A 124,448-nucleotide genomic window follows, 5' to 3' on the forward strand; every position below is an offset into this window, starting at 1 on the left:
CCTTCTCATAGTTGTCAGTGGCACACTAAATACCTTTCTCTCTCTCTCTCTCTCTCTCTCTCTCTCTCTCTCTCTCTCTCTCTCTCTCTCTCTCTCTCCCCTTTGCAAAGTGTATCTGTGGGAGGAGTAAGAGCTTGCCTTGTCCTCCCTTCTCTCTCTCCCTCGTTCTCACCTCAGTTCCTTTCTCTCAGTAAGTCAGGAGGACCTCTGAACTCCTGCTTCCTGTCTAAAGGTTTTGATCAGTGCCACAGGAGGCTCTGAAGTGCGAACATTTTTTAGCTGGTTCTGATCTGCAGTAGTGCTGATTGACAGGAGACTGTGCTGTTGGAGAAGAGAGAGAGAGAGCGAGAGGGAAAGAGTGCAAGAGTGTGTGTGTTTATATAAGTGCATGTGTGTCATGTCTGGAGCTGTGAGGAGAGCTCTCTGGAGAAGGTCTTACTACTACAGGCTGCTGGGTGGGTCCAGGCACTGGAGAGGCCGATCACGCAGCCGCAGTCGCAAAGCCAACAGGGGTAACTAGAGCTTCATCATATTCCTGTTAACCACTACTGTAGAGTCAACGGGGTAACTACTGTTTCATCATATTCCTGTTAACTGCTACTATACAGCCAATGTGGTGACTACAGCTACCTCATATTCCTCTTAACCAATAATGTACAGTGAACCAACATCTTTTTATTAACTACTACTATACAGTCAATGGACTAACTACAGCTTCATCATATTCTTTTTAACTACTACTGCCAAGTCAACTGGGGTAACTACAGCTTTATCTTCCTATTAAGTACTACAATACAGTCAATGGGGTTGGTAAAGCTTCATCATATTCCTGTTAACTAAAGTTCATTGGGTTACGATGGCTTCGCCATCTTCCTATTAATTACTACTGTATAGTCAATGAGGTAACTACAGTTGCATCATTTTCCTATTAACTACTACTGTGCAGTCAATGGGGTAGATTCAGCTTTGTCATATCAATATTAGCTGTTACTATACAGTCATTGGGGTAACTACAGCTTCATAATCTTATGAACTGCTATTTTACAGTCAACGGGGTAACTGCAGCTTTGCATCGTATTAACTTCTGTACAGTTGATGGGGTGAATACAGCTTTGTCACATACCTTTTCACTACTACTGTACACTCAACAGAGTAACTACACCTTCATTGTCTTCCTTTTAACTACTATTATACAGTCAATGAGAACTATGGCTTCACCATCTTCCTATTAACTACCACTGTACAGTCAATGGGGGTAATTACAGCTTTATCATGTTCCTATTAGCTACTGCGCGTCTGTCAACAAGGGTAACTACAGCTTCATTGTCTTCCTATTAACCACTGGTATACAGTCAACAGGGTAACTGTAACTTGATCATATTCTTATTAACTACTACTGTGCAGACAGTTACTTCTGTATAGTAAACAGAGGCCTCCTGATGACTATTACTGTGTGTGTGTGTGTGTGATATGTATATATATATATATATATATATATATATATATAGTTCTATATATGTGTATATAGTTTCAGTAAAAAGAAAGCTGTCAAATCATTTTTAGTAAGCATTAAGCAAGATATACCAAAAACAAGGCAAAATGTGCCCAAACGTTTGACCTGCAGTGTACATTCTGAGCATTCTATACACATTAATGCGTTATGTAATGGCTGTTTAAATCCGGTTGACCCAGCAGTGCTCGTGTTGTAATGAATGGTGTAATCTCCATACGGGCCTCAGCCAGAGCTTTAATCTTAAAGCTTTAAGGTTCTTCGCCCTTTGGCTCTGCTGTGCTGCTGCTGAGCTGTAAACTGAGCTAAAAAGCCGTATAAGTTTGGAGCAGTTTTGACTGGGCTGACCATTCTGGTCATAAAACTGCCCATTAAGCAAGGCTTCCAATTAGTGGGAAAGGCATTTCATACAGGTCAAAGTGACCGGCGGCTCGGCGTCCAGGCTCTTTGAGGGCAGATTTAGTGTCTCTCTTACATTGTCCAGTGAGAGACGGGTCAGTGAGTGCAGGAGGACTGAGTGAAGTCAGAGATGAGTGACTGAGCAGTGATCTGCACTCTGAGTGTCTGAGGGCTCACTGGGCCGTTTGAGTGTCAGTGATGTCAGAGTTCAGAGTTCAGACTGAGCTCGTTTATTTACCAGCATTATAACAGAGCAGTGAGGAGCAAATACAGTCCCACACAGACACATCTGTTTGATTCTTTTAATTGTTTGTGTTTGTTTGTTTGTTTTTCTTTCTTTTTCTTTCTTTCTCTTTTTTCTTGTTCATTTCATTTATTTTCTTTCTCTTTCTTTCTTTTTTCTTTCTTTCTTTCTTTCTTTTTTGTTGATTTTTGTAAGTTTTTCTCCCTTTTTCTTGTCAATTTCTTTTGTTCTTGTCATTTTCCTTTCTTTCTTTGTTTCTTTCTTTCTTGTTGATTTTATTTTTATTCTAGTTGGTTTTTCTTTCTTTTTTTGCTGATTCATTCTTGTTACTTTTTCCTTTTTGTTTATGTTTCATTCTTGTTAGTTTTTCCTTCTTTCTTTTTTCTTTATTTTGCTGTCTTGCAGTGAGTTTGTCTGCAGGCAACACAGATCATGTCTTTCTTTGTTTGTTTCTGTCTTTTTTCTTGTTCTTTCTCTCTGCCTTTCCCTCTGCCTCTCTCTCTCTTTTCTCTTTCTCCTTTTTCCCATCTCCCTCTTTCTCTTTGTGTGTATCTCTCTCTCTCTCTCTCTCTGTGTTGTAAGGTGGTATTTGATCTGTTGAGGTTTAAACACAGTTAATAACAGTAGACCTTTTTGATTGTGTACTGTTGCCTCTTGTTTCTGCCTCTGAGGTCATGATTCTCTCACCACCTGCACTGATTACAGCATTACAGCCTCTGTGTGTGTGTGTGTGTGTGTGTGTGTGTGTGTGTGTGTGAGAAACAGTTTGACGCATGCCATACACCACTGGACACCTGATGCAGTGAATATAGTTGATTGAACTGTATACATTAATTCCACATTAATAAAATATATTACATCATCACTTACATTTGGCAGTAATCGTGTTGATGTAATATATTTTATTTGTGTGAAAATTATGTATACAGTTGAAAGCAAATTCACTGCGTTCCTTTCTCAGTGTGGTGCTGATGTTTAGCTCTGCTTTAGCTGAACTTTTCTCCATAACTTTTCTTTTTCTGTCTTTTCCTTTTTTAAACAGTGATAGCCGGGTTTCTGTCCTCTTCACTGTTCTCTCAGCACAGTCAGGCTGCCATTCACTTCACAGCCCTCACTTTTTCCTTACATCTCTGAGGTTTATGAACGAATGTAGCGAAAGTGCACAGAGATGTTCCAGAACTGCAGAAAAACCTGCGAACGCTCCTGCGGAGTGTGAGCCGTGAGACAGTGATGCAGTGATCAGACTTCACTGAGAGTCTGCGAGTGTCTCTGCGAGTTCCTTGCAAGTGCTTAGAGCTGATGAAGCTCCACTTTGGAGAAGTTTGGAGATGAAAGGTACGTGTGCAGTAGAAGAATAGGAGCTGATGGCTGAGGAGAGAGAGAGGAGCACCATGTGCCAAGTCTCGCTAGCTTGTTCTCCGAGATGAATCGACATGTGCGCCCTGCGGAGACAGGTGCAGTCAGGAGTTCTACAATATGTGTTTCATAGAACACAGAAAAATCCAGCCGCAGCGCATGGTGATTGACTTTTCAATGCTGCGTTACCCATCTGCTCTCTCTGACTTTCTGCTAATGCTGGCTGCTGTAAACTCGCTGAGTTAGTTTGCATGTATTCTAATGGTACAATACCTGTGCTCTGTGAGCAGACAAGCACAGGTAGAAGACTTTTTCAGAGCCTTACTTGTTATTGTCACCTGTCATTTAATGTAGGCTTTCTTGTTTCCCCCCAACCCATGTGGTGTAGACCAGGGGTTCTCAAATTTTCCACCCCGAAGCCCACCTATAACGCATAGCAGGCCACAGGAAAACTAAAATCAACTATTTAAAGTACAGTTTTAGTTTATTTTCGTAAATGCTGACACTGAAAACCTGAGAATTAGGGCCTGAAAAAGATCAGATCAGCCATTCTGGTTGTCAGATGGTTTGCAAAATTCCTATATATGTTAGAAACCATAAAACATGTTAAAAAAAACACATGGTTGTAGTGATGTTAAAAGGGGGGATGTACAAGGTAGATGTGGACTGTGATTCGGAGCTGCAGTCTATCGTGTTTTCACTGAAAAATACTCCACTGGATTTCACCCAAGGAGTAATTGTTTGGTCTCGAGGCGTCTCTGGTTTTATGGGTTTTTGTGATTCATTTGAAACCACGCTCTGTTCACTGGGCTTTTGGCGTAGCGTCGCCACAATCAACAATAATGGTACATCTTACTTGATATCTGCTTCTTTGTCATTGGCTTATCAGTTTGCACCCAAACACAGCATTCCTGCTACTGAAGAACTGTACCTCAAAAAAAAATCTTTTTTTATCGACCTGTAGTTACATCACTCCTGCCATCCATCTGTTTCTGCCTCTTTCTCCACTCTCTCAGCGGTGGCTACGTCGGCCTTGGGTTTCATGATCGCTTCGTTTCGAAGCAGAGCGATGCTGATTGAGAGGCCTTGAGGTTTGTTGGCAGTTTGATGGACAGTCTGAGCTCCCGCCGCCGGGAAGCATGGGTAATAAAAGGCAGCAGAATGGTTATGTCAGCTCTACACGGATAGAAATGGCTACCTGTCGTGTTCTTGATTGAGCTCAGCCCTGAGCTAGCTGAGCTTCAGACCTGCAGTGACCTTTGACCCTTCTGTTTATTTAGGATGCTGTTACCTCAGAGATGAGGTACGAGTCAGTTTTTGGCCGTCCACTGGTTTCGATGATTGCTGTAACATGCTGCATGTAGAATTTCATATTTACTGATGTTCCTAAAGTTAATGTGGCAAGTTTACTGCACCTATGAAACACCTTCATTCATTATTAAATGAACGTTAAAGGGGCTCTCTGGTCATGCTGAAGTAGTAACCATCACTAGATCTGTTGGAAATGTGCCTCCTCACGTCCTACAGTGGTACTGAGGCAGTCTCTAGAGTCAGATTTTCCAGTTTAAAGACTAGAAAAACCTCCTGTTGATGATGTGTCTTGAAGGTGGGAGGAACATTTGAGAAATTACAAGGATTTTGGGGCAGACTTCTTCCTCTAGCTGGCCAATGCCAAAGGAAACCAGGTACACATTTTAAAATTATGGTTCTTCAAGGGTTCTTTAGTAAATAAAATGGTTCTATATAGAACCGTGAACACTCAAAGAACCCTTTGCATCATTAAAGGGCTCTTTTCATCATAAAAGGGCTCTTCAGATTGATGGAGAATGTGTTTAGTATGGCATCTTCTTGAAAGGGTTTTATATAGAACCAAAAGGGGTTCTTGGATTGTTATGATGTCAAGCTTGTAATAATAGAACTCTTTTTGGTGCTATATAGAACCCATTTCAAAAAGGTTCTGTATAGAACCATGTATAGCACATTCTCCATCAATCTGAAGAACCCTCCTATGATGCAAAGAATCCATTAATCATGCAGAGGGTTCTTTGAGTGTTTGTGGTTCTATATAGAACCATTTTGTTTACTACAGAACCCTTAACGATCCATCTGTTGAAGTGTGTAGCTAATGGTACTGGTAGAAGGACTATCATCACTGTATATGTTAGCTTCTACCCCAGGATTTCTTTATCACCATGAGAGGATTCTCAGTAGTTGTGTGACTCATTCTTGTAATGCATGAGGACAGAAAAAGCACAAAAATTTGGGATTTCTGTCAACCTGATGAGGCTGAGGGATACAGTGCTGCACTACAGAACATTACAAATAGCATATGACAAATAGCGTATTAAGTCCTCGCTTTAGCCGAAATGCCTCTTTAATACTAACATAAAATTCAAAACCATTAAAACCTCATAATTTAGTTTGTTCTTCTCTTATAAAATGACCATTTCTGAAATACGAGGCTTCGTTTGGTCCACTTGTAATGTTTTTGGGGTTTTATGTAGCAAAAACAGTCATCATTCGTTTTTACGTGACCATATTTTGACCTATTTCTTAAAGAAAGCTGTTTCTGTTACTGTGCCTTTAAGACTGATATATGTAAATCAGCTCTGTTGTGATTGGCTGCACTGTAATATATTTCATTCTTAAAGCAGTCCAGGTGGAAACACTCCTTATAACTTCAGTTTGAATGCTCCTAACAACCGTGCAAGACCTAGTAGACCAACCTGCTGTAGGCTAAGTAGGTGGATATGCGTAAATTCATTGTTTTTCACAAAAGCACTGAATTCCAAATGGGATGTTTTTGTTTCCACATATGAACTTCATGGAGTGGGGAATGAATGGGAGGCTTTGAAAAATTGTGTTTACTTACTATGTTTAACTTTTATTTCAAAAAAGCAAGGAACATTCAGTTTTCCATGATAAGGGCTCTGTAATATTGTCATGTGGATTATTAAATTATTACTAATTTAACATTTTAGTCATGTCTCATCATGGCTAGCCTAGATTCAGTCTGGCTGCTTGTGTCATTGCTTTTAGATATCTTAGCACATACTTCAAGCTAATTCTTAGCAGTGTTGTTCTAAGTGCTACAATACATGAGGAAAATGAGGGGCCGGCCTCTCTGAGCTGATGGAAGAGCTTTGAGGAAACTGAGCCTTAATTGTCCACAGCAGTCAGGGCAACTTGGGCTTGACCTGAAAGAGGTCTTGTGCATTTAGATGAAGAGAGAATGAGCCGGGCGTGAGTTATGGCTGTGCTTCATGGCTAAATGAGGCTGTGGGACGTTCCTGCAATTTCCCTGAATGGTGCTGGCCTCGGCGGCGTGTTCCACCGCGCACTTCTCCTACACGCCAGGGCCATGTGTCTTGATCAGGGGAGATTAATGGGGTGCTACCACCGAGCATTTGTGCTGCTGCTATCTGATGGATGGCTCGCTAGGCTGCCTAAAATCTGGGCCTGGATTGATTAACTCGTGTGTACGTTACTATTGGTCATCTGTTCTTGCCAGTTGAGACTGGAGTCACTGTGAGGAACGATCTGGGAGGAAAATAGGTTCATCTCTATCTGGAAATAAGAAAGAGATAGACACTGGAGTAAGACAGAGGTCGTTTCCAGCTATCAAGTAATTACTTATGTTTTCTAGTCAGTCAAAGTGTGTTTCACTTGTCATACCTCGAATTGTCACACTGCAGCTGTTTATAACAAAGTCATCATTATATGATTCTTCAGCCTTACAAACAAAAAGTCAGAGACCATCCTTCCTTTATTTAATTTCCAATCAAAATGAACATTATCTTATTCATTTTTCAGGAGATATTTCTGATGTGAATAGCTGTAAGGTAATTCACCTGCATAAGGAAGGGACAAAGAAAAAAAGTGAAAAAAACAGGAGTTTTCAAAGTGCTTAAAGGTGCAGTGTGTAAGGTTTTGGGGGATCTATTAGCAGAAATGGAATATATTTTATACAGAATAGTGTTTTCATTAGTATATAATCACCTGTAACTATGAATTTTCATTAGCTTAGAAAACTCTAATAAGCCCTTGATGTCTACATAGGAAGCAGGGCCCTCCTCCCCACGGAGGCCACCAGAGGCCATTGCTACAGTAGCCCAGAACGGACAAACCAGGGGTAAAGGGTGATCTCTGACTTTTGCACAGTACAGTGTATATTTGCAATTCAGTCTGTGCAGACAACACCATGCCCTCTTATATTTAGAGTATCTAATGCAACTGGAGACCCCACAGCAACAAGCCCACTAGTGAAGAAGTGAGAATGTTTAAGAAATGATGCAATGGGAGTTGTGTTACATTTATCTCCTTTTGACCTCCCTCTCCTCACCACAGTAACCTCTGAGGCAAACAAACAGCAGCAGGTTTAATTTGGGTCACACCGTTAAAGTGCACACATGGGTAGGCCTCTTAGCTAGAATTAGCAAGAGTCTTTACTACAAGTCATTACAGCGAACCAGTGAACACAAGTACGCTATAAAAGAGCACATACTTGGACTCCATTTTAACACATAGATTCAACTTTTCCTGTCCTCTCAGCATGTTTGAGGTGGGCAAACAGCAGCCAAGCGGTCAACAGTTCAAGCCTCAGTTGCAGGCCGGTGTCAAAAGACCCTAGTGCTTCAGCTGAGGGGACTGGCCCTTTGTCACTTTTAGTGCAAATGATGTGTTCACACTGGAAAATGGGGTGATGTACTAGAGGATCTACTAGAGGATCCAGCCAAGGACTTAAGGTAACTGGGTATGTTATGTTATAGCTAACCTTGACTTGCTAGCATAAGCTAGCTGCTAACCTATTTATGATTGAAAGATATTGTACCACATGGTAATTTGACATTTCCAAGTGCTAAATGTTAATGTTCAAAATGAGACAAAGTCAACAAAAGCCCAGGCTCTACAGAGAGACGTACCTAATCATTAATCATCAAGGCATGTATGATTTCTTAGTAATGTTAGATAGATGCTACTATACCATCAGTATGCTAGTTAACAGTGAACTTTCTCATGCTGGCTGTAGTATGTTGAGTAGGTAACACAATACAACATGAATTTCTCATCTAATCACTAATATAGCCAACTACAGAGCCTGTAAACTGACTACAGCATGCTGATTTAGCCAGCAACATTACGAAAAGTCCAAACTAAAAATGACAAATAGGGTTTGCATTTTACAATCTTAATGTGTTAATTGTGGGCAGCACGGTGGCGCAGTGGGTAGCGCTGTTGCCTCACAGCGAGAATGGCCTGGGTTCAATTCCTGGCCGGGCGACCAGGGTCATTTCTGTGTGGAGTTTGCCTGTTCTCCCCGTGTCTGCGTGGGTTTCCTCCGGGTACTCCGGTTTCCTCCCACAGTCCAAAATATGTGTATGTCTGTCTGTCTGCCCTGCAATGGACTGGCGACCTGTCCAGGGTATATCCTGCCTTCTGCCCAGTGACAGCTGGGATAGGCTCCAGCACCCCACCACGACCCAGAAGGATAAGCGGTTTAGATGATGTATGTATGTATGTGTTAATTGTACTCATAAACTCTTAGCTAGCTACGTTTTTATTATAGCAGTGTTATATGTTAGCCTATGGCATACGTGCGCCATACTTGAGCATCTCAAGAAGTCAAAGTTAATGTTACTCTGGTTCTTTGGGCAGCGTAGCATCTCGTACAGAGATGAACAGAGTGGGCAGTTAGATCTATGGCCGAGCCACTGACTGGTCATTGGGTAGTTAGGTTGCTTCCGAAACTTCTGAGGACCTCAGAGTCCCGACGCTGGTTGCGAACATGACAGGGGCTGATTACTGAAGCAATTCCGGACAGCCGCGGTTGATAAGCAGTTATTGGAGGGTTGAGGAAAGCAAGGTGGAGCTTGGCAGATTTTGATTGGCCATAATGCAGTGACAGTGCTCATAGAAAACAAATGAAATTTCATATAGTAAAAAATAACGTATTATAAATATTCTGGTCTGTGACACTGTGGCTGCGTCCCTGAGTAGACTACTGTAGTATCATAACGGCGCTGTTTCTACATTTAATCTCATGAATAGAGAAGAGTGAAAAAAAAATCCTTCTGAAACTACCAAGGTCCGGACCTCGCTGTCCTTATAGCTGGTTACGGCCATGAAAAAGATTCAAATATACAAATATTCAATGTAAAATATTTTGGAAATTGTTAAAATGGAAAGTATACTTCAGCATACTTGTTATACGACCTCATTTTACAGCTCAGAGAGAGAGTATCAGTAAGGCAGGCAAGTGGCTTCTCATCACTGTGCGTATGACATCATCAGATATCTAGGTCTCTAACATGCATATCTTTAGCTCAGCCTCATGACATCAAAGCTTGTTGTTTCTACTCATCATGTGAGGGAGCGCACAAGTGCGTGGCGGCCTTAGAAGACTCCTAATTGCCATTTAATGATTCGCTTTCGCACGGAATTTTATCCGTACCGACCAAGGAGCTTAATGACAAAAGAATGGTGGAACCAATTACGGCCGTGCAGGTTGATAATGGTGTCACACTTATCAAATGGAACTAGCAGGGCTTGCAGCAGACATCTGCAGGACTGTGCAGTTCTGCTGGAAATCCACAACATGGCGCCTGCCTGTGTGCTGGAAAGGCCTTTCATCCGCCTTTATTTCTGCGCTTTCTGTACTCTGGAATTTAATTAAAGGCACTTGCGCTTGGGTGTTATTTATAGCACGTCATGTTTGCGGCTCCTTGCGCGTTATCAGCGAAATGTTTGCGAGTGTTATTTACTTGTTATGTAATGTCATTTTTGTGTACGCGCGAGCGTTTGTTATCATTTGATTGCATTCAGGCCCACGGGGCGCCAGTCTGGTCATGACACCACACTGAGCATATGGATTAAGATGTTATGATACCAGCCGGGCTAATTAAGACGATAAACAAGAGTTGTTGTTTGGCATCTCCCTCCCATGCATTCCAATCTGTTCATCTACTGAGAGGGAGAACTGTGGGAAAACTGAGACACACACGAGCAGAAAACACACTGACTGGCTGCACTTTTCTATAAAACAAGCTGGCTGCGTTGCTCACACTTTAATCCAGTTTTTAATTGCTGGATTCAGGGCTCCATCAGTCAAGCGCAGAAGTCATTCTGTAATGCATCGCAGCTTAAATCAAGGTGGCTGAACTTTGCTATGCTGGCAGACCCTGTCTAGTTTTGCTCATTCACATTTAACTTACAGCTCAGATTTACAGTGGAGTCCTTTAAGGGTAATTGCTCTTAATGCTATGAATGAAAACAAACACAAGCTGACACTGTTCAGTGCAGGTAGAGGAGGCTGTGTGGTGTTGAAAGTGTAAATTTAAAATTAACTCAAAATGAAATAAAAGAAAAAGGTGCAGTTTTTAATAGGTTCCCTGCCTTCGTAAGTCTGACACCTCAGCCCAGTGGTGGATATCAGGACCAGCGAAGATTAAGTGCATGTGGAAAATTACTGGTTTAAGTCTTTAGATTTTACGTTGTGCAGTGGGTAGCACTGACGCCTCACAGCAAGAAGGGCCTGGGTTTGATTCCCCGGCCAGGCAACCAAGGTTCTTTCTGTGTGGAGTTTGCATGTTCTCCAAGGTCTGTGTTGGTTTCCTCCCACAGTCCAAAGACATGTGGTCATGTGAATTGGAGATGCTAAACTGCCCCTAAGTGTGTGATTTGTATGTGTTTGTAAATGTGTGTGTCTCTGTGTCTGCCCTGTGATGGACTGATGGCCTGTCCAGATTGTTTCCTGCTTTCTGCCCAGTGATCACTGGGCACTGGGATAGGCTCCAACAACCCCTGTGACCCATAAGGATAAGTGGCTTAGATTGTGTGTGTGTGTGTGTGTGTGTGTTTGTGTTGTGTCCGAGAAGACCAGTATATCCAACATTTCTAGCTTGAGGCTTGTACACAGTATGTAGTACATCAGACTGCCAGTTATTTGTGATCTGCTGAAGCATTAAGATTTCCCTTCACTGGAACTAAGGGTTCTAGGCCAAGCCCTGAAAAACAACCCTATATCATTATCCCTCCTCCACCAAACTTTACAGTTGGCACAGTTCAGTCAGACAGGTAACATTCTCCCAGCCTTTGCCAAACCCAGATTTCAGTATCGCCAAATACCGATTTTAGTACAAAAACTATTTATCTTTCTCATAGCTGCATAGATTTTTGCCTTAGCCAGATGCAGCTAAACTTACATGAATAGTACTAAAGTTCCTGTTACAAAACCCTCCCTCTGGCTCCACCCTTTTCTGACTCTGGCCCATTATGAACCTGCCCTGGCTCCTCCCAGTCATTATTTGCACCAGTGTCTTATTTATTTGCGTTGCTTTCAGTTGTCTGCAGTTAGGTTTCTTTGTGTGTGTATATGTGTGTGTGTCCTTGTGTTGCTGTCTTTGCAAAATTTCTTAGCCTTGCACACGTTATCTGAGTTTTTTTTTGTCACCTGTTTTTGGGTGACCTGTATAGTACCTAGAAACAAGCTGGCTATTTGATATTGGACCCCTGCTGAAGAGCTGCCCTTGCCCAAAATTAATGACCTGGATTTTTGAAAATACTCTTTTTAATACACTGACTTAGCTCATGCTTCCACCTACCACTCATTCATCACAGTTCATCACATGTGTGAGGAATGAGTGAGCGAGCAGTCAGACACAGCCTGGACCACTGGACCATCTGGTAAAAAAAAAATTTTTAACATCTGGTTCATACAGAGTGTTAAGGCTCTACAGAAGTCCGTAGTAAAGACGGAAAACTTCACAGAAGACTAGCAGCCCCGATATCTAAACCTATAGCTGCTGCGCTAACAATGCTGCTACAAAAACAGTTGAAAAAGTGCCAAAGAGTCAAACCGGTAAACAAATGTATTATTTATCAAAGTAAAATAACTGAAAAGTAGCAGAACAATGTAACTACCAGTAAAGGAAAGCCAAATCTAAACATGTCAGTCGCATCAAAACCAGTTTGTTCCCCTTATTATAATTTTGAAAAATCATCATGACATATGGGCCAATAGAAAAATGCTGATAGATACGATCCACAGTTACTTACATTCAAGTAAACAACCTCTTCCTTTAAAGTTAACGTTTTGGAGATACCAGGTTTTGTGACAACACAAGAAAGGCAGCTCCACTGTTAAATAAGTCTGTTCATGACTGTGAGGATTGATTACTTAGTCATCACAGGACACCTTTTAAAAGTTTGAGTCAGAACACTTTTACCAAAGTACCAGACTAACCAACGAGGATCAAATGAGTGGAATACGGATAGTGTCCTCTTCCACATTCCTCCTTTGATTTGCTTGACTTCCTCCGTTCCGGAGCCTTGTTGTTATTCAAATAACCCTCCCAGCGAGAAAAGTAGAGAGCGAGAGCTGGCAAACTTGGGTTTCTGATTTTGTGTCTTATCTCCCCCGGCAAGAGAGTCAGCGGGGCAGAGCGAGCCGTAACTTTGGAGGCGAGTTTGAAAAGCTGCAGACAGTGGCGAAAAGATGAATTTCATAGATCTTGTCTTTCGGGATGGCTGCACACGCTTTCTCATTTGTTTTTCTGCACAAGCACTCATTCCCTCTTTCCCTCTGCCTGCCGGGCAGCCGGAGATCAGGCACGTGTGAGGAATAAGCGAGCGAGCAGTCGGACACAGCCTGCCATGCAGGACGGCCACATGTGGGACTGACACAACAGAGCAGCCCAATTAGAGCTTTTTCACTGTGCTGTGATGATGATTGACAGTGTAGAGCTGTGTTCATGAGCTTTTGTTTATTGACAGGTTTTGGAGAGTTACACTCTTACACTCGTACACAAGTGCACTCATAAGGTGTTGAAGAGATTAGGTTCTTTAAAATGAAGTGTTTCAAATGGTTCTTGACTTGGATGATTCCAGGAAAACCATTTTCAGAGCCCCTATCATGGAAAATCACATTTTTCTTGCTTTTTTCATATAAGGGAGTTTAATGTAGCATTTAAACGTTGTTTTAAATCACATCATTCAATCCACAGTCTGTACAGTCCATATATGGAAACTCAACTACAAAACCTTTATTGAATTAATTGTTTTGTGATGTCACAGAAACCAGCACATATATTTCCATCTGTTCAGCCTACAGCAGGTTAGTTCCATCCATTCACGCTGAGGTTATAAGCAGTGTTTCAGCTTGCTTTCAGAGTGAGACACAATACAGCACAGCCAATCAGAAAAAAGTCATAAAGTTGTAAAGGCGCAGTAACAAAAACAGCCTGTTTAATTCTAAGGGATAAAGAAAATGTTATATTAAAAGGAATTATTATGAATTATTGTTCTCGTTGTATAACCCCCCCCCCCAACAAACATTAGAAATGGACCTCAGTGAAAAGAAGACGGTTGGATGTGGCCATTTCAATTGGTTTTGAACGTTTATACTATTTTAAGGTTTGTTAACGTTCTTCACAATCACAAACCTCATTTACAAAATTGAAAATAATGGAAGAAACATTGAGAAGAACCAAGTCTCCAAAGAGGAACCTATCCTTCTGTGGGCCACACCAGCCAGGATTCCTACAGCACAGGTTTAGAAGAAGGATTAGCAGCATAGAGGCAATGGGATTATACAGAGGAGAGACCCAGCTGATTAACTAGCGACCAAACTGAAAAGTCTCTTAAACATTAAGATTGATTATTTATTCCATCATAGGAAACCGACTGAAACTCCTCCAGAGAAGCTCAACATCTGCCTTGCTTGATGGGACAGTGTTTTGTTGTGTCACTCTATGTACTATAGGTAACATTATGTTTCTGTTTTTCTTTTATTTTTCCTCCCAGAGTCGCCCACCGAGCGTGTGGGCCGCAGGCGCAGCATGCCCGGCAGCACCATGGACAAACCTCCCCCCACCATTGAATCGGCAGCCTCCACACCCTTCAGAGTCACGGTAAGCCTGGACCTGCTGATAGCATAATTATCATGGGGTTTATTTATAGGACCAGCTTGAAATAAAAATGTGTCACCAATACTGATTTTAGGGTTTTAAAACTTCTGATAACTGATAATCAGTGATGCACTGAATTGAAAATATGGAAACCAAAATTCAGAATACACTCAGCCATAAACTAAAACCGTTATATATAATTTGTATTTTTATTGATGCTTTTGATGCCGCTATAAATGGAAAAAACCTTGTTTTTTAATAAAGCACAAGTATGTGGCTTTGGAGCTCCCTTCTAGCAATCTGAAGTTCCTCCAGCAGGGAGCGCTGTTGGTGTTTGCCATTTAGAAAAGAAACATCCACAAACTGATGCAAAACCAGACATAAAAAGGTTTATTGCCAAAAGATGTTGAGATACTCGGCATCATTTATGTGATTTTCATTGAAGAGTTGTAGAATAGTGGACTGTGTTTGAATCTTTCACTGTTGATCTGCTGCTGCTCAAACTGTTTGAACACATTAGTGTTTACCAGCACAGGAGAGCGAAGGACACAAGCAGTGTTTTGATTATTTGTTAATTGTCAGATTTTGATTCTTCCTACTGCTTGACCAATTTCCTCTTTTGCTTATTTTGGCCAAATTTTTCAGCTTTCTTCTGTATATGTATTTTTACTCTAAATGCAACTTTTGACAGTTTTTGGCCAAAATTTTCTGGTGGCTGAAATTTTGGTGCATCCTAAACTAGGGATGCATCAGTACTGATACAGATATTGGGTATCGGTCCAATAACGTGCTCATTTACTCGTACTCATAAAATGCGCTGATACCAGTATTCCGCTACCAGCTGTGACGTAAGCTGAGCGTAGCTGCCGTGCTAATAAACACACACAGTGAAAGAGGCTCTGCTCACACAGTGAAGTGTTCTGACTCCATGACAGTCGGACCGAAAGCTGTCGGTCATTTCAAACATTCACCTTCAATCAGGAATACACTGCATGATTTTAGCCCATTTTAAACACACAAACACGATCACAACCGCTTCCCCAGTACGGGTGAAGATGTACAGGTCAAGTAAATGGAGGGAAAAAAAGTCGAGGTTTGCTTCCAAAGTCCATCTGCATCTGTTTACTCTGCTTGACTGAATACAGTAACGAGGTATAAACTTTAATACTGTGATTTTTTTTTTTGTAGAATAGGCTGTGGAGAAGCCGTGTTGTCCTACCGTGTACATCACCGCCTGGCTTTTAGCTTCAGTGCACAGTGTCAGCCAGTTTGCTCTGTACTCAGTGCGCAGCATGTTATTTTGAATGAAACAGCTTTATTTTTCAAACTGTCCGCAGACAGAGCTGTGCTGTCTGTAGAGGCTGCGTTTTCTGTATAAATCTTTGGCTTTGTCTGCACACGCTGAAACATACAGCGTGAGTCACCAAAGAGCAAGATCTCTAAAATCACACAGGGTATGTCTGTCTTTAGAGGACGTTCAGCCACAGCTCAACCAGCCAAACAAAATTCTTCCAACAAGATATAAAACTCAAAGTTGGATGCATTAGCCTCGGATGTGATTCCTGCTGTTGCTGTGCTTCTCCATCCAGAGTAACTATAGCTATCTAATGCACTTCATTTAAAATCATTAGATTTTCATGATTTATTTTTTAAGGTACATTATACTCATTTACACCAACAACTCAGTGCAGTATAGGACTAGTATCGGCAAGTACTAAAAAATATGTACTCGTACTCTGAAAAAACTGGTATCGGTGCATCTCTAATCCCAAACATTAATATCAGCTGATATAATTTTATATGTCCAAAATTTCAACAGGATCTTACTGTTTATTAGTGAGATTATAATAAAATTCTTAGCCTACTTACCTCAACAGCTGCTGTCTAGATGGGATGTATGGCTTCCATATCTTCGTGTGATGGCCAAGCAAGGCCCTGTATTCACAAAGCAAGATATTAACGCCCCTTAGTGTCCAACAGGTTGTTTGGTGGTGGTTGAAAACAGTATCACATTCTTGAATGTAGTTTTCTTATATAACATTTAAAACGACTTTAACAAAGCTTTATCGATGAGAGTTCACAGATGCTGATAAATCTCGGAAGCCTCAATCAGCTGAATGTTGCATCGATTGGATTCATGCAATTAGATTTTTTTTTTTTTTTTTTACATGCAAACCACCTCATGAACTTGGCTCACATGCTCACTTACTCAGTCATGTTTAGGGGGAGCTTTTGTACTTTACTGAAAGTGAGGAAACGAATTAGCAGGACCTCACAAATACACGTTTGCAGTCACACATTGCAAGTATATACAGTAAAAGGCCTGAAAGACGATATACGATGCATACAGTGCTGCTGCTGCAGAACAGCATCTGCTGGATTGTGGAGATTTTGTTTGCATCTAACATTTACTATTTCTTTGCGTTTTGTCAAGAAGCTCTTGCGTAGATGCTGTAACAGCAGAAATTTGCGAGGCATTGCCTCTCCGGCAGCACTTTACGCTCTGAGTGCTGTGGAACTGTGCTCCACATTTTGAGCAATTGACTCTGTCTCTGTTTATCAGGATTAGTGAACCGGGGGGCCAGTGTATGTAACTCGGAGGCTAATACCTTGGCCACGTTCACGTGAGTGAGTCACAAGGTTAATCCTTGCAGATGTGACGTGTCAGGATAATGCAGGTGTCATTAGATGCGCACAGCCAGAAAAAGAGACGTCCTTCCACTGCCTTCACTTTAACTGCCTTCAGCGCTGTAGCTCTGCTGCACAGGGCCTGCAGCTTTGCTGAGAGCTTCTTCTCTGTTCAGAGACAGCACTGCCCAGCTCCTGCCAGGCAGTGACCCAGACGCAGCTGGTCTCATCCACCCTGTGGGCAGCCTGAGGGGCAAACCTGATCTGGCTTACTGACAACCTTAAAGGAAAAGCCTGACAGAAATCAAATGTGAATGCTAACATTGCTAATTGGATGAGAAAGCTAGTATCCCCTAGTTAGTCTGATGCAAATGATATCATACTAATTGAGGTTACCATTTTCACTTCCTATTAGCTATGTTAGCGTTCTGGCTAGGCTGTTCCTTTATGCTCTGTTTTTTGTTTTTAGTCTCAGCCGTGTGTGATGACTTCTCCTTACCTCTCTTCCCTTTATTCCCAGGGCCCTATGTTTCTTAAATGAAGGAAGGGGAAGGAAATTCTATGCTCCCGTAGCCCCTTGTTTCAGTTCCATGTTGCCTCAATTAGGCTTCCTCAACATGAAATTGAGAAACGTCGTATCTCTGGTATATTCACAAACATACATATCCTGATGTTAAATAGTCATCTTCAGTGAATAAGAATCTATTGTGTGATAGACAGTATTACTAAAAAATATTATTTTATTTGAACTTCACAATGTTAAGAACATTGCAAGACATCACCAAAACTGACATTTCTGTTAACATTGGAATCTTTAAGCACATCCTCAATTACAACATCTACAGTTATAATTTAATATGCCCTCGTCCAACATTTTCCCTTTTCAGGAATCCCTAATGCTATGTTAAGTTTGTTACTTTACTCTTTGGTGACCCCAGGATCATAATCAAGACCAATCAATCAATGTAGCATACTGGGGTATGATGTGTTTTATAAAGAGCTGATGGAACATAGAACCCTAAGAACATAGAACTCTTGTAACATAAGACACTGGGAATATAGCACTCTTGTAACTAGGACTCTCATGACATAGAACCTTGGGAAAATATGACTCTTGAGTCTCATAGTGTAGGACCCTGCGAAAACATAGGACTCTTATAACATAGGACCCTGAAAATACTGGAAAAATAAGACTCTCGCAAACACGGAACCATCGTAACATTGGACTATTGTAACATAGGTCTCTGGTAACATGGGGCTCTCATGGCATAGTACTCTCATAACATAGTACCCTGGGAACATAGGACTCTTACAACACAGAACTCTTGTAACACAGATCTCTCATAACATATGACTCTTGTAACACAGGAGTCTTGTAATACAGACCTCTCGTAACATGGGTCTCTCGTAACATAGGACACTGGGAGAATATGACTCTCATACCAGAAACCTTGGGAAAATACGACTATTATGACCCTGGAAACATAGGACTCTTATAACACAGAACTTTTGTAACATAGGACTACTGTAACATAGGTCTCTGGTAACATAGGCCTCTCATGGCATAGGACATAGTACCTTGAGACTAGGACTCTTGTAACACAGATCTCTCGTAACATAGGACACTGGGGAAAATATTACTCTCGTAACATAGGACTCCTTTAACACAAGAGTCTTGTAACAAAGAAATCTCATAGTATAGGACGCTGTGGACTGGAAACATAGGACTGTCCTAACACAGAACTCTCATAACATTGAACCATTGTAACATAGGTCTTTGGTAACATAGGACTCTCATAGCATAAGACTCTTGTAACGTAGTACCCTGGGAACATAGAACTCCTACAACAGAGAACTCTCATAGCATAGGACACTGGGAAAATATGACTCTCTTAACATAGGACTCTTGTAACGTAGGGCTCTAGTGACATAGAATCCTAGGAACATAGGTACGCTGCTGTTCGCATTGATCTTGCATTGCTAGGTAGTTTTCACTCAGTGGTGTCGCTTGTGTTGTGTGTAATCAGCTGGAAACATGTCAGCAAAAAAAAACTTGATACTACATGATAATTGAAACCTGTTTGCCTGGGAGGCATTAATTAGCCTTTAGGCAATATAGCCTTAAAGACCTGAATCGAATGCTAATACACTTTTTGTCCTGGACCCCTTTAGGCCTGAGTGGAGGCTAATGTGCCTTTAGGCTATACAGCCCTACAGGCCTGATTAAAAGGCTGCTGTAGTACCTCTGGAGGATATGGATGCAATCCTGGCTGGTTTGTGTGTGATAACCTGACAGATGGGATGACAGTCCTGCTGTGTATGTGTGTGTATGTGTGTGTATTATGGTCTTTCAGGCACAGCTGGCCATGGCTGCGTCTGATGCCCACTCGGTCTCTCTTTCTGTTTGTTCTGCTTTCCATTTGCCGGTGTCTGTCTTTATGGCCTTGTCTCCATCAGAAGAGAGGGACGAATTGTTGATTGTTTGTTACGTAAGACTGTGTCCTTTAAGACTGCTCCCGGCACAGCCACCTGACAGGAGTCATGTGACCAAGTGCACCATATGCACCGGTTGCCATGGTGACAGCGCAGATCAGACAAACAGATTTGTTCCTGCTTTTGCCTTTGTCGTGTCTGTCTTTATCGCCAAAGTTTGGCGGATAAGATCGCTGAACACATCCGTGCGACCGTATGTGAACATTTTGTTGGAATGTTAAATAATACAGGCTGTTCGTGTTTATCTAAAACAAATTCCCCCATTCTTTGAGTGAACGAGTAGAATAAAGCATTCCTCTGTTTGATTTAGCCCACGAGTCTTTCTCTTTACATTTTGAATGCGAAACGCATTTCTCTGGAGTCATTCTAAGGGGATAAAAGACCCGCTGTCATTGTGTTTGCTCTTTTGCTGTGTTCACGCTGCCCCCTGCCCCCACCCCTCTGCTATTTACCCTCCGCGGAGGCTCAGGTAAACAAGCTGCCTATTCAACCCCACACTCCTCCTAATTACACAGCCAAACTAATGACAGGATCCATTAGCAGACGCCGAGCCGATCGGCCGGTGTGTACGTAAGCATGCGGCGGGGAATGAGTATGTCTGCCGCATGCTGATGAGGTGTGTGTGTGTGTGTGTGTATGTGTGTATGTGTGTATGTGTGTGTGTGTGTGTGTGTGTGTGTGTGTGTGTGTGTGTGTTCTGGGCTCCCGTGGGGCCGTTGGGAAGCCCTGCTGCGTCTGCCTGCACACGTGCGGCCCGTGCTAATCGAACAGGACCCAGAGCTTGTTGGAGCTGGGCCTCAGGCTGTGAGGAACACAGCCATGTTCACCCAGGAGAAATTCAATACATTCAACTATATGCTGATCAGAGCTGTAGGTTAGGGATCCCCTCACTGTCAGGAGTGAGCTGCTCTTTCTGTCTTTGTCTCTGTCTCTCTCTCTTTTCTTGTCTGTGTGCTCTTGTCTCTTTTTTCCTCTCTCTCTGTCTTTTTCTTTTCTCTCTCCCCTTTCCCTCATTTTCTCTGTGTGACTTTTTCTGTCTGATTTTAGTTAAAACAAATCATTGAATCATCTCATTTTGTCACTACCAAAACAATAATAATGAATTCGCAGCGCTGCAAAATGTTTTGGTACTGACTGTTTCAGTAGTGACAATTTAAGCTAATTTTGAGCATAAGTGAAAAACTCTAGCCAGTACATGACTGGCAAACACAGCTTCGAACGGTTGAACACACATAAAATCATAATAGTTTTCAAAGAAGTTTATTTAATTGCAGAAAATCTGTGTTTCGGTAGTGACAATGCTTAATGTTACACACTGATTTTCAGACTTCGGGGCACATTAACTGCAAAACAGTGGGATCTAACTGCTCACTACGTGGCCATGAGGGACAGGGACGCCCTCTCACTTCCTGCTCTAAAATGCCGGAGTGTCGCTAAAATAAGGCTCTGCCTATGGACTAAAACTCTGTGTTTCGGTAGTTACATGAAAACGTGGGACAGCATTTTGAATACAGTTTTTTATTTAAAAATTAAGTTCATGGTAAATCTTTCAACTTCAAAAATAAAAAAAAAATTAAGTATTATTTTCAGAAGTTGAAGTTTAGGGTTTGGGACGGCCACCTCCCAATAGAAACCCTATAAGTGATGATTTTGAATATATTTAGCTTATTACTATCTCAGTTAATACCTTGGGTTTTAGTAGATCATAGCATCATCCTTGTATCTAGTATTTAAGGTCTGAATGCTTTAATGTTGGACTGAAGTTTGAACTAATTCTGTAGAATGGTCAATGTTATTGGCCTACCACAAACATAGCACTTCAGGCCTCCCCCCCAAAGACAAAAAGTCTGGGCAGCTCTGATAAAGACAGTATATCAGCCAGCACTTCACATAGATGAGTTTCAGGCTGAGCTCTGTTCTGCTCTGCACTCCCAGACCAGACTGTCTGGCTTCCGGCTGTGGATAATGCTGTTGGATGGATCGTTTCAGCAGCTCCGACTGATGTAGGCTTTTATTGGGTGCATGCTGTAGACTGCAGTCTGCTCTAAAGTGTTATTTGACCCCTGATACAGACTTCTCTGCAGCAGCGGGTAGCAGACAGTGGCACTGATTGGTTCGGGGAACTCTTAGCGCTTTTCCCGGACTCATCAACAGAGAAGAAACTGTAGTTGTGAAGAAGAGTCTGGAAGTGCTTCAGTGTAAGGACCCTCTTTGAAAGGTCCTTGTCAAAAATTAGAATTTGATCTGAACTCTGCTGTTGGTCTTGTGACGTCTATGCAGTCGTATGTATAAAGCAAGCAATAATCCTCAGCTTTAAGGTCTAAAGTCAGCTGAGTTTTGTTGAGAGAGTACTGAGAACTACATTGAGGACCCTGCAGCTCAGTGTTGAGGATATTATCACCACCAACTGCTGTCATAAATGAGCTCATCTCCTTCATAAACAAGAGAAATTAGATATTACATCATTTCAGAGGTACATACTTGGACACAGTGCAATCCTCAGTGGACTGAAGTGAGCATCCATGGCTTAACCCTTTACACTGTAGCAGTATTATTCTGTAATAGAACTGTCACAAGGCTGGTGCGAATAATTTGAATACTGAAATATTTGTTCATTACGTTAGTTTTAGTTTCATTTGGTATTTTGTAGTGGTGCAACATAATCTGATAACTGCAGAAAATCAGATTTTGTCAGTAATCCGATCAACGCGTTTATATGCGCTTGAGCAATCAGATAATGGGAAACTCCGGGTCTACATGAGTCAGGCAGTAATCTGATTTCTGCTTTGCAACCAGCCAGTAAACTTACAGAAGAAGACGTGACGTAAATGTAATGTAAAACTCAAACTTCATGCCGCGGCTTTTTTTAAAACATACAAATGTGAACATGCATCATCTAGAAGATGAAGAATATTTAAATCCCTCATTTCATCAAGCATGTGTTTGGTTTCAGCGTCACTCCAAAAGTGTTTTGCTGCAACACTGCTTGCTTATTTCCAGTATTGCCGTGTGTTTTCACAGATTGAGAAATCTGAAAGAAATCAGAGTAAGAGTTTCTGTGCACTGAGAAATCTGGTTACTGAGCTAAAATCCAGCTTTCTCTCGGATTTCTTAATCGAATTTCTAGACCTTTCTAGAAAGATCTAAGAAATTGGAGTATACTGTTTACGTGACCATTTGAATAATCAGAGAACTGCAGAAATCCAATTATGATCAGATTATTGAGTGCATGTAAACGCACTCTATGTTGGGAAAGAGAACTGAGAGAACACACAGACTAAAATTATGAAAATTGAATACTTCATGGTGTCCAAAAGGCATCTATATCTGAATTACAGCCCGCTTCTGCTATGTCAGCAGAAAACACCTTGTTTTAATATGTACAGCACATGGGTGTGGTTTGGAACACCTGTCCAGCAGTGCTGTTAGCATGCAGGTCACTTTTGTGTTGGTCATTTAGAGAAGAAACAGTCATAAACCTCAGCAGGATCTGCTTCTTTTGCAATATCAACTTTTAAACTTTATTTATTTCAATATTAACTTTATTTATTTATGATGTGTTTCAGGGTTTATCTGCTGCTGCTTTAACTGTTTGATTGTGTCCATACTGACCAGTACAGGAGAATGAAGACAATAAGAGTGTTTTTAATCAGTTTTTCTTTTTTGTTACCATTCTGATTATTTGTTACGTGTTCGTTTGGCACTTAATTGTAGATGTGTTTCATTTTTGCTTTTTTTCCCCAAGATATGACACTTTAAACCCTTTTTGGCTGAATTGTTTTGGTGACTGTATTAGGAATTTGACTGATCAATTAAATGACCGCCCCAGAGTCCAGACCTCAACATCATTGAATGTGATTACTTGGTTTGTAAGAAGCAGAAAATGCAACCAGCAAGACTGAACTTTAGATGTGTGGAAAAATATCCCTGAAGTCTCCTGAAAAGAATGAAAGCTGTAATAATGGTGGAGGGTGGACATATTACATGCTGAAAAATATGATACATTATTTAGTTGTTGAGGCTTTTTCTGATGCTGAAAAATGAATAACTTTTTATCTAAAGGCTATTTTGACTGGAATTTAAATGAGTAAACGGTGGTCTCTGCCTTTTGGACAGTGCTCTATGAATTAGTAGCCTTCAAAAAGAATGAATTAAAAATAACATATAAACACTATGTGGGAAGAAAGAACAGGCTGACTTTTCTGTGGCTGTTCTTTTTTTTTGCTGTAAGAGAGACTAGAAGAATTTAAAATATGCAAGCAGAATGCCAACTAATCTTTGATGATTCATCAAGAAAGTACATTTTGATCTATGATTTTTTTAAGTCAAATAATCTGGTTCAAGTTCTAAGGAGTGACTGTGTGGATTTCTTGCTGCATACTGCGGTGTAGGAGATCAACTGAGATGAGATAAAGCAACACTATGTATGATTTGGGGATTTGGAGACCTCTCTGGTGGAAATAGGTAATTACACGCAACATGTGGGAGAACGTTTTATAACAATGTATGTGCTTCGGACCCCTGCAAGCTGACGAATCTGACTTTTGCACGCATGTTGAAAGAGTATTTGAAGATATGTCAGTCAAATCTTGGTGAAGGACGTGTCTTCTGAGGATGTGAGTGAATTGTCTACTGTTGTCATCTCTATCAGTATAAGGTTTTTTTTTTATTTGAGACCTAAACATTGAACCAGACCTTCTTTTTGAGCCTGTGCATGAGATGTTAGTACATAAGGATGTATGATGTAGTCCTAAAAACTCCTGCCAAATCGGTACCTCTGACTTTTAAATGATTATTTTAGGCTTTACAGGGCGGCTTGCAGCAGCACACACACCGTATTTTAGTTTGTTCTTTTTTCTCCATATTCAATAACACTACTTCTTTCAGCTTTAACAAAAAACATTACATAGTGCTGCTTCAAGATCAGGGTCAGTTTCTGAGGAGAGTATTACTTTATTCCTAATGCATCAAATTGCGAGCGCCTTGTCAAGCTTTCATTCCCGTATAGTTACATTTTTGAAAGGTGATGAAATGCACCTTATTTATTTCAGACTCCTGAAAGCGAAATTGATCAAAGTTGGTGTAATAATCCCAATACTGCTGACTTCACAGAGGCTTGTACAGGGGTCGCAACAGCTGTGGTGGACGAGATGCATGGACAGGATATAGAGGAACAAGGTCACAGACTGCCCTCAGTGTGGTTTTGCTTTGGCATCATGTGTATTGTCTGGGCTGAGTATGGACTTGTCAGTACTCTCTACCAAACAGCTTTGTGCTCTTCAAGCTGACTGGCACACTATGGCATGTAGGGCTGGACACAAGAGGGCAGAGAGAGGCCAGACTTGAAGATTAGAGAGGAATGAAGGGGAGGAAAGTAGTGAGAGAATGCAGGCTCAGCAGGTAAGCATAAGAAGAATTCCACACATAGATACGATAGAGCTGAAAGTATGCAGGGAGCTGGAGGCCAGTCATTTCACAGCTGACAGACGGTATTACAGGAGTCTCGCATTGATAACTCAGCCATTAGACTAGCAGGGGTCTGCTAGTTTTGTTACTTGGTAAATTCCAAGCATTTAACTGAATTTGCCAAATGTTTGGCAAAAAAAAAAAATGCTTGGAAATTTTTTTCAGTGAGCTGTTATGTTCCTTCAGTGATACACACTGCTGTGGGCTAGTAATATGTCCTGTAGAAGGCAGGCTGGTTTTCCCTTTATTCGTTTATGGCGCTTGCAGGCTGAATAATATTGCTTTATGATGCTTGCTGGCTAAATTCTATGGCTTTATAAGTCAGTCCTGTTTTGCTTTATGTTCAGTTACGATACACGCTGGCCAAGTAATATGGCTTGATATACAGTATGAAGAAAAAAGAGGCCAGAGAGTGTTCTCAGGGCCATTTCTGTTTTGAATTATGTGTGTTCTTGGTCTGAGTCAGGCTTCTTTTGCCTTATATTTGCCTGACACTTGCTGAGGAAGTAATGTTGCTCTGCAGCATTTCCCATGTCATAAAATAAACAAACAAACTAATGTGCTGCTTGGCTCGGGTGAGAGGATGTAGCTGGTGGGGCTAATGTGAGCTAATGATTCATAGCATTTGTTTTTATTATGTTGTATATGCTTAGTTTTTGTCCATTGTAAAAAGTTCTGTCTATTTTCAGATGAAAAGATGCACTGAATTCAGATCCCATGTCCAACATAGATTTGGTTGTTGATATAGCAGTATGATATAGAAGTGTTTGGCAGAGACAAGCTGGTTTGTGCTGGAGGAGCAGCATCTAGCTCTGGTCTTTTAGCTTGTAGTCACAGTAGGCCTCAAACACCGACTTACTTGCTACTTAAAGAAACAACGTTTTTCTGCAAACTGAAATATTAGTTTGGGGTGGTTTTACTGAAATGTAGTTGTGGACCCCTGCACAGAGCGTAATAAAAGATGTGATCATCAGGAGATCGCAAGCTTGATCCTTGGTGATGCCATAGCCATCCATGGCTGGGAGTCCTAGAGAGCATAATTGGCATCACTCTCACTGAATAAGTAGGATTTCTCCCTCCCCTCTCTTCACTCAGAGTGATGCTAGCCAACGCAGGCATCTGTTAGCTAACGCAATAGAATTGGCCATAAGCGTACTCCTCCAAGTGTGTTGATCGTAAAATGCTGTTGCATTGGCAGCAGTTTGAAAAGATGCAGTGCCTGGCTTCACAGGACTGGAAGCAGGTGCTAGACTTCACTCTCCTAGTGCTGGTGGTGTCATGTTATTGGGGGACATCTTGCTAGAGGATGTAACTGGGCAAAATCGGTGAAGAGAGAAAAAAAACCTGCCAAAATGCATAAAAAAACTGCACAAAAATTCCAAATATGAAAAAAGCAGCATTTCTCCATAATACTAAATAATACATTTAAATGAACATGACATCAATGATGCTAGTGAGATCATGTTTATTGGTACAGAGAACCAAAAGCATAAGAATTATCTAAGAAATGCCTGGACAAAGAAACTACAAATAATTTTAATAAAATTATAAAGACATTTAGATGACTTGAGTTGTATGTGTATCTTACTCCCACTACTTACAAATTGCTTTTGTAGCAAAACTCATCAATGTTTTTTCATGCACGTTTTTAAAACTTGATGTAGGGAGAAGTTGGGCTTATTCAAAGTTCAGCAATGCAGTTTATTAGTTTTATATACTTCATAAAAATCATGACAAACCAGCTCAAATTTTGTCCACCTGCAAAAGCTCTTTCCCCCCATGCCAAATCCCACCAAAATCCACCCAGTTTGGTGGGAAACTGCCCCGCCTGGCGCAACTGGCAAGAGCTCCCCCTACTGAATGTTTACAGACATGAAAAGTAGATCTAGCTAGGCTTTCTTACATACTGCATCCAAAATAGCATAATCCATGCTCCTATGCCATATATACTATAGAATGGACTTGCTGATGTTCCATATTCAACATAATATGCAGTATAGTAGCATGGGGTTTTAGATGCAGCCATCCTTGGCGGTGCAAACAGTGTATGGTTTTGTTTTAAAGAACTGTTAACTCTGGTATGAAGCATTTTTTAGAAATGTATGCAAATTATTTTTTGGCCCAGTATGAACTGTACAGTTCATTCAGTTACACATTCTTCTGATGAACAGACTGTGAACTCCTAATCACACAAGTGCACTTCTTGAAAATTAATGCATATAAAACAGGCTTAACATATACACTTGTGTAGTTTATTCAATGATTTTTTTTTGATACTACTCCAGCGCTGCATGTATTTGATGACGCCATGTATGAATGACAGCTCTGGCTGTGTGGAAAAGTCTGCCACCCGGCCACCTTGTGACACTCGCTGGCCATGTAATATAGCTTTATGTACAGGGTGGAGAAAAGAAGAGGCCGGAGAGTTTTCTCTGTGCCATTTCTCTGGAATCACGAGTGTTTTTGGTTGCCTGGCTTCCTAAACCAGATCGGTTTGTATTATATTTGTCAGTGATACTAGCTGGCTAATTAATATTGCTCTGTAACATTTGCTGTCCAAATAATATGGCTTAATATACAGGACAAGGAAACAAGGACGCCATTGATTGTTCAGTCTGTTTCTGTAAGGAATCACATATTTGGTCTGTTAGCCAGGCAAGTATTGTCTTATATTCATCTAGGCCTATTACACATAGACCAGATAATATGACTTTGTAGGCAAGGTCAGTTTTGCCATATATTTGTCTGCGACTTGCTGGCCAAGTAATATTGCTCTGTAATACTTGCTGGCCAAATAATATGGCTTTCTAAGCCAGACCAGTTTTACTTAATGACACTTGCTAGCCAAATTATATGTCTTCATAAGCCAGGGAAGTATTGCCTTTTAATAGTCTCTAACACTTTTTGGCCTAATATTATTGCTCTGTGGCACTTTCTGGCTAAATAACATGGCTTTCCAAGCCAAGCCCCAAGTTCATCCTTTAGTTCCTTAAATATGTCTCAAATCAACACACATTGACCTACGGTTCAGGTCAAGAAAGGCCTATTTGATGTTTGAACTCCATTGATCCAGGGCTGCACTGGTTCCTCCTGTAGCTGTCTCACTGCTGCAGGATATCTTCCCCAAAAGCAGCGCATCATCAAATGCCTTGGCCCTCCGCTCCTCCGCTCCAGCGGGCGTGATGAATAATTCCGCTTGGATGTTACGCGGCAAATGTCATGTGAGGAAGATCTAAAAATAGAACGCTGAAAAATTTAGGCGGCACCAAACGAGAGAAGTGGCGCTTTGAGGACGGCTTGATTATAGCCATGGCGAGATCTCTGCTGGGGACCACGTCACCGTCGTCTGACAGAACAAAGACCTTGCGTCCTGAAAACAGCAGCGTTTGAAGAGAGCAGGAGAAGTGAAATGCTTGACATCATCACAAAACTTCAGGGTGTCAAGAGTTCATGTTTTTGAACTGCTGGAGTTGTAAAGCATGGAGAGGGCATGCAGGGAAACATCAACTGTCAATAAGAGAGTTCAGGACTTTCTGAAGACTGTGATGTGTAATGGTAGTGTGTGTGTAGTTGCTGTTTCTTGGAGACAGTAAGCCTGCATGTCTGAGCAGCAGCGCTATTATAGCTTTATGGTTATGACAGTGAAAATTATACTGCTGTTGATGACATGACTGCTGTTTTAAAAGGTTAAAGCAATAGCTAAGCAATGAAAGTTGCTCAGTTTTTAACAAACCCAAGATGGAGTCAGTCAGCCAAAACATTAGTGCACCAAGTCGCTAAAAATTGTGCTGTAAAAGGACTGTAATGTTGCCCTGAGTGAACTGATAATAGATAGATAAAGTAACAACCTGATTTTGTTTCAACTGAGGGACTAACAGCTTATTTTCTTAACAACAAAACTGAAATATAGCAGGCTAAACAGGCTAAAAGATAGCTAACTGGCTAAACTGCTTCTCCCTCAATATTCAGTGTTAGGCTTATTTTAGACTTATTTTAATAATAATTTTTAGCTTATAATCATGATTTATTATATAACTGCTATATAAAAAGGAGAGAATATGCTTAAATGTCTTAGTGTCTGTGTTTTTGGTAGATCTGCCCTAAGTTGTGGGAAAACAAATGCCTAGCACCATTAGCTTGATGCTAACAGAACACAGGAAATCGCATTGGGGCGCTAATGGAAATTTATGTTATCATTGTGGTGGCAATTTGTTGAGCAGAAAGTACTTATGAGGAGAAATTTTCTGTATTAATCACTGCCGTATTATGACATTTTCATTATTATATGACAAATAATGAAAAAGGTTATGAAATAGCTGTGAAGGGTCAAAGTTCTTGTCCTCCTTCAGCAGTATTGCTTTGCAGCAGTAGCATTTCTGTGTAGCACTACTACATTTCTTGATAGAAGATGTGTTTATTGGGATTATTATGAATTATAACTTCAGTTATTTATTGAAAATGTGTATATTTATCATATTTTATGTTGTCACTGTTTTCTAAAAAGCAATAAGCCTCTTGAGACAGTGATTTTACCACAAGGAAAGGGGTTGCTTTATTACTTATCAATCCAGCAGGGTTTAAGGCAGGTGACTGATGATTTAGGCAGCAGTTTGTGTGATGCTAATCAATGGGATATACACTTTTATTACTTGTTAGCTACATTAGTCTCATAGCTCCAGTGCAAAACTGAGCTTAAATCGCAGGCTGGTTAATTTGGACTAACAGGAAAATTGTGTAAATCAGATTTTCTGCCAATTACTATTTATTTTAAAACATACTTCGAATTAGCAAGTAAGTTGTGTTGTGCAGTCTTAGGCCTTCTATATGTTTTTGCATGTCTTTATTTCATCTGTTACCCCTATTTGCCCACAGCGCCATGCTTGTATAACAACAGATATTTAGGGGGTTAGTTAAGGCCAATCGTCCATTCATTCACTGTGCTTCTAAACACAAACACGTAATTATCCCGGCTGGCGTCTCCGTTCCTCCGTCTTTAGTGAAATACGTTGCCCCACGTTCACTGTTTTATCCTTTTCCTTTTCAAAGCCGTCTCCCGTCAGACAGGCCAGCAGTCTTTTCGGAGAAATAATCCAACTCCTGCTAATCTCTCGCTAATCTGTGCTGTGTTTGAAAAAAATCTCAAGCTCAGCTCTGTCCGTGAACTTGCAGTGCACCAGTGTGTTTCTTTTCCTTTCCCCCCCTCACTCTTTCTCTCTCCCCTTCCATGCCAACCAACAGTTTCCATGGTAACAGGGACTTTGAGGGGCGTCTCACATCAGCATAGCCGCTGTAGCCCAGCGAGTTCTGCCAACAGATGTGTGTGTGTGTGTGTGTGTGTGTGTGTGTGTGTGTGTACGCTTGTAGCTCAGTCCGCACAGCAACACGCCGCTCCACCAGACGCCATGGATGAGAGGAGAGAGAGACACTGAGATAAAGAGAGAGTGAGAGAGAGAGAGAGAGAGAGAGAGGAAAGAAAGAGCGTTTCTTTGCAGAGCTGCTGGATTGAGTGTGTGTGTTTTGTTTGCTTTAAGAACCTGTGAGCTGAGTGTTTTTTTCACCTCTCTCTTTGCTCTCTCTCTCACTGCGGACGCTTTCCTGTCCAGGGCTTCCTGAGCCGGAGGCTGAAGGGCTCTATCAAACGCACCAAGAGCCAGCCGAAGCTCGACCGCAACAGCAGCTTCCGGAACATCCTACCGGCCTTCAAGAGCGCCGACAATGATAGGTAGGACTGCTTAAACCCATTAAATTGCAGGCGTATTGTTTTGTTATTGATCTTAAGTCTTATTCTTCAGTAGCCACTATGAAAGTAAAGCACTACTGCAGCTGGATTAGTTTTCCCATTAAAGGTTGTGTAGTGTAATTTTTCAAGATTTGACCGGCTGATTAGTACAGCATAAAATAACTGTATAGTATTACCAGAATCCCACAGCCTGAATTAAAAAGTCATATCCTGGATCAATAATACTACATGTCACCCTCAATAACAATAACAACACACATTACAGCTGTGTCTATTAGCAAATTTTGTTATTCCATTACTGCATTCTGTGTTCAGCTAATTATAGAAGGCTGTTAATGCCACAATTATTACTGTTAGACTGTAAAAATTACAAATGTTGTAGATTTGTGGACTAAAATCACTTAATTAGCAATATCCTCTCAGGTAAAACTGTTCCAGCTCCACCAGAGTGAGAAACTGAATATCCCACATACAGGTTTATTGTTCAGTTATTAGTCTTAAGGCTTGTTATTCAGTAACTACTATGAAACTAACACACTATTGAAACTGGATAAAGTTTTCCATTAAAGGTTGTGTAAATTGTCAGCATTGGACTGGCTCATGCAAAAAACATCTGTATTTCTGTATTTGTAATTTCTCCAGCTTGGATTCAAAGGTTGCAGTCTGGATTTAGATGCCAGCATTATGCCACATGACACATACAATAACAATAATAAGCTTCACACATGTCTATTAGGGGGTTTTGTTATTCTGTTACTGTAAGGTCTGAACAGAATTCAGTATTCAGCGAATTAAAGAAGGTCATTCACTCCACAGTTATTATCGTCAGACTGTAAAAGCTATGAACATTGCAGATTCGTACTAGACTAAAGTAAAACTCCAGCTCCAAAAGGGGTTAATATGTGGACACTAGAGTGAGAATCTGAAGCTACACATAGAAACTCTTGCAGTTTCACCTAATTTTTCCATTAAAATTATATTTTCTAAGTTGTATTGACTCCACACACCCCATCTCGTCTCCAGGCTTTTTATTTTATTGTTCAGTTTTAAAACATTAGGTTATGAAAAAGTACGAATATGTACATATTTGAGGTACACAGTTGAATCTAAAAACCACTGTTGTACCTTTGAGGGAACATTTACATTGTTTGTACCTTGATGAACAAAAAATGTCCCTGCACAGAACCTTTATTGCTAACAGTGTAGGCTTCTTCAGTTATTAATCTTAAAGGTTATTTTCCAGTAAATACTATGAATTTTTCAGTAGCTATGGAACTCGCATGTAAGTTCTACAGTTACCAGAGTGAGGAATTACAGTGTGGATCCGTCAGCTGGGTCTTTCAGTACACACAAACATTGGTGTACTTGTTCACTCTGAGCTACTGTGTGTTCTACTAATGGCACATATTGAACACAGTATCCTGTCAGGATGAGCTCAGATGTTCAGATGTTCTTTCGTTCTTCTGTAACCGGATCCTTTAAACCTTATTTATTGATGAATATTCAATGCATAGCGTTCATTCTGGTGATATACACATTGAATTTACTGGAAGAGATATTTCAAATTAAACTGAGTGAGATGCTTCTGTAACAGGCAGAGGCCTGTTATTCACAGCTTTAGACAGACGTGCTTTAGACTGGATGGCGCAGCCCTTAATGAAATACACTTCCTGAAGAACAAAATCTTCAAAGAAAAGGCTGACAGTCTTTTATTCACATTCACTGCGAGTGCTAAAAAGTTGCTTTGATAAGGAGGCAAATTGCTCCTTATCATGACTATGTGGATTATTTTTTCTGTGAGATGTCTGTACCATTCATTACGTTAGGCCCAAAACATTTAACGTCTTTATTATGGCTGTTAGGGATGTTTAGAGGCACTTATTGCAGTGCTAAAACCTTTGAGTCATCTTTCTCCGATGAATTGAGCTGTGCGCGAGAGGAGGGAATTGGATTACTCTGAGGATGAATGGTCCAGCTGCAGTCTAATTTGTGGGAGATGGCCTGTGAAATATCGGCCTCTCCCTGCTGAACTGTACTCCAGAGCGTTGGAAGAAGAGTTTTCGCACTTGAGATTTCTCCCAGTGCAGGTTTTTATGTGACACGGACCAGTCGGTCCAGTTTTCCACCGGAATGCGCTGATCGTCTAATCTGTCAGAAGGATTGTTCGGAATATACCCTTATCGTCTGCTTATTGCTATACGCATTACTTCCACTCATTGGCCAGATTATTGGAAACTCCTACACTCTTACAAAATGGTTCTTCAAGGGTTCTTTAGTGAAGAAAATGGTTCTAAATAGAACCATGAACACTCAAAGAACCCTTTGCATGATTACAAGGTTCTTTGCATCATGAATGGTTTCTTCAGATTGATGGCGAATGTGTTGTAGATGGCTCTATATAGAACCTTCTGAAATGGGTTCTTCTGGTGTTACGATGTCAAGCTTGACACAATAGAAGAAACCTATTTGGTGCTATATGGAACCCTTTTCGAAAGGGTTCTATATAGAACGATCTACAGCGCATTCTCCATCAATCTGAAGAGCACTTTCATGATGCAAAGAACCCTTTAATCATGCAAAGAGTTCTTTTAGTGTTCATGGTTCAATATAGAAACACTTACTAAAGAGCCCTTGAAGAACCATCATTTCTAAGTGTGTCCAGGGCAGAAACCACCTTTATTTTATTTAATTTTCAATCAAAGCTGCCATTAAGTACAAGTTTCAGTGTCACAAAAAAACTAGAAAAAATTTTTTTGGGGATTTTTCCCCAATTTTTATCTCAATTTAATCATATCCAATTCCACCCACTAGTTAGGACCGCAATCACATGATACCGCCAGCGCCAGGAGGACGAGGCTAGCACAGGCTTCCTCCGAGACCTGTGAAGCGCCACTGCATCATTTCGAACTGCCGCTTGTGCAACATCATTGAACAGCGGAACGCGCTCTAAGGAAAGCGCCAACCGCCAGTTCTGTTACATCAGCTAACAGACGCCTGCGCTGACTAGCATCGCGTTTGAGTGATGGGGCAGAGGAGGGGCCATCCTACCCACCCAGAGAGCGAGGCCAGTTGTGCTCTCTTGGACTCCTGGCCACGGATGGCTGTAGCATCACCAGGGATCGAACTCGAGAAAACATATATTTAATATAGAATTACAGTTAAAGAGAAACCCCAATGACAAAAATAATAAAATATGATAATACAATATACTAAATGTAATTGTAATAAAAAGTAATTAATTTGTCCACCTTTTGCCTTTTATTACAGCTTCCGTATTTTCAGGAGACTTGGTTGCAGTTTTTCAAAGAAATCTGCAGGGATGTTCCAAAGTTCAGTCTTAGAAGTTGCATTTTCTGCTTCTTACAATCCAAGTGATCCCAAACACATTCATAGATGTTGAGGTCTGGACTCTGGGGTGGCCGCCTGAGAACATCAGCAGCATCTGTGTTTGATCATTTTTTGGACCTCTAGTTTTGGGAACCCCAGTTCTTTTGCATTTCCTCTTCCTCAAACAAGTAGTCAGAAATATCTCCTGAAAAACTTTTACTTAACAGAAGTTAAATGAAGGGTGGTCACTGACTTTTGCACTGTCCTGTAGCTTGTATGTCCACTATGAAGGTTAGAATTATAGACCATTGCCATGTACACTTTGTCAGACACCCTCTAGCCCATTCACCGCTAGTCAGTTTCTGACTACAGGACCGCTGTTGACCAGATATTATTTAGGTGGTGGACCATCTCAGCACAGCAGTGACCCTGACACTGGACAGAGTGGAATCTGTGTTTAACCCAGAATTGTTTTGTGATTCTGTTTGAAAGTACCTGGCTCGCAGCGCTAAAAACCCACGCCTCGTTTGACTCGAGTGCAGATGCATCCATTACTACAAGAGCTATTGGCAAAAATGTTTGACTTGGAGAGGCAGAGTTGACTGGTTGATTGTACTTCAGTGAATGTTAGGAAGTGTGTTTATTTTGTCAACTCAGAGCTACGTCACCTGCATTTGTGCTGCCTGTGAATGCAGTTCAGCTCATATTTGAACAATGCTGCTGCTCCAGAAGCAGAGGACTGGTGCCAGTGCAGTGGCGCAGTAAGCAAGCGTCCGACTGCCGAGCAGAGTGAGGGAGCTGAGGTCAGGCTTTGAATGCAGGGAGTAAACACACACAGCTGTTCAGAAAGCCTGAAGCAGGTGCTTCCACACGGGGAGGTTTGTATTGTGGTTCTGCTGTATTTTCTCCCTGTATTCCTGTCACTCATGCAGAATTTGTGTGTTGGGTTAATGCTCATTTGTTTAGACCAGGGGTTGGCAACCCAAATGTTAAGAAGAGCCGTTTTGTCCTTTCAACAAAAATCCAACCACGTTGGGAGCCACAACAGTTTATGTCCATTTTACCATCTTGGCTGTAAACATGTCTCAGTATGTGCTAATGTGTTAATATAGGCTAAAAATTTAAAATATACCAAAATGCAGACTTACTTTGCTCTCCTTTAAGCTTTAGCTCAACTATAGCCACTTTTCTCGCATCTCCGGCAGGAAACCTTTTAGCAAAAGTAGAATAGTTTCCTGTAAAATGTCTCTCAAGGTTTGACTTTTTTACAAGGCTGAAGTCAGCTTCTCATTCGCTAGCTTCTTTGAATTTTCCAGTTCCACCTTAAATGCAGCTTGAGGCGCCAGAATGTAACTTCTGCACCATTTAAGGTGGAACAGGAAAATTCGATTTTTCTTCAGCTTCACAATTTTTTAGTGTTTGACAGTTACTCATTGCAGATTAAGAGTATCAGGCAGCCAGCTGGAGTGATTATAAATGCAAATAAGTCCATTCATCTCTATATTATCACTGTTCGTCTTAAATCTCTCTCTTTGCCATTTCACAATCTTCAGGGTTAAAGGTCGGTGAATTAGCAGTTATAGGCTACATTAACTCCAGCTTTTAAGACTGTTTATTATTAAAACTGTGTTGAACGATCAGCAGAGCTTTATTTTGCTGCAAAGGAGGATTATTTTACTTTTACCTACAAATCTAATTCTGCAGTGGAGCCGCAACAGGGCAGTAAAAGAGCCGCATGCAGCTCCGGAGCTGCATGTTGCCGACCCCTGATTTAGAATGTGTAGCACAGTGAGTGACAGTCCTGTGCAAAGGTTTGAACACGCCTGGTCAAATGATTGGTTGATTTTCTACATGAAAATGAGTCAGCACATCCTCTACAAACAACACACATAACTGTGACATCCTTCTGCTAATTTCAGTAAACAATTTCTTTTTATTAGCTGAGTTTAACATATTGGAAAACAATAAAACCATATAAAATCAAATCAAATCAAATCAGATTTATTGTCACATCACAAGAGTACAGGGACACAGGTGAGTGAAAAACTTGAGTGCGAGTTCCACAAATTATGCAGAGAACAGTATTTACACATAGATAAACAAAACTATAGATAGGATAGAAGAATAGATAAAACCAATTTAACTAAAATATATACATATAATCTTACACAATAACTTAAAAATAATAATATTGCACCGAGACATATAATATTGCACTGGGAATGTAGAGTGAGTGTAATCAACTATATACTATATATATAGTAATGGATATTACAATGCTATGTAGATGTGCAAATAATCACACTAGGTGTGGAGGTAGAAGATGGTACAGTAGGTGGCAGAGTATTTAGTAAAGTGCAAGGTACAGGAAGTTAAGTGGAAGCGCAGGGGGAGAGTATTGTCTTTGGATAGGTATTCAAAGTCCAGCTATGCAAGTAAAGTGCGGGAGTACAGTGGGTGCACGTACGTGTAATGGGAAGGGTTGGGCTGGGCAGAGCAGTGATTACTGGCTGTTCAATAGCCTGGTTGCATGGGGGAAGAAGCTGTCTTTGAGCCTTATGTGCCATAAGAGGTGTGAGGTTAATACGTAAAGACATGTGATGTGGTCTGAAAAACCCCTGCCAAATCTGACCCTACACCTCTGACTTTGGAATTATTATTTAGTCTATTTTAGCTTTTTTTTCCTCCTGACTCAATAATGGTACTTTCAGTTTAGTTTTAATCAGAAAACATGCGTAATGCTGCTTTAAAAACACAATCAAAAACTGTGAATAAGATGATTTGTATTCAACATTTCACATACATATATATTACGTAATGTGTGATATATATTGGGTATACTAATTATAGCTGTTGTTTAGTAGTTTAGTAGTTTTTGAGGACAGATGGTATGAATGATATGCTCAGAAAGAGAATAATGTGATGCAATTTATAATTTGAATAATAAATATCATCTTTATATTGTCCCCCAACCCCAACCAGGGGTCTTACACTGTCACATTAAAAGCATATAGTTCAATAAAAATATTCATTGTATTTAGAGTGTAGTGTTTATTTTTCTTTTTAATGTAGCACTACTGTTCTGCCAGTGTATGCAAAAACTTTGAATGTGATATGTATTGTGTATTGTGAAAATATGTCCTCAAGTATAATCATTACATTGTTACCTTTATCAGAGGAAGAATGGAGCTGTGAAGGTTCAATCCAAGCACCAGCTCTTACAGTGACTGTCTAAGAGTTTCTTAGAATTAGATCAGCTTCTTAGAAAATCTGGAAAAAAGTCTATGAGTTTGGAGAAGAACGTTGCCTTTGGGGTTTTTTTTCACCCTTCAGGCAAGAGCTGGCTGATTGATAGTCCACATAATATCAGATGAAATCAATGTTGATTAATCCAGCTATTTAAATATGGAGTTAAAAACGCAAAAATTTAGCATAATGCTTGGTTTTAATGATGACCTCAGGTTAAGGATATAGCAGCCTAACTGGTTTGCAGTGAATCAGCTGAATGTGGAAGTGTTCTTGCTGCTGGGAAAAGGTAGTCTGCTGTGTTTCTTCGCTCTGTGTGCGACATTATTATCTTTTCTTTTCACACGCTGAATGTTGGCCCGTGGGAGAGGCTGAGAGATGTGTGTGTAGATCTCTTATAAAGATTTGTTAGATCTCATTTATTTTTATCAGAATAGTAATGGCAGGGGGGTTGTCACTGTCAGGTTGAGAGCGTTCCAGCTTTGGTGAGAATGGAGGTGTCTGTGTGTGTTGAAGGAAAAGTGGCTCGAATGTCCTGAGATTTCATGATTTCATTCCTCATTACACGTGCATGTTGTCATGGGATGGAGACGGTAGGCATCACGGTAGCAGAATATGTGCGTGCATGTTTTCATATATTGATACAGGTCTAACAGAATGACAGAATGTTCCTGTCTTTGTAAAATACTTTGAAAGGACAAAAAATTATTCCCTTTATTTACTGAGGTTACAGTGAGATTTAACCTGAAGCTTTGAAATTTGAAACATATTACATACAGCTTATATATATATATATATATATATATATATATGTGTGTGTGCATATATATATATATATATATATATATATATATATATAAAACATTGTATCTCCATTTTTGTAGTTTTTGTTGCCCTTTACATTGTATATAAATTTCGTGATGAATGGACCAAAAGAAGCAAAATGAATATATATATATACACACACACATATATGGATATCCAATGTATTTATACATTATTACCTTATTACATATAGATACCCTCAACTCAACTGCTTTACTCATGCTCTTACACAGACAGACAGAATATCTGGCAGTAGCCATAAGTTGAGGGTCATTTTGTGCAGACATGCCTGGCTTACTTGCTGTGTTTTGGACTAAGCTGTGCAAGTCTGTGTGTGTGTATGTCTGTCTGTGCGTGTGTGTGTGTGTGTGTGTGTGTGTGTGTGTGTGTATAGCAGCTCAAGGCCTTCTCTCCTCCACTGCACTCCAAATCTGGTGTGTGCTGAGGTGGAATTTCAGTAATGACGGCGTGCTCCATGTGTGCAAGGGGTTATGACACTATCTGTAATTCTTTCATCATTACCCCACTGTTTAATGACCCGGTTTAAGGGCTAATACTGATGGCCTTCTGCTAATACCGTGAAGTATATAGTTCACTTTTGTGTTTTTCTTTTGAGGCTGGTGAAAGAAAAAAATCTTTTTGGTTTAATTCATTGTATTATAGCTTTTGTGTAAGCATCTGATGTAAGAACAGTGGCGTAACTACTGGCAGTGGCGTGGTAATTGCACTGGGGCCTGTAGGCAAGGTGGGGCATTGTGATTGAGCCCTATATCATCTTTATTGGGCCTCATATCGCTATTTTCCAATTTTACAGGCATGACTTATGGGTAGCTACAATAACATTACACATTAGAGCACATAGCAATGGTGAGTAAATATGCAAATCGTCTTTTTTGTTTAAATTCACATACAAGATGTGTATGTATGTAAGTACAAAGCCTTCATGATTCCATTTTAGGCAAATTACTTTAGCTGCTGACCGGCTGCTCACTTTGCTTTATTTGAAGTGACCAGAGAAACAGGAAGCTCTGGCGAGGGTGTCGACATCCTGTGCAGTGCAGAATGAAGGGACGCAGGCCATTTATAGAATTTGGCACAGACTGCATGCTGCTCGACCGATTCTGGCTGGAGCAAATGAAAATTGTTGACTGTCGTCGCCTTTATAAAAAAACGATCGTAAAGAGACTCTTAAAAGCAAAATCTACGCTTAAATGCAGCTTCTCGCCTCGGGAGGTGAGATTGCTTGTCAGTCTCCCGAATGGGATATTAGGCCCTCACCATTGATTTTTGCCCAGTTTTCTAACAGCAGCCAATGCAATGTCCTTCCTCCAGTTGGGCAGGTGAAAAACAGGGACATTTTCTAATCAACATGGGGAGCTCTTTCAGGCAAACAGCTTCAGTCTGGAAAAAAAAAATAAAAAAAAATAAGAAAATGTCAAAAGAACATGTCAACTCTTTATACATTTATATATACAGTTTTTTTTTAATTTTATAGCTTTGAATATAATTGAAATCACTTTTGAAGTAGATTAAAAAGAAGTGAAAGTTTTTAAAATATATTCTAAATAAAATAAGTGTCTGCGATAAAAATCCTTTCACTTCCTGCCTAATCCAGGCCAACATCTTCATTCTGTACAGTAAGACTGTGTGCTTTAGCCCACACTCCAAGTAGCTCTCCATCTCCATTTACTGATCCTGCTCAGTCCACAGGGACAGCTGTAATGCAGGAAACAAAAGGCTGTGCCTGCTGCTCTGGTGGGGGGGCTGTTTTGTGTCCCCCGGCTGGACACAGCGAGGTTTCCAGGTCATGGTCCCCCCTTGCTGCTGTGTGATGGGCCGCCTGGCCGTGGCCCACTTAATTACAGCCCCGCAAGCCGCGGACTGAGGGAAAAGCGAGGCCTCGCTAATGTCAAGAGACACACTCGCCCAGGGCCACAAACACTCCTGCATGAGCCCTGCCACACCCCACTGTACTGTCTGCATGCCTCCCTGCATTGCTTTGTTTTTCTGTTTGTCCTGCGTGTATGTTTGTTTATGTACATTGACAAAAGATGACAAAGAAAAACTGGTTTAACCTACAAGAAAAAAAAAAACATGGCCTGACTTTGTAAAGGGCTTTTAACAAAAGCTCCATGTTTCATTGTTTAAAACTGACACTTTTACATAAAGGTTTTTACATGTCGTCTCTGTTGAAAGAAAAACACACTTACCATAAAAGATTCTTAAATTAAATGTATGTTAAATAAGCAAATTTAATTGTGAAGTTTAATTGTGAAACTCCAACATCACTGCTGCGTCTGATCCACTCGTACAAGTGCAAAACACACTGATACACCACCACCACGTCAGTGTCACAGTGCTGAGAATCATCCGCCACCCAAATAGTACCTGCTCTGTAAAAGAGGGGGCTAACAAAGTATACAGTCTGTAATTGTAGAACTACAAAGTGCACCTAAATGGTAAGTGAAGCTGACAAAATGGACAATGAGCGAAGAAACAAGGGGGTAGTTTTATTGTTATGGTTGTATATATATATATATATATATATATATATATATATATATATATATATATATATATATATATATATACACACACACACACATATACATCCTTCTCACTCTTATATCGCTATGTTATCTTGTTTCAAGGCAAATTGTAGTTTTCCACTTTGCAGTTGCCTGTGTAAGTTTGTGAGTTGTTGATATTTACACGTGGTGCTGCTGAGAGCAGTGTCCAGTGCAGTATGGGAGGCGTCCTCCCATGCTAAGGTTACTGATACTACTGATATTGCTGGCATCAGTGGTGTGCTTTGCTTGTAACTGATACTTCGATGTGCTTCAGTGATAAACAAATTCACGGCAGTAGCCAGAAATAACTTTTATCAGCAGAGCAACTGGTGGAACCTGCTATTTTAAAGCTATATTTGAACGAGAGGGCAACAGTCGCAGAGTCAAAGCAACAGAATACAAGCATCTGGGCTTCAGGCTGGAATTGTGGATGCTTTGAAGGGTCAAAGTAGGAAAATGTGTTTATATCTGTGTAAATATACACTCACACACATTTATCAATATCTCATACATGTCTAATGCATATGGGTATATATTGCTGAAATACATGAGCCACTTATGTTTGGTCTTTATCACCGTGTTGTGAATGCGTTTGTTAAAATCAGCAAGCGCTTGAAATGATTTTGTGTAGCGAAGGGCCTGTCGCTATGCTACAGTGATGTTTCAGACACTGCTTTTCCTCAAATTATGTTTCCGCAAGCATGTTAAATCCTCTCTAGACGTGTGTTTGGTCTGCGGAGCCGTTGGTCATTACTGGCAGGCATTAATTAAAGAGACAGTGGAGATCAGCGGTGTATGTGAGTGGTGGGGGAGGGTAGGCTGGAAGGCTGTGAATGAGTGATGTTCAGAGAGTGATGGCTCTCTGCCCGTGATGGCTCAGCCTCATTAAATCCAAACTGCCATACACTCTTAAAAGTAAAGGTGCCAAAAAGTGTTCTTTGATGCAATACTATAGAAGAAGCACATTTGGTTCCTTAAAAGAACCTTTCAGTGGATGCTGCTATAAAGATGTGTGTGTGAGGATTCTCTCTCTTCTATATCTTTCTGTCATTTGCTTCTACTCCCTGTTCTAAGCGCTAATGACACTGAATCTTCTTCCCATCCAGCAGTGGCTATATAATACACATTACATGCCTATTATGCTGTTGCCCTGCCTCATTTTAATAACAGCCGTTTGTAAGACAGAACACAAAAGCTGACAGCACAGTGTCACGGAACAGAAGCTCATGCTATCGCCAGACATGTTGTTTACTATGCTTTTTTTCCTTTCACAGGTTGTCATTTACTTTGGTTCTAGAGAAAACATCTATCAAAAGCATGTGTTTTAATGTAGAATAATTGTTGTATGTAATTGGACTTGCCTCAGCTGGCAATCATTTCCAGTCTATTTAGCTGTAGAGTCACTTGACCTCCATCTTACCGCTTCATTTTATGAAAATTTGGTTGTTCACTAATCAGCATTCTCACGAAGTTCTGCTCTTAGCTTTTTTGATTCTCATTAGACTGCCCTGTATTTCTCAAGCTGTTTCAAGCTGCTTTTCAGCGTTACACGACACCTCAATAGAAGCAGATTGTGCCACTTTTGAGGTCCATTTCCAATGTTTCTGTGGTTTTATGTACCAAAAATAGTCAAAATTCATTTTTACCATTTTCTAACTTTAACCATTTTCTAACTTGTCCTTATTCCTTAGAAATGAAAAAGACAACCTTTTTTCATTGTGGCATATTGTATAGACTGGTTGTACTGAAGGGCTCAGTGACGGAATGCATAGTGCCAACAGTGAAGTTTGGTGGAGGAGGGATAATGGTCTGGGGCTGTTTTTCAGGATTTGGGAACAGACCATTAGTTACAGTGAAGGATATGTTAATGCTACAGCATACAAAGGCATTTTAGAGAATTGCATGCTTCCATCTTTGTGACAGCAGTTTGGGGAAGGCCCTTTCCTGTTCCAGCCTGACTGCACCTTTTCGCACAATGCAAGGTCAATAAAGACAAGGTTTGTTGAGTTTGGTGTGGAGGATATCCAGTGGCCCACAGAGAGCCCTGACCTCAACCCCACTGAACACCTTTGGGATGAATTGGAACGTTGATTGTGAGCCAGGTCTTCATGTCCAACATCAGTGCCTGACCTGAATGGGCACAAATTCCCACAGACAAAATATTGTGGAAAGCATTCCTAGAAGAGTGGAGGCTGTTATAGCCACAAAGGGGGACCAAATCAATATTGATATCCTTAATTTTGGAATGTAATGTCCAGCATGCTCGTGTAGGGTGTGATGGTCAGGTGTACACATACTTTTGTCCATAGCGTATATGTAAATACATTAGTTTTCAAGCCATTACAAAAACAATAAATTCATTATGGGCTGTTGCAGCTTAATCTATACATATTGACTACATGCATTGGGGGTTAATGGTATGTTTTGAGACTTGAGCAGTGTTTACATAGTGCTAGAATTTTTTTGTTTTCAAAAAAGGAAGGAAATTTTTGTTTTCCATGATATGGGCCCTCTAAAACAAGAAGGCTTGGGACACAGTGCCCCATAGGAAGAATTTGTATTGAGGAATGTCTGGGTGGAAATAATAAGACTAGTTCATTTACTCTGTTTAGGCAAGTCCAAAATATTTTTAATTACAGTTAATCAGTTAAACAGTTTTATTTGGCTTCTTACTGGTGAGTTGGTCATCATCAGTAATGATCAATAGACCAATAATCAATAGACTAACAGATCAATTCCAATCTGAAAAGCCAACTTGGGCTATTAATGACTAAACCTATCCGCAGAGTATAAATCATTTACTTGTCACTTGAGTCTGCTTGAGGACACCCTTGAGAACGTTTCCCTTGCTAGTGTATACGTTTGATATTAGCTTGCCATTTCAATTAATTTTCAGGCTCTGTTGACAAATATGTCATTGCATTAATCTTGTCTTTGTCCTGTTGTTTCCATGCTCTTGCTGTCACGTCCTGATCCCTGCGCCTCTTATTTATTGGCATCTGTGCATCTCATCTTCATTTGAATGCTTGCCATGGTAGATTATGCACTCTGGTCTCAAGAATGATGAACAATAATTAAATTTGTGTGGACATGTTGATGTTTATGTCAGCCTTCCAGGGCTATTGGAAGGTGATTTGCTGTACCTTCTTCTAAGTCAGAGGCATGGCTGGATCTCATTGTAATGATGTGAGGCGGCAATGGCGGAGCCAAAGGACATCCTCACCTTCCTGTTAAAACAAGTTCCGACGCTGTAGCGGCCTGCATTCAAATTCATCAGCCTCTGCTTTGATACACTGGGGCCACTGTTGAATATTTTAGCAAAGGTGCTTCATTATTGAATCAGATCCGAGGTGCTGGTGATAATTGAATTTCTGCATGGCGTTACCCGCAGACGTGCGCAGGAATGACAGAGATATGGAGACAGATTTCAGCTCCTGGCGGGGTGATTTTTTTTGGTCTCTCTGCCCTTTCAGGTTTCGTCTCCACCGCAGCGAGGAGCAAGGCTGCATTGTTTGCCCTCTATGTGGTCTTAATCCATCGTGAAATGGGCACAGTGACAGCTCCGGTGCACCGAGGATGAGATCTTTTAGAGGCAGACCCAAAAGCATTACGTTCGAATTCCATTCCTTTTACAGCACGTAACTCTCTTCAGTGGAGTGTACTTTTTCCATCTTTTCCATCCTTTGCTCAGACAGGACGATTTATTCACAGATCCTTCTGATCGGTCTGTGGTGGTGAGGTTTCGATTGAAACGGAATAGGTGCTTTTGTAATTTGCATCTAAAAAGGGGCATCAGCTTTGTATAGTTGCGATAAGAGGAGAAAGCTGTTTACCCTCGATAATGGCTCTTTTTAGCGTGACCTTGTGCTGGCTCTGACCCGATTCACTCCAGAGTGAAACAGCCTTACAATTCAGGCCCAGCGTGGGGAGAAAGGAGGAAGCTAGCGTCACTCTGTCACATGATTTTTGCCGCTTACCATTGAGGAGCAGACGCAGGCATTAGACTGCAAGGTAATGAAGGCCATCAACTGAGCTGAGTCCAGCAGTCTCTCACTAAGAGTCCAGCTGGTTTTCATTCTGAGTCCAACTCCATCCCACTCTTAGTCCAACTGTCTCTCACTCCTAGTACTATTGCCTCTCACTTGGACTTAAACTGCCTCTCCCTCTGAAAGCAACTACTCACCTCAACTCAAAGTGCATTTGCCTTTCTTTTGGAGAGCAGGTGCCGCTCAATTGGAGTCTGACATGGAGTCAGGCTGCTACTCATTCTGTGTCCAGCTGCCTCTCACTCAGATTCCGAATGCCTCTCATTTGGTGTCCGACAGCCTCTCACTCTGAGTTCACCTGCCTCTTACTTGGAATCTTGCCACCTCTTACCGGGAGTCTCTCTCGCTTGTAGTCTGGCTGCCTTTCACCTCGAAATAACTTGCATCTCACAATGAATCCAGCTGCCTCTCACTCCAGGTCCAAATGTCTCTCCCTGTGAGTCTAGCTGCCCCTCTCTCAGAGTTCAACTGCCTTTCACTCGTAATCTTGCTGCCTCTTGCGTGGAGTCTAACCCTCTCTCACTTGCAGTCAGACTTCCTCTGACTCTGTCCTACCAGCTCCTCAAAAGAATCCAGCTGCCATTCACTCACAGTCCAAATGCCTCTCCCATTGAGTCCAGCTGCCTCTCATTCCAAGTCCAAATGCTTCTCCCTGTGAGTCTAGCTGCCCCTCTCTCAGAGTAAGGCTTCCTCTGACTCTGTCCTACCTGCTTCTTACAAAGACTCTAGCTGCCTGTGCAAATGCTTTTTCCTCCTGCTTCCAGCTGCCTCTCGTTCGGAGTCCAGCTGCCTCTCCTTCGAAGTCCAGCTCTCCTCTTGCTACAAGAACAGCTGCCTCTTTCTCAGAGCCCAGCTGCTTTTCACTGTGAATCTAGCTGCCTTTCACTCTAAGTTAGATTGCCTCTTACTTGGACTATGGATGCATCTTACTTTGAGTTCTGCTACCCACTTGGAGTCAATCTACCAAGTCCAAGTCCAGCTGCGTTTCACTTGGTGTCTGGTTGCCATTCACTTTTAGCCTGGCTGCCTCTCTTCACCAATAACTTGACATATGATGGCACTCTCCAGGACCCTCTGCCATGTATTCTCCTTTGGAACTGCGACAAATGCTTGAAGTATTTTACCATGTGTCATTTCAGATTATTGCAGGCAGTCTGAGTCAAACAACTTGAGTCTAAATCAGAATGATCCGCCGAGTTGCTTAACATTCTTCCAGACTCCTCGCTGCTATTTTGGTCTGGGGAGCCAAAAAAGAGAGTGGCAACAGAATACTAATGCTCCTGAATTTTCATCTGAATTCCGAAGTACATCTGAAAGAAGCAATTAAGGGGTCAAGCTGATGTTATGGTCATGGAGGAGACTGCTTCCCTAAGGCCACTCAAACTAATCCAATTAAAACGAAACGAAATATGTTTGTCTGTCTTTTTGTCTCCTGCTGAAGGCAGTTAATTTAGATTTTAAACTGGTTTTACGTGACAAATACATCCTGGGCTTAGATCTTTTAATCAGTCTCTTTTATTAAAATGGAGCTTGTAAGCTACTGCCCTTGCCACGCAAGGGTAGCCGGCAACTCACATGGACTTTTATTTTTGTCAGTCTCAATTTGAGCACTCAGCACCATTTAATGACTCAGTAATCTGTGTCAACAACTTGCAGCCTATGGAGGGAAATTGCCAACTGAATTGCTCCACTTATGAGAGCTGTCAGTTGCTAGGCACAATAGGAGCCTGTATTACCCGCCTCCTGTCGCCATAGTAACAATGAAACGTAACAAGTTTAATATTGCTTATCCTATTTTAATTCAGTGATTGATAAAGTGTATCCGTGGCTGTTTTAGTCACTGATCCGTAGCTCTTTTTGACGCACTCTGCAAAGCATGTGGATGTTCGTGTTCATTTTTCGCCAAGTTTCTGCTGCACGGTACTGAAGGCAGAACCCATTTACTTTCAGAAGGCGCCTGTCTCCTGTGCACTTTGCTGCCGCTCTGCAAATTAAACCTGTGACAGTCCCGTTTTTTTGAGCGCTCGTGTAATTGAGACGTTTCGGTCTGCGAGTATTATTTTTCCTTTGGTAATGGCGCACTTCCGTTAGATGTCTGGAGAAATGGGTCAGTGCACTGAGTCTTATTAATCACAGCCTGGGAGGCGATATGAAGTACAGGCTGAGTGGGGAGGGAGCACTGGTCAGAATGCCTCGTGCTCTATTTACAAGTGTGTAATTGCAGCTAATTGAACAGAAGAACGGGGACATTGGAATCAATGACCGAAAGTTCAGAGGTCATCCAGAGGCTTTTGCAGGCACTGCAGCCTGTGTCTAGTCAAACAATAGCCCGACTGATAAAAGCTGAATGTATTTTCCTTTTGTGTTATTTGATGAGAGGTAAAGAGGGCCACATATGATTTAACCCCTTAAAATCCAAGGCTTATTAGATACAAAGGCTTGTTATTCAGTAACTACAGGGACTTCAGTGAAAACTGGCTGAGCTATGCTTAGGTTATAGAAGTGTATAATAAAACTTTGTGTCCACTGATAGGCCCATGTAAAGGGTTAAAGGACACTAGCAGAACTAACATAGCTGTACTTAGTCATTTTAGTAATTTCAGACCCTGTTAAAAAAGCCACAGTGCATTTGTGTTATGAATGCATGAATGTACTGGAACTGCATTATGAAGTCTTCAGTATCTTTGTTCAACACAATTTAGTCAAAATGGCATTATGTATATTATAATCATGCTGCAAGTTCATGGGCTTATTCTGTGCATAGTCCAGTGAGCTATAGTTTATTCTTCTTTTACTGAACATCTCATTAGCAATACATTCAGAGCCTTTTTTACTTTAATCTACTACTTTAATACTTCTAAGTGTGCTATGTTCTCTTTCACTATTTAAAAGGGCATGTGGCGAGCATGTTGTTGGATGCACTGTAATAGTTTCTGAGCAAGTGTGCTCTCACATTTAGATTGGAATTTAGATCACTTTGTAAATACTTATCATTGATTTCATGAGAAAAAAACTGACTGAAATATAATCCCAGTGCGTTTGTTTGCATGCTTAAAACTGTAGTTTGCAAACTAAAAAATGCTATTTCTTAAACTTTACTAGATCATGTTCTTTACATTTCAAAATAAATGTGAAGACAGCATTGAGGAATTATGCTATTTAGAAAAAGAGTGGATTAAAAGACATACTTAGCTGCTTTTGCCTCAGCAGTTAAGGCTGCTGTCCAATTATTTTGTTAAACTGTTATGCATTTAGCTTCTGGCCATGTTAATATACTATTGACTGCCAGAAAAAGAACAATACTGGTCATTTCATTGAGATACTTTTTGCCCTTTTGTGTTTACTCGGTTGGATTTGAGCTGGCTGGGACTATATTGGAAGATGTTGACATCAAGTTTCACTCTGACCAATCAGAATAAGATTAATCCGATTTTTCATCAGCAACTCTATATTCAGTCCATCGCAGATGCGATGCGATGGACTGGCGACCTGTCCAGGGTGTATCCTGCCTTCTGCCCAATGACAGCTGGGATAGGCTCCAGCACCCCATCGCGACCCAGAAGGATAAGCAGTTTAGATGATGGAAGGATGGATGGAACTCTATATTCACTCCTCGTTGAATGTCACTTTTTCCTTATAATCCCATATCTCACACAGATTTAAAGTCCGACCTCTGCCTGAAAATCTGAAAAGCTAAGAAAAAGGCCAGCGGAATTGTTTATACTGCCGTAACTACTTAAATAATCCATTACTGCATTTACTAATTATTTCTCTTGAACTGCAATAATTATTTTTCTTATTAATTCCTGGAAAAAGCAATCTCTCTACTCATTACCGTACCTCTCTCTAAAACAATTATAAATCTGTACCAGCTGTACAAGAGAACACACAATAGTCTTTTCAGAGTCTTTTGGAAAGCAGTAGGCAGTCGCAGTAAAAATCATTCAAAAGGTCTGACATGGTTCTTGCCTTTGATCAAGACACAGCCAGTTATGCTAGATTAAAAGTATGAACGGCTGATGCTGTTTGAAAACTGAGAAACTAGCCACCTAGAAAAGGTCCAAAAACAGCTGCCTTGAAATAAAGTCTTTAGGAATAAATTGTAAAGTTTACAGAACCGCTTCTGAATAAAAAACAAGCCTGTACTGTTCAGGTGAGGTAGGAATCTCTCTTCTTCAGCATGGCATCTTCATCCAGCAGTTTAATAATAGTGAGATTAGATGCTTCGACAGAGTGTTTGTCAGGTTTACAGTGCTTCCCGCACTCGCTCTGCGCTCATCTTTACTATCAATCATTGTAAAGAGTAAATCAGCTGTCAGAGGCAGCACAAGCATGTGCAAATTACAGGCACGGATAATCTATATAGAGGAAATGAACAATTAAAATACATGTATAATTAATATTGTTGTGTTAGAGAGATCTGAATATCTCAAGGAACAAAATGTGATTACAGGAGTTTAAACTGCATTGAGTTATACTACTTTGTTACAGGAAAAACTAATTACATTACTGTATCACATATACATATCTCCCACAACTGGTGGCCATAATAGTGTCAATCGCTGTGCAGTGTGAAACACCCTGATTAGGCAATGGTAAGCAGAACTTTTTTGTTTTTTGTTTATTTTTTTTTTTTCTCAAAATGTATCTTTGGTTAATCAAGTCATCTATCTTTAGGATCACTGACCTTTAAGGTCATGCCCTGCAACACAACTTCACAGTCTTAGTCCAAGCCATTTGTTTGTGGAAATAATTTTTGTGAAGTCCGAGTTAATTTTAAATGGCTTGTCTTCTTTTGACAGTTGTGAGCGCATTAGGTAAGCATGCTGAATGTCAATCAATTCCTGTTTGCTTACAAACACACGCACTGACACACAGAGCGAGCCAGGGTTTGAGAATGGGGCTGGAAAATGGATCACAGGCTCGCTTCGGGGGAGAGCGTCAACATGAATCTTCTGCGAGCTCCTGCTTCAGCTGCCATGTGATGCAAGAGCGCGCTGTTAATTCGCTGCTAGTGGAGCGTGCTGCATACATTCAGCCATATTCAGTACATTATGTTAAAGAATGAAGTCAGTGGAGAGGCAAACGGGCTAATGGGAAAATTCCTCTCCCTATACTGCACATCCATCCTGAGCATTATTGGCCATACCTCTGCATTATTCAGTCCCCCGAAGAATTCTGCTCTGGAGTGCTTTCTAGAGCAGTGAGAAGATGCAATACTCACTCCTTACTAAAACTTTCTATTTCTTTTGAAGTCAGAAGTGGCCTTTTTTATCTTGTTAGTTCATGTCTCTGGTCACATTAAACATAATTCAGCGCATCATATAATCATTCATACATCTTGTTTTCCTCAGATTTTCAATTAAATTGTAATGGCTTGCTTGCCTCTTAAACATCTTCTGAATTTCGATTGCGTTGTTGTGCAGCAGCAGGTGGGGAAAATAATGTTAACAATAAATACTATCATGTTTCACCCCTCTACACACACACCTCCCCCACCTGTCATTGAGTAAAAGTTTTCTGCCCTCCCTGATAATTGCGTTTCGTTTGGAAGTACATCCTGGTACAGAATAATGCATATTTTCAGTAATTACAGCCTGTAATGTCAGGGGGATTTTGTCTTAACCTGCTGCAGTTTTGTATATTTGACACTGTCCACAGTGCAGTAAGCTATTCAGCAACACCCTGCAGAACAACTCGCAAATGTGTGTGTGAAGTGCTTTGTAGCAATCTCAGGACAAATGAAATCACAAAAAGGTCTCCAGATATCATTGCAAAGGTCTAATATGTCTCACCAAGTAGGGATTATTTCCAGACAATACAGTCATTAACAAAAGTTACCAAACTGCTTAAAGAGGAACACCGACTTTTCAAAATGTTTGCGTATTTCAGTCATTTAGAGTGGTGTGATGTGAAGTGGTTCACTGTAGAGAAACTTACAGACTCAGATTTTTACAGTGGTGCTGATAGGAACCAGGGGTCACCATGTCTACAACACAAATATAGACATTTTATTTACTATCCAAAACCATCAGTGAAGCTTTGTGTCGTCTGAGTTTTTATATGCAATGTTGAGGAAGGTAAAATAACGGCAAATCTGGAAAAAAAAGGTTTCTTTGGGTACTATTTTGCCTTATAAGATCCTACATGATCCTACATGTGATTTTAAAAAGTACATTGTAGCCCAAAAGTTTATTTCAGAACTATCATAGAACAATGTCTTGGTCTTCAGGCAGTGTATTCATCACCATTTTATGCAGTAGCCTTTTGTGATGTTGCTTGTAGAGGCATTAAACTCTTCAGACGTCTGGTTCCTATGACCAATCAAAAATTCTAACTTGGCAAGCTTCTCTAGAGCAGAGCATTTCACATCAAACCACTCTGAATGACTTTGTTTACATCTTAACAATTGACTTATGGAAATAAAAAAAAATAGCTGGAATCTCCCTTTAATACCTGTTTTGGTCATTTGTTTTTTTTCTGCCATTGAAAAACAAAAAAGGAATAGAACATTTAGAAGGGCAACAATGATCAATCATCTAGGACAGTGGTTCTCAGACTGGTCCACGGGGTTCCCCAGATGGTCCACATTTTTACTCAATCCCAACTCGCAAAACTCAGGGACTTAAAAGAATGGATCACCTGGGGTTCCCTGAGGTCAGGTTCGGAAACCACTAGAATACCTAATAATGGAGGTAATTGGATAATGCTGCCTAAACATGAACGTTACTTATCTGTGATAGATTTTCAGAGACCATATTGGTGTCCAAAATATAACTTTGTCATAAGGCTGCAGTTTTGTTCAAAGTCTTATTAATATGTTAATATATTTATTGCTGGTGTTTCTTAGTGATTTTAGTCTCATCTGAATTCGCCAGGTCAGTTATTTTTACAGACTGTGTGTCCCTCATCAGTGAATTACAGCAGCTTTTACCTGCTACAAAATGAACCATAGAAATTCCATATTATATTAGTGTCATACGAATTGCCATGTCATTAAATATTCCATAATTTCCTAAGAAAAAAGGAGTTGTGTACTGAGCCACTTGACAAAAACATTTTCTTTTATTCTCCATGCCCCAGTAAAGCCAATATACCACTCTGGACATATACAGAAAAAGTCATATTTTGTTGGGTGATGACAATCCTAAAGACAGCTATATAGATGTTTAGGGTAAACGAAATTGTGATAAATTCAACCTGCCTGTGTTTTCTACCTGTGATGAGCTCAATGAGTTGCCTATGAAACTTTATTGTTGTGATGTTGTGTTGAGATTTCTTATCCTGTGCAGATTGATCATAAGCAGTACAGATGTCCTGTAATTAAACTGCATTACCCCACCTCCCTATGTAAAATGAATCCCGTTCAAATAGTATTTACACTGCTCATGCTGAATCACTGCCACTGCGATTAGCTATACATTTAACGTGTTGCTGGCCTCTCTCTTGGTGAAGACTCAAATGCAGCCTGTCACATCATGTGTGCGTCGGCAGCATGTAACAAAGACTTGACCTCGATGCTCCAGCCTTGAAGGACGAGAAAAGTGACTTTTGTTTTATCAGCGCAGGCTGAAAAGCTTTTTAGCAGCTAACTGAGAGCGGTGGCGCGGCTCTCGGCTGGAAGGACAGATGTCTCTCTTTCAGTGTCGAGTGAAAAACCTAATTGAAAGCGCAGATATGTTGGAGACCATGACATTTCACATCAGTGTTTTCAGTACCAACGTCGGTGCTTTGCATTTGCAGCAGTGCAGCGTGCTTTGAAAAGTGTGGCTCATCCACATCCTTTTTTTTTGCTCTCTAGGTTACAGTGTGCCGCAGTTCTTTTCTCACGCGTTTTCAGAAGTACGCCTCAGAGGCTTAAGGCTCGAGTCCTTGTGGTGCTGTACAGAGCATGCATGGCTGTCATGTGGAGCGGCCATGAAAATTCATGAACATATACAGTCAGACAGCTACATGCTCAGAGCCTGGTAGTGAATCTGCACACTGCTTGCTGGTTTGTATGCTTTTATGCTTCAGTTGAAAATCACAGTGAAATTTCCCTGAAAAGAATGTCTGTATATGGAAGCTTTGTGTGGTTCAGATGGACCCTCTTCAGACGACCAGTTTTCAGCTCATGTGGAGGTGTCCAGAGTGATGACGGTGATGGAGGCAGTTTTGGTGGTCTACCAGGTCTTGGAGGGTTTTTGCGTGTCCCATTTCCTCTATGTATTTTAATGTTTTACACTCTGGATTTGGAAAAGGATTATGTGAGTGTATCTTATTCTAATCTCTTATAAGAACATTTAGAAGGGCAGCAATGATCAATCATCTAGAACAGTGGACCGTCCACATTTTTGCTCAATCCCAACTCACAAAACACAGGGACAGACCAAAAACGTGGATCGTCTGGGGTTCTCCGAAGTCATGTTTGGAAACCACTTATCTAGAATACCTAACAATGGAGGTAATGGGATAGTGCTACTCTCTTGAAAAAGATGGTGCTTTAAGGGTTCTTTAGTAAAAAAAAAAGGGTCTATATAGAACAGTGAACACTCAAAGAATCCTTTGCATTATTAAAATGATTAAAGGGTTCTTTGCACCGTGAAATAGTTCTTCAGATTGATCGAAAATATGCATGAATGTGCTATAGATGGTTCTGTGTTGCACCCCTTTCAAAAAGGTTCTATATAGAACCATCTACAGCACATTCTCCATCAGTCTGAAAGACCCTTTCATTATGCAAAGAACCTTTTAATAATGCAAAAGGTTCTTTGAGTGTTCATGGTTCTGTATAGAACCATTTTCTTTACCGAAGAACCCTTGAAGCACCATCTTATTTTTAAGCGTGTTTCTAAATATGAGCCTTACTTATCTATGACAGATTTTCAGAGACCATATTGGTGTCCAAAATATAATTTTATCATAAGGCTGCAGTTTTGTTCATAGTCTCAGTTCATATATTTATTATGTTATCCATCCTCCTCATTGTGTTGGTTATAATTGTTTGCATTGGCTGTGCGGTTGTTATAGAGTACAGTCTGAATGTGTGTGTCGGGATTAGGCAGTATGATTGTAGAGTACATACTGTTAGTGGCTAGTAGGCAGGATGGGTATATAGAGTGCATACACAATATGGACAAAAGTATGTGGACACCTGACCATCACACCTATATAAACTGAATAGAAATACGGTTACTAAACCATGAGTATTAATGTGGAGTTGCCGCACACACACTCTCTTCTAGGAAGGCCACTGGACATCCTCCACACCAAACATGTCAAGCCATGTCATTATGGACCTCACTTTTTGCCTGTAGTGTTAACACTACCCTTCACAGGAACCAAGGGGCCGAGCCCAAACTCTGAAGAACAGCCCCTGCCTATTATCCCTCCTCCACCAAACTTTACTGTTGGCACCGTGCTTTCTGGTAGTTAGCGTTCTTCTGGCATCCACCAAACCCAGATTCTTCCATCAGACTGGCAGGTAGTGAAGCGTGATTCATCACTACAGAGAACATGTTTCCACTGCCCCAGAGTCCAGTGGCGGTGTGCTTTACACTTAGGAATTATATCCACATACTTTTGGCCATATAGTGTAGGCTAGTAGGCAGTATGGTCATAAGTATATACTGGAATTGAGCAATGGTCAGTATTAGCTAGTGTCAGTGCATGCTGTTTGTGGTCAGTGTGCAGTATGTTTCTATAGAGTGCATGCTCAGAGTGGTGAGTAGACACTACTGTTGTTAGGGTGTTTACACTGTGTGATCATCAAGCAGCAGGTTTTTCCCATGACCCGAGGCCTTCTGTGCCTTGTTCATCATCTCTTTTCCCTTTGTCCTCTTGCAGCATATTCATGTCATACACTGTTCTCTGCTTATCAGACTAATTGTATTGTGCATTAGATACAGCACTACATCTACTGCAAAGCCAATTGATTTGTCCTTGTTTATGTGGTGTCTGTCAGAATCCACGGCTGATTTTGTTCAGAAATGATTCCCTTCTTTTACATGTGCGAATGACTTTATTAGGTATTTTAGGCAAATGTTACCTTTTTGTGATTTTAGCATGATGGAATGTTTTGTTTGATTGTTTCTTTGTAATGTTTAGGGCTGAATTGTAAATCCATGCACTGGTGGGTTGTGGCGTGTCAATCCTGTTCTCATGTCTTTTCTTTGGATGAGGCCCTTTTTTATCCTGGTTATTATGGCGTAGGCTATGTATTCTTAATAGCCTACATTAATGCAGAACATCTGTGGCTTGTGCACTAAGCTTCTTTGGCAATCTCATAATTGATTTTTTACAAAATAATGATTGACACTCCTCTCAGCCAATCACAGTTGTCTCTAAGTGTTCCTTCCTCTGTAAAGCAAAGGAAAAACTTTGACAGAGCTCCTCAGAATAAACCTGCAGTGAGAACGGTGCTGGCAGTAAAATGGTCAGAATAATTAGACTGGGAAATAATGGAAAGGTGTTGTTGAGGCACATATCCTATCCTTATCATGCTATCCTTGTCAAGTGGAGATGCTGCTGTGTTTATTTCATTCCTGAAGCTGAAAAAGTTTTGGACCTAACTTTGTGGAACACCAGACTCACAGCTCAGTGTCAAAACTAGTAACAGACAGACTTTGGCTCACTCTGAGGTAGGCTAAATTTTATCTGGGTTACAGTTTTTGCTAAAAATCATTTTAATATGATGTCTAATGATAAATAACGTTACAGGAAAATGAAAAAGATTAGTTATCTTAATTGTTAACTTTTCATAACCGAGCTGCTGAAAGCTTGACAGATCAGTCGGATTAAACAGGACTGTGTAGCTCACACACACTGTGTGTAAAGCTAAATATTAATACACTCGTACACAGACCACTCTTTGTATTGTTTCATCAAGTTTTCTGAAGGATCTTGTACAAAAGATGACGAGTCCTCCTCAGCATCTAACATTGCTCCGACTCGCTGCAGTGTTAGCTTTAGCATTAATGTGAAGGAGCAGCTTCTGTTGCTAACCCCCCCCCTTATAAAAACATGAAAACCTGCCACTTTAACACCAAGTGACAAAACGATTTTGATGGTCTGATTAATGTCAACATTTTTGTTTGTTTTAAATTGGCCTACATTCATATTTTGTTAGTCCTCAGATATGTTTATCTTTACTGAACATGCCAGTTTATTTTTTATGAAAAATGTTTCAGATGTGCTCTGTGTGCTTCTGGATTGTCCCTTGTGTTACTGAGTTGTTTAGTTTGTTAGTACTGCTACTCAAGTGCTACAGATGCTACCAGGTAGCCTGAACTGAAAGTTTGATAGACTGAGCAAAAGTAACTAAGTGAGCCTTTTCTCAGAATTTTGCAAACGGTCAACTGAATGACATTTATCATTATTTTTATTATTATTGTTTATTTTATTATATTATTTATATTTTACACATGTTTAATGTTATATATATTATTAATGTGTCTGCGTATACAGTTTTTGGTTGGTTGGTTGTTTTCAGGCTCTTCTAACTTTAAGCTATACATACACACCATCAGTCATTTTATTTTTAGGAAGTAAGTATTTTTTAAGGTGTAAAAGCTCGTTGCGGTTTTATGACTGTGCTGCAGGGAAGGGTGGTCCCAGCGCAGGGTTGGGGGGTCACTGTATCACAAAAGAACACAGGACAAAGACCACACACACAAATACACTCTCACACATACAGCAGGCAAGGGGGCAGGGCCAGCTCCCACTGCACTCAGCCTGCTTCCTCTGCATACAGGAGAAAGAGAGAGCGACAGAGAAAGTAAGAGAGAGAGAGAATGAGAGAGAGAATGAGAGAGAGAGAGAGAGAGAGAGAGAGAGAGTCTGATAGAGGAAGCACGGGAGCAGTGGCCCACTTAAAGGAGAAGTGTGGATTGCAACTAGGACAATCTCTTTCTCTCTCTCTCTCCTCTCTCTCTCTCTCTCTCTCTCTGTACCTACCTACCTGTCTGTCTACTGTCTATCTATCTCTCTCTCTATCTCTCTCCCCCCTTCTTCTCTCTCACTTTCTTTTGCTTCTCTTTCTCTTCCTCCCCCCTCCCCTTCTCTCTGAGTGGGGGCTTGAATAAGGAGGCTGGACCGAGTGAGGGAGGGGGTAAGAAGGAGGGGTATGTGTGTGTGTGTTTGTGTGTGTGTGTGTGTGTGTGTGTGTGTGTGTGTGTGTGTGTGTGAGCACAGCGAGCAGTCTGCATGCGCTCTCTGCTCCCTACGGCTCGGAGCCGCAGCCAAACGGAGCTTGATTTCTCCTCCCCACCGTCACTACCGTCCTCATCCTCAGCTCTGGGCGGGATCGTTTCTCAGGGATCTGGACGGAATGCCTGGTGAGTGTTGCCTCTGAATGGGTTAGTACATTATATGGAATGGCATCTCTTGTTACCGTAGCAGCGTTGCTAGGAATGGCATGCTTTTGTTTCTATATGTTTCTGTTTGGCAGCTGAAGGTTGCGCTTGTAAGCGGCTCATGAACAATAGGAAGCTATTGCTAGTAGTGCAGGCAGCAGCTGACGGGCGGTGAATGGGTGAATGAATTAGGGCTATTAACTCCCCTCAGCATCCCCTGCGCTGTCCTTTGTGTGTTAGCAGAGGTGGAACCCCATGCTGGGAGACTGATGCGGACTGTGTCGCCCGGCCAGGCTCGTTGTAATATCACTGCGCTGTGTAGCTGCTTAATTAGATGAGGAAATGTGTTGAATTGTGGCTTGAGCTTCACTTCATGAGGTGCTTTATCTCCGCTCCTCCATAACTGGGTGGTGGCACGTGCTGTTGGGAGCATCTCTGAATCTGAAAGTGCCAGCACAGATTCACAATATGCAGCGAGATAGTGTTGTCTGTCGACGGGCGTAAATTGTTGCTGCTGCTGCTGCTGTTGCTACTGTATGTGTGGACGTGTGGCTGTGAGCGGCAGAAGCAGCTTATTGTAAATATTAGCTGGAGAGCTTTGTAGAGCTCCAGACTGGAACACTATGTGGGGATAAAGACTCTGGCATCGGCGCTTGTTTTCTGCTCCCATTCATAGCATGCATTTTTAGACATCTTTGGGAATATTTTGGTGCAGATAAACGATTTTTAATGCTTTGACTGTTTCTTTATTGATTTGTAATGCAGAGCAACATCTGGACATGACATCACCTGAATAGCTCTCACTTACATTGTGGTGGACACTATAATATACATTAAAATATCATGTATCATGTATGACAGCATGACTTTTTACAAGAATAGATAGGTTTAGCTTTAACATAGTTCTCTTTGTCATTTAGCAATCTGCTGTCATTTAAGTTGGTATTAGTGGAATACATGTATTTTATTGCTAGTATTAGATAGTTGTCAAATAACATTGGACTGACCATAAAGAACGTATGACTATGTGAGTACCTGCACATTTGTTTGTGTAACGAAAGTTTATTAGCAATTTGAAAGAGCTAGATAGATAGATAGATAGATAGATAGATAGATAGATAGATAGATAGATAGACAGTTAACCACTCCAGGTGCCAGGTAGTTATTATGCTTTATCGCAGAAAGTCAGGGACAAAATGTATAGGCTAATAGTTCAGTGAAATGTTGTAACAGGACTATAAAGCACAACAGTTTTCCTCATAAATAAGATAAATCAAGTATCTTATGTTTTGCTACTACAAAATGCGAGTGCCTTAATGTGAGCGTGTTGATCAAGAAGGCAGAAATAATGAAGCTGTAGCTAAACCAGCTATTCTAGCTGTGTTCTGTGATCTCAATGTCACTGCAACAAACTAACAGAGTGGTCATCCTCCTAGGAGGAAAAACTTTGTGTAGAAGACTACAAGCAGGGTCCTTATAGGGAAGTCTGTCCACTCAGCAGCCATCTTGGCAGTGCCACTCGGCAGTTAGACCACGCTTTGATCTCTCTGAATGGGGAGGGACCGAAGAATTTGAAACCGAAGGCTGAATCACCCTTTCAGAAACATATTTGACATCACTGGTGAAATCTGACAAAAACCTCATAAATAGTTTGTAGCGTTTGGCCTAATAAAGCGCAATAAAACCAATTTTTTCGGGTTGTTCTGGCTGCTTCGTTCGTGCAGATCTCCACAACTGAGCCCAAATAGGGGTTTTTTTTCCAAGCAATCCTATTGGCTCTTTTTACTGAAGGGTGTGACTTTCTCCGTAAACAGACATGTTGAGCGTTACAAACTTTCCCATTCATTTTCCAACCAGTGACCTGTATGCCTCTTTATAAGGCTCTGCTATGAGCCGTCACTATCTGCCGCTGCGCCGGTTAGCTCTAGTGTTGGTTCTTGCTCATTTGCTAATTGGAAACACAGTGATCAAAAGATTCTGCTTGACTCTCATTAAAAAGGTGTTTTCTATGCAAAGTTTTCACTTATGTTACTGAATTATTTAATGTGCTGGCATGACTAAACAGTTTACCATGTTTGTGTGTTATTATACGTTAACATCAGACTTCCTCGCAAAGAAAATGTTCATTTATTTGTTAACTTTTACATATACTCAAATATCACAATGACAATGCACGTCCTAGTAGATGAACTGTACTGAACGCCAGGGTGGCAGTTTGTACACAGTATAAACAAACACAATGAAACACAAGTGTTGGTCAGTGTATTATATATAAAAGCAAATAGGGCTGTGAGCATGTGTTAGCAGTTTTAAATATAGTTTTTTTGCATAAATTTGGGAACACATCCTCTACAGAGAACACGCTTTAATGCACATTTTAATGCACAATTACTGTTAATTTGCCAAATTTAACATAAATGAATATAAAAATAAAACATAAAAGTTGCCCTGTGCAAAAGTTATGGCACATTGGATATTTTATTATGTGAAACTTAGAAAATACGTAGATATTGGGCACTAAAATGTGCAAAAAATGGCATATATAAGTCTGTTCCCTGTAGTGGGTGTGTTAACTTATTTTCACAAAACATGTAATTTGTCCAGAACTGTCTGGACTTTTACATGTGACTGTATATAGGGAAATGTACTTTGTTAATGACCGAGGCAAAATTTGGCTGCATCAAAAAACAGTGGACATCATGTGCATATAATAAATAGACACATAATTACACATACTGCACATGCTACACATAAATCATGGTTAGTGTGTGGTTATTGTTGACAGCCCCAGGGTGTGGGCATAGGTTAGCTGAGCAGAATGCTTGGCTGGCCATCATGGCCTTCTCTCTGGTGGCAGGTGGATTAAATTAAGTGGAAAGAAGCCCTGGTGAGGAAGACTCAGGCCCTTTCTCTTTGTTAGTGTCTGCAGTGGCTCTTGTTGATCATGGCCTCTTGCAGATTGACTGTGCCATTTATGTGGAGTCTGTCCAGTGTGCTACGTTGAGTCACTCCGGTCCAGCTGCTCAAAGAGCCGTAATCACAAATGTTAAGGGCAGAATTTGAGCTCGTAAACAAACCTGCTGGATCCTGTTCACTCCAGAAAGCTCCGTCGGAGTGAAGTCTCGCTTTCTTTTAGCAGTTAAACACTCGCCAAGGTTAGCAGAGATATGTCAGTGCATTTTAATGGCCTCCCTATAGGCAGCCTTTTCAGAGCTGTTCTTTCTTCGTGTCTCCTCTCTTTGCTTTTTTTTGTCAGTACTTGAGTGGCTATGTATTACAGAGTGCTTTTTTGATCGAGGGAGAAAAGGGCTGTTACAGCCAAGTAGAAATTAGCTGAGCACTGTACTGTGAGGCCTTTAGCACATTACAGAATGAGTTGGTTTTGGCTGGTTATTAGACGGAAGTTCATGTCATTTTATTGGTTATATTTTCCAGCACATGATAGTAATCCTTGACCTTTGACAGTCCATTCCAGTCTTAGTTGACTGATTGCAGAATGAATAATGGAAATGTTAAGAGTTGAGTAGCAGCGTTTTTCGAGCGTTTTCTTCTTAAATGCTGCATCGTGCACGGAATACGCATTCAGAGCAACATTAGCTCTGACCCCATCCTCACCCCATCTCTGGCGCTTTAAAAACGCATGAATTTCTACCAGAGCATTACCAAAATAAGCTGCTTTTGAAAAAGAGGCTTGCAAGTTTTAAGACTGACCTTGTCAGTAGCCATGGGATTACGTAAGAAGCTGTCTATGAACTTGAGGAACACAGAAGTGCTGAAATGCTGTAATAAGCTCAGTCTCGTGGGCTACTGAATAACCACGTCTTTATTAGAGAGCTGTTTACTTCAATGGAGTGAGATGATTTTCATTCTGGCAGTTTTAATTTAATGGCACAGTCATAAACGCGAGTTAAAACTCCTCTGGCCAAGTAATGCTTTGTAGATAATCTTAGTGAAAATAAGTTAACACATCATTTAAATATGCAAAAGTGCATTATATCATTATTTGTGTACAGCTGTTCAAAGCTATGTTTGCTAGTCATGTACTGGCTAATTGTTACACCATTTTTATAGACGACAGCATGTGATACACCACCATAAACCACTATAGCAAGTAAATTTATTTAAGCATGTGATGTTTAGTGATCCAAAATTTGAGCCACCAGAACAAATTTCGTTTCGAAAGGAGGAATTAGACAATCGATTTGTAATAACTAAAAAATAGTGGAATTTATTGCCTTGAGTGAACAACTGTTCACTGTTGTGAAGTATCACAGGCCAATATACTGTGATAATTTTAGTAGGTGTATTTTATGTAAGCTGTTTTTATATATTGTCAGCTCACTTTAGTCCTTCTGAAAGCTGATTCAATAAATACTAATCTTAATTACCGTGTATTTTTTACATTTAATGTGTTAATTCAAAATATATATAAATTGGCAAATTAAATAAAAAAAAAAAACGCTTTGCATTTTCAGTTTTGATTTTTAGATGAGTGGATCAGGGTGTATCCTGCCTTCCGCCCAATGACAGCTGGGATAGGCTCCAGCACCCCACCGCGACCCAGAATGATAAGCGGTTTAGATGATGTATGTATGTATGTATGGATCTTTGGGTGAATTTTGGTTTCGGTTTTGGCCAGAAATGTTCATTTTGGTGATTTTGGTATGCAGCATACAATGCTGTTTGGTGGCTTTAAGCTTTCATTACTTGTTAGCTACATTAGCCTTTTAGCTCGAGTGCAAAACTGAAGAAGCAAACTTCAGACACCAAGAATGAATGGGAAAATTGCACAAATTAGATTTTTAGCATTCAGTTTGTATTTATACATTTGTGCTATCTCTGTTTTTTGCTAAGTTCAGCTCACACTTTTCTTTGCTAACCTGGCTTATTTAGTGATACATCACTCGAGTGCTTGGCCCCCTTCTTGGCTCCAGTTTTGAATGGTGCTTCTCTTTAAGACGTGCCTGCATTGCTGGTTTCCTGACACGCAGGCTTGCTTGGCAGTCATTTCCTATTTGGAGCAGAGATCTCAGGGGAGGCCCACTTCCTGCTGGCAAGTGTGGGAACTGTGTTGGAGGCGGAGTGGACTGCGCAGTGGCCTGTCAGACTGGGACCTGGGACACATACTCGGAGCAAAGAGCGGCCTGCAGAGCCCAACACGGTTTTAATTACACACCCACCAGCTCCACTTTCCAATGCTGCTTCATATCATGTATAGCCTCCATATTGTGCTGTTTTTTTAGAAAAATAGAAATGTTGCTTAGCTCTTTTCTCAGATAATGGCAGAGGTTCGCCTCTGCTGAATGATCTGGAATGTTAGGTGTAAAAAATGCAGTTTAACGATGCTTGATGTGGCATAGCTTCTTTGTTGTCTTGATCATGTTTTTAGTTCTGCACTGTTAACATGACCCCATGGGGCACCCTTAAAGCAAATTCACTTGATTTTCTCTGAACCACTGCAGCAGAAATAGGAATCTGACATAGAAATGACCTGTGTGTGTTTTACTCTGAAATAGAATGCCGTGTTTTTAAATAGAAATGCTTGGAAATGCATGATGGGTGTGTTCAAGACACAACGAATTGTTCCCTTGGGTGCTTTGAGGCAGCGCGGCGCTCACTGCCCTAAAAGCACCAGCCAGAGGACTGTGCAGTGTTTGAGCTTAACCTTCTAGCACCAGCGTCTTAGAGCGGAGAAGCAGGAAAAAAGCTGATAATTGTGCTCACTTTTTGAACTGATCCTTCATTGTCAGCTTTGTGGTTCAGTAGGATCATGCTTCATCGCTACGCTAAGCAGTAAGTATTGGAAATGCGCACTGTGCTTATCTTGATGGCTGTAGTTCTGGCAGAACATGTGGGCCTAGTTAAGCGTAGCAGGCCATCTATGATTCTGGCTGTTTTGAAACGTGGAATGTGCAACTGTGGTTTCAGATTAGTTTATTATATTGCTGGCTAATTGTCTTGTTTTGTATGATTTTTTTTTTTCTATAATTTACGGTAAGGCCCTATGATCAGTTATTTTTTAACAGAAATGCAACCACGTGCATAGATTGATGCATTTGGCTTATTTTGCATGAAGTGCTCATAGATATACTGTTACCGCTTTTACAGTAGCCTTAAAATGCTATTTCCACCTGTTTTGGATGCTGTCCCTCAGTTGAACTATGTTTTTTTTCTTCAGTAATGTTGCTGAAATATATTTCAATTGTGTAACATTTCCAAAACTGGACACAAACTGGATTCAACGCACAATATTTTGATATGAAGAAAGCTGCAGTTTGAATCCTGTTCGTACGGTCATCTTTGCAGAGAAGCATCTTCACAGTTGTTTTTCCTTTTACCCCTCATTGCTTGCTAGCAGCCCAATGCAGAGGCACAGCATTTCACACAAAGAGCCCAAAAATGAGTTAAAGGTAAATTCATAATAGAGTTACATTTTTTTATTAATTAAAAATAGCTGAGCCAATTTCCATTCTGCTGGTGGAATGGCCATGAGGAGGCCTGCAGAAAGAGGCTCCAGCAGGCTCTGGAATTGCAACAACTGCTGTGAATTTGCAGAGCCTAATGCAACATTCGTGACCATTTTTGTTTAAAATAGGCTGTAATGGCCTGAATTGTTTCTTTTTTATTATTATTTATTCTTATATATACCAAATATGTATGCAAAAATGCTCTCTGGTATATATTTTTTTGCATTGAAATAATTTTTGTTTTGCATTTTGGACTAACCTAACTGTCCTCTTTTAATTTGCCTTTTAATTCAGATGTTAGGATTTCTGCTTTTTCTACTTCCTTTCATTATTTTGTCTTGTTTTTCTTTAGTTTCTTTGTTCTCAAAGAGCCTTAATAAAACACTACACTGTACATCCAAGCCTGCTATGGCCATAGGCGTGTCTAAATCACAGTCAAACTGACATCTCCCTCTGAATCATGGCCCATACGCCAGTGCTTTTCTAGACAAATGTCTCTGAGGTGCAGCGGCCGGCTGTTAGTGACCTTTGCAGAAGGAGAGGGTCATATGTTATCTAGGTTTGTCCTGGCCTTGACGTGTCGTGCTCTCAGCTGATGAAGGGTGTTGTAGTCAGTATATTCTGCTGCAGGAGAGAGCTAGGCCTGCACAGTGTTCTAGTGTTAGTTGTTATTGTGATCTTGGCCTTTGTAATACTGATATTGAAGGACACAGTGTGGAAATTAGCTGTAAATTATTACAGAATATGTTTGTATTGTGTGCTGTGGGTATTTTCATGATTCCACCTGGTAGCCAGGTCTCCCAATTTCACACAGTGCTGCCCTGTTGGGAAGGTACAGGCTAGCACGTGTCCCTTCAAGTCATGTGGAACCAGCCACCACATCATCATGCTTGGAGGAGAACACTAACTGCCAATTCTAACAGATGCTTGCGTTGGCTAGTGTCACAGTGATTGATAGGGTTATGCCCACCATGAGAGGGAGAACAAATATGTTTTCCTGGACTATCAAATGGAAATCAAATTAAATGTAATTCATTTATGGAATTATGGAATTACATTTAAATAGCATAGTAGCATAACAACATTAACACTAAACCTCTAAATGTTAATATAATGCGTGGCATATCACAATATCGCTGCTGTTGGAAGAAAACCTTTTATCTCCATTTTTGTCCTTTTTCAGTTTTTACATAATTTGTAAATACCTGTTGCCCTTTACATCATGCCTAAATCTCATGATGAATGGACCAAAAAAAAGGCCCAAAGTGACTTGTAAAGGTGTCTGGTTCCATTGACTTGCATTAAAAGTAAAGTAGTTTTTTTCCTTTTCCTGTAAAGTTACCATTTTGGAGATACAAAGTTTTCTTCCGAGCGGTATGTTGTATATGATGTGTGTGCTATTTTTTCTGTAACATGCAGCCCCAGTAAGAAGGATTTGGCTTTTGGTTTCTGAGGTACAGCTCTGCTCTCTGCACATACAAACAGGACTGTGATGATGGACGGATTCTTTCTTTCAGATCAGCACAGATTTACAGAAGTCAGGTGTACAGATAATCGTTGTCTGGCTGTATTACAGTGGCGTACATTTCCTCAGAGTCAGCATGTATTCCTGCTCTCCTGTAAAGACAGATGAGCGTCTAGGCTTATGTTCGATTTCCCAAGCGCCTTGACAGGATCGCTGGAAAAAGGCTGGATTTTTAATATCAGCTGACTGTCTGTCATGAGTTGTTTGTCAATCACTCAGATCCACCAAGAAACATGGAGATATCACCCAGCATGACATCCACTTATGACGACTGTGTGGACTTAAAATAGACTTAAACTTATAATAGAATTATTAGTTAAAATAGAAATTAAAATAGAATTCATTTTTTCATTACCATTTTCCAACCTCTCTTTGTCCTTTACAATGTAACAGGTGTTTTTGTTACTGTACCTTTAAGATATGTGTAAATGAGTTCTGTTTTGATTGGCTGCCTTGTACTGTGCTTCGTTCAAAAAGCAGTCCAGGCTAAGCCACTCCTTAGGGTGAATATATGAAAATGCACATTTGTGACATTGCAGAGTTGTCATATGTGCACTGGTGTGTAAAATTCAGAGACCACCCTTCAATTATTTAATTTCCAGTCAAAACGGCAATTGGAAAAAAAGCTTCAGGAAAAAAAGCAGAAAATAAATCTTACAGAAAATTACACCAAAGCCTTAACAACTGAATATAATATCAATTTTTTCTGTGCTTATTGTGTTCACCCTTTGCCTTTATTGCAGCTTTTATTCTTTTCAGGAGACTCACTTTCAGTTTTTCAAAGAAATCTGCAGGGATATTTTTCCACACCTCCAAAGTTCAGTCTTAGAAGTTGCATTTTGCTTCATATGTTTCAATTAATCCCAATTACAAAGTTAAATGTATATTTCCTACTATTTTTCTGAGACAGAAAATAATAAAAACTTGTGCTTAATGACTTGAAGTGCTTTAATGACAATGTTTTCAATGGCTTAATGTAAACAAAAGGGTGGTCTCTGACTTTTGTACTGTACACTGTATGGACAATGAAATGAATGGTGCATTTTGAAACTTTAATAATGTTTGCATAATACATCAAACTCTTTTATATAAAGAAAAAAGAGAAATCAGTTTTCCGTTATATGGGTTGAATGTTTAGGAGATGATGAGTTCAGCTCAGGACGTCAGTGGCGTGATGTGTCCGGGGGGCTTGCCTGAAGATATTTTTATTGTATTGAATTAGTGCAGTTTGAGGTTTGTGGAGCATGTGAGCTTTCCTCAGCCATCCAGACTGTTCTGATGCAAAAGGTACTTGAAGTCCACTGTATTTGGTGATTGTTTCACTCAAGGACAAGCATTTGAACAGCTCTGCTTTAGCTTCAGTGAAGCCGAGTTCTCCACGTTATAAAAGATTTTTTTTTCTTGGGACAGTTTTGACCTGGAGCAAAATTTCATAATCCATGATTTGATCTGCTAAGATTAATTTCAGTTCACTGGCATTGCCTCGGCTATTTAAGGCTTTGAGGCGGTTTAATTTTCATTGCCTGCTATCACATCTCAATATCTGAAGGCTTGTGGTGGAATTAAAATCTATTCTGTTAGTAGTTTTTTCCGCCTTGTCTCCGGGTTGCGTTGCCTGCTAATTGGGGAGATGAGCTCACAGCTATACTGAGGTCAGCACTGTCTCTTACCTGAGGGTATTACCAGGGCCTTTTTCCCTCAGGCCGGAAGTCAGCCATCTTTAATTCATGACTTAGGAAGAGTGAGTCAATACGAACCCGGCCCTCAGCAGCTGCTCAACTGGCACGGCGTACTCTGCGCATTGATTGCACTAGGACTGCACAATATATCGTTTGTTAGTCTTTATCGCTAATGCTGGAGCGGCAAATTGGGAGAGTCAGGAGATTTTCTGGTGGGCCAGTAATGTTTTAAACTGGTTACTTTGGGCTACCATCATTGGGCCTCATTCACCAACCAGTTTTCAGTAAGATTCTGACATTCACCAATAATTTCTTATTTGGGATTTTTTCATAGGTAAGAATAGAATCTACACACACTCAGGAGCACAAAGGAGCAAACAGTTCTGTGGTTTATGAACACATCATAAATCTGACGTAGACTTGTTCTTAGGACCTTTCTCAAGAACAAATTTAAGAAAACTCTTGGGAATATATTGGTGAATGAGGCCTATTGTGCCTTCTGTGGTCGTCCTTCTTTGTCTCCCTTCATTTAAAAACACAAAAACCCAACACTTGTGACATCTAAGTGTTGCTGTCCCAAGTCTCGTAGACATGGTCATTGGATTGTTTTTGTCCGCTTTATTTATTTATCTATTATAAAGCCAGTTCAACTTATGTAAGTTTGAAGCAGGCTTAACTATCACTGCTGTCGGGACTAAACCTTGTATCATCATATTTGTTGTTTTTCAGTTTGACATAATTTGAAAATGCCTGTTGCCTTTTACATTGTGTGTGAACGTCATGATGAATGGACCAAAGGAAACGATCCAAAATGACTTGGAAAAATTCTGGTTCCATTGACTTACATTAAAAGTAAAGAAGGTTTTTCCCTTCTCCTATAAAGTTATCATTTTGGAGATACAAGGCTGTTCCGACAACAGCGCTGTGCAAGTATGTACCCTAATATAGTAATCTGCCATTTGCGTGCATTCAAGACAAATCTTTGTGCATTAAATTGCCAGTTTTATTCTGCTTGTATTGTCGCTGCTGTCCTTTACGGTAACGACCTAGTGGATGAATGATACTAATATGACGGGACTAGAAGTTAGCAAAGAATATATAGTTAGAGGTTGAGGTGGACTGGTTTGTGTCATGTAACTCCAGGTCTGAAACGGGTCCGACTCCAGCCCTGTTTCTCTGAATACTGGTGTTTACAATACTGAAATAGCAAAAGGCTGCAGTATGCAAATAAGCCATTTTAAAAACTCACAAAATTTTTCACTGTATACTCTGCGAATGCATCCTGAATGATGTCAGAAGTTCCAGATGAGTTTCTGAGGGCCTGTTTTCCTTCGAGCACAGCATAAATTGTTTTGATGCGGCCGCAGTACTCAAAACGCGTCTGAAATGAACATGCAATTTAGCTGCAGCTAATCATGCAAACTGCACACAGGAACGACTACTGACTGGCACAGAGAAATAGTGGAGTCAACAAGCTCAAGACAAAGGAGGAAATGAAAGTTCAGCGATGAAGAGATAGCAGAGTTAATAAATTAGGTTTTCTCCACCAAAACATTGTACTGGGGTGTAATTCTACTGCTTTTATTGGGAAACAATAACATGCGCATATTGCTGCTACATCATGTAATATTCTGCGCTGCATCTTCTCACGTACCTACACCTGATCCTGAGAGCTGAAATATTGTTATTCTGTTGGTAAATATTCTTTCAGCGTGTGTTCAAGGCCTGTGCCTCTGTTTAGCCACTGTGGCAGCAGCCATGTCTCCCAACAACATGGCTTTGAAACACTAATGCAAATTTATGCCTGGATTTAAAAGGTGGAGAGAAATTTATGCAACCACCTCCAGTTGCTCAAACTTAAGTGAATTGAGTGGAATATGTAATCAACCATACTTCCAATATCTCCACCCATTTTCAGTGCAGTCCATACTCCATGTTTTGTGCTGTACTCCGTCAAATGCATATTGTCAGTTAGGGCTGCACGATCACAGCACAAATAACACGATTACTCATTGCCTTTGGAAACATCATGCAGTTATTAAACTTTTTAAAAAACTTGTCTTTTTTACAGTAGATTTCCTTGAACCTTAATGCAATCTAAAAAAATGATAGATAAATAAAATAATATATAATATATAAATATGTGTACATTTAAATAAACAATATAAAAGTAATAAATAGAAATAAATAAGATCAAAATAAATAGTAAATAAATAACTATGTTGAAGTGCACTTCCACATCCTACTGAAAACTACTAAACATATGTAAAATAATAAATAAAAATGAATTTGACCAAAATAAATTAGATGTGTTTGGGCTTTTAGGGTAAAGTAAAGGAAAGGGGTGCACTGGATTTATAACACAAAATGAAATCAGCATATCACTGCCAAACGAAATGCAGCACAATGAAGTTAATCTTGATTATCTTGTTTTCATAATCGTTGGAAGCAAAAATTGTAATTGAAAATAAAATTAATCAACCAGCCCAGTCGTCGGTATGAAAAAAAAAAACATGTATCTCCAAAGTAGTAACTGTACAGGTGAAGGAAAAACAGTTTTAAAATGTAATGTAAGATTTTATTCCTGGTCATTTCGGACCTTTTCTATTGGTCCATTCAGCATGAAATTTTCACGCAGTGTAGTAGTGTATGTCAAGCTATTATGTTCAAATGATGAAGAAAAATAAAACTTGGAAAAAATGGACACACCTTTTTTGTACAGTGAAGACGGGCAGTGCTCATGTCCTAGCAACTACGCGTTTAGGCTTGTGTGTCAGTTTTGGGCGTAACACGTGGACAGACTGTCCAATTAGCACCTTAAACTGCCCCAAAGAGGGCTTATTACATTGGGCCCTCTTTGTTTTGATGAATCAAGGAATTAATGTGATCCAACAAACATATTTTTTTTATCAAAATAATGAACGCCAGCCTTTAATCTTATTACCTCAAGGTGCTCATACACTGCAACATGTTACATTCACAATATGTTGAAATCTAATCACAATACAGGTATTCCCTCCATATGTTGTGGAACTGTATTGTGATGTGCAAAACTGAAAAGTCTTTCTGTATTCAGACAAGTTTGGCCTGTTTAATACTGTCTACTGTTTGAGGGTTTGTATTCAGCCTATACGATTCTAAAATCCACCATGCATGAAAGTAGGCAGATCTCGTTTTCTTTGTGCAGGTAATTGCAGCAATGTCTCCAGGTCATTTTTGTATCCAAAGGCTATTTTCACTCCAACACTGTTATGAAGCTTAGCCATCGGGTCCACTACCTCAAAGGCCAGCCATGCATTTGCCTCCACAGCCCATCCAGTCAGAACAGCATTGTTGTTTGAAAGTTCAGGGCGATTTCCTGAAAAAAAAAATCTTGTTTGAGTTGCCATTCTCTGACTCCTAGCAGAGGCACAATGCAAAATTTATCTTGAAAGAACAGAACAGATTTTAAAGGAATGAAAAGTTAAGAGCAAACAGTTTGTTTTTTTAACCAAAGTATGAGGTCATTTTGCTGAGCAATATGTCTAGATATCTTGAATAAGTCGCCATATTAAAGGTCATCATCAGCAATTGATATCATAAGACTTGGAGAAATAGGCTACAATTTGTGCAGCTGGAGTTGTTCAGAGGGGAACTCTCAGGGTCTTCTGTACCTTCAGCGAAGACCTAATGATTTCTGTGAAACTAAAAAATACATGTATGTAATGTTTAGTTCATTTTTATTTCATGCTTGTTGTATTGTACTAATGCTATTATTTCATAGTTAAGATACAGCCAGGCAAATTCTCCCATTGGTTAGGACTTCAGGAGCTGAATTGAAGGCCTAATGTGGCCTGCTAACCACTGGCATTGTTAAATAATAGTGCTGAAGTGTAGTAGCAGGCTTACGGTCGTGCTACTTAAAAGCCTCGTAATTTAGAATACCTAATAACATTTGAGGGAAAAATGCACACAGAGCAAAACATACTGACTTTAAAACCTTTTTGCCATAGGAAGCAATAGCAGCTATTTAAAAGAAACTGTTCTTAATTTTGCACAGAGAAAACTGGCTTATTTGGGCATTGTCAACTATGGAAGGATGCACAACCACAGAGGTCAATGCTTTTTTAAGTGAGATGTGTTATGTAGGAGAAGGTTATTAGGAAAAAAATAACAATATTGCTTGTATATTGTTTATCGCAAGATATATGTGTGAAGTTCTTGCAGTATAAAGGTTAGAAATCTATAGCAGTATTTAAGCACTCCACGAGGCTGCCAGGGAGCTTGAGAACCAGCCAAATATACCTGACTAAGCATTTGTTGATGTGTTCACACCCACAGTGGAAAGTTCTGAAGATGTAATTATAAGGTGATTTGCTCCTCATATGGATCGACAGTGTATTACAATCTGGCACTATAAGTCTTTATGGATAGAACATTTTGGCCACGCTCCCAAAATGGTATTGATGTATTAGGCTGTACTCTGCTACACTGATAGTCCTGCTAACCATCCTGGCAGAACACATTCAAGCTGACTGTTTGTGTTTTCAGGAATGAGGAGGTACAGGAGGTATAGTGTGGAAGAACAACCAGCCAGTCAGTAACACTGCCCAAAATGTAGGGGCCCACAAAAACGTGTGATGGTTGCAGCGTACGCTTTGCCAGTTTGGGTCACGAGAGCATCGCAAAAGTACTTAAAGTGTTAAAGAGGAATTTCATTCATTTTTTTAATAAAATTTCTGCATAATTCAGTGGTTAAGATGTAAACAAAGCCATTCAGAGTGGTTTGATGTGAAATGGTTCATTGTTGAGAAACTTACTGATATCTTTGCAGTAGTGGTGAAAGGAACCAGGGGCCATGTCTACACAAATATAGCCATTTTATTTACTAAATCTAAATCTAGATTTAGGTCTAAAATGACCAGTGAACCTATACTAGTCTTCTAAAATTTTTTATGTAATGTTGATGTTAACAAGTGGTCAAATTTCAAAAACTACTCTTTCTTTTGGCCTTAGAATACCATGCATGCATGTCTCCACTATAAATGGGTTTGAGAAATACGTTTTATGCCACAATCTTATCTCAAAACTACCATACATCAGTGTCTCAGGCAACAGGCAATAATCCATAACCATTTCAGGTAATAGCTTTCTGGGAGGGAGCTTTTAGAGGCATTAAATGCTTTGGATGTCTGGTTCCTATCACCCCCACTGTGAACAGTTCTGAATGTAGAACTGTGCATTTCACATCAAACCACTATGAATGACTTTGTTTACATCTTACATCTTCTTTGTTAATTTTAAAGTCATGTGAACTGCTGAAAAGTGATTCTCATTCTTAACCATGACATGACTATTTGCACTGTTATGGGTGGATATTCAGGTTATCAGATTGAAATTGAGGTAGTGTAACTCGTATTTTCTCCCCTTGCGAGTGATCAACTCTCACAAAAGAACAAGAAAACCTGACAAAATCTGCATTTAGCTGACAAATTTAGCTCATAGAAACATGCACAGACAGGAAAATAACTATGAGTGGTTTTAATGTAATCTTGCTAATAACCATCCTAATTTTATGATGTCTAGTTTTTGAAACTGTAACAGAATTTGCCTTTTTTGTGTTGTGATTACATCATGTCAGCACACATATTCCATCACTACCAATCCCTGTCCGATAGCATATCTCAAATATACAGATGAAGAGTTTTATTCAGTAACACATGAGGCTTATGCTTTAATCAAAAATAAGGTATAAGCCATTTACAGCTGTTTTAAATTGGGATGTAACAATTATATATTTTTTAGATTAATCTTGAGTTGGAAACAAAAAGGTTGAAATCTTGAAACACAATAAAAAATTATCTACTCAGGATGTTTTTCTTGGTGGTATCTAGTTAGATACAGCCAGGCAAGCTCTACCTTTGGTTAGGACTTCAGGAGCTGATCTGAATGTCTAAAGTGTTAGAATGACCATAAACATAATTAGGAATTAATCAAATTTTCATTTACAATAAGTGGGGCCACTTTTTGAGGAAACAGTCTCTTTAGGCCTTCTGGAAGTCCTAGATATGTCACTGACTGTGAGAAAGTTGGTAGCCTGACCAATGTGATTCAGTCAGTTGTTAGAAATGGAAAACAGTGGCAGCTCTACGCCCGGACTCCTCACACTGTAAAACTGCTGCAAGGTGAAATATTTGTTAATATGTCTTTTACAAGACTCAAAAATCTGTTTCCTCTAGAACGACCAAAAGATGTTTGTGTAAATTGTTGTTAGCTTAGTGCTAACATACTCTTCCAGCGCTAGCAGAAATTATCATTATCGTAGAGGTGTTTTAAAGGGTGTAAGAATCTCAATAAATTTCTGTGTTTGATCAAGTAAACATTGAGAGTTTAGATGATGACAGACGTGATTCATTTGTTGTCATTTTAATATGGAGCATTGTGGTACTTCATTGTGGTATCAGTATCAAAGTCGAAATTCTGGCGTGATGGCCCAACGTGTGACCGTGTTTCTTTCACCGCTTTACAGGACACATTATCAGCTATTGCATTTCGATAAATAAAGCTAAATCATGACAAAATCCTGAAGCCTCAGTTCTGATGAATGCTTTGCTCTTCTCCTCCTCAGATCCCATCTGATGCCGAGGCTGAAGGAGTCACGGTCTCACGAGTCATTGCTCAGTCCCAGCAGTGCGGTGGAAGCTTTGGATCTCAGCATGGAAGAGGAGGTGCTCATCAAACCTGTGCACAGCAGCATCCTGGGACAGGACTTCTGCTTTGAGGTCAGTCTGCTGATCACTGACTCTTCACCTATGGTTTATCAGGCGTTTTATTCAGTCATGTGAAGGAACACTGTGGAAATTCAGCTGTTTAGAGCATCATAACCATGTCAGTGATATCGTGCTGCATCTCGTGCAGTAGCAGAATGTTCCATTGTGATGGTAAATTATTTGCATGTGGCCGATGCTCATGATAGCACATAGTAAAGTGTGAGTATAACACACAGCAGGCTTGGCTCATAGCAAAGTCATTGACCTATTAAAGGTCATGTCTGTGGGTAACATTTGCATGCATGCCACCTTTTGGTGTTCATACACTGTGTCATAAACAAATGGCATGGCTCTAGGCCAACAGGCTGACCTGCCCTACGGGCTGTGGGTAGTAACTCCTGTGCACAGTAACCTCTGTCTGAGAGAGTGAGCCACGGTTAGCCACAAGCATGGACATTAGGCCCATTTTGTTTGCTAAAATGAACATGCATTAACATATTATTTGCAAATTTTGGTGTTTCTGTCATATTGATAGAAATGCTGTATGTAATGATGGACGTTCAAAAACTACTAATGCCTGCGGTTTTATTGGGGTTTGTCTGCTTAATTGATCAGAAAAAAAAGTTGTTAAAACATTTTTAGCCTAAAATCCCTTAGATGGAAACTAGACACTATAAGAAAGGGTCAGCAATGACAGTTTGTTATTGTGATAAATTATGCCCAGTGTTTTTATCTGAGTTTATCATGGGTATCATCAGTATTTCTAGAACCTTGAACAACTGCATATCTTTGGACAAGAAAAAACAAACAAACAAAAAAACAGTTTTAAACTAGGGCTGGATGATACGGCATAAAAATATACTCATAATCACAATACTCTTTCACGATACACAATATGTATCCCAATATTTTACTTGGCTTGACAAAACCAGCTTACTGTTTATTGTTATCTTCTTATTTTTTATTTTTTTGAACTTATTGTTCTGTTTTTACAAATCGACAAACATTGGGATGCCTTAGCAACACCTGAGCAACCACCTGGCTTAACATACAAACTTCCTAGCAACAAGTTAGCAACCACCTGGGATACCATAGCAGCATCTTAGCAACCAATGGGTATACCTTAGCAACGACCTAGCAACATCTTAGCAACCACGGAGGATAACATAGCAGTGGCCAAGTGTGTTTAGACAATAAAATACCTACTGATGTAAATGAAGGTGCGCGAAACAGTCACACTGTCCCCTCCTCCCAGGAGAAAAGCACCAGTTTAAGAGAATCTAAAGTCAGTACACCCAGACAGGCACTTGTAGACCAACAAATAATTACTCTGTAACTAAACAGGAAGAGACAGACACACAGGTAATAAAAGCTGACAAGGCTAAAGCTAGCAAACAAGGACTATAGCTAGCACGCAAGGGCTAAAGCAAGCTAGCAAGGACTATAGCTAGCAATTACCTGGGATTCCATGGCTGTTTCAAGCCAACTTGTTCACAAACTAAACAGAGGCTCAACAGTGCTACATTTAGAAAATGCTATCAAAACTGTGAGTAGGATGATTTTTATGCAGCATTGTTCTTACTGTGCTGCCGTAAATCCAATTAAACAGGACTAATTATGCCCAGTGTTCTTTAAGTACTGACAATATTCACAAAACACTCAGAAAAGCATATTGTGGCATAATTTATCACGACAGCATTAAATGTCGTCACCCCCACCACCCCCACCACCCCTTAGACTAATTATAGAGAGCCTGTAAACAGCAACAGCCAGTGTATATAGTAACTGCATCATCTGTATAGTAACAAGCAGCTCATTGGATGTCGGCATGTTATCTTATTTAATTCATTATTTATTATTTGTTTGGTTTTTGCAGATTTAAACTAAAAAACAATACTCCTTTTTAAAGTCTTGTAAACATGGCACGACTGTTTTTGCCATCCCAACCTGTTCACAAACCTCAGAAAAGAACTACACATCATGAAACAAAGAATGAAACATATTGTGCAGTGTAGAAAGTGTTATGATGTTATATTTTTGCCCTATTGGCCACCCTTAACTAACTCTGCTCTTCAGCACTTAGAAAATAGATTCTCTTTAAAAAAAAACATGCGTTCATTAATAAATAAGCTGGACTTAGGCCTCAAATAGAGGGCAAACTAACATCTGGCAGCATCGATGTCCATCCCGCAGAGCTAGTAGAGATCAGCTCAGCTTAGCGGCCCACTGTGCAGATTTCAGCTCGACACACCTGTCTGAATTTCCTCTCTACTTCCCCCAATCAGTGCTCAGTGGAGCCGAGCGCGGCCAGACTGGCTGACACGGACTCAGAGGCTGCTACACATCAAGCCAGCTGGCATCTGCATATCTCTGACCACAAGAGAGGGACAGGGAGGGAGAGCTGCAGGGTCAGCCAAAGGGTTATTACTGATAGCAGTCTTTTTGGTTGGCTTGTTTACCCGTTTGTCCTAAGCCTGTGTCCTCATATGGAGATTGAGAGCAGTAAATAAAATGTAATCCGGTTGAATTACAGTGATTACTAATAAGTGCATATTATAGTGCTAATTAGTTCAGTAAAATATATTACATCAATTGAGCTGTTAATTAGTCAGTTGCCAACATGCATGAGGCACACAAAGAAAGGTATGCATATTATATTGTCAAGTTGCACTTTTGTGTGAAATTAATTAGTGTTAATTCTTAGTGTTAATTCTTGTTCTTGCCAGTCAGTCTTGTTAATATCATAATTTACATTCATAATGCATCATTATCTTTGTCGAAATAAACAAATAGCTTAAACCCTGTTAGGGTTTTCAGCATGGCGTTTTTCTCCTTCCTCCCAAAAAAGCAAATCTGCATAATTCAGTTGTTCAGATGTTAAAAAAATCATTCAGAGTGGTTTGATGTGAAATGGTTCACTGTAAAGAAGCTTACAACTCAGATTTCTTTACAGTGGTACTGATAGGAACCAGGGGCCACAATGTACACAATGAGAAAATAGCCATTTTACTTACTATACAAAATGACCAGTGAATCAACATGTCTTTTGTGAGATTATATGCAGTTGTACAGTTTGAACATCCCCGGTCAGATACTGTTTTGCATATTTTCTATGTCAAAACATGTTAACCCCTGAAACGGCTAGAGCCCACTGGAGGGCCCAAAGTTTTATTACACACTTATATAACCTGAGAATAGCTCAGCCATCATTGAAGGCCCTGTAGTTATTGAATAATAAGGCTTATTATGTAATAAGCCTGGGATTTTAAGGGGTTAACACGTCCTATACAGGGAGCTTAGCATAGTTCTGCAAATTTTATTGCACATTTTTGCACATTTACTGTTTTTTACTGAGTTCAGCGGTGGGAGAAAAACAAAATATAAAATGTGCTGTGACCTTAGCACAGGCCACAATTTCTGTTTTATTTCCCCTCCAATACATTAAATAAATAAACAGTAATTGTGCATTACAATGTGCAGAAGTGTGTTCTCTGTCAAAGATGTGTTACCTCCATAAGGATGTTTTTCTCCTCCATTAATTTGTTTGAAAAATGTGTTTTATGCCAAGACCTTCTCAAACCTGTTGTAAAACAGTGTTTCAGGCAAAGGAGAACCCTCAGGGTCTTCTAGGCGTTCAGAGAAGACCTAATAATTTTAGCGAACTAAAAAGTATAAGTGTGTAATTTTTAGTTCATTGTTACTCATTAGAATCATGCTTGTATTTAAACTCTGCAGTTTTTACAGTACTATTATCGCTTCATATGTCAAGTTTTGAATGGAAACAAAAGGTTTAAGTTCTTCAAACGGCCAGTGGAAAATTGGCCAATCAGGAATTGTCTAGGTAGATATATCTAGGTAGATCTCCTGTTGGTTAGGACTTCAGGAGCTGAAAAGGAACCCTAAGGTGTTAGATTAATAATCAGTGTAATTACTGATTTTTCCAACAGAGAGGACCAACTTCATAAGAAAAAATATCACTCTAGGCAGTTATATACTAGGCCTCTATACTGATAGTCACTGTAAAAGTACTACAGTGTAAAACATATGCTAATATGTCAGCCATAAGCTCCAAGTAGAACATGGAGTGTCTTCAAGCTTCAGATGTCTGTGTTTGATCTAGAACTGCCAACAAATGTCCATGTGAATCACTGTTAGCTTAACATTAACAAACTACTATAATCCCATAACCTCTAGCAGACGTTAGAATTAGTGTAGAGCTGTTTTTTTTCCTCTTGTTTTTACAGAGTTCTGACATTTATGGCTCAAGTTGAAGGCCTAGCTCTAATAGTCATGGTTTGCCACTGGTTTCAGACATTGGGTAATGTATTCATAGCTTTGTAGAGGCATTAAACTCTTGAGAAGTCTGATTCCTATGAACACTTCTGACTCAGTTTCTCTAAAACAGAGCATTTCACATTAAACCACTGAATGATTTTGTGTACATCTAAATAATTCACTTATGCAGAACTCGTACACCTGTACGTGTGAAAATGTTCTGATGTGCGTAGTACCGTTTTTTTCCCCCCACTGCTGTTTTTTCCAAGCCACTGTATTACATGGAGCCTTTTTCCCTCCGGTTAATTTGAAAAGAATGCCTGACAAAAGGCTTCAGCTACAGCTGCCCCATCCCTGCTGTCTCTCTCTGATTGCATTAGATAAATGCATTTAATCGGAGTGGATTCTGTCTATTCACGTTATTTGAGAGCTCTATTCTTTGTCCAATTGTTATTAGTCCCCACTCGAGGGAACTCTTCACCGACTGAGAGCTGAAAGCACAATGAAAGCTGGCCGATCTCTGCACTCACCTACAGCTCCTGAGCCTAATGCACATTTACCTGCTTTCTCTTCTCTCCTCTGTCTCTCCATTATGCACTCATCCTCCTGTCGGTGAATGTGTAATTACAGGTAACTACATCAACAGGAAGCAAATGCTTCTCCTGCCGGTCAGCAGCAGAGAGAGAGAAATGGATGGAGAATCTGAGGCGAGCTGTGCATCCCAACAAGGTAAAGTGCACGACTTCAAAGAGCTCTGAGAGCTCAGAGGAACCCTGGGATGGACTGAGTTTGAGTCCATCAGCTTCTTCCATTTTATCATGTTCTCTCTCTGATTTGGACTCTTGAGCAAACTTTGATGAGACTTTGCCTTCATGATACTCAGCAGCAGATTTTAAGTGGAACTCGGGGTTATCTAGGTTCATTTCGGTATTAGTTCAAAAGTTTGAGATCACTTGTCATAGTAAAATGCTGTTTGAAATTCAATAATAAATTATATAGTGCAGATTCAAAGGAGTAGTTTGGTGGAAAATCAAATTTACACAATTTTCCACTTACCCCAGAAGTAGTCAATCAGTCAAGACGTTTGGAGTGCAAATCGTGCTGCAAACAAACCCAAACAGTAGTCACCCAAACAGGCCAAATTGTTTCTTTAAAAATACATCACTAAAACTTCTCTCAATGCACTCAAAGCGCATCCAGATCTTCATTAAGGTTGCACAGACCAGTCAGTGTGTTTTAAGACACAGTATTACGTCACTGTGTAGTCGAGCCAAATCTCTTCACAAACCACCTCAGGCGTAGGAGTGCTGATCTGCTGATCTCTTCTGATTTGTGACAGTGAATAAATGCATGATAAATACAAAAGAATGTGATCCAATATCAGTCCTCTTATTTACTACTGCTTTGTGAATACTAGGGCTGCAACTAACGATTATTTTCATTGTCGATTAATCTGTTGATTATTTTCTCTATTAATCGATTAGTTGTTTGATCTATAAAATATCAGAAAATGGTGAAAAAAGTCGATCGAAATGTTTTCCAAAGCTCAAGATGACATACTCAAATGTCTTTTTGTGTCCACACCCTAAAGATATTCAGTTTGGTGTCGCAGAGGAGTTAAAAAAAATTACTCAAACTGAATAATCAATTACCAAAATAGTTGACGATTTATTTAATAGTCAACAACTAATCAGTTAATCGATTAATTGTTGCAGCTCCAGTAAATATACCAGCTCCGGTGGTGTCTGAAGTTGTTGGCCATAGAGGCAAAGTTTTGTTCATATTTCTAGTTCAGTGAAAAAGATCAACTAGACTGAGCAGTTCTATTATTTGTTAGCACTGTTAGCTTCATAGCTCCCGTTTAAAAGTAAAGAAGCAAAATTTAGACACCAAACAGGTCTTGGTTGATTGACCACATCTGGGATAAAAGGAAAATTGTGTAAATCTGATTTTTTCACTAAACTACTCCTTTTAATAATTTAAGCTAGAAAGTATTTTAGGTGCTTTATTTAATATTTCAAGCATTTATGGAACAACAAAAAGTGATATTATTAAGGGATAATTTACAGTCACTTTTTGTCAAGTCATCTACCTCAAGTTTTTTTCACTGCATTTGAAGTCCAAATACTTTGGATGGAACATAAGAACTGTACATTATATTTACATTTTCTACTAATTATTTCGTTTGTGAAATTACTCAGGACGAGCATATTAGAAAAATTCTGTACATTTATTTTCAGCCAAATAATTTTGAGATTGGAAAACAATCAATGTGGACAGAGATTCCAAATGTCCGAAAGATAGTGTGCATTAATAGATTTTAGGAATTTGTCTCGCTGGTCACAACACACCATATTACACAATTTTCATCTATATCTTTAATAAAAAGCTTGATCTTATGCATGCATGTGCTTAAGTAGAGATAAGAGTTAAAAAGTAGTAGCTGTATTTAGTGCATGTCTAAACATAATTCTAATATAAATGAAAAGTGACTGGTCAAAAATCACAGAGTGAATAAGTTTAGTTGTGTCCATTCAGGGTCGCTTAACATTACAACTGATATAAATGCTTCATGCCTTTGTTTTACTCAGGACAACAGCCGTCGAGTGGAGAACATGCTCAAATGTTGGATTATCGAGGCCAAGGACTTGCCGGCTAAGAAAAAGTATTTCTGCGAACTGTGTCTGGACGACACTCTTTACGCACGGACTACCTGCAAACTCAAAACGGACAATGTTTTCTGGGGCGAACACTTTGAGTTCAACAACCTGCCGTCAGTCAAGAGCATCACCGTGCACCTGTACAAGGAGACAGACAAAAAGAAAAAGAAGGACAAGAACAATTACATCGGTTTGGTGAACGTGCCCATAGCGGTGGTGACAGGGCGGCAGTTTGTGGAGAAATGGTACACGGTCAGCACCCCGAACCCTAATAAGGGCAAGACGCCAGGTCCCATGGTGCGCATGAAGTGTCGTTACCAGAGCATGAGCATCCTCCCCATGGAGCTGTACAAAGAGTTTGCAGAATACATCACTAATAACTACATGCTGCTTTGTTCCATCCTGGAGCCGGCCCTCAGTGTCAAGAGCAAGGAGGAGATGGCCTGCGCTTTAGTGCATATTCTCCAGAGCACCGGCAAGGCCAAGGTAAGAAAGTTGCAGTGGATCTTAAGGGGTCTTAAGGGGCCTCGTCTGAAAAGTTTTTGGTGTATATGTTTCTAAGTATGTTCGTATCATAAATAGAGCTGCCACAATCAGGTATAGCAATAATCAAGCAATATACTGATTATTTTGTCAATTAATCAAGTTTTTTACAAAAGCTAACAATAAAAATGGACTTAACTGAGCAATAACAAACAATGCATAGCCTTAAAAAAGCTCCAGAATAATTAACTGAAGAAAAACTATGATGCTTTTAAAAGCTTGAACTTACTGTGCAGTTGTCAAAGACCATCTTAGATTTGTTTCAATTTCAAAGTACTCATTTTTAACGTTAGGAAAAAAGCAGGAAATTATAGAGACGCCTCAACAACTAAGTATAATGTCAGTTTTTTCAGTATTTACTGTGTCCACTCTTTGCATTTATTACAGCTTCCATTCTTTTCAAGAGACTTGCTTTCAGTGTTTCAAAGAAATCTGCTGGGATATTTTTCTACACTTCCAAAGTTCAGTCTTAGAAGTTGGTTGCATTTTCTACTTTTCATGATCCAAAAGTTTCTCAAAAACATTCATTAATGTTGACATCTGGACATTGAGTTGGTCAATTCATTGTTCTGAGAGCACCAGCAGCTTCTTTCTTTGATTCCCTTCATTTTTGGTCTATGTCCTTTTCCCAGTGAGGCTTCTTAACAGCTACACATCCTTTCAGACTCATAGTGCCGAGTTGTGTTCTCACAGTGGAAGGATGGACAAATACACCTGTGGATTTTTTAAGTCTGAAGCAGCTTCATTATCCTCAAAGAGGAAAGCTTTAAGTGCTGTTTATCGGATGGTGACAGTTTTGGTGGTCTACTAGGTCTTGCACAGTTTTAGGAGTCTCAGTTTCTCAGTTTTCTTTGACTTTCTTCTTCCTTATGCCAGTGGATTAGCTTTATAAATTGAGAGTGGTCTCTGACTTTTGGTCATTACTGTATCAAAATACTATGTGTGCATATAAATGACTGTATCTATCAGACTGTTTCTTATTGTAAGGCAACGAAGTAGGGAAATTTAATATTTATCGCTGCTGTCGGAAGAAAACCTTGTATCTCCGTTTTTGTCGTTTTTCAGTTTTTGACATAATTTGAAAATGCCTGTTAGCCTTTATATTGTGTGTAAATTTCATGAAGAAAGGACCGAAAGAAACAGCCCAAAATGACTTGGAAAAAATTCTGGTTCTATTGACTTTTAAAAGTAGAGTATATTTTTTCCTTCTCCTGTAAAGTTACCATTTTGGAGATACGAGGTTTTCTTCCGACAACAACGATATGCATTATCATCATTCAAATTGCCAACTAATCACTACTGATTAATCAAGAAGGGAAATTTGAATTGATTATTCTTTGATTAAATCAGTTAATCATGATAGCCCTTGTCAGAACTAAATGCACAATGACAAAGCGAATAGGTTGATACTGAATTTTCATATACAGTTGATTTTTGTTGAAGAGGTGTTAATGTGGGCTCACGGAGAATGAATTTGCACAGGACCCAGAAATTAGTGAAAGGCCGCTGGTTAGGGCCATTGGCCGTTTGATTAAAATCACAGCTTCCTGTTGATTAAAGAGCTCTGCTCAAATCTGCACTGCAGGACTGAGTGGCACGGTGAATGGGCATGACTCAACATGTGTTTATTTCTAGACTTATTTATTTATTTCCTTATATCCTTATTTGAATATTTCTCCATAGGAGTGCCAGCTCAGTGGCAGTGCTCCTTTTTAATAATTCCTTCTTTGATGTTATTTTGGCTGTTGAATCAGGCCATCTGAGATCATTACGATCCTGGAGGTAGATCCTGGTACAGATTTAGACTAAAGTATGCTTCTGACATATACTTTTAATAGCTTATTGATATGTTTATTGATACATTTTGGTGTCTTCCTCTAAAAGTGGATGCCTCAGCAGAATCTGCCTTTATTGTAATCCTTCTTGCAATGACCAGAGAAGTCAATACAATAGAACAATGGAGACTGGGCCTGTCCGTGCTTCTTGAATCATTGAAGGCCTGAGCGGCCTTATCGCCTTCATTAACTCGAGCGTGAGCGGGGCGTTTGGATCAGATTGTCTTCATAAATCAGCTCTGAATGAGATGACACTGCTTACAAAAGCGTGCGGCCTCCCTCTGTGTCTGTATCTCTCATTATCGATCCTCTCAGAGAAAAGCCTCTGTCTTTGCTATTGTGCTCTGCCGTTTGAAACATTACCCCTGCAGTTATGGATTTGAAGGAACTGTCATGTAGCGCAAGTGTGCCTGCTGTGGCCCTATCATTCGAGCTGCATGGTAGCTTTATCAACATACAGATTTTGCTTTTAGTGGACATGCCAATACATACAAAAAGCGGAGTTTTCATTGTCATTTGACTTTTTTTAACCAAAATTATACAAAATTACGCTTTATTGAAAAATATATATTTTTCCTGAACAAATGCAATTGATCATAATAGCAGAGGACAAAATATTTTGTCTTTTATAGTAACAGATTTTTAGTCGATACCGCAGCAATACAACATCTGAACAGAAACCCAATCTGAACCTGTTGTAAATTCAAATGAATAGACAGGCTGAGCAACACTATAAAGATAGATCAGCCAGATTAACTTTTTATGGTAATTGTGCCATAGCATATATATTTATATACAGTGCTGTGCTAAAGTCTGAGAGCACCCTTCCTTTGTTTAATTTATAAATGAATATATTCAACCACATATATTTTACAGCAAATTACACAGAAGCCTCCAACACTAAATATTATATCACATATGTCAGTATTCAATTTGTCCGCAGGTGTTTCTGTCCATCCTTTCAGTGTTATAAGAGAACTCAAGCTTTGAGTGTAAATTTGTAATCGGGATTATTTGGATTGTGAGAAGCAGAAAATATATGTATAGGGTTTTACCATTACTTAATAGTGCTATTTAGTGTTGCTTGATCCTCTTCATGGTCAAATCTGATTATGTTTGGACGGCGACTGTAGTTCAGAATACATTCCAAATCTAAACAGCTCTACTGAGAATTTGATTGGCCAGGATAATAAAATGATAATAAAATTGAGCACACTATAAAACAATTAGCCAGATCATCTCTCCTACAGCTTCTTCAGCTTATTACATCTAAAACATTTAAACAGACCTAATAAACATTAATGACCTCCTGGTAACTTTTAGGTGATTAGTTCTTATTGAACTCATTTAAATTTAAGACATGTTTATAATGGGCACTTTCATAGTGTAGCTAATGTGTTGGCGTGATTCCGTAAACGTCTGAGTGATTTACTCTCTACGTCTTTTTATAGTGTAGATGTTTTAAACTCTTTTACCACTGACTTTGAACAGTGAAGGGTCTTTTGTGGCACAAGTTTGCAAAAACTTATAGTGTGTAATTTTGTTGCCGGACATATTGTCCAGCAGCGGCCTTAGTCTGTGATTAGTGCTGGCTTAAATTGGGTCAGTAAGGGCATGGTCTCTCATTATACAAGACAGAATTGGTCAGAGAGTATATTGGGAGTGTATTGTCTCTCATTAGCAGAGGCCGGAGCTGGTCAGTGACTGTATTGTCTTTGGTTAAGTAGTAGCTTGCTTACTGTAAATAAGGTCAGTCTGGGTCATGTCCTGCTCCTCACATGCAACGGCTCCTGCAGTGGTTTCCTGTTTTTGTCTAAAGTAAGTGGACAGTGTGCGCTCACAGCTAAAGATAAGTGGGGTCAACAAGCTAGGCTGCATGACTAATGGCTGGTGTGATATGTTTGTAGTGAATTCCTTCGTTTAATCTCTACAGACGTTTGGAGACGTCTTTTAGGCCTTTACACAACTTTATTTGTTTGAAACCTACATGAGACGTACCATGTGGTCAAGTCAAACAATATGATGATTGATTTCTATCCAGAAAATTAGTTAGCTAGCAGGCAGCTTAGTTAACATGACTGCTTTTTGAAGCTGCTTGTGCTACCGTTTGTTCTGTTGTTATCCGGTTGTACTGTGATGTATGAAGCTTGGTTTTTCTCCTCTTTTGACTAAAAAAAATGGTACAAAATGCAAATGTCAGCTAAATATCACATCATGGATGGCTTTATCTAGCCAGAACAATACAGTGTAGGAAACAAACTGGCCACTACACTTGATAACTAGTGGAATAATCAAATGTGTTGCATGCAACTTTGATTATTTTTTTTTATTGCTTCACCATGTAAAACCAGCCTTAGAAGTCTTTATTATTTGTGATTTGCTATACTGTAAGCCAGTGGCATAACTAGGGCCCCAGTGCAAAAAAACAAGCCCCCTCTCTACAAAAAATACTTTCAGTTAATAAAAAAAAACAATGTAATTTGCTTGTTTACTTGCTGTTATTATGAGTCAAACCAGTTGATCTTCTTAAAGCATACCAGACCACCCACCACCATCTAACGTTAACCTTAATGTTTACATTAGACTACCTACTTCACCGATTTTAGAATTATACACAATTGCAGGTTGTGAAGGGCCTGTTTGAAAATGGTTATTATGGATAAGAGGCATTATGAACAAGAGGGAGATGAATAAATGGGAGTGAGATACATAGATAAATAGCCGTGGCTGTCTGTGTATTGGTGATCTATGTCGTTATGATATCAGATCGTGCTATGAATCATGGGTGTGTAATTGTGTGAGTATGTATGTGGGGGCCCACTCACTGTGGGCTCCAGTGTATTTGCTGTCCTCCACTATTGTAGCCTCTTGCTCTTATACCGCATAAAGGATGGTGACAATATTTACAATATTATGTTATCATTAATAATTGGAGTAGGCACTATGATAATTTATTACATTATAATTTAAATTTTACTATTGTAATACACAATACGTCTTTCTGAGCATATTGTAGATATTGTAATTTATGAGCACTGACCAACTGTATGTCACATTAAAAAGGAAAAATAATGTAAAAAATATTATTCAAATTAATTATTATTAATTAATTAATTATAATAATAATTTATTTTTTAATTATTTATGTTCATTATAATGATTATAAATAATTAATCTGGTTTAATTGGTTTTAGTGAAGTACAGAATGAGAAATGTTGAATAAAAATCATGGTACTTGGAGTTTTTGATGGCGATATTTAATTATGGCACTACTACTATATTTGTCTTTGTGAGAAAATATTGTGATACAACTTGTGTATTGTATTGTGATATGATATTTTTACTGTATTGCCCACTCCCAATTATTAATATAACTACACCTTTTTTATTACTGGTGATAATTTTAGCTTAAGTGATAATTATGTCTTTCAGTTTAGTTTTCAGTTTATTGTATTTATGTGAAATTAATGAACACATTTGAATCAAGTGAATTCAATTTATTTAATATTATTTGTAGTTGCTACTTCTGAAATATATATATATAATATATATTCTACTTGTAATGGTGTATTTTTCACATAAAAAAAAACATTTATTTAGCACAGTGTTTCCTTTATGAAGCACAGGAACACATTGCTCAGTGCATCGATACCATGAATCTGAAACCAATTACAAGAAGGACAAACCTGACGCCGGATTAAACAACTATTGTGTGTGTAGAGTAGATATTGATCATGCTTGAGGAGGGGAGGGTCACTGGATCAGTTCTCTGTGGAGGCCCGATGGAGTGTGCTGAGGGAGGGGGTTGCAGCCTGTGCCCCCCGCTAATGAGCTCTTATTCATGCAGCCGTTGCTGGAGGCGTCTCACCAGGACATACACAGCAGCGAGGATGTGTGGGTGAGCGTGTGTACCAGTGTGTTTGTGTGTGTGTGTGTGTGTGCATGAAAGTGTGTTTACATGCAGAGTCATTATTCAGCAGGCCTGCGTTGGGGGGTTGGGGTCATTAGTCAAGTGCCCAGAGGAGGGTCTGAGGCTTTTTTTTAACACACACACCGTCATCGGCTCTTTAACAAGCTCACAGACACTTACGCTTATTCTTAAGTGTGGAACCTCAGTGGCGTCTCGCTCTGTGCTGAGCTTTTGTTATAGACGATTCACTTCAGTGAATCGTTCAGTAATGACGCATAACTAGCGGTATTGTGATGCGTGTTCATTTTTAAGCATCAGGAAAAAAGGAGAAAACATGCGTTTAACAGAAAATTACACAGCAGCCTCAACAACTAAACATAACAACTAAATGTCCATTATTTACCTTTATTACAGCATTTCAGGAGAAATCTATAGGGATATTTTTACATACCTCCAAAATTCAGTCTTAGAAGTTGGTTGCATTTTCTGCTTCTCACCATCCGAGTAATCCCAAACGCATTCAGTGATGTTGAGGTCTGGACTCTGGGGTGGTCAGTACATTGCTCGGAGAACACCAGCAATTTCTTTGTTTGATTCACAAATTGATTGGGGATTAAATAAATTAACAGTGTTATATGTATAAAAACACTAGGAGTATGTATTTCATTCAAATGTCAAATTTGACATTCAGATTTGAATATTTAAAAATATTCAAAATAGCCCCCAAAAGAAAATATGCTTTTGTTTCATTGGCTTTTTACCTCATGTTAGTTTATCTTGTGGTCGAGGTTCCACATAGGACAGCAGACAAAGCAGACGATAAGCAGCATACAGAAAATGAAGATGCACCACAGCTGTCGTCCAACGTTGACATTCCGCCTGTCAGCTTCTTCCAGCACAGCTCACTGGACTTGCCATCTCTGTATTACTGCTTAAATTAAATCCACTTATAGACCACAAAAAGATGTGACAAGGCTAAAAATGGAGAAAAGTACATATCATAGCTATGAACAGCTACATATACACCGATCAGGCATAACATTATGACCACCTCCTTGTTTCTATGCTCATTGTCCATTTTATCAGCTCCACTTACTATATAGGTGCACTTTGTAGTTCTACAGTTACAGACTGTAGTCCATCTGTTTCTCTGCATACTTTGTTAGCCCCCTTTTACCCTGTTCTTCAGTGGTCAGGACCCCCATGGACCCTCACACAGCAGGTACTATTTGGGTGGTGGATCATTCTCAGCACTGCAATAACACCGATGTAGTGGTGGTGTGTTTGTGTGTTGTGCTGGTCTGAGTGGATCAGACACAGCAGTGCTGCACTAAAATGGAACTGTGGGCTGATATCAGTATTTACCTGCTGATGCAGATATATAAACATTTATAAAATGTAGAAATTAAGACTGAATCTTACTGGATTAGGATTACAGAGAGATATCATATTTATATCTGTAGGGTTACTGGTGCAGTAAAATGAATAAAACACAGATGTTTTAGTACAGAAGCCCAGGATCACCTAAACACTCTTTTGAAGTACAGTAAATACATCATCAAATATCAGTTTCAAATATTGGTCAAATCTAAACATCCGTCTGGTGCTGAGATTTTTTTAAGCAATTATCTGCGATATGGATATGATTCCTATATCATTGTGCATCCCTAATAATAGTCAGTACTGCACACTTGCAGCTTCAGAAGACTCCTGTCCACTCTTATCCAATCAAATCATCCTCCTCTGTCTTAACTGAGCCTCTAGCTTTGTATTGATGACTATTGATGACCTTCATGTTTCTGCATTGCTGTTCTGTGCTGTCTGATGATGTCTGATGTGTGATGGGGGCACTGTGGGCAGCAGTCTATACACTGGCATGCTGAGGTGCACTTCAGAAGCTTGACGTTCTTTATCATTCTGTTATCTGTTTTGTTACAAATGCCCATTTTAGAGCTCATCACTGATCTTTACTCTTTGGTTAATTTGACCTCCTTACTCACACGTTGCAATATACACTGGTTTACATTCATTTATAGGACTTTTAGGCCAATGTTTGCTAAGTATAACACCAGGTCTTATGGCTCCTTGTCATTTCAGTGAGTTGCTGCACAAACAACATTAAAACTGGAATTCTTTATCTCAATTTCTAATTTTAAGAATTAGTTAAAGTACATTTGCATTCATACATGTGCCTGTTTCTCTGTTAACTGATTATTTTAGGCCCATCATGTGTCCGTAAATTTTTGGTGTTTGTTGTCGACTTTTCTCCTGCTTTTGTGACTATTCTCTCATTGTCTTCTGCTTTTCTGTTGTTATTTTATCCCTCTTTTGTATTCCTCTGTTCCTCAAGTGGATTCTGCTGCTTGCCAGGCTGCCACTGTAAATAAGAATATGTTCTTAATGACTGTCCTGGTTAAATTAAAGGTTAAAAAAAACTACACCTGAGCAAGGCCAGTTAGCAGCAGGGCAGCGACTCAGAGCTGCTGGAGAGTCTCAGCGGGAGTGGAGCGAGTGGAGCTCAGTGCACTAAAGCTCCGGCGGCCTAATTGAATCCCCAGTGCTCTGTGGAGTCCTGCCATGGTTGCAGAGCTCCAGGAGAATACAGAGCCTCATCTTATCCGCTCAGTGTCATGACTGCACTATAGACACGTCTGTTCTGCAGGAATGGAGGTTTTAGGTGAGGTTTCGTCATAAAGCCCCACTCTGTGAGTGAGAGAGTAAACTCAGTCTGTTTGTGGGTGCAGGAGCGGCTCAGGTAGCAGACTCTGAGAGAGTTGAGGGTTTACTCTTTTAAACAGCTACAGGGTATAGAGGACGCTCTTCTCCTCTTTTGTCCACTCAGGAAAGCTCCGTAATAGAACTGCTGCTGATGTTAGACAGTCTCGTAATTAAGTGCTTAAACTTAAAGTGTCAGTATGTGGGCTCACACTTCAGTTCCTCATTTTACTAACTAACGAAACGTATTTAGAAGTTTCATAGTGGTTACTGAGTAGTGTGTCTGCATTTTAAAATGACGTCTTTCAAGCAGTGAACTATGGAAGTTCGGAGAGGCCCTGAGCTGTTATTATAATAGTTATATATAACTATTATAGTTAATTATCTTGTGATCTCAAGATAACAAAGTTGTTATCTTGAAATAACGAGTTAGTTATCTCAACATAACGAGTTAAAGTTGTTATCTTGAGATCACAGGATAATTAACTCATTATCTCAAGATAACAATTTTTGTTATCTCGAGATAACAAGATAACTCGTTATTTTAAGATAACAACTTTGTTGTTATGAGTTAACAAGATAATTACCTTGTTTTAACAATCCAGAAAATTAGCTACCTCATGGCTTCTCTGGACTTCTGTAGTGAAGTTTACAAAGTTTTTTACTTACCCCAGAACTGAGATATTTAGTGTCGGAAGTTTGCTTCAATAGTGAGTGGAGGCACATTTTTGAAGATTAATAATGACGGTTTATCTCATGAAAATCCATAAGTGTGAACTCATCAAAGACAATGTAGTTTGGCTGACAACTGGAGTGGCTCATTGTTGCTAGCTAGCTAAGTAGCCAGTGTGTGATAGTACATTAACATTAATCTAGCCATGTGTGCTTAGTGTGTGAACTGGCAACTCACCTCTTCTGCACTTTGGCCCTGCGGTTCCTTACTCTGATATACAAAACAAATCATGCACACCAGTTTTTACCCAGCATGCCGTTTGTCCTGAGCGGTGTCCATTTTATATTGGACTATTACGACTATGTATTTCTCTCTTTCTCATTCACTCTCCAGTCCACACCCATTGCAGCCCACAAGGAATTATCCCTGCCCTCCCGATGGCCAGTCCATCCCTGCCCCAATCCCCACCAACAAGGGCTGTCCGGTTTTGACATGGTTAAAATCTGGCAACCCTAGTTCACTGCTGTTTCAGTGTTTGTTCATAGGCTCAGTTACATGAACAACAGCATTGTATTTTGAGAAATACAAAGAAAAGTGGCTAAGAAAGTTAGATAGCAGGACTTAAAAGTAGCCTGATCTGATTTACATCAAACTAACCAGCTATGCTAGTTTTTTTTACCACTAGTGATGTCATTTGAGCAAATTCATCAGATTCACAATGAATGGCTTTATAGCTTTACTGCAAAACTAAAGAAGCAAACAAGAATCAGACTGACATATCTTGGCTGATCAGCTCCATTTTGAATAAGAAAAAAAAATAGTAAAATAGATTCCCCCTCAAACTGTCTCTTTGAGGAAGATACTGCTGTATCCCTACTGATCCTCCTTCATCCCTTCTTGAACTGTCCCTTCCCTCTTGCTTTTGTGGACTGCGTGGTGTGGGATTACAGTGTGTATAGAGGGTTTAACGGAGAGCGACTCATCAGCATGTTTACCCACCGCAACGCCCTTTAGCCATAGAGCCACCAAACTGGAACTGATTACAGAGGCTGTCACAGGTGGAGCCTAATACAGGAACTGCATCCTGAGACCGAGAGAGAGAGGGACAGAGAGAATGAGAAAACGAGACAGAGAATGAGAGCGAGAGACAGACGAATACAATGAAAGAACAAGTCTGATCAGACTACAAGGCCTCCATTATCTCCCAATCAATACACCATCACTGAGAGTGACTCATCTATCCAAGCTGTCCCAGACGTGATGCCTCTATGCCTGCTCAATCTAGGACACTGGGATATTATGGCTGCAGTGCACCTCCTACCAGCAAACACTATCCAATACAAAATGTATATATATATATATATATTAAACCCTCACTGCTCACAGTGGTCTTTCTCAGTCCACACCATTAGTGCTGTAACAATAATACAACTGGCCTTTACATTGTTTGAACATTTAATGAGAAATGGACCAATAGTAATGGTCCACAATCATGTGAAATAAAAACTTATTACATTAACATACATTAAAAAGGCCTCCTTCTGGCCATTGTGCCAAAATTGACTTAGATTTTTTTCATTAATAAAATCAAATACAGCTATTTTATCAAATAGGACCCTGTTGACCCTCTCTGTATGAAATGTTGTGAGTCAATGCTGTGTTGAGCTGCTAGTGAGCAATGTGAAGTGAAACGGGAGGGGTCAGAGCCCCCTGCCGTGAAAGCCGTTCACACCTCTGCACAAAGACGGCCGTGCTGAGATAAAATGTCCCTCATTCCTCATATCAAACAATCTTGTACGACTGCTACGGTAAAAAGTAACATTTAAACACAACAAAAATATTTATAAATGTTCACGTTTTTGCTCACCTATGAAGACAAAAATCTAGTTTTTGTGCAACAACTGAGGGTTTAAGAACTTTTTTTATCTAACGATTTTTTTTTATCTAACCAGGTTTATTTTAAGAAAAACAATAAAGTAAATATTTGTGGCGATATTTGTGACAGTATGATCTTGTGAATAAAGCCAAATCCCGCCCATTTTATCCCCTCGTTGTGATCTCAGCACTGATTAACACTCAAACCTTTCAGCTGTTTTAACCACGTTTGGGCCAAAATAGTTTCAGTATGTGCTTCTAACAAAGTTTGGAAAAGAAAACTGTCAAGTCGTTATTTAGGCTTGGGGCATCGAATCTTATCCACGAAGGGTCAGTGTGGCTTCAGGTTTTCATGCCAAACAAGGTGGAGCTCACCTGATTCTACTTGTTTGATCATTTGGTCTCTGTCTGCCACCACACTGGCCCTTTGTGGATAAGTTTGGACACCCCTGATTTAGGCAAAATGTACTGTACATACCTAGGAAGACACTTTGATCCACATGAAACCGACTGATGAAGCGTAATGTACCCAAAGTTTTTGCAAATTTTTACTTACTTAATTGAAAAATAACAGCAAGAAAGTTGTTCAGGTGTCAAGAGAACTTTTGACAGGCGTTGTTATTACAGAGTGTTCAGAGAGATCACAAAGTTATCGTGAAAGATATGAGCCTTTGAAGTAAATCTGTACAAAAACACTGTATTTTCAGCGTTTACACTTCTTTTTTCCAGACTGTTTGTTGAGGATGTTTTTTAACAGGAGGCCTTGTCATTCGACTAAAGCTCAGTTGGGCAAAGGAAGCTTTGATCTTTATTAAATATAATGAGCTGGAATATCAATAACTCCTTTATTCCTTAAATTGCTTTTTCAAATGACCAAGTTATTTTAGGGTTTATATTCTTAATTTTATGCTTTTGCTTAGATACGCTGTAATGTTTGATGCCTTTCAGGTTTCACTGTTTAAAAACTATGTTTTTAGTCTTTCGTATCCTGCCTGGTCAAACTCTAATAAACGAAATTGAATGCAGTTCTACCTAAAGTTACCAGATGAGATTTATGTACTGATGCAGTCTTATATTGTAAGCTGTGGCCTTCAGGAGTCTAGCTCTCAATGATCTGCATGGCAGAGAGGGATCCAGATGCAGGGCCAAGTCCATCTTCCACACCCACCATACATATTTAATTAGCTACTTATTATGTGCTTGTTGTCTTTTCTCATAAACATTCAATAAAATATGACCAAAGCCAAAGAAACCATTTTATCAGGCTGTTGAATATAAACTTGACTCTCAGGTGGGATTTTGAACATGAGAGTTTAAACTGATGTACTGGAAACAAAGTCCATTTTAGTGAGTAAGTGGATGGAAAATGTAAGTGGATGGAAAAGTTCAGTACAGGCCAATTCAGACGTTTAACATTTGTGGGAAATTTTAGACAATTGAATAACAGCCTTCTGGTTAAAAGCTGTAGCTTGTTTTTGTGTCAAATAAGTGGATTATACAGTGCAAAAGTCAGAGACCACCCTTTATTTATCTAATGTCCTGTCAAAATGGTCAGTATATTCAACGTATTCATTTTTCAGGATCAGGAAAAAGGAAAAGAAAATTACACAGAAGCCTCAACAACTAAATATTGTTTTTCAGTATTTAATGTGTCCACTCTTTGCCTTTATTACAGCTTCTGTTCTTTTCAGGAGACTTGCTTTCAGTTTTTCAATGTAATCTGCAGAGTTATTCTTAAATACCAACAAAGTTCAGTCTTAGAAGTTGGTTGGATTTACAGGTTATCACGATTCAGAGTAATCAAAAATACATTCAGTGATGTTGAGGTCTGGACTGTGCGGTGACCAGTCCATTGATCTGAGAACACCAGCAGCTTCTTTGTTTGATGATAAGATTTTCTTCTTTTTTGTCTATTTACTTTTCTCAGTAAGGGTTTCTTAACAGCTACACATCCTTCCAGACCCATAGCATTGAGTTGTCTTCTCACATTTGAAGGATGGACAGAAACACCTGTGTATTTTTTCAGATCTGATGGAAGAGTGGAGCTTGATTTTCTGTCAAAAATAAGAAAGTACTGTTTATCTGATGGTAACAATTTTCTAGCAGGTGTTCTATCAGGTCTCGCATGATTGTCAGAAGTCATATCTTCTCATTTTTTGAACTCCAGTTTTATTTGTTCCCATACAGGATTTCCTGACCGATCTGATGATGTCAGAGGTGGATCGGTGTGGAGACAATGAGCACCTAATCTTCCGGGAGAACACATTGGCCACCAAAGCCATTGAGGAGTATCTCAAACTGGTGGGCCAGAAGTACCTGCAGGATGCATTGGGTAAGCAGGAAACACCTGATCTGCTCTATTTTTCAGTTTTTCGCTTTCCATTTCTTCAGTGTTGCTGATGAAATATGTCCAGAAAAAGTACCATGTGCAAGACTAACCTGTTGTGAATGGTCACTGCGGCCTTCAAACCAGGATGTCTATAGTCTGCACTATTCTTCCAATGATACAATCCAGAGTGTATAGAATCAATAATTCATTGTTTTTTTTTGTTATTTTTCTTTTTACTTGTGCTGTAAGTGCCTGTGTTCAAAGCTTTATTTAATTATTAAAGAGTTCAGTCATTCCTTGAAGGCCGACTGGACTGGCTGCTATCGCAACACCAGGATGGTGGGAGAGAAAAGAAATGAGCTGCAAAGCCCTCAGCAGTGCGTCTCTCAAAAGGGCTTGGGGTTTTTTTCTGTTCAGAGAGATATTGTTTTTCATACACTCTCAGAATATGTTCGCAATTCCCCACTCATGCAAGAAATGCTCACTACTAAAATTCTTTTTAAAGAATATGAAAGTATTTTCATGCATATTAATTTTTTTCTTTTCATGATGACTGAAAACATATATGTTGCTCCATGACGTTTTCCAATAGCACATTACAAGTGCATACTCTGAGTACATACTATGTTGTATTGCATACTAGAAAATATGATAAAACACACCCAGGAGCTCACATTTCTGCAGTTTCTGGGTTGATAGCTGTTGTAAGTGCCGTCTGTGTGTGTGTAATTGTCCCAGGTGAGTTCATCAAAGCTCTCTATGAGTCAGATGAAAACTGTGAAGTGGATCCATCGAAGTGTTCCTCCAGTGACCTGCCCGAGCACCAAGGCAACCTAAAAATGTGCTGTGAGCTCGCGTTCTGCAAGATCATCAACTCTTACTGGTAATGTACTGGCCTGCTGCTGCCATTACACTACACTACACCTACAGTGTTACAGTGCTGAAGTGTGACTGTTACAGACAAACCTTCAATTGAACCAATAAATGTCCAATTTCTAAGCACTAATTGGCTAAGCTACCGCTCATATTCACCATCAGAGATGTATCTAGAACTTCTGGAAGGACTAGAGTGACTTTTTATACTAATTTAGTCCCACTCATAGTATATCAGAGCGTGTCTCTTCCTAGTTATGTTGTAATGAAGTAAGAGTACGGCTTCAATACAGGCAGAGTTTAAATGCAACAAGCATGATGATTCTAATAAATTAAAAATGAGTTTAAATTTAGACATGCATTTTTAGCTCCCAGAAATCGTTAGGCTTTCTCTGAAGGACTAGAATGGCGTGAGGGTTTCCCTCTGTATTCCTGCGTCCAGTGGTTGAGGTACTGACATCTGGCCCTCTACTGTAATCCAACACTCTGGTCCTGATTTCTACAGTTGTTTGCGAAATTTGAACGCTCTGATCAAATTACGGCACATTTTATATTTTATGTTGTATATTTTTCCAGTATGTTAAACCTGTGCATAAATAGACATTGTGCAAATTGTGGAGCAAAATATTGCTGAAAAATTTGTAGAAAAATGTTTAATACTTAAGTTTGTTAAGTATTAAATCTTAAGTTTAAGTCAGAAAATCACCGAAACATGCAGTTTGACTGGGGTGTTTAAACTTTTGCATACCACAGGATCAAAACTGGTAGTGGGGATGAGCAATTTGTGTAAAATTGTTTTTTGAAATGTTAATGTTTTTTTTTTTTTTTAAATATTCAACAAGCCTCGCTATGCCCCTCTCCTTAGATCAGACAAAATACCCTTCTATTTGAACTAGTAGCTTTATAATAAAGTGTTTATTTGTTCTAATAAACTTACAAACTTATTACATTAAATCCCATCTGCACCTCTTAATTCTGTGTTTATATTCAGAATGATTAGCATGTTGACGTGCTTTGGATGCAGTCAAGAGTGAAGAGTAGAAGGAGTCTTGCTGTGAAAAATGCTCTCTCTGTGGGCGTGGCCAAAGTACCAGCCATTAACAAGCAATTAATTTTAATTGAGCAATTTGTGTTTCACCTAATGTAGACATATGTAAATGGAAGGTGTGGAATTAATCCTAATATTCAACCCTTGACGACTGCAATGTAGTACTATAGTGAGTTAACAACGTTTCTTCTGAAATCAAGCATATTGGGAGTTTGTTACACTAGATGTCGGCACATTGCTGTGAGGATTTGATTGCATTCAGCCAAGAACATTCTTGAGGTCAGGTACTGATGTTGAGTGATTAGTTCTGGATCACAAATGCAACTCCATCATCAACCCAGAGGTACTGGATGGAGCTTAATCCCTCCAGAGAACACAGTGGAACTCAAGAGTATACCTCTCCAGCTGATGCCTGGCATTGGGCATGGTGACCTTAGGTCCATGTGCGGCTGCTTCAGAGTGTCTCATTCTATTGGTCATTGCTTTTTTGTTGAGATTATACCAGCTGGGTGACCATCATTGAACCTGTGTCAGCAATAGATGCACCTTAAAGTAGCTGAATTCACTCATTTAAAGATCTGTCTGAATTCATTTTGGAGATATGTTGCACTTTTTTAAAGTTCATTTGCCATCGTTTGTCTGTAGTGCATCTGCATGGTGAATCTGCCTGTCCACTTGAAGATTATGAAGTAATACCTAAAGCTTCTGTATGTACTGCCACCTGCTACTCGACCTGAGTGATCCATATCTGCACCTAAAGCCCTCAATAGGAGGGCTGCACAATTGAAGCAGCAAACAAAATGCAGTGGAGAATGTAGCAAAAAAAGCTGAAAAAAAAAGAAAAACAGGAAGCTGTTAGAAGCAGGCCAGGCAGTGGCAGCTGCCGAAAGCATAAAGGATAAGTGGTGCTCTGCTGGGCATTGCTCTCAGCAGAATGGGTCACGCTGCACAGGAGGAAAATGCTTCATTTAGATGTCTCCAGGACAGGACAGAAATAGAAACGGTCATTTTTTCTTAAGCTCGCTTTAAACTATGCAATAACGATGATCTTTATAGGTTTGTTGCGTGAGATGCTGCAACTGAAATCTTTGCCAAATTGTGTTGCAGACTGTGCAATATCATTTATGCTCATGTGTGCTAAAAGATTTTCTGCCCATAGGCATATGATGCAAGAAAAATGCCCACATTCTGCTTGCTCTTTTTGTTTGTTGGCTGAAAAATGGGGCCACACAACCCAAAAAAATTGCTCAGTATAATATTGGCAGTAATATTAGGCAGTAGTAGTTTGGCTAGGAAAAAACACGCATTAACAAGTAAAGAAGCAGAGTTCTGAGCTGTTTGTGGCTGGGGAAAAGATGCCCAATGTGAGCTGAGGTCAGTAGGCAGACTTTTCTATCTGTTATGTGGTAGCGCAGCCACTTCAAGCCTGGTTTTACATGGTGAAACTTCCATGCAATTTTGATCGCTTGAAACCTACATGAAACTAAATTGCATTTGAGTTGCGCAATGTAAAGCTTCCCGTAACTCAGTCGGAACTCGTCTGAAACAAGTGTCATGAAACAGCTGAACAAATTGCTGATAATGCATCACATGATCATTTCAAACGATTGATTTTGCCTGATCAGTGGACAGAACATTTTTATTTTGTCAGTTTCCTAAGCCATGACAACAAACGAGCGTGAGTTCTTCGCAACAGATGTTTCTGTAAGCAGCTGTGTTAACTAGCCAGCTAACAGCAGCAGCTTTAAACAGCATGTTTATTCTTCTTCAGCCTTCTGTTATCGTAATTATTCAGTTATTAGTTCGTTAGATTATTAATTTTCTCCCCTCTTGACACTTCCTGATTTTACAAAGTGTTCAGATTTCTTTGGGATTCGTATAATAAAATATTACAGAAGGAGAGTTGGAGGTTCCCGTCCTGAAACATTCTACTCAAACATTCATTTTTAAAGGCTTTACAAACAGAGTAAAGATTTGTTGTAAATAACTATACATAGATTAAAAAAAGATATAAATATATAGAACAGACCAGCTGTGTCAGCTAGAAAAATGTATTAAAATTTTTAAAAAGGCTATAAAAATGTTGTCAAATACGACACAGTTTACCAAAATGATAGAAGCTGCTAATGTAGCTATCTAGTGGACTAAACAAATGTGTTGCATGCAACTTTGATTGTTTTTGAATTGTGATAAGTGTCAGGTTGCGCAGAAATAATGTTGCATGTAAGTCACAACATGCAACTAGCTGCATGAAAGTTTTGCCAGCGCAAGGCAGGTCACTGTGGTAAAAAAGGTTGTTTTTTATCATTTTTTTTTCTGTGATTTTTGTCTGTGACAACATTATCGTGATGAAAATCATACAGTAAACCATTAGTAAACCTGCCTTTACTAATTTTAATTGTATTTGGTTCCCTAAAGAACCTTTCGGTTGATGATTCTTTAAAGAACCATGTCTGTGAATGAGATATGCGAAGAACCTTTTTAAAGTTGAAGAACATTTACATCAGTGAGTCATATACTCACTGACCTGTCCATGCTCTGCTCACAGATTTTTCCAGTGTTTGCAGCAGTTATGAAAGGTTACAAAAGAGTGCATTATGGGTGCAGTATGCCTAGATCAATTGATATTTCACTTTTATATTATGTGGAGGTTCTTCAAACTTTCAAAAGGTACTTCAAGCCTAGAGATCAGCTACCTGACATGAACAAAGTGTCATTTTTCAGGCCTGGTTTGGGCCAATTGTTCAGAACAATAGAGCAGTAGAACATCGTACTTGGTTCAAGCTCAGGTTTGTTTTCTAATTGATTTTTTTTTATGTAATAATTTGTTTCCTAAGCAGATTCAGACTCGTCACAGACACATCACAATTGATATTTTTCCTAGAAATGCGTCCAAGTCAAGAACCTTGTTTTTAAGCATGTGATTCAAGGTGTGAAAAGGCTCCTGTCAGAGGCTGGCCCGAGTGGGAAACTGTAACTTCAATCATCACACACAGGTCTTTGCCAAAATCATGCTGAGTGAAGAAATTAGTCCTTCTCTCAACTGCCTGACGCGAGACATTCCTTCAGGGAATTCAATTTCCCCTGCCTTTGAGGAGGATCTTAATTTAAGTCCCAATTCCACCTCAGATAAGCAATCAATTCGTAACTGGGCCACCACTCTTCAGAACAGTCTTCCTTTTTATTTTTTTCTTTAAAACAGCCCGAGACAGCAGATTAGACCTGATTAGACGCCTCAGCAGGGGGGCAGTGTCTTTACCATGCTGATGTGAAGACCGAGGCAGGGCTGGATGAGGGGAGGGTAATGAAAGTGTTTGGGGATAGTGAGCCATCCTGCATTGTTAACACTAGATTAAACATGCATAGTGACAGTTGTTCAGTGCAGTCAAAAGCAAAGCATGTCAAATTTCCACACTGTAGAGCTTTTTATTGCTTTTTATGATTACAGAATGAATGGAAACTCGGTGTCTGATCTGATCCGTGTCTCAGTTCTCATAAGTGATCCAAGTATCAGTGTTTTTTGTAAGATCTAGCCATGCTCCGCCCACAAAGGTGTTCTTTCATATCTACTTTGGCTAGTTTGGACAAGCTTTAGGGAAAACCTGCATATATTTGCCCCTTCATACATCATACGCAGTATGGTGAAAAGGTGCAGTTGCAAGGTCGATCGGTTGTTTCCTGTTGTCCAGCCATGAAAAACTATCTGTTATATATTAAAATAGCTGGTAACTAAGAGTGTAGGTTAGGTTGTTATCTAGCTGGTCCATTAGTCGGCAACATGGGGCTCTTTTACTGCCCTGTTGCGGCTCCACATTAGATTTTTAGGTAAAAATAAAATAATCCTCTATTGCAGTAAAATAGCTCTGCTGATTGTTTTAACACAGTTTAACACTAAATGGACTTAAACACTGGAGTTAATATGTAACTGCTAATTTACCCTTGAACTCTGGAGACTGGTGCGAAGACTGCTGGTCGCCATAGCAGTGACAACAATCTTGCCTAGCTAGTAGCTAACGAAAAGGCAAAGAGAGAGATTTAAGATGAACATCAATAATGTGGAGACGAATGGACATATTTGCATTTATAATCTCTCCAGCTCTTTTCCTGATACATTTATTCTGCAACGAGAAACTGACACTAAAAAGTTGCGAGGCTGAAGTCAGTTTCTCATTCAAATTGTCCCGTTCCACCTTAAATGGTGCAGCAGTTACATTTTGGCACCTCAGACAGCATTTAAGGTGGAACGGGAAAATTCGCAAAAAAGTCAAACACTGAGAGACATTTTACAGGAAACTATTCTACTTTTGAGCAAAAAAAGTGGAATAGCAAAAAAAAAGTAGCGAGAAAAGCTACTCTAGCTGAGCTAAAGTTTAAAGCAGAGCAAAGTAAGTCTGTGCTGTCGTTATATTATATTTTTAGTCTATACTAGGACATTAACTGAGACATGTTTACAGCCAAGATGGTAAAATGGACATAAAATGTTGTGGCTACCAAGGTGGTTTGATTCTTGTTGATAGGACAAAATGGCTCTTCTTAACATTTGGAACAGAGCTTCATCCCTAAAAACCAGTTTCATCTTTCACATGCATATAGAAAAGTTAAATTATAACACAATTTACAAAAAAGCACTTCATTTTCTCATTAGGTTGAATTTGAATTTGAGCTTTTCCATCATTCTGTATAGCTTGTCCAACCTTGCAACCATATCTCCAAAAAATCCATTTGTGGGAAAGGCATGGATAGGTCACTTACAGGGCAGTTCAACCAATTTGTCAACATTATTTACATTGAGATGTAAAGAAAATCATTTTGAGTGGTTTGATGTGAAATGGTTAATTGTGGAGAAACTTAGCGACTGATTTTCTTTACAGTGGTGGTGATAGGAACCAGGGGTCGCAATGTTTACAACACAAATGTAACCATTTTATTTACCATCAAAGACCACCAGTGAACCCACGTGCATCTTCTGAATTTTATCTGTAATTTTGATGATTTTAAAATAGTGGTATATCTGAAAAAATACATTATCTTTGGGGACTGTTTTGCCTCACAAAGCTTGCTCCAACACGAATGGATTTTAAATAGTACATTTTGGGACCTTCTTATCACATCTTATCACAAAACTGAAGTGAGTTGTCCTCTGTCACTGTCGTCTGTTGTGCAGTGTGTTCCCGCGTGAGCTGAAGGAGGTGTTTGCGTCGTGGCGGCAGGAGTGTGGTAACCGGGGGCGCCCCGACATCAGTGAGCGCCTCATAAGCGCCTCCCTCTTCCTGCGATTCCTCTGTCCCGCCATCATGTCCCCCTCACTCTTCGACCTCATGCAGGAGTATCCAGATGACCGTACTGCGCGCACACTCACACTCATCGCCAAGGTCACACAGAACCTCGCCAACTTCACCAAGTGAGTGCTGCTCCAAGCGTGTGTGAGATGCTGTAACATGCATCATTCAGCATGTTATGAGTTTGACTAACCCTTACACATTTCAGTTGTTGCCAGTAATAACAAAAGGATGACTATTTCTCCCTCATCGTTTATTGAAACAGGTGGAGAAATTTCTGTTGAATATGCAGACTGTAAACTTTCAATCAATGCCAAAATTTGTGTAAGAATGGAACTATACAGACCAGAGGAGTCCTGGGACTGTAGCTGAAAGCACCTGGGCAGAAGGTGCTGTGTCCTTAGCCTGTGTTATTTGTGGTGTGTGTAGGTTTGGCAGTAAAGAGGAGTACATGTCCTTCATGAACCAGTTCCTGGAGCATGAGTGGACCAACATGCAGCGCTTCCTGCTTGAGATCTCCAACCCAGAGACCATCTCCAACACTGCTGGCTTTGAGGGCTACATCGACCTGGGCCGCGAACTCTCCACCTTGCACTCTCTATTATCAGAGGCCGTAACCCAGCTTGACCAGGTGTGTGTGTGTGTGTGTGTGTGTGTGTGTGTTTGTTTGTTTTTTCATACATTTTCAAGACTTTTCAGGTTTAAGTTTAGGCTTAGATATTGTAGATATCACCACCACCACTGCAGTGCTGAGAATGATCTACCACCTGAATAATACCTACTCTGTGGTGGTCCTGACCACTGAAGAACAGGGTGAAAGGGGGCTAACAAAGTATGCAGAGAAACAGGTGGACTACAGTCTGTAACTGAAGAACTACAAAGGGTACTGAAATCACATAAAAATGTGTGTGTGTGTGTGCGCATGCAAGCATAAGTGTGCAGATTTCTAAAGTATAAGTTAAGTCCTATAGTCCACTACTTAATTAGTCCTCACTGCAAATTTACTTGACCTGCGGCATGATAGTGACCATGCCCCTAATTTCTGAGTTGTCCGCTTTGCTTTGTCTTTCAGCAAATTATTGACTCCTCTTCTCTTTGGTGTAGATCACTTAATTTAAGCCTTAGACGAGGACTTTATCACAACACACCCTGATTAATCATAAGAAATTGGGAAACACTACTTCTTTTGAAACGCTTAAATCAAATGTGTCTCACACCACAAAAGTAAGCTTGATTAAAACATCTGAGTCTGTCGATATGTTTTAGAAAATAAATATTTAATTGAGGAAAATATCCTTTCTGGGGCGAAATTTTGGACCGTGCAAAGTGTATTAATGAATGCTCAGCACATTAGCATTTGTTTACATCCCACTGGGCTAATCTCACACTGCTGTAGTGCCTGATATCAGGATCCTGCCGCGTTCGCTAACAGCCTGTTCTTCACTGCACTCCTGCTGTTCTGCTTCAGAGCACGGCCACTAAGCTGGGGCCGCTGGTGCGGATCCTGAGGGACGTGAATGTGGCCCTGACTAACCCCACAGGGGCTCCGGTGGCGTCCCCCACAGAGCGGGTGGGATCACCTAGCCTACCCAGCTGCAGCGTCTCCACCGGCCTGCAGAAACTCGTCATGGACACTGAGCTCACTGGGTAAGACTCGGCATGAGCTGGCATTATTAAAACACATCTTTATAGCTCTGACGTGTCTGTCTGCATGTACAGTTTAGTCCCAGTGTACAGCATCTACTGTAAAGAGCATCTCAGGACTGCAGTAGGGTTGGACCTAAACTCAACAGATAACCAGAATGTACTGTGTAACTATTTTGGAACAAACTGCTTAGTGTGTATGTGCTATTGGTTTAGCATGAGTTTTTTAGCTATCAATACTGTTACTTGGCTATAAAGTAAATTATACTCAAATAAAACCTGAAGTTGTAGTCAAGTTTCTATGTCAACAAATTGTAAAATGCTATTATATTCTTAACGTAGCACGTTGTTCTTATAGTTCCTTTTTACTTAAAAGCACTGCATATTGAACCAGTGTAAAATGATCCATGCAAACTGGAGCCTTTAAATTGTTAAGTAGGCTGAACATTAATTTTTTTTACAGTGTGCTGAGGTTTAGATAACAGTACTATACACTGCAAATTAAATTGAGCTCAACAAAATCTACCGTAGTGCCTATTTCCACTAGCTTTTAACTTACATAAATGATTAGTTCTACTGACTGACATCCTGTTGACAGCACCAGCAGAAATCTGTAGTTGAGCTAATCTAAGAATGTTTGATGCACTAAGTACAACTAGTTCTTTTACATTTACTGCATTTGGCTCTTATCCAGAGTGACCAACACTGTAATCACATTATAGAGGGAGGCAAATGTAGTGTTAGGAGTCCTGCCGAAATATTATTACTGGTTATGTGGGGTGCTTTCCCTTCATGTTCTAATTACAGCTACTGGTGTGATAAAAAAAACACTGTCAACAGAATTTTCAATGTTTTTACTTGAAAGTTAGTAACCTGGTTGCCTTACAACATTGAGATCAAAGATCAACAGAACATCAGTCTGAATGTTACATTCTGTTAACTTATTATTTTTAACTTTAGGGCATCTAGATTACTAACTTTTTTAAGTTAAAGCATTGAGTGTCTTTAGATGCACTTAAAAATCCGATAACTGCAGAAAATCAGATTTTTTCAGTAATCCGATCAACACGTTTATATGCACTTGAGTATTTAGATAATGGGAAAACCTTTGGTCTACGTGAGTCAGACAGTAATCTGATTTCTGCTTTGCAACCAGCCAGTAAACTGACAAAAGGAGATGTGATGTAAATGTAATGTAAAACTCAAACTTCATGCCGCGGCTTATTTTAATCATAGCGCCACTTTACCTGAAAATGTGAACATACATCATCTAGAAGATGAAGAATATTTAAATCCTTCATTTCATCAAGCATGTATTTGGTTTTGGCATTGCTCCAAAAGTGTTTTGCTGCGTCTCGCGGCAATGCTGCTTGCTTATTTCCGGTACCGTGGTCTGCGCCGCACATGTACAGACTGAGAAATCTGAAAGAAATCAGAGTAAGAGTTTACGTGCACTGAGAAGTCTGATTACTGAGCTAAAATCCAGCTCTCTTTGTCTGACTTCTTAATCGGATTTCTAGACCGATCAAAGAAATCGGGGTGTGGTGTTTGCATGACCATTTGAATAATCAGATAAATGCAGAAATCCAATTATGATTGGATTATTGAGTGAATGTAAACACACTCATTGACATTTTTACAATGCAGATCATGTGACTTTTCTGTTTGTACAATATCGAGTTTGGAACTATGCATAACTTTGCATTTGCCTTAATATTTTTACATAAAGGCACAAGGGTTAGTGTATATTATGTCTAGCATGTCCTGTTCTGCCTTTGCAAGGACTCTCCTGTTGGTGCTCGAAGAAGAAATTTAATCTAATATAATCTAATCTAATAATGTGACGTTATCACTGAACATTGAGGCATTTGACTCAACTCAGGATGAAAAGTTGGCAGAGACTCTGGAATGAACTCTTTACACATTGTTCTTCAAAGTTTTCTTCATTTTAAGCAAAGGGAAGAATTGTGTGTCACATATTTCATTAATGTGGAAATGCGCTGCACATTTGATTCAAGTAAATTCAGTCCTTCACTTTTTTCAGTGATTGAGTTTGAGATTCGTCGAGAATCAGTGCTGAGTACACTTAATACAAGCATCATTCTAGGCCATTAAAGTTGTCTGCTTTGTAACTGGCAGTTTTGCACCTGTGCTGCTTAATTAAAATGCACATCAATCAGCAAGATGGACTCAAGATTCATGATTCAGAGTTTTATTGGCCACTTGTTTTAAGTAGATTAAGATATGCATGTTTAACACTGTTACAGTTAACGTAGTAAAAACAGCAACATGTTTAAACAGTGAAACAGACACAGGTGAGAATGCAATATAACACTATGCAGCACAATAAATCACAGGTTTTACACAAACGATCGGGCTTCCTCTGTAACAGACTGGAATGACTTGCCTTTAGCTGTCCCTACTGTTGGGTTATGTGAGGGTAGATGTACTGGATAGTGCAGAGTGAGAAATGAAGGAAATCATGTTTTTTAAAGCTCTTTTGCAAAATGCATTATGTAAATTAAGCCACACTCAGAGAGCAGTGGTAACAAAGAATTAAAACTTTTATTATTTAATTATAACTTTTATATGCTGCTATAAAGGATCTTTATTATCACAGCAGCCTCCAAGCAGAGCTCCTTTGAAAACATTATAGGGCTTCATTATAGCTGCTCATTGTTTTTTGAGAGCGGCTGATATTGTCTCTTTGCCCCGCTAGAGTGATTAGTTTGCACATTCTGCAGTTTTGCATTTTCTGGCTCAGTAACTCTGTTGCTGGAAAACTGAAAGCAGCTGAAATTTAGAACACCTCGCTGTTCAGCTGATAAACTGACAGTACCAGTGTAAACTTGTGTTATTTGCGCAGGAGGCAAGTGTGTACTTCATGTCGGATTATTTTGCCTTTTGAAATATCTGTCATGTTCGAGTTGAACAGATTGATGCTAATGCACCTTTTTTGCACAGATTCTAAAAAATGGGCTCTAATTTTTGGATTTCCTACATTGAAGTTTGTTTATGATGATGTTTTTCACTTGCAATAACATTCCATTTTAGCAATACGGTGAGCAGATGCTAGGTAGCATATACAGCATCTAGGTTTATATTAACACTGTGTACATTATAAACGTATTCCCATTAGCATGTACATGTATTAGACTAATTAATGATGTGACGAATGTTATTTTGAATCAGGATACACAACTAAAATATTAATCCAAAGAAGCTGAGGTATTACTTTAATTTTGATAGATTGTTTAAATGTAAATACATATTTAATTACCTAGTCAATTACATAATTAATTAACCCTTAAAAACTGAGTAGGTTTTATTAAAATGATCAGCAAAAGTTGATCGTTCATCGTAGAGAGATGCATTAAGTTCTTGAGGCTTCAGGGGTTAAGACGAGTGCTGAATGGTTTCTCTGTAACTTGTGACTAACTTTCAATGGGCAAAGCAAACGTAAGCAACATTGCCTCTTTAAAATCTCACATTCTTGTTGGTTTTCAGTTTGTTCTGCACTTGCATTAACCAATGAAATTTTGCATTTTACTTCACTTTGGATCCAATTGCAAATGCGAATGACAGTGTTATATCCCAAACTGCCATGGTTTTGCAGAACATGTGCCTACAGACTGCAGTCAGAGGAATGCAGCTTCTAGTGCCCCCTGTAGGCTCCTATACAAAGCCTATGAGGACTAAACCAATAAATACCTGGAAAAGCATGTGTATGCTTTCATAAGAGCTGTTGGAATTTCACTATTTGATGTTTTTGCATTTCATGAAATACAAAAAATGCAATTTTTGAATTATATTGTTAAAAAATGTGTTATACCATCTCTCAAAGGTGTGTAAATGATCCCTACATCTAGGTTAGATTCTGCAGGTTCCATAGATATGAAATGCTTAAATACTGCAGTGAGAAATGGGTCCTTAAAAGATAGCAAAATATGCCCAGGAATAAAATTATATTACCTTCTTACAAACACAAATGTCATATTAATTGAATGCTTAGACAGCAACAACAGAGATGTATATCATTGAACTGAGCTAAGTTTTAACTGAGATGTCAACATTTGTGATTTTTTTCTGTGTTTGTCCTGGATGTACAGGTTGGTGGATTTCACCAGGCTGCCCTCTCCGACCCCTGAAAACAAGGATTTGTTCTTCGTTACAAGGAATTCAGTCATTCAACCTTCGCCCGCCCGCAGCTCCAGTTACTCAGAGGCCAACGAGCCAGATGTGCAGCTCCCTAACGGCAGCAAAAGCCTGTCCATGGTGGACCTGCAGGACAGCCGTAGCCTGGAGAGCGGCCCCTGCACCTCGTCCAGCGACCCTGCTAATGACCTCCAAGGCAGCGGGGTGTGGAACGCCCCTACCCTTAAAGGCAACATGGCTGCTGGGCCCACTCTGAGGAAAACGGGCCAGACACCCACCACCCCGAGCACAGAGACTGTCCCGGGACGGCCCCAGCTGCTGGCCCCCCTCTCCTTCCAGAACCCAGTATACCAGATGGCGGCCGGTCTGCCGGTGTCGCCCCGAGGGGGCGGAGCAGCTGATTCAGGCTCAGAATGCCACAGCTCCATCAGCTCCCAGGGCAACGTGGAGGACTCAGCAACTACGGGGGCCAAGCACCAGTTTGTTTCCCAAGGCAGCACAGGTGCGGCAGCTGGCGGAGGTGGTGGCAGCAGCAGTGATGAGTTTGTAAGACGCTCAGGGGAGTTCACGCGAAGGCAGCTGTCACTCACTGAGACGCAGCACCAGGCCAATGTGCCAAGGCAGAACAGTGCCGGCCCACAGAGGAGGATAGACCAACCTCCTCCGCCCACCATCACACGAGGACGCACCCCTCCCAGCATGCTTAACACCGCCCCCTACCCACGGCCCTCCAGCGGCAGCATGATGTCGTCATCACCCGACTGGCCCAGCGGCGGTGCCCGGCTGAGACAGCAGTCCTCCTCCTCTAAAGGGGACAGCCCAGAGACCAAACAACGCACCCTGCACAAACAGGTGAGTGCAGCCTGCCTTGTTTCAGCACATTTCTGGACTGGAAAACTTGGATACACAGTAAAAAGATTGGAGTTCCCTGGTTTTCCATGGGAATTGCCCTGTTTTGTTGCAAATACAAGTATAAAATGATTCTAATATAATGCTAGTACTTTTGTAGATTTCGAATGAAGCTGTAAATAATTTGAAATGTTAAATATGTCCAAAATGATGAACAGATGATTCCTCTACGATCAAAAAAGCTGTACAAGATGGAGAATAATGAGAAGGTATAATAAAAATTAATATCCAGTTTATTAATTTTTGATAGGGAATGTGCATTCCAACTCGTAACGTATGGCTGAAGGTTTTACCTTTTTAGATGATAACGGTGGTCTTGCACAAAATTGTCAGCACACCTAGGAGCACATTTGAAAACACTTTATTTAAAAATGTTTTATTATTCAAAAATAGCCAAATTGGTAGGTTTCCGTGCCTGAGTAACTGGGGCTGCCTCTTCAGATGAGCTAATGAGCTAACCGGTGGTCTTTTCTCCTCGGTGGACGATATGCCAGCATGTTGCTTTTTCAGCAAAATATATCTTCTCTGTTTCTGGACCTAACTAACTTCGGCTAGAGTAGTTAGCCTCGTTAGCAATAAAGCCACGCTATCTCTGACTTCTGTGTCTCGGAGGCCTGTCAATTATTACACAATCGTTTCACTCTATACTGTATATAAATTTTGATAATGTAAGTTATTATTGAATAACATGACAACTTTTGAATGGTTGTGTAGCTGATGTGAAAACTGTTTGCAAGAACTTTCATACAAGTTTATTTTTCACTTGGCTTAATACAACCAGTACCATCGTTCACACGTACAGTATATGTGCGACAACTTAATTGGTTTCCCAGTAACTCGGGAGCTAATGAGTGTTTTTGCTTGCTGGTGGAACCGCACAAGGCTCTTAAGCTGAATTCAGTGGAGCATTCGTCTCACAGTTGGACGAGGGGGGAATGGAGCAGACAGGCCGAATTAATAGCTGGAGCGGAGACACTTGGGTAGTGATTAAATGACTGCACAGATTGTCCAAACTGTTTGTCTCAAGTCTGGCGAAATGAATCTTCATTAAAAATTGATCAAGCATTTCCCAGCCGGCCCGAAGTGCTGTTGTCACCTTGAAAAGTTTTAGGACAACATCTAATGCCTTTCTGTCTTCTAAATGCGAGCATGCGCCAGCACGTACATGCCCGAAAGCCGAGCCAAGTCATTCAAGTAAACAAACAAACAAAATGTTAATCAAACAAGCAGTCCAGATGCGGCGCAATTAGGATGATTACTTTTAAAAGATTTGCAGTTTATCTTCAGAGTTTGCCTTGCTGTGTCCTGAGAAAGCAAAGCCAAAAAAGCACACAGCATATTCATACAGGAGAATAATAAAAAATATTATATATAATATTATATAAAATGCCTATTGTATCCCGAAAAGAAAAAAAAAACTTGTTCTGATTAGACTTGTTATTTTCTTGTTATTTTCACTGTTTACCGTTTGCTCGACTAGCTAGTATTGTGTAGATGTGCGTATTCATGCATGTAAGTGTGCTGGGTTTGTTCTATCTGGGTTTTAACCAGGCCCCGTCTCCAGTGAATCCCGGTGCTCTGGACCGCACTGCTGCCTGGTTGCTAAATATGAATGTGCAGTATCTGGAGCAGGAGGGAATTGACCCAGATTCCAGACACAGGGAGGACCTCCCAAACAAGGACGAGCTCACACAGACTGAAAAGGTAAAACTCACAGCACTTATGTAAGTAAAACACCATGATGGCCTTGAGGGACCAAGCACTGGTGCAGCATAAAATATGCAGTTCTGTCATACTTGGTATTCAGTTGGTTTCTGTTTATGCACAAAGTGCCCGAGCAGAGGACACACGGAGTGAGGTGGGGGGGTTCCTCATTCTGCTGTTTTCTTAATTTAACTGTGGCTTATCTTCGGGCAACCGGCATGCGAGCCAAATGTGATTTGTATTCACTGCATCAGTATGTATTAAATGTGTTCATTTTATTGTCAGAAACAAAGCCTTCCAAAGCTTCTGCTTCAGAGAAACTGAGGTTTATTCGTTTGCTTATCCGCGTCCTTCTTACTAAAAGGCAAGTGGGGATTGTCAGTTTATTAGAAACACCTGCCTACCTTGTAGCTCATTGGCCATTTCATCAGAAACCATATAGGTGCACTTTGTAAGTTTACAGTTACTAACTGTACCATTTGCTGCACAGTTTATCAGCCCCACTCTTCAATGGACAGGAACAATTAGAGGTCTGTTACCCAACCTGAGCCTGATGGAGTCTCACAAAATGTTGGGTTTCAGACCGGGGTTGGGCTGATTTTTCACATACAGCATCAGTCTCGGGTTAGTTTTCAAAAGAGTGCAGTAGATTTGTTTTTATTCGAAGGAATAAGCCTTTTAATATATTCTAGTACCCATGTGTCAAACGGGAGGCCCGCGGTCCAAGTCAGGCCCGTGACACAGTCTGTGGGCCAGCGGAGAAGAAGAAAAGATGCCTGGTGTCTAGTTCAAGCAAAAAGGCAGTTCTAAAAAAACTACTGAAAACAATTTATTTTTATTAAGAATTAATTTTAAGTATTCATTGCCTATTTTGCTGGTGAAGTTTTGGCATATTTTGAATAAACAATGGCCCATTCAGGTCATGGCAAAATGTTAAGTAAAAATGAAATAAAAACACAGATTTGCTGAGATTTTTTAAATGGCCCTTTTGGTGGTTGAGTTTGACACTCCTGGTCTAGTATGTGTAAAGCAAAACTGGTTTTACTAGCTGTCCACCATGAACAAAATAAAAAAAAGACTAAAGGGGAATTGTTTAAACCTCCAGATAAGTGAGGCTTGGAAACATCATGACCTGGTCGTTTGATTAGATAAAAACTCTTTGATCATGTACAGCATAGAGCTTGCAAGAGTATTTTAAGCTCTAATAGCAAAAGGACTGGCACGTCATCTCTTTAGTGACACATTTACCATGGATGCTGCCATTCCGCAGCTGCTACTAGCCAGAAACAAATCAATTCCTTGCACAATGTCAACTACAGAAAAAAACTCTCAAGTAAGTCAGTAAAGTTTTTTAGCTCATTTTCTCTGTCATCTTAAGTGCTTAGTAACAAAGCAAAGCACTATAAAACTATGTAGGTGATAATATATTTCTGACAGCTCATGTGAGCAGGTTTGGATCATGTCTGGGTTCCAAATGTGGCTGTACCAGATTTGTCTCAGATTTACAGCTCAGGATTGGGCTTTTATTTCATGCTTGAGCAGACCTTTATTATTTCTGTGGTCATACTGTTATTTGGGCTTTTTTGCATTTCAGCATCATTAGTAGGTTGAGAGAGGTCCTCCACCCACAAATCCAGCCAAGAGTGGCTCTGTGGTTAGAAACTGACTATTGAGGCTTAGAAGATGATCAACACAAATTGTACATGTAAAAAGATTAGCTGCAATCCTTAGCTATACACCAGATACACCAGATACAAGGTAGGTGTGCCCATTAAACTGGCCAGTTGAGAGTTGATAGACATCATTCTGGAATTCTGATTCCCCAAGCTTGGATAGCTGAGCTGAAGAAGACAGATAGCAAGATGGACAGAGAGAGCAAGAGAAAGAACATGAGAGAGAGAGAAAGGCCTTGTTAGAGATTGCCCTGCTGTCCTGTTCTTTAATGAATGATGAATCCAACACGGTGTTCTTAACAGGCACACCCATGGGCTCGGAATTGCACCATGGGAGGAACTTGTGGACTTTGATAGCACCATATTACCTCCACTGTTCTCTACAGGGAACAGCTATTATACATACACTGCCCAATGTGGGCACCTTGCCTTCTTTTGAAGTTTGCCAAGTAGTGTTTGATTTCTGTGGTTATGTTTCAGTTAAGTACAAAGAACACCTGCAAAAGTTAACATAAAACAGCTGTTCATTAATAATTTGGCTGTATTTTATAACACTCAGCTTCATGTTCATCAAAGGGTCTTGCATGGTATGGAGAGCAAATTTGTCAAATAATTGTTTGGCAGTTTTTTTTTTTCAAACTATTGTTGACAGCACCTACTAAAAGTCCTCAAAGTTGATTAAACCCCTTTTTACAGTAGCTATAAAATGCAGTTTCCACCTCTTTGGAGGTCCCTCAGTTATTGAACAAAGCATTTTTTTCTTCTTTATTGTCTTCGTAAGGGAGCAGGTCAGTATTATGAAAATGTTTTTTTAGTTTAAATGCTATTTCTTACTGTGTCGATTTTTGTTGTCACAATTTTTGTTGTCACAGTAGACGATTCTCACCTCTCATTGCTCACTAGAAGTTCAACACAGAGTCACATTTCACACAGAGAGCCAAAAGTGTCCAGTTAAAAATTTTTTTTTGATTAATTATTAAAAAATCTGTAAGTCAGTTTCTGTTCTGCTGGCAGAGTGGCCACAAGGGGGCCTGCAGAAAGAGGCTACACACCTCAAAGGTTTGAGTGCTGATGAGTACTGACATGACAATGATATGGTGTTTGGGGATAAATTGTATGGGGGTTGACATTATTCCCAGGGTAGATCTGCTTTTGCAAAGAAATACAACAAAATCTAAGCATCATTCCTTTTTATATGTTCGATTATTCCAAACCCAAACACTAATATCACTCTTATTAAACACTTTGAAAAGCTAGATGTCCCAAAACCTTTGATGGGTGGTGTAATGCTGTAGTTGTTTTTTGCCCCTACACAGATTACTCAGACTGAAAAGAAATTCAGTCTGACTTAAACTGTGGAATTTAACCCTATAAGCATCTCATATCTTCTTTTATTCAGTTTGCACCCTTCTGTCTTATATCACTCCACTGTTAATATACAATGCTACAACCCCTGTTTGTATGTGCACTGAATAAGTTATTATCAGCTGTACAGAGTAGCCTTCTCCAAGGCCAGTGTGCATCTTCAAGGTCAGGCGTGTCTAAGATAAATTTTTCAGAGGTAGCTTTTCCCAGTGTGACTGTTTAGTCTCACTTAGTTAGAGTGAGTAATGTTGAGAGAAGATAACTCTAAGAACGGTCAGATATGGTATCCCGGATGATGTTAGGTTCAGTCTCAGGGTGTTTTGACCTTGTCTTTAACCTTGGTCTTATACAAAAGTGTTATCTGAATTGTCGTAAAGTGAATGTTGCATATAAACATACTTTCATGTCATAGTTATTAGTACGAATTTAAATTATTTTGATTCTCGACTTTCTGGCTTGTTATTAACCCTTACTTTTTCATGATGTTTTGAAGCGAAATTAATTCTTTTTACCAAAAGAACGCAGTGATTTGAGTTTGATAAACAGAGTTCCTAATCTCCACATCATTTCTGCTGAGACCTCCCCTTGGCTGTGATGAGTCCACTGCGTGTTGGGAGCTTCTAGCAGTGCTGAGACGTACACCAAGTTCTTTTTAGGCACAATTATGACTGATTTTTCTAATTGCAGCTTATTTTAGTATTCACTAATTGGGCCATAGACATTTGCTTACATTTGATTGAATTATGTACATTTTTACAAGTGTTCAAAATATCAGGAAGATATTGAAACAGATCAGACAAGTCAAGTCAAGTGGTCTTTGTCATTCTTCAGTATATCTTGTATGCACTGGAACAAAATGACCTCAACATATTTCCAACTAGAATGTGCTTGAATGCAAATACTTCATAAGTACTTCATAAGTGAGAAAAAGGACCAAATCAAGTGAAAGCAACACTTGTCCATGTGAGAAGGGTACATAAAAATGATCCTCAGTAACAATCTCTGTAAGGATATTTATGACAGTGAACCTTGTTGTGAGAAAGTGTGTACTCTTCTTTATATTTTGGACATGTGTTCATATTTTGTAGGAGAATGAGAATTACTGAAAACTAGTGGAAAGACTAGGTGACGTCAAATCATTTGGGAATATGACATTTTGTAATAATCTAATAATCCAATAGAAAGCTGAACACACATTGTTGCCACTAATGCAAAGCATAATCTAATTCAAACACTGAGCAATGTTTGAAAATAAATTAAGAAATTCTCAGATATATAAATATGACCAAGTCCCAACCAGTCAACACATGTGGTCACTGCTGTGGACACTGGTCTGTATAAAGTTGAGTAGCAGCCATGCATAGTTGTACGGAAAACCTGCTTTGGCATTACTAGTGGAGGATAATCTAATCAAAATAATCTAATCTAAGAAGTAAGCATGCAGTTTCTGGTGGCAGCAGAGGACAAATGGCTATTGCTGGGTTAATTACTGGTATTTTTAACCTTTCATGGATAGTATGTAAGTGGATCTCCAGATGTCTAAAGAACAAAATCACAAATGTGTACGCATCACTTTTGAGGAGATTCTTTATACTCTTTCATACTTTTCAAACTCTTTCAGGCTTTTAGCTCAGATCTCTTAAATACTCACTCTGTCTATCTGTTTCTTCCTCTCTCTGTCCTCCTCCTTCTGCCTGCAGTATCAGCAGGAGATAGCTATGCTGCAGGACCGCCTGCGTCTGTCTGCAAAAAAGCTGGAGGACTATGAGGTACGTCTGCAGGGTCAGGATGAGCAGACCCAGAAGATGCTACTGGAGTACCAGGCTCGGCTGGAGGACGCAGAGGACCGTCTGCGCAGGCAGCAGGAGGACAAAGAGCTGCAGATGAAGAGCATCATCACCAGGTGATTGTTGTCGAAGTAGCGCAACAATATCTCAACATAGACATGTGTATCCTGGTAAATACATCCTGAGTAGAAAGTAGAAGCAAAGTTGCCAGTTTGTTGGTAGACCTACCCTGCACCTACACTCATTGGCCTTTTTATCAGAAACACCTACCATACAGGTGCACTTTATAGGTGTACAGTTACTGACTGTAATCTAACCCACCTATCAACAGAAAGGGACCAACATAGGACCACCACTGACTGGATATTATTTGGGTGGTGGGCTGTTCTCAGTACAGCAGTGACGCTGACATCGTAGTGCCATGGTAGCATGTAAATGAGGCATTTGTGTTGCTAGAGTGTTAAACCCTAACGGCCCCTGCTGGGTTGAGAACAGCCCCACCTCTCAGAAATATGAGCATCCTGTGGGCAGAAACTGACCATTGATGAAGGGCTAAAAGATGACTAAGGTTAGGGTAATGTAAAAAGGATGGCCTGTAGTCTCTGTATACCTACCAGATGTTACCATTACCAAAAATGACGTCTTGGCAAGTGAAATCATCTTAAATCTGGTCAGTATATATAACGTTTCTCATTTTGAGATAAGAAATGATCTGCCAATAGAATAATTTCACCAGATAAAAACAATAAAAAAATATAAAAAATGTCTAGACATTGGTTGAATAATCTTGTAATACTATTACAACAGCCACATATTGATGAGTTCACTTGCAAAGACTTTTTTGCAGTGTACTAGTGAATGTAAAGAATGTTTTGGACATACTTGACTTAGATTTTCTCATCTGTGTTTGTCTTTTTCTAAGTCTTTTATTTCGGTCTGTTGCAGGTTAATGTCAGTTGAGGAGGAGCTGAAGAAAGACCATGCAGATATGCAGGCCATCGTCGACTCTAAACAGAAAATCATCGAAGCCCAGGTAGACACAAGAAATCAAACATTGCTCGAGAAATCATGACCGGCCCCACTCACCCGAGCTTGTCCATCCTTGATTTAGTTTCTGCCTGGACACAGAGGCAGCTTTTATTGCCAGTGAGAAATCACTTTCATAAGACAACAACACCCCCCGGTGTTCAGAATGAAATCACCCCGAGGAGAAGCGCGTCCCTTTATGACTTAGGAAAAAGACGATACAGCAATGTTCAGGCATAGAGTTTAATGGTGCAATGTTTCCTTGTATTTCTACCTCTTAATAGAGTTAGAATATAGAATATATTCCCCCAATTACATTTCTGTTGAGCATATTTATTTTATTCGTTCATTATCCGCTTAGGGAAATATACAGCTTTGTTTGCAGATTTCGATGTGATTATATTGCTGTGCTTCTGAGGGAAGTCTTCATATGGTCATTTGGTGTTCAGTGCTTTGGGTGATTTGCCTGTTGAGTTATGGTTATTGCTTATTTATTGCAGGTAATATCTCACTGAGCAGTGTTAGCCTCTTTTGTCACACAGACTTGTCAAATGCACATGTAATATATGGAAAATGCAGTTTAGGAAACATGATTAAATAATATATATTGGAAGTTAAAACAATCAGGGATGGACAAAGCACAATAAAAGTACTCTAAGTATTCTATCTATATTTTATTTGAGGAAAAGTACAAAAATACTCACTTGTGAATGAACTTAAGTATCAAAAGTAAAAGATATACTATTATTTTGATGAACAAGTTTTTCATATCTGTAACCATGCATGTCTCGTTAATAGAACTTGTTTATCAAAATAATATTACACATGATGTACAGTCATATGCAGAGGTTCAAATTTGTTATATTTTTCAGGTAAAAATATGTGCACATTTTAATGCACAGTTACAGTTTTTTGCTGAATTTAACACACACACACACACACACACACACAAATTATCTAGGCCACTTGTCCTCCTCGGTCAGGGGGGGTGCTTGAGCCTATCTCAGTGGTCACTGGGTGAAAGGCAGGAAACACCCTGAACAGGTCGCCAGTCAATCACAGGGCAGACACACAGAGATTTACATTATAGATACCTAGGGGCAATGCAGTGTAGTGTCAATCTTTCGCATACAACTGTACAATAAATCACCAAAGTTTTTTCACTTTTTTTTTCACAAGTACATTCACTAGCAAGTACTTTTGTACATTCACTCAAGATAAAATATAGATAGGATACTTGTCATTTTTACTGGAGTAAAATTTTACCAACAGTACATCTACTTTTACTGAAGTACTGAAGTATAAATCTTTGTTTACCCTGTCAACACTCCACCTACAAATGTGCTCTTTTAGGGCAGCTGTTGTGAGGCTGGACAAGCTTTACATAACATTGGCAAAGATTTATTTCAAGTGTAATGAGAAAATTGTAGCGATCTTTATTTACATTCATTCCATAACATTGAGTTTCCAGTTTGAAATGCTGCGCCACTGAGGTGTTGTGTGCTGTTGTATGCTAACTGAATCTAGGCAGATTGGAAACGAAAACTAATTTGCTGTCATGGTAACATTAGCTCAATTAAATAAATATCATTTGAAATTAATAACACTCAAAAAATTGTTAGTTTCACAAAAATCCAACTTCCTTAATAGATCCATCATTCTGCAAAGCTCGTAGCTTTGAAAGAACACATCTGTGGGTGGATCACGGATAAGTCAGTGACTCCAGGGGAGGACATAACAGTTTTGGACAAGCCCATTTGTTTGGTCCCTTAAACACTCTCTCTCTCTGTCTCTAGGAGAAGCGCATAGCGTCTCTGGATGCGGCTAACGCTCGGTTGATGAGTGCGCTGTCTCAGCTGAAGGAGCGCTACAGCATGCAGACGCGCAACGGCATCTCGCCCACCAACCCCAGCAAGCTGCAGATCACAGAGAACGGCGAGTTCCGCAACAGCAGCAACTGCTAGCAAGGCCACAACACCCTGCGAGGGACAAGGGCTATGGGTAAAACCACCAGTGGAAAAACAATCACTCTCTCTGGACTTTAACAACTTTAACTCGATTAAAAAAAAACACTTGTTCTTGAAGCTATTAGAAGTCATTCTTATTAAGTGTGAAATGTAAAATCTTATGTAAATGGCTATAGATTTCATAATCGCTTTGACAGATGAATTTGATCTTGGTCTTAGTAAACAGAATGGAGTGAAATACAAATAACCTGAGAAACTAGGTCTATGACGTTTAGCTACTGCGTCAACTCTGTTTTTAAGTAGACATGATGTCACTTGTATGGTTTGTTGAGTTGTGTCTGTTTTTAGATGAACAAGCCAAGCAAAGATGTCAAATCAGATGGATCCCATTACGCGCGTTCATAGCCCTTGTCACTAAGGACACTGAACTTAACGTGTTCATAAAAAATGTGCATATTTGCTTTTCATTTCACATTTAAAGTTTACTAGTTAGCAGCATGTTGATAATACAAATGTATATCATTATTTGTCAGAGCACTTTTTTTAAGTGTTTTATGATTTTGCATATTTTCTGGTAGGCAAGAATCACTAAAGGCAAGCTGTTCCTTTTTGATACATTTGTACATTTTCCTGTATACATTTTTCTTTTCTTGCCTAAAACCTCTTTTTTTGCATGTCTCGAGTCAGACCAGGGCTAGCAGTAGCACAAAAAGCTCTCTTTGTTACAAAACTGCTCATGGTAATGAGAGACCTTTCAAATCCACGTTTGCATTTGTTGCATACTTTCTGTATGTGCGTACATATTAGTCTAATTAGAGGTGGTTCGCCTCATTGATGTACATAAAACATTCACGTTGTCCTTTTTGTTTTTTAAACTGTCTCTTGAGAGAAGAGAGGTAAACGAAAGGCTTTTTGTACAGTGTATATTCCTATTTGCCGTGTTCAGTTCCGCAGTGCTGTATTAGAAGTCTAAACTGTTGAGCTATTAATTCAGGTGCTGCTTCTAGGCACGACAGCGCTCGCTGCACACCCTGAACCTCCGCAGGTTTTCCTCCTTCATGATCCGGCTCTCCAGCTGTGCTGTGGCGTGGGTAGATAAATGCTTACTGATGCTGCTTGTCGTTCTCGTGTAGGGCGGAGGTTTCCTCCAGAAAAAAATACCCCAAACTCATTGGCGTCTGGCCCTCTCCGTCTGGCTCTATGCACTTTCTAGCAGTAGAATGCACTCCGTAACCAAAACCCGCATATATGGACTCATAATAAAGGCTATCTGCTCACAGAGACATATTAAACATGTACAGCGTTGGTCAGTCCTATAGAATAATATATAGAATAGCGTGGAAGCGAGGATGCTGAAGGTACAGGTACAGGTTGCATTCTTCACTTTTCCTCCACAGCACCTGTTCTCAGGGCAGCCATAGCAGTTAACACAGCATGACTCTAATTAACCCATCTATTCTCTGCCCACAAACACGTTCTTTCATAGCGACTTCTGCTTGGTTGAACACGCTTTACGGAACAGTGGCATAAATCTTATTCAACCTATTAGAAACTGAAATCAGTTTACATCTGAAAACTTAAATCATTCACATTGGAGCTTTACAGTGTTTGTTTAGTGATGCTACATTTGACACCATGCTAACATTAGTCTGATTATACTCACCATTTCTGAACTTTTGGGGGCCTTAAGAGGGGCCCATAATCATGCTACGACATTTTGGTACTGGTGTAGCAGCAGCATTTAAATACAGTGTGATTATACTTACCTGATTCATGTTATTTAAATTGCAACACAGATCTGCCAAAATCAAAACAATAAATTGGCCGATTGCCGATTTTGTGTTCTGGGCAAAAACCAGCTGATTCCAGTCTTGGCTAGTTCTGACTCTAATATTTTGTATGCAAAAATAAAAGGCAATTAACTTTTTCATATTGATTAGGAAAGTTTAATAAAGGCTAACACAGTAAAGGTAAACACAGTGAAGTAATTGCGTAAAAAGGAAACTGGAATGCTTAAACAGCTGAACTGAACTGTCTACAGAAATAAAATAAAATAAATACAAATAAAATACATTACAATGTAATTTCTGCTTTTTTGATATTTTTTTAAGTCACCAGCAGTGTCTTCCTAAAGTATTTGTTCTGTCAGCATATCGTCACTGTCAGGACAAAACCTTGCAACACGAAGCTGTGTGTGAACATTTCATAATAAATAGACCGATAGAAATGGTACAAAATTACTTTCATTAAATGATGTTAAATTAACATACATTAAAAGTTAAGGTGATTTTTCCTTCTGCTGAAAAGTTACCATTCTGTAGATATTTTAACTGGAGAGGTTTTTGCCTGACAGTGTCAAGAGTATCTATCAATATTTATTTATATCGCTGCTGTCAGAACAAAACTTTACAGCTCCATAATTATAACTTTAAAGGAGAAGGAAAAAAACATACTGTACATTTAATGTAAGTCAATGGAGGCAGACTTTTTTTTTTAAGTATATTTTGGAGATATGGGATTTTTTTCTAACAGCAGTGAGATATATAGACAGATGATAGATGTATAAAATAGGCTTTAGGTACTTTGTAGCGGTCTGATGTGAATAATGTAGGTTTCTCATTAGGCTAAATATAATCTTTGCCAATGTTCTGTTAAGCTTGTCCAACATACCAACAATTGCTATGATGCAACAAATTTGAGGGCGGAGCTTGGACAGGTCAATTCCACAATTCCGTCTAGCCTGCTGAGAAGGCTCCTCCTCTCTGGAGATGCACACTACTTTTTTGCAAGCATTAATAAATCGTCTCCCGCCGTGTTGACTTTTCAAGCTGAGGTGAACTGGGATTTGTGTCAGGTTTTATAGAAGATGGTTTAAGGCTGACAGTTCAGTCATGCTATTTTAAACATTCAGCTGTGGGAGGGAGAAAACGATTGTGAGAGAGAAAAAAAAGCTTGTGTGTTTGGTTTGGCTGAAAGCTTCATACGGGCCAGGTTACCGTTACTCCATATCTTACAGTTCTTGGAATTTGTTTGAATTTGTTTTTTGCTCCCAACTTGTAATTGTGAATTTATTTTTAATTTATGTTTTAAATTATGTCCAGATCATTTATTTATTCCAGTGTATATTTTGTCCACCTATCCTGAGTGTGAGAGTGTCGATTGAGCTGAATGCTGGATGTTGAAAAAGTGCAGAGAGGATTCTCAGTACTGCAGGACTAGAGTTCTGATTAAAGTGGTCTTAATGTGCTCCTTCCATTAAACCTCTAATTCCGAATATTTTGTTTACAGAGAATATGAATTGTGTTATATATAAACCTATAAAGCGTTGCACATGAGCTTCCTCTGTCCTCTTTATCTGTTGAAGGCAATAGTACTGCACATACATGCCATAAAGCTCCAGGATTACAGTAATACGCTTCTCCCACCGTGTGAGGAGCACACTCTGCTGGGCTCTGTCACACTGGGTGAGGCAACAATCACCTTCTCCTTTTTTCCCCTTCGGCATGCAAAAAATCTCAGCATTGTTTTCTAACATCCCACAGATCCTCCTTTTGTATGTATGTTTAAAAGTAATGTTTGCAAGTTTGCTTCATGTAAATATGTCAAGAAAAACATAAAAAACATACCAATATATGGAGAGTCATTTGTGTTAAAGAGAATGTTCTGTGCAATTAATGTACAATTGCCACTAGAATTATTAAAGTTTTATTTAGCTATTTCAAGGTTCTGTCATTGTTGTTTGTCAGATTGAAATACAGTCTATTGAAAAATAAAAATGGTTTATTTGTGTAAACTTATCAAAAGATACAGACAACATGTATTTACTGCTTATTGGATGAGTAATGATACTCCACACACAGATATTCAGTAGTAATTAGTGGTTCTGAAACTGGTCCTTAGAGCCCACTGGACAGTCCACGGTTTTGCTCTAGACCTATGCATTGAGAGCTAGGTTGGAGAAAGTATGTGGACCATCCGGGGGGCCCTGAGGGCTGGTTTGAAAACCACTGTTCTGGGTCTCGCACTGGTCTGTCTGGTCTGAAAAAAAAAATCTAGGGGAGACTACATTACTCCTTTAAGACTGTCAAAACATAAGAAAACAGCATTTTAGAAATGAATGAAGACTAAAGGGGCAACACAGAAATCCCCCAAGTGTGTAACCACCAACACATTATTATTAAAGAAACATTTTGAACATTACCTGTACGTTTATGTATTATCTAGAGATGTTCACGGGTACTCAAGTACTCAGTCAACTGTTTGAGATGCCAGTATTCAAATCTCTGTTCGGGTATTAGTTTCATTATATTGCTGGGAGACAGAGAGAAAATACAAATAATTCAATGAAATCTTGCTGCTGTCGGAACAAAACCTCGGATCTCCATTTCTGTCATTTTTTAGTTTTTTTTTACATAAGTAGAAAATGCCTGTTGACCTTTTCAATAAGTGTCAATTTTATGATGATTGGACCAAAGGAAGTGGCCCAAAGTTCCCTCAGGTTCCATTGACTTACATTAAAAGTAAAGTATGTTTTTTCCTTCTCCTGTAAAGTTATCATTTCGGAGATGCGAGGTTTTGTCCCAACAATGGCGATATTTATAAAAAAACACGAATGTGGCAGGGGGCGTGGCTGGCAGAGCTAACTGACTAAATAACCTTAACTTTAACTGATGTTCGTTAGGTCCAGAAGCTGAACTTGTGACCAGCTGTGTTAGCTCATCTGAAGAGGCAGCGTCTGTCAAAGTCTTGAAGGAAAACTCTGTTCACTCGGCGGCCATCTTGGCAACACCATCCGGCATACATGACCAGACTCCTCTCTCTGAATGAGAGACCAAAATACTCAAAACTGCCAAATTACTGTTTCAAAAACAGTTAAAATCACTGATAAAATCTGACAAAAACTCATACCTATTTTCACACCTAACCTAGTTTGTAGTGTTTGGCTGAATAACGAACAAAAAACGAGTTTTTCGGGTTGTTCTGGCTACTGCGCTTGCGCAGATCTCCACAACCAGGGTGGGCTTTTCCCGCTCGCGGCGTAACCAGCAAGCTGATTGGCTCTTTTTACTGAAGGGCGGGATATTCTCCGCTAACAGACGCCATGTTGAGTGTTGGGAGCTTTCCATGTCATATTTCAGCCACTGACTGTCTCTCATTTATAACGGCTCTGCTTTAATTAGCGTTACTCACCCAACACGAGGACCTACCGGTTCCCCTCAGCTTTTATTGAATAATAAAACGTTTTAGAAAGTGTTCCTCTGTGTGCTGCTACACTGATATCACCCTAAAGGTAAGCCTACAGCAGATCCTCAAATATCATAATTAGGTCAAATGCACATCCCTGGTATTATCTTAATGTTTTTCTTTGCAGTATTGGAAATGGTAATCTGACTTTGCTAGCGCCTCTGTGCGATTCTATGTTAGCACTAAGATAAGGGTGATTTACATGAGTATTTTTGGGGCTGCTTGAGATTAAACACAGACATCTTAAGCTTGTAAAACATATTACATGTTGTATTACATCTTATTTGAAGCTCATAACATCTATTTACCTTGTATGTGACTTCAGTGACTCCTACAGAAAAGAGTCCTGACGTACAGCTGCCACTATTTCCCAGTTCTAATATTGGGTCTTCAGTCCAGTCCAGTTTTCTGTTGGGTGCTGCTAGAATTGAATCCCTTCGTTTCCAATGAAAATATATAATGAAATAAGAGTAGTAAACAATACAATACAGGCAGAGTTTAAACACAAGTATGATGATTCTATTAAAGTGAACTGAAATTAGACACTTTTTTTATTTCGCAATGACATTTTTTTCTGAAGGCCTCGAAGACCCTGAGGGTTCTCCACAGGTGATACTGTAAACCATGGTAAAAGGTAATTATCTTGATATTTATTTTATTATTGGCACATGCCGAAATAATACAGATGTTTTCATTTCGATGTGATTTTCGATTCCGAGGTCAGTATTGTATTTGATTTCTAACACTTTGTGTGTTAATTTCTTGATTCAGAGCTTTTATACGTGTATACAAATTACACTTAGTTATACAGATGTACAGCTTATTCAGAGCTTTAAATATATATGATACAGATTGGTTTAGTTCAGCTAGATAAAAATTCTCAAATAGGCCTTTCTCAAAGTGTACTGTTTCAGATATTTACAATTTATAAGCAGCTTCAGAAAAAAAAAGTGCAGTTACTTTAGTGAAATGTACTTTTAAAAGCATTCTAGAGTTTAATTACAAAGTGTAAATAAAATAATAATAATAATAATAATAATAATAATAATAATGGTGGGAGGTGTAAAATGCTAGCTTAGGTATTGAGTAGAGTGTTTATGGTAGGGATCAGAGATCAGCTCAGTCATTACAAAGGTTCAGTATGAACGTGCATTATTTGGTGGACTGTTGACTCATATGTGCACTGTAAAGCCTTGAGTGCCACCTAGTGGTGATTTTATGCAAGAGCGTGCATCAGCCAAAAATAATGGGGCAAAATGTAATTAAAAACATGAAAGTAAAGGCAAATACCAGACATTTTAGGCCATTTAAAATTCCTGGCCAGATGCATTTTTAGGTCCCAAAAAGTAGACATGTCCTGGAAAAGAGAATATATGATTGCCCGAAGTCTCTCTCCTCTTTTAAGTTCTCGTAGCTGTTGAGTTCCTCTCTTGGATCATCATCAGCTGCAGGT

At 39.7% G+C, this 124,448-nt stretch overlaps 1 protein-coding gene across 2 annotated transcripts; it reads left to right on the top strand.

Annotated features, from left to right (window-relative positions):
• The first annotated feature begins 381 nt into the window (after positions 1 to 381).
• dab2ipa (DAB2 interacting protein a) lies at positions 382 to 121,473 on the top strand. Of its 2 annotated transcripts, XM_036579389.1 has the most exons (16): positions 382 to 512; positions 14,310 to 14,416; positions 30,604 to 30,722; positions 73,365 to 73,518; positions 78,412 to 78,510; positions 80,373 to 80,927; positions 94,180 to 94,324; positions 95,060 to 95,204; positions 101,407 to 101,643; positions 101,951 to 102,152; positions 102,990 to 103,168; positions 107,275 to 108,172; positions 109,781 to 109,933; positions 114,672 to 114,874; positions 115,704 to 115,791; positions 117,581 to 121,473. In XM_036579389.1, exons 1-16 carry the CDS (start codon positions 389 to 391, stop codon positions 117,746 to 117,748), a joined length of 3,576 nt encoding a protein of 1,191 aa, XP_036435282.1. In that variant the 5' UTR covers positions 382 to 388; the 3' UTR covers positions 117,749 to 121,473. The 2 variants fall into 2 exon arrangements, with proteins under 2 accessions (XP_036435282.1, XP_036435283.1); XM_036579390.1 differs by lacking the exons at positions 382 to 512; positions 14,310 to 14,416; positions 30,604 to 30,722 and adding an exon at positions 56,790 to 57,068.
• The last annotated feature ends 2,975 nt before the right edge of the window (positions 121,474 to 124,448 follow it).

Source organism: Colossoma macropomum, unplaced genomic scaffold (assembly GCF_904425465.1).
Source record: "Colossoma macropomum unplaced genomic scaffold, Colossoma_macropomum, whole genome shotgun sequence".
Classification (NCBI taxonomy): Eukaryota; Metazoa; Chordata; class Actinopteri; order Characiformes; family Serrasalmidae; genus Colossoma; species Colossoma macropomum.

What these genes read in the sequence shown, in the direction of transcription:
- dab2ipa (XM_036579389.1), top strand. Translation starts at nt 389, where the DNA reads ATGTGTGTCATGTCTGGAGCTGTGAGGAGAGCTCTCTGGAGAAGGTCT. An exon ending in CAGTCGCAAAGCCAACAGGG is followed by an intron (nt 513 to 14,309) that starts GTAACTAGAGCT and finishes TTTTCCTCCCAG; the next exon opens with AGTCGCCCACCGAGCGTGTG. An exon ending in AGCTCACACAGACTGAAAAG is followed by an intron (nt 109,934 to 114,671) that starts GTAAAACTCACA and finishes TTCTGCCTGCAG; the next exon opens with TATCAGCAGGAGATAGCTAT.